The following is a 123,519-nucleotide window of genomic DNA, read 5'->3' as shown; positions in this document are numbered from 1 at the left end:
GGCGCGGGGGTGCTCCGCACGGAAACCCGCGGCGGCTTTTCCCTTGCTGCTGACCTGCTCGGGGCGACCGCAGGAACTGTATTTCCGCCCTTGCAGCTTAGGGCACGCGGGGAACTGGGCTGCAAACAGCCTCCGTGGGAGGAAGACGAAGGAAGTTTGCAAAGATGAACTTGGGGAGGCTGATTTGGATAAATCCCGCGGAAGGTTTTTCTCGACAGATACGCATTTATTGGCTCAAGAAAGTGCAATACGTGGAGGGCATGGTCTTTATTAAGGCTGCTGTGCTCGGGAGGACCAGTGCCAAAGGCAGGTCTGATGCTAGCGAAGAAGATCCCATTCCCTTTCAGTAAAACGCCAAAGTTTAAATACTTTTCAGACACCGGGTCATTCAGTCTCGATCGTTGCTCTGAAAAAGCCTGATCCCGCGGGGGGTTGGCCGCACTGCGAGTCCTCGCCGGAGGGCGGCGGGTATCCGAAGCCCCGTTTCGTGCTCCAGCGGTGCCTGGATGGCAGCAGCGGGAAGGGCTCGCGCCAGGGCGGCCGGGCACCGGCACTGCAAACCTCCCAAACCTCTGCACGCGCGAGGCTCGCCGAAGGCTGGGAAGGAGAGGGGCCCCCGTCGCCCCAGCGTGTTCCCTCTTGGTTTCCGTTCGTGGTTATCCATCGGCACAGAGCTTTTTCCCTGCAGCAAAATCCCGCCGGAGAGCCCGCCACGCAGCCGGAGGCGCAGCTCCCGGCGGGGCCGCGGTGGCAGCGCGTGCGAAGGCCGATGCTGCAGCCCGCTCCGTGCACGGTCCCATCCTGCACCCGGAGAGCTGGCTTCCCCCCGTAAAGCACCCGTGGCTGGAGGGAGGCGCTCAGCCCGGGCACGGGACTCATTTTCCCCAGCTTTTCCCATTATAAAACCTCGCTTTTGGTCGCTTTTAGAGCACTGCCGAACTTTTAACCATTCAGACAGAAACCCTCCGTTCCCAGGGAAAACGCCGCGGCGCGAAGAGCCGCCCGGGGAGAGCTAACCCGAAAGGAAGGGCAGGGCGGAGGCGCAGGGCTGGCGGCGTGAGCCGTGCCAGATGGCAGGTATCAATTATTTACCGTTTATGTATGATAAAAAAATACGCCGTAATGATGGGAAGAGCACCAAACAAGCTCCAGAGCGATTTAAAAGCATATGGAAATAAAACGCAGCAGTTTAAGGGGCTGCAATAAACGTGCATTGTTCGTTATAATGCCCCTGCAAGGATTACAAATGTTAAGCCGTCGTGAATTACGCTTAAAAATAAATGTAACATAAAAAAGAAATTAGGTACACAAATAACTTTGCATTCAGGCATTTAGGGAAGAAATTCTGTTTGCAGCGGCTAATTGGGAGGAATGGCTCGGGTGAGCGGCGCTTTTCTCCGCCTCCGAGCGCAGGCTGCGGTGCCGAGCACGCCTGTCGGTGCGGCGGGTTTCCATGAAAATAGCGCTAAACCGGTAACTTCCCACAGCACATTTGCTTAAACTGGACAGCAGATTCGGGCCCCCGCGGCCGAGCCTCCCCTGCCGCGGCGTCTCCGCACGCGCTCCGCTCCTGGCCGGCCTTTTTTATTGCTTTACCGCGCGGTTTTTCCTCGAATTTTATGGCGTTTCATTAAAGCCGCCAGAAGGTGATACTGCCCCCTTTCCAGAAGTGAAATAAATTCACGTTTTATCGCTTCTGGAAACGCTGGAGCAGCTGTCAGGACGGCTGATGGATTTTCTCAATTACAGGACTTGTGGAGCATTTTATACTTACATCCGCACCCAAGTCTAATATACTGTAGGAGATGTTTGTGCCCCCCCTTATCTCTGTGCATCTCCCTGCCTAATAATGATCAACTTGTTATTTTCCCCCTAATTTCCTTTCTACTGTAACCGTTTTTCCCTCCTCGATAATGGTCTAGCACTTTACTTCTTTCTTCCCCTATATAACGCTGCGACTTCACTTTTTTGTAGGAGGAGCACACCCGCTTGCAGAGCTCGGGCAGCGCGGGCGGCAGCCCGCAGCCCCTCCCGCCTCCTCCTGAGGAGCCCCCCGGCAGGGGAACCGTCCCTTCCCGGGGCTCCCCAGGGAGCCGTTCGCCTTGGAGCCGCTCCGGGGGCCGTTTTGGCAGCAGTCTGCATGAGCTCGTCCCGCCGGCTCCCCTTCGCCCTGCCGCGTACCCCGATCACGGAGGCGTTTCTCCGTGTCCCAGCTTTCCACAACGCCGGGCCTGATGCTCGCGCCAGCTCCCGGGACAACGCGGTCCCCGGGACCCCGTGGCCCTCTCTGCCTCCCCCTGGCACGGCTGCCGGAGGCAGGTTTCAACGCAGAGCGCCTCAAATCTTTAGCAAATTTCCCAAAGCCCAGATACGATCCCAGATTTATTCAAATTAGAGCAATTAGGGCAATTAAAGTCAACGAAACGATTCCGAAGGGGGAAGGGGGGGTTGGGGACCACCACCAAACAGAATCACTATTACGGTCTATCAGATGGACCCAAAAAGATTAAAAACCTGATTCACATCCAAAAAAAAGCCGAGTGTTCTCTAAAATAGATAACGCGTCCTGCTGAGAAAATCGCTCCCCGCGTAGAAGAGGAGCCACGGTGATTACCTGTAACAAAACTAATCTTCTGCGTGGCTTTAATCACCTCAGACCGTTTCACCTGCTTGATCCGAGGACCAAGTCAGGCCGGGGAGCTCCCCGCTCCCGGGCTGCGCTCCAACGGGCTTGTTTTCCCCGGCGTCCCTCCCCGCGCCTGTAAGAGCCGCCGCCGCTCTGCGAGATAGACGCTCGCTTAAGACCGCTCCGTAGCTAACACACGGTCACGGCTGGAGCCCGGGACGCGGCAGAGGACGGGGGCCCGCAAGCCACCAGCGGCCCCAAATCGCTGCCTCTGCCCATCTCCGGCCCCGGTGGGGACTGTCCGGCGGCCGGTCGGCGGCTTCTACCAGCACCGCGGGGCAGAGCGGGACCGGAGAGGAAGAAACGCTTCGTGTTGCTCCCCGGTTGTTTCTTTGCCCAAGCAGCTCGAGTGATTTTATGGGCGGTTTATTTTTGCGTGTCGCAACTTCGATGCAAAGCCCACCGCAACCCGTGGAGACCCACGAGCGTGGGAGCTGGAGGGGGGAGATAAGGTGTTGGCGCAAAGCGGAGGTTTTCAAGCAAAGCGGCAGCCGGACGGCCCCGCAGCAACGCTCAGCTCCGCGTTACGGTGGTCAACTCGTGCCGGGCTCCGTAACTCACCCAAACGCCCAGCTCGTTTTTCTGACAAATGCAGTTTCGCCATGATCTCCAAATTCAAGACTGACATGAGTGACACTTGCCATCTTGGGCTGTCAGCAAGGACGGGGGAAGAAATCCCTCTTCCAGCTATTGGCATACAAATCGGTTTGGGCGAGGCATACGCTGCCTCCCCTTCCCAAGACTCATCGCCTCCAAACTCGGACTATTCAGCAGAGGGGCAGCAGTCGAGTCAGGGGCACGTGGAGGGAGCTGGAGGACGGCGTGTGTCCTCCTCCCGGCCATAAATCACAGGAATCGAATTAGATCATCTCAAATTGAGGGACAAAAAGCCGGTTATAGATCCATCTTGCAACGCGGGCTGACATGGGCTCCATCTGCAACTCGCTGAGTGACATTACTTATTCTGAGTGCTCCTCTGACAATATCAGCACTTAATGTGAAGACGTGTAAAATTACAGCAAAATGAATGAAACCCAGGAAATTATGTAAAGTTTATGTGTTGGTGCTTTTTTTTTTTTTTTTTTTTTTTTTTTTTTGAGGCTTTCTCTCAATTTCTGCCTTTTAAATTAAGACCTGGGCAATGTATCAACTGACAGCGGCTTCCCGGAGTAAAGGTCTCCTCTGCTCTTGATGCATATGAGCAACTTTAAACCCATACCAGCACGCGCTGAGCGGTGAAGAGGCCTTTCTGTTGATGAGGCAAATCCTGAGGCACTTAAAAGCAAGCGCTGCTGAAGTGTCCCATGTATCTCCGTCTTCGAAGTGCAACACGCTCATGGAATCTGCAGATGCTATTTGTCTGGAAGAAGGCATTACAGATGACAGATGAACCCCATTTCTCAAACACACGAGGGCTGCAAGAGGTTTAAGGAAACATCCATAAATTAAGGTGCAGAATGCAGCTCCTGCTGTCTTCCCTGGCCTCCGACTCGCCGGCACGGGCGGCGAGCGCTCGCAACGGCAGCCTTGGCCGAGCACCAGGCAAATTTCTGCGTTTCTTTGGCGTGGAACAGTTAAATGCGAGGGGAGGAAAGTTTGCCTTTCTGTACGACGACCCCAGGAATGGTTTAATTAAGCCCATCTCGCAGCCCCACGTGCATCCCGCGACAGCGTCTGGGCTTTCCAAGGACACAAAACGCACGAAGTGAAGCAAAGCGGGAGCAACGCCCGGCTTCCTGCTGCCACCTTCAGCCCTCCCGCGATAGTGCATGTGCCCGGGTGGCCACGGGTGGCCGGGGGTGACTTCGGGTGGCCGAGGCCGCCTTGACTTGGCCCCCATCACCCCAAAACACGTCCTCCCACACTGCAGGGCTGGAGCACGCGGGTGCTCCCGTCCACCTCGCCCTGGAGGACAGCACCCAGGAGGCCGCCCAACACCAAGGTGCTTTTCTGACTCCTGTTCAGACATGACATTCATATACTGCTTTTTTTTTAGGAGGAGTTACATAGCTCAAAACCAGGAGGGTCTGGATTGGCCAACACAATCTGCGTCGGTCTGAACTATATTTTTTCCCTTCACTTGATCAGCAAATGCATGACATACAGACTGCGTAAGAGAAAACACACAGCAAGAAATGCTCTTTTCTTTATGGGCAAGAAGCTAGACAGGTAAGGTGAATGACAGGGAGATGACCATGGCTTGGCCAGCTGGGTGTCCTTGCTGCTACCTGTGTTTGGCTGAAGTCGACCGCCAGCCCACGCTCTCGCCTCCAGCCCGTATCGCCTGCACAAAGAGGAAGGAACGAGGATGAATTAGAAGAGTTTGGCTCTGTCCTAAGGACCTCACCTCTTTTAACGCCTGCGCTAGCAGAACAGCAAGAGCCGAGCTGAGAGCAACCCGTAAAAAATAATGTGGCACATTCAGGTTGCATTAGCAGCACCAGTCACCTAATAGAAGGCAGTTGCAAGCGATTTTCCTTTTTGTCAGCACAGTCTATTTCAGAGGAACAAGGAAAATCTCCAAACCTGGTACATAAAAAAGGCATCAAGGAAAGGCACAAAAGTATTTCCATTTGTTTCATTGCAGATAGCGGGTGACAGCTACCATTTCAAGATCACGGCTTGCTCTGCTGAAGACCTCCAGCTGACACATCACCAGTCATTTACGGTCTGCTATTAAACTTACGCAGACATTATATGTCTTTTCTCTGCTTGCTGCAGCCTCAGGACTTTTCGCTGAGGCTGCACATAAGTTCTTGTCTGGAAGGTTTAAAAGGCAACAAAAAAAAAATCCTGGTCACCAAGAAAGCGCCAGGTTGCAGTCAACACTTGAAGAGTTTACGTTTTAATGGGGAAGTCCCAAACCAGAGCATCGACTGGGAACTCCTGGAAGCCGTCCGGCGGGTCTGTGCTGCCCTCAGTAGGGTTCAGGTCACATTGCACCGGCTGTGCTCAGCACCGACGCACCTTGCGCTGAAAACAGGAGGGCTGTTGCCAAGATTTTGCAGTCAGGGACGAGGGCTTCGTGCATGCGTAAAGAGCATCCTCCGGCCCCCGCAAAGGCAGCAGGCCCTGGGGAGGAGGCAGTTACGGGCAAGGGGAAACAAGGTCTTGCCTCGGCTCGGGCTCGCTCTGCTGAACCGCTCGTGCCCTCCATCTGAGCGAGGCCTGATCTGCAGGGGAGGGTGATACCCTTTATCAGAGCAGCTGGCAGAGACGGGAAAAAACGGAGAAGCTTAGGGGCCCCCAGGCCTCCTGCGGGCCCCTGGCACCCACGACGTGCTGCTGCCCCGTGCAGAGAAGCGGCTTGGCCGACAGTTTGCCAGCTTTTCCCAGCCACGTCCTTTGTTTGGATCAGAAATACTAGCTCTCCCTACAGACCTTTCATCACCGGCAGTACCTGCCTGCAGAGATGACATTAGAGGAACGATGGGGAGAAAGAAACGATCAAAGAACCTTGTTATCCGGGTTTTTGGCAGCTGAGTTGTCACGTCAAATGTGAGCGAGGCAGGCACCGCTCCGAGGCGCTGCCAGCTCGGGGCCAGTTAGCAGCCGGCGCGAGGTGAGGGCTCCGCAGCAAGCAGGTGCCCAGAGCAGAGGAAGCGGTGCCGGGGAAAGGGAAGCCAGCCCGTGGGCTGTGCATCCTCTCCTGCGCCTGCTTTTCTGTGGCAGTCACTCTCCTGCCTTGCTGCGATGTTTGTGCCAGCCAACCCCTGGAAATTTGGCGCGGAAGTGCTACTGCGCGGCGGCGTTTTCTGGCTACACAGCTCGCGACCCCCCCGCTCCTAGCGAACGGCACCGAGCGCAAGAGCCGCCAGGCCCTGCCGAGTCTGCAGCCCTGGGGTTTTTATCCCACCGCCTCGCTTGACGTCTTGCCATTGCTGCTGCAGCTGCGACGGACGCGGCGCTGAAGGCGTCCGCAGAGGGGGCCGAGACGCGGCGCTCGGGCACGCGAGCCCCGGGCGTGCCGGGCAGGGGCTGGAGGTCACCCAGGCCCTGGGGCGAAACGCGAGCGAGGGGACATCCTGCGCCGACGGACGTGAGGGCTCGGGGCGCTGCTCCCGGAGAGCTCCCGGGCTGCAGCGCCCCTGGATCTCTCCCTGCAGGCAGAGGTGGGCAAGAGAGATCCTTCCCCTGAATACCTTATTCTCCGTCCAGGGCAGCGTCTTTCCGACGTGAAGCTATTCAGACTAAACCACAAGTCTTCTCTTCTGGAGATAACGCTCTGCTGTCTTCCCCAACCTGTTTTCATTTTCTTTTGCCATTTTGACATCACTAGCCTCCAGAAAGTGCTAGCGGAGATAATGTTACTGTTAATTTTATCACGCTTGGAAAAGCACAGAAGAGCCTAAACTTGGCCAAATGCTTGACTTTGGCTTTTTCCTATAGTATCATATCCTTCTGTATGTAGCGCTGCATGGCAACTCATTTGTATCATATTTTAGCAGTTAAGGGAGGGCGGAAGGGGCAGCAATCAATACGTGCCTTGACAAGAGATCTGAAGTCAATAGATGGCCATTTTCCACCAACTGAGCATCGGCCGCTCTGCATTTACTCCTGGTCTGCAGCAGACCTGGCCCCTATTAACCAGCAAAGTGCCGCCGGTTTGTGGGCTCGGCCGGAGCTCGGCCGCTCGGAGACGCTCGGAAAGCAGCATCTCGGAAAGCAGATTCTCCCCTTAGCCGGGAGCCAGAGACAGCCGTGGGCAAGGCAAGCAGCTGTCCCTGCACCAACCATCCGAGATTTTAAAATTAGATCCCTTCTGTAGGCACAGCTTTTATTTCGAGCATGGAGGAGAGAGAAAAAAAAAATCGATTCGTTTTTCTCAGTCCAATTCCCCTCTGTCTAATAGGTCTCTTGTAAACGCCAATTTTACTGTCATTTACACCCTGCCCATTTGAGCTATTTTATCAATAGTTAAATAAGAATACTTTAAAGTAATGTGATTTTTTATTTGAATTCCAATTTATGTTCAGATGGTTTGACACAAATCGAGTAAAGAAGGCTCACTACTTTCACATAGCAAATTAAATTATATGTTATATAGCTGCACAAGTAAATACATTATATAATTGCATAAATAAATACATGTAATTAGATACAGTATCTCATTCTCACCAACGCATAACGGCAAGGGTAGTGGAAGTATGGGGCGTATCACTGTGTTTTCATAGTGAGCAGTCCACAGGAATCGCCCTGGAAGACAGCAGGCAAGAACAAATACAAAACGAGGTGCGGGACGAAGGCAAAGTCTGCTGGGCCCCATTGCTACCTGGGCAACGGATAAAAATGGTGAAAACTGCTTGCTCCCAAGGAATTTGCAGGAGCATCAGTCCTGGTTCATGCTTCCCTCCTGACTGCAAGAGAAAACTTCGGGTCCTTTTAAGCTGATAAGCAGAGCCCAGCTGGGACCCAGTTTGCTGTTTGGATATTAAAGGCTGTGAGACAGCCCAGTGTCCTGGCATGTTTTGAAGGAACTGTGGTTCCCTCATGCAGCTAAATTAGTAATAGGTAGCACATACTTGTGCTCGAAACCTGAGGACATTAATGGTAACGATTTCTCTCTGTCCTGCACCCACCGTCTTTTTTTGCCTATGTTGGTCTGCACTCCTTTTTAAGTGTTTTTACTGTTTTTTTCACTTCTGAGCAACCTCCCCCTCTTCCCCACAGCTCCAGCCACCTGACTTTGTAGTAAATGGACATGATAAAATTGGAGCTCTTCAACATTTATAGCCATTCATTAAACCCAGGCTGTGAGACAGCGATCCTGAAACCAAACACCGCACAAGCAGGCTCCCGTCCTCCCACCACCTCTGAAATTATTCACCAAATTAGTGTTTGCTGGCTTCTCTCAGGAAAGAAAGACAGCCAGGGAGGTGTAAGATTTATTTTTCAAAGTGTGAAAGTCAGTCTAAGTAATATTTCCCGTGCGATGGGAGCGGACTCAAAGGCAGCAGGTCACGCCAATGGAAATGCAGGATTTACCAGCAAAGCTGCCAAGCTTGTAGTCAGAGAAACAAACTGACCCCGGGGAACGAAGCCTGCTGCAGCCCTCCGCGGCCTCACTCCCCTCTTGCTTTTCAGCTTCCTTTCCCCATTTATTTACCTGAGACTCTGGCAAAGCAGAGCCTCTTAAATTACTCCTATTCTTGCTATGGCTTTATGGAGGAGGTTGTTCCTAAAGAGACGTTCCCCCTTCCAAAGAGGAATTGCCTTTAGGGCCAAAGAAGGACGGGAAAAATGAGAGTCCCCCTTCCTTCCCCCCGACCACCGGCAGATATTTTTCTCCTCCCTTTTCTTCAGTGCTGCCATACGCTTTTTTGTTTACCACCTCGTTCGTTTGGAGCAAGGGAGGAAGGCAAATGCAGAGCTTCGCTGCTGGCTGTAGGCCAGGGCTTTTGCCATGTATCTGTTGAAATGCTGCATTGCTCCTCTTCCGTGCAGGCACATCCTTATTGCACCCAAGGGTGGGACTGCGGACACGTCTTCAACCAAGGCAGCCGAAGGCTCACTCTGGACTGATGGAGCCACTATTTACTCAGCTTCTTCAAGCCTGTTTTGCTGTCTGCGATGAGCCCCGTGCAGCCACAGCTGTCCCACTAGCTACGTTACAGGCAGTCTGAAACCCACCCATGTAACCAGAGTGCCCACGAATTAGGGCAGTATTGCATTCATATTAGATTTGCCACGTCTGATACTTTAATAAATGTTTAAATAAGTCATTCATAAGTTTTTCTAGTCCTTAAAGCAACATAAAGTTTTTGAGAACGCTGTGGTCCACAAGCCATGGAGTGTATTATAGGAGAGCTTGATGAACAAGAGAAAAGTCACGGTGGCTTGGAGTGTAGCCCATCTGTACAGCATTGCTGAGCCCCTCGCTGGTCAGCAGTTCATTTTAGTTCTGCCTTTTGTGTGACAATCTGTCATGTGAAAACACAAGATGCTCTTCAAAGCTTATATGACCTTTAAAGGTTCAGCCCAAAGCTGTTTTGCTGACGTCTGACATGAGATGAAATAATAATAACCAAGCTTCTACGCTGCCTTTTATCTGTTGATGCCAAGGCAAGAAAAGCATCCTGGCAAAGGAGGCAGGGGCAGAGAGAGGGGTGGGAAAGCTGCACCTGAGTCCACACTGCTGCGCAAAGGCAAGATCAAATCTGCTCCGTCGCAGCCGGTCCTTTTCTGGGGAAAAAGACGCAGCTAGCAGAAAGGGAGGTTAATACCTGAACGCAACCCACGATCTTTGCATAGAGAGTTGGTCAGCAATTCCCACCAGCAAAAACTGGTGACTGCAGGAAGCCTGAGCACTTGCTTGTGGACGTGTGCGCGATCCCCTCTTGTGGGAGGGCTGCGGCTCGCAGGTGCCTGCCGAAACCCCGGCCCGCTGCGTGCGCGCTGCAACTTGTCGTCTTGCTGGCCTCCTCTCTCTCAAAAGCAGCCTCTCTCAAAAGGTCCTTGGGCAGAATGGAGATGAACGGCCAAAAGATCAAGACCAACAGAAGGTTATTTTTTAAAAAAAAGAGCAAAACAGGCTTTCCTGAACACCATGTGACAAAGGTGGAAATGTATAGCAGATTTCCCAAAGTAACTGCAGAACTACTAGTACTTTGGCCCTCCACGCTGGCAATGTCCCAAGGGCTAAACCGGCCAGCCGGAATTTTAAATTTCCTCCTCTCATTTTTCAGGTACAAAGAGAATAACTTTTCTGCTGAACAAATTTTAATTCACTGCATTGTTGCTCCCTGTATCTGCGGTTAACTCTACAAACACTAACGAAAACTACTATTTCCATACTTTGAAAACCGAAACACAGCCTTGCTCATACGTTTCTTCAAGCAAAACTGTGTTTATATCTGTCTCAAAGCTGTCTGGACAACGGATCTGTGGGAGTTCAGATCTTTCAGAGACTCGGAATATCGAGTAAGTATGGCCTTTTCTTGCGCAGTTTTGTGATAAATCTCATGGGGGGAGGGAGTATCAATGTGTAGGTTGTTACAGGAATAGAAAGCCAGGAGGAGAAAAAAGTAGGGACATGGTTATTCAGGGCTTTAAAAGTGAGAAGAAATTCAGCCTAATGAGGAAGACAAAAGAAAAGTGAAGAGAGAGAAACTATAGTGGCAAGAAACCACTGTCTTTCAAGAGGCGTTTCTGATGAACAAAAGGAAAAACCCTGGATTTTCCCCTCGTCTGCACGGAAACTGTTCGGCGCGCGGGCTAAGGCGGCCTGCGTGCAGGGTGCCCAGGAGCCTGCTCCAGGAGCTCCACGTAACCGCCTGCGCTCAGAAGACACCGCACGCTGCCAGAGCTTCACAACGCCCTTGGAAAATCCCCTCTGCTTCTGTATGGGTGATATCTGAAAATGCAGAAAAGGGCCGTGATTTAGCAGAGAATGTAATCAAAAGCAGTTGGGGCTCAGCAAGGGATTGCTACACAGCTGCTGGGAATCGAAATGCGTTGTGTCAATGAGAGAGCATCCGTGTGATACACACAGGCACGCGTAACTCCTCCGGCTCCAGCAGACCGGTGCAGCCGCGCGACTCCGTATTTCACACAGCTGGGGTTAAGCAAAGTGACCAATTTCCTTGGACTAATTGAGCATGCAATCTGCCTGCTTGTAAAGCCTGTATTTGGCCGGGAAGATTTATTACTTTTAGCATTGATGAATGTCCAAGAGCAGCAAGGGCAGGCCTGAGCTGCAGTTCATTAACTTTCAGTGGGGAGATGTTGAAGAACCGTTTCTATTTTTGGTTACTTTGTTCTCACTTAACTGTGAATTTAGACCTCTGTCTGTAACGAAGTGCTCAGGGAGGCCATGGATCCTATTCTCCATGGCAGGTACTAAACCTGTAGGGTTTTGTCCTTATTCTGATAAGTAAGCAGTTTTACCTGGTCCTGAGGGGATGTAAAATGATAGAAGACTATTTTGCATGGGAGTCTGAAGCTAAGCCTCCACCCATCTCAGAAGCAGAGACCAAAATGGAGGACTGAAATGTCTTCACCACTGGGTTTCAGAATGGCATGTCTTTATTACCTTCATTTTCTGCTCAGAAAGTCATCACCTGGGACTTCAGTGCTTTGTCTGTGCTACTGAATGGCCATGTCCATCACCAGGATACGGCGGCATGCCTCACCTTCCCCTACGTCTGCTTTAAAATCAGTTGTTCTGTTTGTGTAGGGTGGAAAGTGCAAAGCAATACTTGTTGTATCAAAATGCACACTCTAGCACACTCTACTAACCATCTAACTTGCATGTATCTCTGTGTTTCCACAATAAATATTATCTTCTGTGCTACCACTGTCGGCACAGAGAGCCAAACAACTGCTCCAGAGTGCAACTTCTGCATTGCAGTGCTGCAACACCTTACAGCCTTACACACCTTTCCTGAGCTATCATCACCCATTAGCCCCTGCAAACCTTAGGCCATGGGCAATCAACCTGCAATGCTGTATGCAAGGAGCCCACTGCCCAGGAAAACCAGCCTGAAAGCTGCAAAGCTAATGAATTTGCCCCTAAGGCTTAATTGCAAGAAGAGTAATTAATCTTGCTGGGCTTCACTCATCATCAAGCAAACTTTTGCTGATGAAGAGGAAAACTGCTGAGCATCCCAGTTCCCTCCCCAAGTCAGTCTCTCTCTATAGGACACTGTTGGTAACTGGCACATCATTACCATCCCATTTTATACAAATTCTCCAAGAGAAAACCATGAAAGGGATGGATAGATGATAGTGAGGGAAGGGTTTTTTGCAGCTCAAACTTTCACTCCCAGTCCCGATGAAGTTCCAGTTTTGCTTAGTGTCCCAGTTTTGCTCAGATCTGATGAGAGGCAAGAAAACCAGAAAACATGCAAGGGGAAGGGAAACGTGCAAAACAGCTGCCAGAAGATTTCACAGCAGTTGTGTATGAGATGTTCACCCAGTTGTGCCGCTGAACCCGTATGCGTCAGGGCTGAATCCAGCCCCACTCCATGCATCATCTGTGCCTCTGCCATGGGGCACGAGGTGAAGACAGCATAGAAAAAATAGTTGGGAATAATCTCAGCTCACCTTGGGCATCTCACCTATCTGAGACATCCGTATCAGTTTGAGATAAATTGCACTCTTGAGTGGTCTGCCATAAGGGGAGCCCAGGCTGGGTGGTGGGGAAGTAGACATCCCTGCAAGATGCCCTTTGCAAACTTGTCAGCGAGCAGAAAGGCTTTGAGAGAACGACTGAAAAGGAGTCAGCCCAGGAGCAAAGAGTGAGAGCAGGGCTGGGAAGGACCAGCAGGACGCCAGAATATTAGCAATGCCTTAAATGGAGAGCAGGATCAAAACTGTGCCGAGAACTGCTTGACGACCTAACAGCAGCCCCCACCAGTTTCCAGGACCCTGGCGTAGCGTAACCCCACCAGCTGCGCTCTCATCGCTGAGGTTGCTGATGAGAGCCGTTCACTGAGATCAGGTTAGTGCATTTTAGTTGCCTTTCAAGGACTGGAGTTGGTTCTCTCCAAGGGCTTATCGCTGTGATTCTTCAGGCTTCCCGCAAGAAGGCGAGTCATACGCTGCCGGGAAATGTGCGTGCGTGGAGAACGTATACAGTTTGGGTCATTCGAGGAGCCAAAGAAACTGATGCAACACAGAAACATTAACACAGAATTGGAAAGAAAGAGAGGGAATGGGGGGGGGGAAAGGATAAATTAATGCATGAATCAACCGAGAGACACTCACACAGCTAAATTTGTTCTGTTCATTATAAATATTTTCCTACATAAAGTACTTTATTCCCCTTAAGAGGAGCACAAAGGCCAGTCCTCGATGCTCTGATCTCAGAACCACTCCTTGACGTACAATAGTTTTGGAAGTGATTTTAGCTGTACGCTGCTGACAGGATCAGCTATTAATCAAAGGAACAGCACAAGTCCAAAATAACGATGGAGAGAAATAGCCACGCTGAGCGTAGTAGCCTCAGCTATGCAAGGCTGCAAAGTTGGAGCTTCTGTCCGCAGACAGCTCAGATAGAAAAAGTGCAATAAAAGTGCAAAATGAAATGTGACCCAATCATACTGTGTTGTCAATAAAACAATGTTTTATGAGTTTAACTTGAGCTGCTTGTTTTAAAAATGTCAAACATGGTTTATTTCAGTTTATTTTCGAATAACTGTAACCAACAAAGCCAAAAGCAAAGCAAGCCTCTAATTGCTGTCTGCATCATCTCTTGCAGTTTTTGACGGAGTTAGATGAAACTCACTCTAAATAAAACCAGTTCAACCTTCTTGAGGAAAACAAGACTCGGCAGGAACAGAACTAGATTCAAGCGGGTGCCGCTGTCTTTCGACGTGGGGTGACTAGCGGGCTCTGCAGTGCCCACCGGGGCTGTGTATTGCCACGCAGGGGCGTTTTGCAGTAGGGGCAGGCAGCCCTGGAGGGACACGCCAACCGGGTGGTTTCAATGAACCCGATCTGGAGCTTCAAATCTGGTTATGCAGTGCCATCTTGAGGTCTCACAGATCAAAATGCGCTTTCTTCAAAACTATGTGTAGCTTTCAATCGGTCGTAGCTGCTCCAGATCTGCCGGTCTGCCCTCGGAGATGTCCCCAGCGCACGGGCACGTGGAGCCGCTCTCCCGCGCCACGTCGCTCACGCATACATCTCCACCTTGGTGATATTGTCTCTCCAGGAGAGGTGACACAGTGCAGATCTGGTGTTGGCAGGCGGGGACCCCCGCGAGGCTGGGAAGGGGGTGCTGTGAAAGTCACCGTGTACGGCTCTGTCACCTGGCCGCGCAGACGGGGCTCATAACTTCCCGTGCTCGGCTGTGTGGAGCCCGGGGGCTTCGCTGGAGCGTTTGCCCCACGGCTGCGTCAGCGCTGCCCCACGCCTGCCAGCTGCAGCGGCACTGCCTGGCTGCGGGGCCGCCCTGGCTGGCCACAGCGCCCGAGCAAGCCACGGGACAGGCGTGAAAATGAGTCGGAAGAGCCAAGGAGCTGCCTGAAAGAAGTGTGCAAGCATTTTGCCACGTTGAGCGGGGATGGGAAGGCCGGGCCAGGCAGAGGCCAGGCTGCCATGAAGTGCTGAGGAGAGGCGAGAGGAGCCCATGCTCCGCCAGGGCAGCAAGGAGGCCTCGGGGTCTGGGATGGCAGCACATCCGCCATGTTGTGCTTGTGGACGCCACGTCCGCCATGTTGCGTGGACACCACATTCACCGTGTCGTGCTTGTGGACGCCACGTCCACTGTGTTGTGTGGACACCATGTCCGCCATGTCGTGCTTGTGGAAACCACGTCCACTGTGTTGTATGGACACCACGTCCACCACGTCGTGCTTGTGGACGCCATGTCCGCCATGTCATGCTTGTGGAGACCACGTCTCCCATGTCGTGCTTGTGGAGACGTCCGCCATGTTGTGCCTGCAGGCACTACGTCCGCCATGTCATGCTTGTGGAGACCACGTCCGCCATGTTGTGCTTGTGGAGACGATGGAGGGGCAGTTGGAAGACTTTGGAGGTAAGCCTCGGGGGCCCGCTGGGGCTGAGGAGGGAGGTTTGGGACAGCACCACAGCGGGAGGCTCCCGGTGAGGTGAGGAGGTGAGGAGCGCCCCTCCTAACCCGCGGGGACGTGTGGGCAGACTGGCCCCACCGGAGCGGCGGGGCCGGGGCGTGCTTGGGGAAGTGAGGGCCGCGGCGCGGCTCCGCGCGGGAGCCCCTTGGCCGGGCGGGCGGCGCGGCCTGGCTCCCCGCGCTTCGGCGCCTCCGCCGCGCCCGCGACGGCTCGGCGCTTTCCGTCAGCGCTCGGCGCGCTCGCGGCGCTTCCGGTGCCTTCGGCCGCGCTCGCGCGGGGAGGGGGGAGGAGGGGGGAGAAGGGGGGGAGGAGGGGGGAGGAGGGGGGGAGGGGCGCCCCCCCCGCGGCGGCCCCGCTCGGTGCTTTCCGCGCGGGTTGCCCCGGGCGGAAGCGCCGTTCGCGCCTTCCGCGGCCGCTCGGCTCTTTCCGCCTCCCCTCCGGGGCGCTTCGTTCGTTTCCGCGGCCGCTCGGCTCTTTCCGCGCGGGCCGGCGGCGCGCTCGGCCGTTCCCGCCGCCCGCCGCGCGCTCGGCGGTTTCCGTGAGCGCTCGGCGGTTTCCGTGCGGGGCCGCGGCGCTCTCGGCGCTTGCTCCCTGGCTGGCGCTCCTCAGTCGGCCGCTGCCTGCCTGTCGCCGGGCTGGGAGCGCCTGTGTGTGTGTGAGTGACGCGGCGGAGGTGTAGTTTGACGCGGTGTGTTACGTGGGGGAGAGAATAAAACTGCGGCGAGATCCTAGGCGCGAACGAAAGCAGTGACGGAGCAGCCTGGTAACCGGTAAGAGGAGGAAGGCGCCCAGCAAACAGGGGCGGGGGGGAGGGAAGGAAATGGAGCCCGGCGGGGACCAGGGGGAGCAGCCGGGCGGCAGGACGCGGGGGCCCGGCCTTGCACCGCCAGCGGGAGGGGCGCCCGCTTTAAAGATGGAGCCGAGCCCTGCAACATCCCCGCCGCCGCCGCGCCGCGAACAAAGGATAATGGCGGATGGGAGCCGGCCCCGGCGGCGGCCGCCACGGCCGGGCGGCGGCGACTCTGGCGGCAGCCAGCGGCGGCGCTCAGCGCGGCGGGGAAGGGGGGATCGCGCCCCCCGGCCCCGCGGAGGCGGAGGAGGAGGAGGCGGAGGAGGAGGAAGACGACGAGGGGGGAGAGGCGGCGGCGGCGGCTGCACACCCTCCCTCTCCCCCCTCCGCGCGGGGTGGCGGCCGCGGCCCCCTCCGCGCACCTCCTCGCGGGTGTCCCTGCCTTGTTCTTCAATTATTGTTGTGTTTTCCCCACCGCCGCCCCCGCCTGCCGCCCTCTCGCCGCCGCTGCCCAGGGCAGGGCGAGCGCGGCCTCCCGGCCGGCGGGGCCTCCTCGGCGGCTCGGGGACGGGCGCCGCCGCGGGCCGCCAGCCCTCGCCGCGGCCGCGGGGGCGCCTCGGCCGCCGGCCCGCGCCCGCTGCCGCCGCTTTGCCCGAGAGTTTCACTTCCCGGCGACCCGAGCGTGCTGTAAGAATAAATAAACTCTCGCAATTAAAACAACAACAACAACAACAACATAACACACGGGGTGTCCTAGGCTCTGTAACATGCTCTTAGGCTCTGTAACAAGAAGTTTTTAATAAAAACCGTGCACTGAAGTTTGGGCCGGCATTTGATTTTTGGTGGTTTACTCGCACTGGAAGCATGGGGCAATGTCGTACGCAGACGGCTGTAAAACCGGCGAGCTCGCCCGGTCACCCAACACCGCGTGCCGTTAAAATATTGGAGGGAAGATCCTTGAGGCTAACGCACAGGTCACATAACAAAGATACGGCTCCTTTTTGCAGCGTGTTTATTTCCTGTTAGTATTTTTAACTGAGGGTGAACTTGAGCCTGGCCATGGCTGGTAAGCCTCAGTTTGGGGCTTGTTCTTGCCAGTTTTCTGCAGACTCCTCAGTGCTGCACAAATGAGCAGGATTTGACCTCTGTCAATGCTTTAATAGCAAATGTCAGCTAGAGTGTCTTTATCACGTTCCACCAGTCTTGCCTTTCGCTGCTGATGCTGTGGGGCTTTTTTTCCCCACTTTGCTGTCTAGAATAGAGGACATTATTTTGACTTTATTTACTCCTGTGTACAGTAATAAGTAAAAATGCTCTAGCAACCTTTTTTAAAAGCATATTTTTAACCAAAGATTTTTTATACCTGTCAAAAGTGTATACAGGGATTAAAAAAAAAAAGGTGATGTGACTTTTTCTTCCAAAATCTTTTTTTTTTTTTTTTTAACCCTCCCCCTTAAATATTGAAATGCATCCATGTAATCTCCTGCTTCTGGAATAACACTTATCATGAAAATTGTTTCTTTTTGGGGTTGGAAACAAGTTTCCTAGTTCTTAAATAAAAGACCAGAAACTTATTTGAAAATATCAGATATCTCTTTTCACTTCCATTATGCCCACCAAGCATTGTCTTTTGAAATACTGGAACTCTGAGATTCTGCTTGCTCCTTTTCCCTGTGTCATCAAACATAGGTTTTTACTCTAAAACATGAAGTCCCTGAAATACGTTCTTTTTTTCAAGATAGGTATGTGTGATTTGTATAAGTGTCTAGATAGGCTTGTCCTTTCTCGCATGTGAATTTGTTCTCTGTCATTTCCACCACTTCTGTTGAAATGAAAGCCAAGGTGTTCTACAGCACTTCACTCTGAAAAATGTCAACGTGAGAAGAGGGTTGCTAAAGTTGCAGTTGATTAATAGACATCTTTGGACTTCAGTGAGCAATGTAGCCATTGATAGTGATTAAACAGAACATAGTGCTTGGTGTATTTCATTCATTTTTGGTTTGATAGACTATTCACTTCATTTTAAATACAAAAATGTGACAGTAAACTTTTGCATGTCGTTATTTTGTAGCTTTAGAAACATGACATTTTATTTATTCCCAAATTGTTCTGTTTCATGATAGAGTGCAGGACACTCAAATCAACGTTTTCTAACCCTGTTCCCTGCATTTCCCTATAAGCTTTGTATCCTCACTGATCAGAAAGAAAAGGGAGCAGGAAGGTAATAACCTATTTGTCAAGCATCAATTATGGGTGACCTAAAATAAAATATTATTTGGATGTAGGAAAGTAGAGTATAATAATTCTTCATATTTTTTTAAATTTCACTGATGGAACTTCCAGGAATATTTGACGTTTAGATTAGGTTTAGATTAGATTACTCAGCCTTGTATCTGAGTCTGCAATAAATGGTCTGCATCTGGTCTAAACGCCCATCGTTTTCCCATATTTTGGGGAAAGGGAAGTATAAGGGTGCCTGCCTACTACTCTAGGAGGAGGAAAGGTCTGAAATGGGAGAGGGGTCTGTTGGATCCCCAAAATTTAGAAACAGCTAATTTAGACTGTCAAGTCGTCAGTCTGTCTGCTTCCTGGAAACTTGCACCAGCGTAGCTATTGCTGGTACTGGTATCAAATATAAATTATTCTGTAGTAGCTCATCTTAATCTGGAAAGTAGCTGTTCTGCTGCAGTAAGAAGTAAACAGCCTCTTCTTGCATAGCTGCAGCTACAGCTCTCTAGGTGCAAATTTTGATAGTAGGTAAGGCCCCGACTAGGAATTTCTGTTGACACCGATGTGAAGCAAAGGGGATATTCACACTTCACCTCTATTTTAGGATCTCTATGAGCAAGTGGAGATCAGTTACTCATGCCACACTTCTCAAGACTTTTTTGCAGTGGGAAGGCCTAGCTAGCTTTCTGCCTGTAATTTAAAGTTATTTTCATGAAAAATGACAGTAATCCTCATCAACAAAAACAACCCTCCGGGGTTTGGTTTGGGCTCTCTGGTGCCCTGCCTGCATACAGTTGAAGTTCCATGACGATTCAGTGATTTTTCTTCTCTAAATCAAAAATTATGTTGCCTCATCTGCAGTCTGTGTCGTCATGTTTCATGGTGATTATGAAAATCTGAGCTCTCTCTGTGGGTAATGATTTTCTTTCTACTTCTCCCAGCTGTTAAATTGTTCATAGCTACTTTATTCTTAAGCTTTTAGACCACTTGATTGTACCACAGTTAAAAAAGTGAGAACAAGCACTGCACCTTAAATTGTTGCACGTTACAAAACAGTCTTATGGGCTGCGGAGAGGATGAAGACGTGCTTGGGTCTAGTAGCTCTTTCAGGAATGCTAGGTAAAGCAGCAGTTGGAAGCAGACAAGGATTTTCACATTTCATGCTGCTGCTGTTTTTTCTGGCAGTGCTGGATTTAGAGTATCCTGTGAGGAGTGGAGGGAAAAGAAAACAGCAGATGGTGGAAGAGCCTCTTAAGGGGAGAGAGTGAAGAATTTGGAGGAAACTTGTATGTGTCTGCACATGTGTCTGCACGCGCACACACACACACTTATGTATATAATTACATGTGTTTAAAACAGCATTAGATGCTGGTTAGGTACTCTCAGTGATTTTGAGCAAACTGCACAGGTACAGTGTTTCTTTCACACCTTAAAATAATAAACACATCTACTTTTCTCACAAGAGTATCGTGAGATTTGATGTTTGTCATAAATCTGAGACCATCAGGTGGAAGATGTACAAATAGTTCCAAAGATGTGAGTTCTGCCAGTTGCTGTTCTGGACCTCATTACTTGTCAGTTTGGTCTCTGAGATTGGCCAGCACTAGCTACTGCAGACAAAGCTGCAGGAAGCCCTGTAATGAACTAATTTAAAGCTATCTCCATGCAGGAAATTGAAACATAAATGCCTATCTCTGACGTTTTCACACTTCTTCCCTTCCTTCCCTCCCTCCCCCCAAACAAGTGGTTTGTGAAAATCTCTCTCTGATCTGCTCTATGTTGTTCCAGTGGTAGCTTGGTTGGTTGATGAGGTTATCAACAATTTTTAATTACTTTTTCCTATTTAGAACAACTGTAAAGATGGGTCCTGTTTTCCTCTTGTGAAGACAAATTTTCAGATAGCTTTCTAAACTTAGAAAAGAGCAGGTTCTTTCCTTGAGAAAAGGCTGACTTTAAGAATAAAAGCTGCATGGTATGGTAGCCTGAGAAAACCGGGAATTCCTGAAGCTTACGTACTGGCTGACAGATTGAAACTGGTTCCACATACCTTTTTCTGACAGTATTATTGGCCTACACAATCTCCACATCTGGCCATTTGTTCACGTCTTCTCCATGGCACTGGCACAAGCGCTGGGGCTCCTGCCTGTAAACCTGACTGGAGCAATGCAGCGGCGTGAGGGGTGGGCAGCTTGATTATTTTTCACCTGGCTCATTCCCTTCCCAGGCTGCTGCGTGGCTGCACCAGTATTATCAGGGAAAGGGATGGGACTGCAATGAACGGGAAGATAAGAGCAGTTTAAACAGCAGTGCTGCTTAGTGGGAAAATGCAGCCTACCTACATTTTTTAAATTATTCCCGCATTTATAACTATGAGTGGATGGCATGGATCCTGTTGTCGTTCTTTCTGTTGTGGTCCTGGATCATTTATCTAAGTTTAAGTTTTTACATGTGTTAAATGTAAGTAAATGAACATGAGCAACAGCTGTTCCCAAATGTCAATGCCATATACACATACAATTTGCTGCACTACTTGTATACTTGGCTTAAGCACTTTTTATCTTGTATTTTTTTTTATCAGTTGTGTTCACATCTTCAGTCCTGTTGTCGTGTGTTTTGTTGTTCATCAGTGCTAACTTCTAACCTCTCATACGTGTTCTCCGAGCTCCCCTTAGATGCGATCCTCTTAATCATCTCTCCAGCTCCTGTACAACCTCCTGTGACATTTTGGTTCCAATGTTACAGGCATCTTTCTGGTAGATGCTACCGTAAATCTTCTCTCATTCTCTACTGCTATTGAAACATCAATCCAATTTTCTGGCACACTATCCCTTGCATCTCTTCTAGGACTGAATGTTGAATCTTTTCCCATCTAGTTTATCTTTTAAACCCTGTGGAACAAAAGAAGGAAAACATTTCCTTGCCCTTTTCTGCTGACTCTTCCTCTGGCTCTGTTTAGCTGCTCGTGCCTCTAACTCTCCTGGTACATGTCCACTCCTCCAAGTGATAGGGAATACAGGCAGTTTGTAAATTTGTGCCTTCATACACTGTTTAGAGCTTTCTCTTGAAAAAAGCTTAAGGTGTTACTATAAAAGTAGGACTCCTGCCCCTCTTTGTGAAACTCATTGGAATTTTTCTCTTTTGTGCTGCTAGGAAAATTCTGGGAGATAACCAAGAGAGGGAAGAAGTGAAAAGGGCAGTATGCACTGTGCACTCCTTCCACAGAGTAATGCCAACAGAAGTCTATTGCTGTGGTTTCAGCTGAGCTGATACAACTGATTGTGGCTCTGGAAAGACAGATACCTTCCTTCTCTCCTGCTCCTGGCTGTGGGGTGTTGGCCCATCCTTTACACTGGCTGTAGTCTTTGTTGTATAATTTAATGAGTCAGTTCAAATCACTAATCCAGGAGAAAACTTTCTTTGTCAGGTTAGTTTTCTTCCGGATGAGTGGGTTGGATCAGTTTGTGATTCAGATCCTTTTAGCACCAACACGGGTGCAGAATCACAGTGAGATGTTAGGAAAAGGAAGGAGGAACGCATCTTTGCCCCTTCTGCAGCAGAGTGCTGTTAGGTCGGTTCACCCATCTCATGGAGCTGCAGCACAGATTTGTTTCTGAGCGAAAGAGTTAGGCTCTGTCCGTGGTGATCAGAGCTGTGTCAGTTTGTCTTTGCTGCAAGCTGTAACACGCTAAGTGTTTCAGTTAAAGCATGAGAGGGGAATTTCCCCTTCTTAAAAGCCTGGTGACATCTGTGCGGTTGATCTAGCTACACCTCATCAAAGGTAGGTTTTAGTCTTATCAAGAAATTGGATCAGAGTAACCACTGAATCCCTCTCTTTATGAGGAGCCCAGTCACATGGGAAGAATTATGTATAACGTCTTTAACCAAGCCTAAATTGAAAGACAGAGTTCCAGAAGGGGTCCGGGTCCAGCATCTTGGTATGAATCCGGTCAGTCCTTCCCAACAGTTGGCACAAGGTGTCCTGAGCTGGTTTTGGTTTTACTGTTATGACAAAGTGATAAATGGTTTGGCCTCTCTTCCTGATTTTAAAATAATAATTGTGGCTCAGACTGTATCAACATGAACGCTGGACCGTAAGGTTATCGTGGGCTGTATAGCTAGCCCACATCCTTCTGGGCTCGGCAGAGGAAGAACTATTGTGACAAAGCAGCTGTTTTGTCAGAGCTGGGGCTGTTCGAAAAACGCAGCTCTCTGCCTGATCCTCAGAAAGCTAATGTTGACTGCGTAAGAAAAATCATCCCATTTTCAGCCTCCCCCTCTTAGGCAGAGTCATCAGTAACATAGTAGTAATCACGTTACAGAATATAGATGTTTGCTTTTTTCAGTCTCTTTTTCCATTCACTATGTCTGATTTGACATGCTTTACTTTCACTGGCAGGCCTGGCTTAAGTAGACTGCCTCAGTTTCTCTGTTCCTGTCCCTGTGCCGTTAGCACTGGTACAGCTGTTTGGGAGGCTGTGAGGTGAAATGGATCAGGGAATTGGTCTACGTTAAAAATAACTTGCATTTTCTGGTCTGTTAATAATCCAAATTGCTTCCTCAGTCCCATTTATTACACAGCCCCACAGACAGTTGCAAGGGTACAAATAAGAAAGAGAATGGGGAGGAAAGCAGAGCCTGAGCTAGCACTGCTGCCACCAGAAATACTTGTAAGGCTGTAGCTGCAGAAAGCAAAATGAAGATTCTCTTTTGTTTATGTGACAAACTAATGCAAGAGACGTTCGGTTCCTTTCTTCGGTGTTTCACCGATGGCTCCCGTTGCCTGTTCAGGGTCATAGTTCTGACCTTCAGAGTTATCTGCCAGTCACATCTCTGTTCCTATCTGTGTTGCCCACAGGTAATTCAGTTCTTGAAATGCAGCTGAAGTATGTAAAAACAAGGTAAACTTTTCTTGGTTATGGAGAATGATACTCATGCAGAGTAGATCTGCCTGGCAAGCATAGGAAAGATTTTTCTCATTTAAGAGGCTTTGCTGCGCTGTTGAGACAAAAATACATGAAAAATAAACCAAAATCCACTCAGGTGATAATAGCCAAAATTATTTTAGTAGAAAATTTGGTCACTGTTTAGTTTTGATTGTTTTGCAGAGAAGGAGCGGGTCACAGATTTAATCTTGGTGCATTAAGTTAGATAAATGTGTCTGCTGTTGCTTCAAGCCTTGTGCTGATTGACCAAGCACTACTGATTTTGTTTTCAGTATAACCGATAAAGCCAGAGCAATTTTAGGATGTAGCGTGTTTAAAATATTTTCAAGTCTGAGCTGTGGCTTAGGCCCCAACCCTTTTGGTTTTAATATTGCAATAAATTTTGTGAATAGGAAGTATTCAGAGGCTGGACAAGGATGAGGTTTGTAAGAAGGTGCTGTTTCTGTTGTGCACACCTGGGATATATGCTACTGTAGCACTCTAACTATAGAAATAATTGAAAAAAAGTTTTCACATGAGAGCACTGAAGCAAAAAAGTAGTTTTTCTTTACTGTATCTTAAAAAAGAAACAAAGCTCTTAAATGATAACAAAAAGTATGTTGCCTCTGCAGATTTTGGCTGCTTTGAATTCATTTCAGACATTTGGTTTTGTATCTGGTAATTATCAGCCTTGTATAAATAGTTCAGTCTATCTTATTTTCAGATGAGCAGTTCTCATGGTAATCCATTAATAAAAGAGTGAAAACATTAATCTCAAACGTCCATTTTGTTGTGTTTTCTTTCTGAACTCTTTAAAAGTTTTTTAAACAAGATTTTCCAATATTTATCAAGTTATATAACTACATGTTCTTACCCTGTGGGTTGAACTGTAGAAATACTATATATGCTCCAAGCATCAAACAGAATGAACAGTGTTTTTTTATATAGTTTATGCCTATAAACCTGCAGCATAAATATATGAAGAAGCTTTTTTGCATGGTTCCTTTAGCCATTAACATTGAGAAGTGGGTTAGAAACATTAAAATGGAGCTGTACCTTCTTGTCAATAGACAAAATCACAGCACAGACAAAAATTGTTACATACAATTCTCTCGTCAAGTTTAATTATACTGTCGATATTGCCTAAAACTTGATGTACTTGCCCTGAATTTCTTAAACGACTTGATAGTTCTCTAAAACTGCAGAGTGGTGTGAGAACAAGTGTAATCTTTATCACTTTGGAATTTCAATATCAGACCCTTTTTAATCTGCAGGATTTTGCTGAGGTGGCCTACAGCACCAAACGCCAGGCTTTTGGTTTTGTTCTGTTTTTACAGGAACAAGACCAGTGGGTGATGAAATTCATGTATCTAATGTAATGTATTAAGGTACTGAATGAACAGTGTTAAATACGGAGGGTTGTCTTCTCTCATAAAAGGAAGGGAAAAGAAACATTTCATTTATTCCAGAATTTCTGGGACCTTCTAGAGGATGACATTTCAAAATATAAATTTGCACTCATATTACATTAGAATATCCTCTTTAATCAGTGTAATCTCTCAGAGCTTTCAGTCTGGTCTTACAGTATGGTATTGTATACATGTGAAGGGTATGATATATTTTCACACTGTAAAATTAATCCAGACTCTAGAAATGCATTACTTTGGATATGAAAGATTTCAGGTAATAATAGACGTGTTTCTATGGATATCTGTTTTTGTAGCATTCCTACATAGGCTTCCATTAAATCACACCTGATACCTAATTTAAAATTACGGTTAAGGAAACACCCATATTGAGGTGATTTTCTCTGTTAGAGCTGCAAGGTTACCATATGTTTTGTTCACAGCCCTTGGGCTTGGGGCATTCAGGTTAACCAGACTGGTGTGAGTCTGTGTAATGCACTGTGTTTTTTTAAGAGGTTATTCTTGGTCTGCTCTGAGCAGCAAAGAAAGCTAGGTGATCTTCTGTAGAATTTTAAAAGTAGCCTTACTTTTTTTTACCTAACCAATTTGCCATGGACCCAGTGATCCAGATTATGTGAATGTCTGTGCTGCATATATATATAGCAAAGTCTGTGCAGGAGACACTGTTGTTAAACATACGTGGTTTGACCCAACTACATCACAGTCCCTCTAATTTACTCCTAGGACGGTAGCTCTGTTGAGCAATCAGTCGTTGCTCCTATAATTGTTTGCTGAGTGCAAGTTTCAGTAGTTTTCCCACCTCAGAGATGACCACTCACTCAGTGCAAATGTGTACTGAGTCTCTCCCTATAGAATTTTACATTACCATGGATTTGGGATTGCAGCAGTTCCTCCAGCTCGTGCCTCTGAACTGGGATGTGTAAAGGTTGCATGGCTCATGGACAAAGATCCTTACAACATGTCAAAATGTTTTCAAATATTTCTTGCAGCAGTTAAGTGGGTCGTGCTCTGCCAGAATGACTGATGGGGCAGTAAAAGGTCGTAAGACACAGAAATACATAAGGAGAAAAGCAGATACCTATTTGAATAACTGTGACGCAGGTCAAGAGGAGATCTCAAGTCCTGACAGGTCTGCACAGTGGAAAAAAGGAATATGCATACCGCCTTCGATGGATCGTAACCTTGCTGCCTTGGCATCATTTTCAGCTCCAAATGCTACCTCCGTTGTTGGTGTGGACACAGTCCTCTTCTCTGACATGGTCTCCCATATTCTCCCCCTCCCTGGGGAGGGAGGAGGTATCTGTTCATTTGCAGAATTGGCTCTTTCCATTCAGTGACTCTGAACTGCCTTAGCTCTTCCTGCCAGAAGAGCTTCAAATGCTTGTATATGCTATGAAAGGCGGTGGCCCAAAACATGCCTCCTCTTGGTGAACAGCACAACAGGATAAATTATACGGCATGTCTAGGTGGCTGGGTGCTACCAGAGCACTATCTGTAAAGTGCTCACAGAGCCAGCCAGGTGCAGCCCACCTCCTTATGCAGGAATCACGAAGCTGCCTTAGCGTGGCACTGAGCCCAAGCTAATAGTCCTTGCTAAAAGGCAGGGTTTCCTAGCTCAGGCGCAGTGCCTCATTAACAGAACAGAGATGTTAGTTTGTTATACCCGTTGCTATCCTCGCATTACTTGGGTTCAGGCTACACTGATACACTGCATGGCTTTTAGACTGGAGTTGGTTCATGTCCAGCCAGCTTGGACCATGGACTGAGCAGACGCAGTCCCCACCCCTCTATATGAACATGCCTGCCATTTGCAGAAGTGAGCACTACTACTAAGCATCTAATAGCATCTTAGAGACTGCCTTTTGAAGTAATAAACAGTTTTCTCACTAGTTTTAGTACAGATGCAATCGTATCTTCCTTTTTTATTAAAAACTGCCATCAGACTAGAGTGTGTTGCAGTTTAGCATTAGATGTTGAAGTGCAAATGTGAGACGTGCCTGGCTTCGTGTCACTACAGTCAGTTGTGTTGAGAGGTCACAGCTTCAAATCTCATGAAGTCTTTACTCCTCACTTTTCCACCTACTGTTATTGGGACAAAGATAAAAGGAGAATTGGGACCAGAAATTAAACCTAGTCAGGAGCAGCTATGCTGAATGGGATTGTCAATTTAGAAACATTTCTAAATAAAACATATTTATGGATTGTGCCTTTAATAATAGTAGTTACCAAATAACTTTTGTTTTTGCATTCATTTTAGTCTGACAGTGTTTGGAGGGAATTTCTGAATATGAAGGCGACAAGACAGTGGAGAGGCATTTGTTTGTTTCTCGGTGGAAATGTCTTAGGAAATACTTTCTCTGATCTCCTCCGCACACCTTCTAGGGGGCTCCTTGGCAAACTGGTGAATTCAGAAAAGATCTATACTGACTATTAGGTAAGGTGGTGTAGTTTAAATAGGGAAGGGGGGGGAGGTTGTATTATCAGTTGAACTGAAATATGTAGGTTTTTCTTTCTTTAAGGGGGGGATCATCTCTATGGTTAGTGCCCGATTCAGATTCTTGAAGGGAATGGTTGTAATTTGGTTAGATTCCTTGATGACTCCATAGTGAGTGAGGTAAAGCAATATAGATTAAATTTGAATTAAATTATATACATATACAAGTACTTGCTGGATACGCTTACATTCATCAAATCTGTGATACAGGAAATAAATTGCAGTTAATTACTGTCAGGTTTTCTTTTATTTTTAGAAAGCTTGAAGGCGGAAAAATGCAGTTGTTAGTACAATGCCAACAGTATAAAATCAAATCAAGAAAATCCAGCAGTGAAGAATGTTCAAGCAACATTCATTTACACATCCTACACGTGGGCATACTGATTCACCTCTTCCTAGGAAATATCAGCTTTACTGTGCTACTGGTAATAAAAAAATGAAATGTAGAAGTGATTTCTGACGTGAGTGCTCTACTCTGTAGCTCTGAGATCAGGTTTTACGTTTTCTGCCCTTGTTTTAAAATGTGACACTGCTTTCCCTTTCGTCAAAGGGAGATTGATCATGCAGACAACTGTAAACCAAATAATTTGTTCCATTACTTTAGTCATTTAGATATCTAAATCGGTTAAGTGTGAGAAATTTTCAGTGATATTGGAAATGTAGCCATAACTGCCCTAGAAGTTTGGCTGGGAACATATATTTCTCCCCGCAAGTCTCCATCATGAGCCGGAAAAGTTTGTTAGGCATAATCAAGGTTCTTGATTGCATTTCTTCTGTGAACTGTGTACAAATAGACGTGAAAATCATTTGTTATTGTCCCTTGCTCTGTCTGTTACAGTGTATGTTCAGTCAACCAAGCATTTTCAGACACTTTTCTGAGCGTCATGTTGATGTAGTCAGAAGTGGGACTACGGGTATTCTATTAAGCTGATAGTTTAATTCCACTTTGTATAAGGTCACTTTGAAGTGAGATTTATTTTTTCTTAGAAGTTCAATACCAGATATTTTAATTTCAGTGACAAGGTTTTTTCAATTTTTTTTTTTTGTTCTCCAGTTTGCCTGGCTGGTTGTCACGTTTGAATGCACGTAATCTGAGGAATCATCTCCTTTTTGTGGCATTTTGGTTGTTGAGGCAATTCTTCTACTTATGCTTCAAGCTGATAGCTGTGGCAATGAAGGAAGCTATTTTCCCAGCCCCTGCACTTCCCAGCCCTGAGGCTGGCATAAACATTGAGTGGCTCTGTGGTGAACTGGTTCAGGGAGCTAATGTGGTGGAAAGTAGTTTTAGTAGGAATCGACCAACTAAGCTGCATTGACAGTATGGAACGCAGTCTGTTGCCACCCAAAGAGAGAGCAGGGCAGGAAGAAATGGGGCAATGGCAGTGCCAGCTTAGGGGGACAGTGAAACTCTGGTATAAATTGCAGTTCCTGTGCCAACCCACCGTAGTCATTAGGGACAGAGGGAGATAATTAATTATGGGCCTATCTTGTCCTGTAGAGCGTTTATTACTGGTTATTTGGAGTTCTGTGTGTTAGCTGTAAATAAAATTACTTGTCTCTGAACATTTTCAATCTGGCAGTCATTGAATGGAATTCATAAAGCTGCTGTTCGGTAACTGCTGAAAGGACTGCCCCGCTGCAAGGTAACAGAGGAAATGTTTACAGATTTCATGTGAATGTCCTTAGCAATTACATTGAAAAGGTGAAAACAAGTAATAGCATACAAGAATAGTGTTTGATGACCTTTCCAGTGCTTTTATGATGGATCTGTGGCTTTGTAAAGCCACACATAGTAAACACAGAGTTGAATTCCTGGAACTTTAGACTGTGGAGCTGTGTTTGCTTTCTGAGCAGTTGTACTGATACGCCTGCTGTGAATAAATCAGAATACAGAACTTGGTAAGCACTGCTTGAGAAGCACGTCTCCTCCGCACTTCGCCATAGCTTTCCGAAACTCTGAACAGCCAGTGAAACCAGGAATGGAGTACGCACAGCATTCATCTAGTTACATGGCATTGATGTTAAACTGCCAAAAACGAAAAACTACCATCATATTTATTTTCCTATTTGAACATCCTTGAACTGATCTCATGCCAGAGGTTACCAAATACATTAGCATGAATAGAACGCAGAAGGGGCAAAATGAAGTCCACGCAGATTCAGAGCAAGAAGCTGTAAAAAAACAAATGTAAAAGGAAAGTGCTTTATGAAATAATGTAATCTTTTTAATACATTTAGCTTTCTCTATTTGTAGCTACCACTGTTTAAAGATTTTTTTTCAGGGAAGGAAGGAGTTATTCAAGGGATCTTCCTTTTTATTGGAGAACTTTGGTAGACTGATTTACAGAATAGGCCTTTCCCACTTCTTTCTTGAAAAGGACTTCCTTGCGAGCCTTTAACGAGATTTTATCCAATGTGGAACAGCTGGATTGGACTGCTGGGGACTTTTAAATATTCGGAGATGTTCAGCCCTTCTTCCTCAGAGTTCTGCGCTTTAAAGTCAGATGAAAAAGCAGACTAGTTTTCTGATAATGCAGTCAGAAGAGACATTTCTAATGTAGAAACTAGTCATATATATTTTTTTTAAACACATACACCTCTTAGGCTCTAAGTGCATTATGGAAAAAGAGAAAATACAGTTCTAGCTTAATCCACAGAAATTCAGCAGAAATGAGTATTAAAGCAGTTAGTGCTCTTACTCTGTAAATAGGTAAACATGGTACTTCCACTGGAAGAAGCTATTTGACCTCCTTCAACTCCCTCTCTGCCTTGGCACTTAGTTGCCGTAAGCGTTTGAGTGGCTACATATTGAGCTGGATCAGGAAACGAGTGTGGCAATGAAGATGGCTTCTGTAGGTGATGCCAGGGTGAATGGGTGACTAGCTTACATGGCGCACGGAGGGCTTGAAAGGGGTCTAGGGTTTGTCGGGTCTCTGATCTGTACTGCTTTTGGAGGTTCTTATGTTGCTCTTCAAAGTCTGAGCGTGTACTTCTAATAGAATAAAATCAGAAGTCTTCATCCAGTGTGGAGGAGAAAGAGACCTTGAAGAGTTGCAGAGGGTGTAACGTAGTAAAGCTGTGCTTTTTAGGGAACAGTCTGTGACAATAACAGAGGTGTAAACTGAACCATATTGCCTCAAAGGGTGGTTACATTTGATGGCCAATAATGATCCATATACAAGTTAACAGTCAATTGTTGCCATGACAGGATTAAAGAAGAGCAAGGCTTGCAGGGAGAGGTATTGCATTTTGTTAGGCCAACTGATACAGTTGAAGAATGCAGAAAGCTTTGGGGCATTCCAGACCTCCTCCAGGTATGAAAGTGGATGGGTGGTTACGTCATCTGCCGCAACAGCCACGGCAATGTGTTTTGGTTCTTGGATTCAGCAGTGCTTGGGAAAAGACCTCCACCTTTTTTCTTTAGTCTGATCCCAGGAGACAAAAATCCAACTTTGTCTGCAGAGCAGGAAAGCTCTGTGTTTATGTGAGCTAAAGTCTCTGGGAAGAGGAGGTAGAGAGAAACCAAGGAGTGGAGTGTAATGTTCAGGAGGGATGCTGGCGTTTATAGAGATATTTGAGATGAGAAATACTAAAAGAAGCAACGCCCAGGGAGACCAAAGAAGTATGGATAGGTGGGTACTAAGGAGTGAAGATGGTGATAGGAAGGGTGTGGGAAGACAAAGAGTTGCATCTTCCTGGTTCAGTGAGCAGTTGGGAGGAGAAGTAACTCTACTCGTGCTCTGAATACGCTTGCTTTAATGTAAATTACAGGGGTTACCATATCTGTAGTGACCATGCAGTATGTGAAGTATCAGTTTTTCATCGTTTTTTAAAATAGAAGTTTATACACTTTTATACTTTTAACAATTTTAAATTTGCCCCTTTTGAACTTCACTATTCTTATGTTGAGAAAGCGAAGGTTTCCAGTTTGCTTTCCTTGTTACTAACTTAAGTATATTTTTAATGTTTGAAGCACTTCTTTCTGAGGTAAATGACACCATTCTCTCCTGTCTCTATACAAAAGGTTTTCATTACCTCAGGTGCTCTCTTTCTCTGAACACCCGAATTTCACAGAATCCATTTTTTAAATGGGGTCCCTACCTCTACACTGTATCCAGCTGATGATGTAGGGTCCTCTATACAAATATCATAATTTTTAAACATTGTTCTCTATCTTACTACTCTTGCATTCTAACATTTTAGCTTTTCCTGTCACAGGTGCATGTTAAGTTGAATTCAGTGAACTATCTTGCAGTAGTGCCCAGCCCCCTTTCCCAAATTCATGCAATTAATGATACGGTTCTGTTTAGCTTTTCTTAGAGTGTGTGTGGTTAAGAATTTTCCATGCATTGTGCAGCTGTTCTTGTTTATTAGCATCAGTCTTCTGCTGTCATGTTGTAAATTCATCTAGTGCAAGTAGTTAGCTTCCTCTCAATTTCTTTTCCAGTCCTGATTTGGCTAAAACAAAGTATTTGGTGTCAGCTGAATATTTTGTTGTTTGGCTGCTTACCTCTGCAGTTTCGAGTAACTTACATTAGTAAGCATATTAAGTAATGCTAATTCTTTTGAACTGTTAAGGAAAACTGTGGATTAGATAAAAGTGATGAGTTAAACTGCCTCTAACTAACTAATCTTGTCAGCCTTTATACCTGTATTTGGTGTTCATACCTGGGATATTTTAGGCAAGCAGATTCTTGTGTGTGTCAACTCTTGTTGTTAATAGCTAACTAGTTTCTCAGTTATTTTTATGAAGAATGCTTGGTTCAAAATAACCTATAGCAACTGTTAACTTTTTCTCGAAGTGGGAACGTGTATCCTCTTTTAACAACTTGGTAAATAGCGTAGAAGCAGGCAGACGTGAGCAGGTGTCCAGCAAGGAGGAAAGCGTGCTCCCTCCGCCCCCATAGCCCTCACGGCCCCCAAACTCACATTCCCACCAGGAAGCCCTGACGTCCCCGGCCCCAGGCAAGAACTCCGAAGTGGTGACTGCTGGGGAAACCAGTGCAGGGAGCCAGGACGGGGCAGGAGGAGGGAGTGGATGCAAGTCTGAGCGCTGACACAAACACAAGACTGCCTTGGGTGTCCCGCCAGCAAAGCTTGTCTGGCCTCGGGGCGACACGAGGGCTTTGAAGGGGTCTAAGGATTGGCACTTGTGCAAATAACACAAGACTAAGCACCTGTCCCAGAAGACCTGTAAGTCACACTGGAAACTCACTTAAACTGCGTGTCAAGAGTTAAGTCTTGCAGGCAGCTTCCTGCATTATTTGGTGCTTTGCTGTATGTTGTGGGGAGGTTCCATTTGGGTGTTTGCAAGTCACGTTAGCAGTTGTTTTCCCAAATGCTGGCATTCCAGAGGAGGGAGCACTTCCAACAGATAATGCATATGGTGACAATGTAGGTGCAAAAAACGATGCAAGCATAGAAACCAAGCTTCTAAAATCAGAGGTGTTGATACAACATAATGTTCCAGTTTTAGGTGCTTTGCTGAACAATGCATGAGAAGATGGGAAATTCTTCCCAGGAAAACATTTCCATTTATCGTCAGGAATTTGGCACAGTTTACCTGTGTGAACATTGCTAAATACGTGATTCAAGACACTCCTCAACTGCGCAGTTCATGTGTTTCTGATCCCATTTGTTTAGCAATTGACTCCACACTTGAGTCACAGATTTCTATCAGAAAACAAAAGCATTGTCTGTTTCGCAACATATTTGAATTCATAGCTGGGAATTTGTTTTTTTAAAGCTCCATTTTGATACTGACTGGGAGATGGTGCTGCTGTGAAGATCTGCCAGTTCCCCCAGAATGGTTCTGAGGAAGTAGTCTTCTGCCTGGAGTCACCACAGTACATACGCAGGAATTGGGAGAAGGTTGTCCATTTGCTTTTCTTTGAGGGACTGGCTGATACACCCAAAAAAGTAATAGACCTGCTCCTCCTTAAAAATGATAAAAAACAAAGGGAAAGCTACAGTAATCCAGTTTGTAGTTTGCACCTTTGAGATTGCATGTTACACAGAAAAAGTTGGGTATATAGCGTGAATGACTAAGAGTGTTAAAATATAATTCATGCGTCAAAGTTGGCATAGAAAACCACTTAGGTGTCATTAATGAAGTCTTTAAGCATAGTTTGGCCATGCATGTTATAAATAGTGATAGTGCAGGAGATTACTTTTGTGAAGATATGGCTTTCTGGGAGAGGAAATGTAGTGGGGAAAAGATTCTTGGTGCTTTAGGAAAGAATAGGGTTGTAATATTGGTGCGGCAACAGGCTAGTCCTGAAATTCTTAGAAAAATTTTAATTTACAAACTACTTAAAATGCAGTGAGTCTACAATGAATTTCTTACATGGCTAGATTACCAGTGTATACATACAGATACTGTATATCTGTGAGCATTTGTCAAGAGTAGTACCTGTTTTATGTGAAATGCAAAATCATGCAACAGTGAGAGACAGACCAAAACTCCAGCTGCTTAGAAGAATTGCTTTTTTCCAAAAAATGTACAGTTTGTCTGTTTGTTTTAAGGATAAGCTAGGTTTAATTATTTTTGTTCCTTTCATAAGAATTTCCAAACTGTTGTTGGAAGTAAATCCTTGGGACTTCAACATTTCAGTGTTACCACACACACACACACGTGCACACACATACATGCTGATTTAAACAGACACTTTTAATAGTAGACTATGTAGATTTTGGTTTATATATGTTGACTTGCTCTCTTTTTATGTAATTTTTATGAAATTTTTATGAAATTTCAGATTATTCTCGGGGATAAAGTGTGACTATTGTATAATACCTATCTTCAAAGAGTATTCTCTTTCCAATAATCTTATAGGACAGTTTGCACTGAAATGGAAGCTTCTTCACCTTGTGTTTATAAGGAAATGTTTTATCGTTCTTAAGAACTGCTTGGTTTTCTTCACGCAGAGCACTAGGGCTGCCTGCAGTGACTGTGTGGTGGTCCTGGTACTACCACGTATATTGACGCTTTTTAAGTTTTTTCCTCGGTGGGCCAGTAAGGTTCAGCAAAGAGCAGGGATTTCTTCTCCTTTCCACCTTCCTACAGATGTGAGTGTGCTCTGCCTCCAGGCTCTTTCCTAAAGCAGAGATGCTCTCCTGGTTGTTTTTGCCCCGGCTCTGAGGAGAGGTGTGGTGGCTCAGGGTAGGCAGAAAAGTGAGTAGACTGGGCAGCACAGAGCAGCATGCGAGATTGGTTTTGGGGATATGGAGGTAATAACCATTCTTAATGTTTTTGGTATTCGATGTTCTGTATATTTAGTATTGTGTATTACAGTGGTATTGCTGTATCACCGTTTGGGAGATTTCCCTGTATTTTGAAGTTCTTTGTTGCATATTAAATACTTTCATATCAGTATCTAAAGAAGACTGGAAAGTAATTTTCACACATCAGTGCAGAATTTCACATTCATTACACTCTGCCTACGTGCTTGTTTTTGGAAGTTATGCAACCTCTTTTTATAGAATTGTATGTTCTGGTGATCTAGACTTACTCAGTTATCACTTAAAAATGTATCAGGAGCTATGTAGGATACAAAACTTAGGCCATGAAAAACTACTATGTACCTCTTTATATAAAGATAATTATTTGCAGTAAAGTTCATCTAGAAATGGCTTCTAGCATTGTTTATGCTGATTTTATAAACATAGAATAGAAGAGACTTAGTTGCTGTGATGTAGGCCCATACACAGTCCAGTTACGGAAAGAATTTGAATGGAGATGCTGCATATTTAGTTCAAACTGAAGACACTGAAAACTAAGCACTCAACACAAAAAAAGTTGCTATTGGATTTCTGCAAACCAGAGTCGGTGGAGGGGAGCTATGGCAGGGGAGGCTTCTAAGACCTAATTATGGCACATTTTCACCTTGGCACTGACACAGCGCCCTTCCTGACAAAATGCAAGTCACTATTTCAAATTATGAAAGTACTAGATTGTCATAATAAAATTCCTCAAACAATTTTTTTTATGATAAGCAAAATACATTTTTTTCTGATCTCAATATTGGATGAGGCTGGACCTATTTTTATGGAAACATTACACACAGAAAAATCAACCCGAGGCAGACACATGGCATGAAAAGTTTTGCCTAAATGCTTAGTAGTTTGGCAGCATTTTAATAAGCAAGTGAAAATAATATGTAGTAATGGGAATTCAGCTGCAGTGATTGCTACCAGATCCACCAAGAATAATAGAATTGCATACCAATAAAGACTTACGACAAATATTGTGATTGTAGGTAACTAAATGACCATGGAATCTGGAGCAGAGAACCAGCAGAGCGGAGATGCAGCCGTTACAGAGGCAGAAACCCAACAGATGACAGTACAGGCACAACCACAGATTGCAACATTAGCCCAGGTATAAAATGATTTGATATAAAAGTTCTACGTATTGGATAATTTTTTTAAGAAGGATAATGCCTGCTTGTGAGCCTGAGAGGAGGTTCCACTGATGTGATTCTAAAACAGGTGCTGTGAGTAGTTCCTTTAATTTTTGTTTTCACATTTGTATAGCAGTAGAGATTTTTGACTTCCCATCACACGAGGCTGTTTTAGTTCTGAAGAACTGTATGTGTGTAAACTATCAAATTTTAACAGAATAATGAATTATTTAAAATATTTCTAGTATTCTTTCCCGCAACCATACCATGGAAAGGTATTTTTTCAAAACATATAATTTACTGTATTTTTTATATTGACTGGATTGTTTGGCTGTTGTCTTTTCTATCAGAAACTTGTCTATAACAAAGTTTCTAATTCTGAAGAAAACAAAGTGAAAATGTAGGTAAATAATGTAGTAAATACAAGAGCTGTCAGAGTGCATGAATATTATAAGCATTATAAGGAAGTGGAACAACATGGCATCTGACTGCTTGTGTTATGCTGTTATCTCCTAAATTTCACAGAATTGTTTGCTATTTAGTGAGACAGTAGTAGATCATTTATTAACCCCAAATTATTTTGGAGGGATAAGAAATTGTACAATCCTAGCTACATCTCTAATTTTGGAACCCAGTTTCATTCTTGGATGCACTGATGGTTGGCAGAAGCCACTCCATTGTGTAAACGAGTACAGAATCTGTTCATGCTCTCTGCTGTAATCATTTCATTCTAAAACTATTTGCAGCCAGCACAGCACAAACTATTTTTTAGATCACATACTGTGGGGAATTTAATGTCTTTTAAATTGCTTAATTATTTAATAGCTTATCATTTCATTAATTATGCCTTTAAAAAGTCATGACACCTTTCAGTAAACCAGAGCTAGCTCCCTTCTATTCAAGTGATAGTACGAGGAGTGAAAGTGTTGAAATGTACAGAGCAATTTGCATTCAGTGAGCTTCAGTATGATTTTACAGGCCACCAGCTGCCCTGCACCAGCTTGCCTCTTTGGGCAGTTTTTTCACTGTCTAACTTTGGCACAGGATGTAGGTGGTGTCAATAACACTTTAGTGTGAACTAAGTGGAAGTAGTTTATTTGTCTTGCAAAACCGATAAGCTGCTTTTTACTTGGTGTGTGTTAAGATTTAGTGCAAAGAAGCCAGCATGTTTTAAATTTGTATCCTAACATACTAACCTCCAGGTAGCAAAACTTACAGGTATGTAGTAAATTGAATGCACTTTACTCAGGCAAAGTTACCCTGGTACTTGAATGACAATTTTATCTGGGTAAGAAAAAGAGGTGGGATTCTGCATAGCAATGGTTAAAGTCCATGTGAACTACAAATAAAGCAGTAATATTTTCCCCAGCTTCCCCTACTGTCATTCACTGTGTTATTTGCACCTTAGCAGTTTCCCAGGCTTTGTGTTCGTTGTGGAGATGATACAACAGTCTGAATGTAATTCCTTGTCCTGTTTACATCACTGTTATGTTATTACAGTATTTTTAATACGTGGAGAGGCTGTGTTTGGCATTAGAGAGTGCCTTCAGAAGCTTAGGAAAATCTAAATAAATAATTATATCAATTAATTTTTTCACTATCTCTTGTACAGAGGGAGGTGACTCTTTTTGTAACCTTAGTTTAACTGTTGCATTTGTAGTGAGTTCAGGGTAGTTTTCAGAGTCAAAAGGAAACTTGTTCCAGTTCCACAAGGTATGAGTCAGAGACATCTGCGGAAGTTACACTCTGCTGTTGGCTTAGTTCAACCACAGAATAGCCTTCAGTTAGTTGATCAGCTTTGCTGTCATTGCCAAGGACTGTTTAGTCAGATGTATTATAAAAAGGTCACTTTGTAAAGGAATATAATTTGCCAGAAGAGACCATGTTCATGCTAATCTCAGTCCCAGTTTCTCTCAGGTGTAGATGTGAGTTAAGTACTGCTGCCTGATGCTGCAGCCAGCTTCATGGAAAAGGAAGGTAAAAGCAAAGACAGATCGGTGGATTAGGGAGGGACAGCTGTGGAGGAGAGGGGTCTACATGTAATTCCCCTTAATTTTCTTGTTAAGCAAGATTTCTTTGTAAATGGCTGATGTTTATGGAAATTCAGAGATCATCCATTGCAGTCTTTTGAGAACCACATGTTAGTTAGGACAGAAGAGGGTTTACTTCTGTATTCTGTATATAGCATTTCTTTGACATTAGGGAGTACAGCGGTACAGCCCCCTCTTGCGTCGTAGCCAGATGGATCAACCTTCTTGAAAATCCTGTTAAATGTTGGAAGATTGTTACATTTTTCAAACTTGGGTGTCTAGGAGAAGGCTGGCAAGTCAGTGACCCGTCACCTGGCTGTGGTCTGCTACAGCAGCTCATACACGCCTGCAGTCCTTTGCTGAGGGCTGTGACTGTGCGAGTCAGGAGCAAACCACGGGCCACGTGAGCTCGTATGGCACCCTCACATCACTGTGCATTTCAGGAGCCCTTCAGGTGTGCACACATGCATTTTATCACGGGACAGTTGCTGATTCCTGGATGTGTGACAGGGCAGCTGCCCATCCACCTTGGCGTGTGGCCCTTGGGTGGCCCCATAATAGTTCTTGTGATCTGCCGCAGAAGAGAAGTGAGACTTCCCTGCTCAGAGCAAACAGCTCTGTCTGGACATGTATGTCCTCCGAGTCTGAGCTCTTATGCAGGATGCCTGTGGTGGTGCCCACAGTGGTAATGTACCATGCTGAAGTAGTTTGTGTATCGCTGTTGGCATAGCCTCTATGCCTAGAGGTCTGTGCTGTAGAAATAAAGCTTCATTTAGGAACTGAAATTTTAAAACTTGAGCCATTTTTCCTCATAGAAATAAAATAACTCTTAAGACTAGAGTTTGTGTTGCCCTGTTATACTGAATTAAAATAACTGCTTGGAGACGATTTGTTTCCATTGAAAACCCACGTTTTTCCTGTCCGAACATATGGTGAGTTTTCTTTTTCAAATGGGCTTTGCCAGCTACTTGACTTTATTCTCTAATAAGTCTGAAAGATACGACTCCCTAAAAATGTTAACTTCTTACATCTGGCAAACATTTTGCATTTTCTTGAGTGAGAACAAAAATGGCTCCGCTCCCATATGTTTCTGACTTTGTTTCAGAAGTGTCTGTAGGAGTACACCCGACTCCTAGCAATATTTAACTGAGGTAAGAGAAGTTTAATAATATTTTTTATGAGGTTACCTCAAAATAAAGGCAGTTGTGATTCTCTCATTCTTGGCAGTGGTTTTACAAGCAATGTTTTGAGCCTGCAGAAATTCTGCATTAGATTAATCTGTAAAGTAGGTCAAATGTTGGGCTCAGGCAGTTCAGGGGTTTTTGTATTGCACTGAAACATTTGGGTCAGCTAACTGGTGTCTAGAAGAAGAGACATAATTCTTTCACCAAAAAGTGTTCCTGATAGTGAACTGAGAAGAATGAAGTAACCTAATTTATGCTCCCTGTCTGTGTTTTGCAGGTATCTATGCCAGCAGCTCATGCAACGTCTTCTGCACCCACAGTGACCTTAGTTCAGCTGCCCAATGGGCAAACAGTTCAAGTCCACGGAGTAATTCAGGCTGCCCAGCCATCAGTTATTCAGTCTCCCCAGGTCCAGACAGTTCAGGTACTTACGGAAGGACTCCGCCTGATGTGTAAACCGGGCCTTCTGAAGGGCCCCGCCCGTTCACTGGTTTCTCATGTGCTTCTGTGTGGATTGTGTTCTTTTTATATGTATATAAACGTAAAGAGCATGTTGAAGGCAAAATCTGCACAGTACTTGCTACTCTGTGCCTTTTTTTGTTCTGGTTTAACCATTTTTCATTTCCATACATGCTGAGTTTCATTTCCCTTTAGAACTTAGTTGATGAGCTTAACAGCTGATGGTTTTTCTTATGTATTTCCATACTTCTCTCTTTGCTGTGTTTTTATACATCTTTATTGACTTGTAAGAATTCATATTATTAACTCTGAAGTGCGCAAAAGGGATTTTAGAAAATGTGATTGTTTAACTATTCATGAAGCAAATGTACTGGGATGAGAGTCTTTGCTGCTTAGAAAACATTTGCATTGGTTTACAAACACGTCTGTATGTTAATGGACCTTAAAACATACCTGTCAGTCCTCTCATAAAAGTGATTTTAAAATTGCTTGTTGAATGTTTTTTGCTTTGTAAAACCTTAGTAATTAATTGCTTTTTCTGTACACCAAGACAGATAATGAAAGAATGAATGAAGAGACTGTTTAAAGATTTAGGAGAAAACTAGTCTGTAATCCTTAAAGTCTGTAACCTTTTTATGTTTTTTTGCTTTGGAACCACTAAGCCCAGTGCTACTGAACATAGAATCAGAAAACGTTTAAGATGCAGCTGCCACATGGGACAAAGACTGTACATCATGCCTTTGCTATTAGTACATTGAGCTCAAAAAAAAGTTAATTTTAAAAGTTAGCCATTGTGATTATTTGATACAGATATTTAGCTGGGTGTTAGTCTTAAGAGTAAGTGATGCATAATTTAAAACTAGGTCATTCTGATAATAATCTTTGTTTACTCCTTGTCAGCTTTAGTTCTGAGTTTCTGGCAGGCCCTACCCTCCTCAGCCATTGGAGTCAAAAGTTTAGAGTTTAAAGCTATTGGAGGTGAGCAGTTTTCAGAGAAGTGCACAAGTTGCTAGCCAGGGGTGGAAGATAAGAGACTGATAATGAAATCATGTTTGCAATTCACCTGACACAATGCAACGCGAGAGCGCGTTTGGAATGCTGTGGTATTCAGAGCCCGGCAGTTCGCAGACAGCCTTGGATCTATCCAGGCCCTCCATGTGATAGTTGTGAGACTCAGGCACCAGCAAGGTTTTTGAGCCTTTAGGAATCTTCCCTGTAGTGCACAAAATGTCAGACTACAAGCTGTGTTTCTCACATAGACCTTTAGCTACTTACTGTTTCATTAGCTTTTGTATATTTGTAGTATGAACTGTTTGGGAAAAAAAATTCCCTGTGTTTATATATTGGAGATATTTTTACGTTTTTAGCATTTCAAATTACTGAAGTATGATTGATACAAACATTTGAGCTTTCCTACATAAATCTTTGTAAGTGTTTGTAGCACAGATGTTCAGAATTGCAGCATTGCAGAATTTTGCTAGCATCTTCAGGTATGATACTTTCCTGCCAGTTTCCTAAAAGAGAAGACAGTCTCTCTGTAACATGGCATCAAAGGACAAAATACAAAAATCTGCTGCAGTTCCCATATTTACCCAATGATTTATAAATGGATCTTTCTCAGCTTCAATATTATGCTCTTTTGTCTCTAAATCCTTCTGCTTTCTATCTTAAGTTGCATGTAGTTATTATCTCCCTAAACTTGATTGACAGCCTTTCTTTGGTTCTTTGAAACGGATGGAAACAAGGAAGGAATCATAGAAAGCAAAAAGTGTATGGAATTACTATTTATATTTGCTCATAGGACTATTTTGTTTGTAAAAGGAATTCTAACTGTCTGTGGTCATTCATTACTGTATCCATTACTAAACAGCCTGTCCTTACTGTTAGTTGCCCAGGTATATAATACTTGCACTGTAGTGTTTTTCACATAATGTGAACAGTTCCTTGAAGTAGCAGTCACTGATAGTGTCCTATTGATTTTAATTGCTGTTCTTATTTACAGATCTCCACTATAGCAGAAAGTGAAGATTCACAGGAATCAGTAGACAGTGTCACAGACTCACAGAAACGCAGAGAAATTCTTTCCAGACGACCGTCCTACAGGTATGGAGCTTAAAGGCAGAAGCATTTTGCTTAATGGATACATCCTTCGAATGGGGAGACAAATAGTGTGATTCGATAGTTATTTTTGGATTTAACTATAAATCCATTTAACTAAAATATCTCTTCTGCAATATCTTTCTGTAGAATAGGATGTGAAGAGATAAGCAAATAGTATGAGGAGGAGGAAACCTCAGCTGTTATACTGAGCCAAGACAGAGATGAGCTGAGAATAAGCTGATTGCCCAGTTTGTAAAACATTGAGTTATCCTTGTGATAGGTGCCTTAGAGGTAGCTTTAATAGATACTTAATACGTGGAGCACACTGAAGCTTTGCTAGGAAGTTGCTACTGTATAATCTGTAGTCGGCCTAAAATCAACGTTATTGTTTTTCATTAATGTTGAAATGTTACCAGCAATCAAACTTAATTCCTTCCTCCTGTGAGACTTTCAATGAACATGTGATGTGTTGTGGCTCAAGGAGAATTTCTTCTTGAGCAAATTTGGTTATGTTTAAAGTTTAAGAGGTCAGGATGCGAGTTTAACATAGTGATAGGCATCTGGTATCTTTAGTTGGTGTGGCAAATATTTATGTGGCAAGACCAACTGAGGTGCTCCTTCAAATGGTGTTAGTCATACTTGCTTTAGTATTTTACCCCTTGCACACCTTTTTCTGGCCATACTAAATCTCACTTCATTCTTAAAACAGGAACAGCTATGGATTTCAGCAGTTTTTAAGTAACTTGTGGATTCCTGCTACTTCAGAAAATTCAGCTGTTCCTTTTTTCTTAATGAACATAGCCTTAGAAATCTAAACCAGACTTTAGGCCTGAACATTTCTCACCCATTTTGTTACCAGTCACAGATTATTTTCTGCCTTCTTCAGGAGCCTTCGAGGCTGACCTAATGAAGATAGTGAAAATCACCACTAAAGATCTCTATCCATGTAGATCCTGGATATATTTCTATTTTTGAGGAGCAGTGTTGCTAACATTAAGGTTGTTACAGACTTCCTTGCAGTCTGCTTCTGCAGTCAGACACTTACTATATATGGAAGAATAGCTAAATATCATGAGACAACAGAGATAACTGAGTAAACAAGCAGCAAAACTGAGAGGAGAGGACTTGTGCATTCTATATTCTCATTCAGATGAGCTTGCTTGCCCACACCATAGCCTCTGTCCCTCAACCCATATCCTGGTGACTCTGGAAAACTAAATAATTGTAAAGCTCATGTATGCAGCTCAGCCACCAGGCCAGTACAGGAGCCATTTCAGAAAGGTTGAGCCAGACTACAGCTGTGTCAAGCAAGTTCCCAGTTGGCATTATCCAAGCTGCTGTAACTTGCCCCAGAGACATGGTCAGTACAGATAGGTTCGTGGAATTGGAGAGCTATACCTCTTCCTCAGCAACTCCACTTTGATCCTGATTGCCGAGTGCTGAAGTACTTCCTGTATTCTCCATGTTGGGTTATATCTTCTATGTTTCTAAAGCTGCTGGCCTACCTTTTATTTTATATCCATCTCTGTGGTGGCACTGATAGGTTTTAGCCACCAAATCATATCTGACAGGAGTTAAAAAAGCGGTGAGCTCTAATTTCTCCTTTTCTATTTTGAGCTTTGTGGGTTTTGTTCCTCATTCTCCCTGCTCTCTCCAGAGTCTTTCATCTGTTTTGTCCACTAGTTTTTCTGGTCTTGCACCTCGATTGCAGACTCTTGACGGGAATCTGTTGCTCGTCCATGTGGTGCTTGGCACAGTGGAGTGCTTGTGCAACATTGGGGTTCCAGTGTGCACACAGAGTAAAAATAGCAACAGCAAAGGCTCTGTTTGCCAAGTTGCTTGGCAAAGTGACCAGTCTCCCCAAATAGCTCCATACAGATGTTCTGGCTCCCAAAGCCGTAGAAGCCTTATTTAAGAAATGAATGTTGTCCTGGAGCTTGGTTCTACAGCTGTGTTTGCTTCATCACACTTTGAGTTCTACAGACACAGTCCACAGAAAAACATACAAGGAATATCACAAAAAGTGTTCCCCTTTATTTGCTACTGGAAGTAGCATTTTGCAGTGGCAGATGATAGAATGTGCCACTACTAAAAACAGCTTCACAGTAGTCTGTCTGGGGTACAGCGCTTAGTCTAACTGCTGCAAATCGCAGTAACTGTTACGGTCAGCCTTACATTCATGTTCAGCGGGACCAGTAGCTGTGATGTTTTAGCAGTTTTGGCTTTGGATAATTAAGCCATGTAAGTAAGTAAACAACCAGTTCTTGTTTTCTTTACTCATCCAAATCTCTCTCAGGCAGGATGGTTGCCTCCTCTGTGAACATAACTGCATGAGTTTCATTTAAATACTGAGTGTTGTCTCCCCGGCAGGTGTTAGATTGTAAGCTGGTTGCTCTTTACAAGCATAGCTGCTGACTTCCTTTATACTTGGGTATCTGGCCTTTATAGTCTTTGAAACTTAGCAGTTCCCCTGATGTAAATGAGGAGATAGGTTTTACATACTTTTGCTTTTTTCATATCTTTCTGTGGCTGAAAGCAGGAAACAGGTAAAAATATATGAGGGTGTTTTTAAGAAAAAGGGAAGGCTGCAATAGTGTATCTTGAGTTGAGAAGCCCCTGGGCTCCATCTGTGTATGGCACTTTGAACAATCTTCTCCAGTAAGAGTTTGGTTTGTCTTGTTTTTTCATTCTGCCCCCTTATTTTCTTTGCTGGGTCACTGCACTTTGCAGTTTTCTCCAGCATCATATATCAAATAGACTTTCTTTTACTTTTTGCTTTTTATTAAAATCTCTACAATACACTGTCTTTGCCAGAAAAATTTTGAATGACTTGTCCTCAGACGCCCCAGGAGTGCCAAGGATCGAAGAAGAAAAGTCTGAAGAGGAAACAGCAGCCCCTGCCATCGCCACTGTTACGGTGCCAACTCCCATTTACCAAACCAGCAGTGGGCAGTACAGTATGTAGTCTGTATTTCTCAGTGGTGCTAGTAAGTGGGGATGAGAAGATGAAGAACTATTATTTGTATGACTGTTTGGACTAGGACAATGCAGGAAGACAATATAAGATCACTTTAATTTGACTGTTTGATACCCATGACTTTTAAACACATTCCCGTTGTAAGTATTTAAAATGTTCAATTTACATTCTGGGACTGTTTGCTAGTGTTAGTGCAGCAAATGTTCTGCATCCTGAGACAAAATACGAGTTAACCATGCAGCTGTTATAAACATTGAACTGAAGGAACCAGATGAGGCAATTCAGAAATCTTTTTCTTTTTTTTCCTGGCGGATTATTAATCCTAGCTCACTAAATTGTTACCTGTTAGAAATGGTTAGAAAGAACATTACAGTCTTCAATTAAATTTTCAGAAAGTCCTGAAAAAAATAAGGATTTCAGTAACCTTATTTAAAACACGTAATAAATATACGTTTCTGTGTTTGCAATTTCTTTATTCATTAGATTTTACAGATACATTGCTTTGACATAAGGGATTAAGGATACAGCAGTAAAACTAGAATTCACAGTCTCACACAAACAAATGAACTCAGTATTTAATGTACAAGAGGGAGAAAGAGATACCTGCTCACATCTTTCTCTTTAATGCCTTTAAAATTTTATATCTCTCTTTACTCCTTAGCCACTTTCCCTAATATCCTACTTAATTTTATTGAGATTGATGTAGTTCACTCTGCTTTTCTGCCATCACTGTAAAAAAACTGCTCATGCAAATGTCTGAGATTTTAGTGTACCTGTGTATGGGAACACAGTGAAATTTTGTAAATGCACAGAATGAGAAGTGATGTCTCAGTACACCTGAATGAAAGATCTGAGGGGAAGAAAGGGAAAAAAACAACAAAATAAGACTGCATGAAGGAAAAAATTTGTGTGAAATTGGGCCTGTATGAGTGAAAATGTTGCTAGGAAGGTGCTGTGGAAGTTGTAAAGAAACAGGAAGAAGGTGGAAAACAAGATGGATAGCAATAGCAGCAGAGGAAACTAAAGGGAGTAAAGCATGGAAGAGGAGAGGAATTTCAGATGAGAAGGAAAAAAGGAAGGACTGAGGAAAAGACCTAAGCGAACCAAGAAGAAAATCCTAACTAATAAATAAAAAATATTCCTCAGGGGAGGATTGTAGCTCCTCTGCGTGACACTGTTTTGTCAGAGAAACTAATGGTGTTTTAGGCTGTGTTTTTTGGCCCCCCAAAATATTTGTCTCATGAAAAATTAAAAGCTTACTGCTGAAGCATGATTTCTTCAAATGTACATGAAAGCAACGTGTCTGATTTAAGAGTGTGTAAGGGTTCAAGGGATTTAAATCAGACAGTATTCTTCTGTATCTAGGTTTAATACGGTAAGTTAATGACTATACTAATCTCTTAAACGCTGAATCAAATTTCTTTGTCCTCAGTTGCTATTACCCAAGGAGGAGCAATACAGTTGTCTAACAATGGCACAGATGGAGTACAAGGTCTCCAGACATTGACTATGACCAATGCAGCTGCAACCCAACCTGGCACCACCATTTTACAATATGCACAGACCACAGATGGACAACAGATACTTGTACCCAGCAACCAAGTTGTTGTACAAGGTGAGAAACTTCCCAGTCAGTCATTCTGTATAACATTTTCTCCATACAGCTATAATTTGCCAACCTAACTCCCTCAAACGTGTCAGGAAACAGAGTTAATGGCTTTGACACAGATCAGTCTCTAAAAGGAAATTACAGACAAAGCAGTTTGTCACATTTTCTTGGCGCCTATCCTCTCAGACCAATAAATTTGTGTATACTTTGGTTTCACTTCGGAAAAAAAATACTCATTTTTGTTTTTCCATGCTGTATTTTCTGCATTCTGTCCACATGATTTTTGCTATGTGTTCTTCAGAAACTGATAACCATAGACCACTTTAGAATTCTAAGTTCTGCCAGACAGTCAGCTGCAACAACAATAAATTTAAAGCAAAGCATTTAAGTTAGGAAAGAGAGTTGTTTGATAGGTTCTTTCCATAAGCAGAGTTTTATTTATTAGTAATTTTTTCCCTTTTCCGTTAAAGGTCGTAATTGCTTTCTCTTGTGATTTCTGTCACTATTCAATAAATATTTAGTCATTGAATTTTAGAATCATGGAATAATTTAGGTTGGAAATGGCCTCAAGAGATCATCTGGTCAAACCTTCCACTCAGAGCAGGGCTACTTCAGGGTTAGATGAAGTTGCTTTTTCTTGTTTCATTAAAACATATGTTTTGGTTTATTAAAAATTGGGGGGGGTGGAGGTTTATTAAAAATTTATTAAAAAATAAGGGTGAAATTGGGCTTCTGCTTTTATGATTGTAAGCAGGTAGTTTGAGAGTCATTCAGTGAAGAGGTCACCAGGTATCAGTGAACATGCATACCTGAGAAAAATTAACTAGTGTTGCATTGACCCTTTGGTTTTTGTGTTCTTAAGCAAATACGATTTCTTTAGGTAGTATCATATTTTTATTGAATTCAGGCAAATATAGCACTCCTAGATTTAAAAGAAAACTTATTCGTTCTATCGAAATAGTAAAATTGAATGCCTGACTTGCACTGTCTCTCTTGTCAGTGTAAATGCTGCATTTCTACACCCTTTTTTTCTGCCCCAGATACTTACTCATGTAGTTTCCCCTTTTGCACATAGTCATTTTGGAGCACAGCTAGAAATATTGTTTGCCTATTGTTTGCTGCTAAAACTGCCCAAGAACAGAAGTAAAAAGAAATGTACCAAGAGAAAAAGAAGTACAGCAATGCAGCAAGACAAATGAAGTTATCAAGCGCAAGTGAAGACTTCTTCATCAGGAATTACTAAAACCTTGCATATGTTAATAAACCCAGCACTGAGATAGCAATGATGACCCAGATAATGGTCATCTCTCCTATACTGTAGCCCAGAGTGCATGGTTAGATAGATGACAAGGTGCTTTTCACACCATATTTAAACATTGCTGTCACCAAACTGACATGATGTTCCCTTGTGGCTTTTGTCTTTCAGCTGCCTCAGGAGATGTGCAGACTTACCAGATTCGCACCGCCCCTACCAGCACCATTGCACCAGGCGTAGTCATGGCATCCTCCCCAGCACTTCCAACCCAGCCAGCAGAAGAGGCCGCACGGAAGAGAGAAGTGCGTCTAATGAAGAACAGGCATGTACATTTAGTTTGTTTTTCTTTTCTGATCAGCTGTGCTTAGAACTAGGGTGTTAAGCAATAGGACTCATAGTCTTGCCTTACTCATTTTTTGATATGCTTCCTGAAGAAGCTGCCTTTATTTAAAGATTTAAAGATGCAAAGTAAAGAAGCACATCAGCTAATGCTGTGTATTGCAATTACTAAACCGTAAGTAAAGGTGTCGGACTCATTCTGAGAGGTGTGTGAGTTACCACTTTCGTTTGTTTGTGGCAATGAGGAGAAAGGTCAGTGATGAGAGACTATTATACAGTCTTGTTTGACTCTAGTCTTATGAACACTCAGGTAAGTTGTTTTTCTGAGTTAATACATTCCTGGAGTCTCCTTTCCTGGATTCTTTAGCTTCGCCTTCAGCATGCATTCTGCTTGCTACTGGCCCACTCTTACTCTTCGTGAGTATTTTATTTCCTGTCTCACTTTTCTTCTTTAGCTTCTTGCCCTTTGGGTTCTGTTCTCTGGAGGCAGAACAGCTCAAGGGAAGGCTGAAGGAGCAGCTGCTACTCTGATGTTTTGTGGACTCAGTAGTGGCAGCAGAGGGGCTGAAAAAGAGGGAGAGGAGACTTGACTGTAGGAATTGGCATGAGGAGAAACAATCGAGCCTGTTAGTTGTGTAACCAAAAGATTGTGTAACCATATTGATGTATGGCTTCGTGGAGGCAGCAAAGATTGGGAGTAGAAAGAAGTTGGGCATGATCCTTCTCAAGCTGAGTGCTGTGAAAGAGGGAACATATGGGCCCAAGCTGACTCATCCCACCAGGCTTGAGCTCTGTTGAGAGGCCACAGGTTTGAATTTGTACGTTAAACCATGTCATCGGGAAGACAGCAATGCTACCCTCCCCTGTGGTGCAGGGGAAGTCTCATGAAAGTGCTGTTTAGCTAGTTTGCCGATCTGAAAAACCCGCTACCTTATACAGGTGCGTGCATCTTCTGTAGATTGTTAAGCTGTGAACACAAGGGATAGTCACCTGAGCAGACCCAGGGCTTATTTGAATGATTTGAATGATGAAATAAATAATGCTAAACTGTAGAATTCTCTTTTTTAAAAGGTGCTTCTCCAGAATCTCACACATCTCCATTTTTATATGGTTTTCTGATATTGGTGAATAGTAGGTGTCATTGTCCACCCTTTCAAGCTTCCTGTGTTTGAGAAGAAAATAATTGGCATTTTGAATCCCCTCATTAAGTCAGAAATCTTACCCAGTAAAAGAAAGCCTTAGTGTTTGGAAGAGCCGACAAAAACCATGGGGAATCACCCTACACTTGATTTAAATTGACACCTTTTGCCACAGTGTCATGTTTCATGGGCTGTTTTTAGCCTGCCTACTTAATAGATATTTCCAAAGCTGGGCTCTGCAGAGAAGTGGGGTAAAAGGCTGTAGAAAGGCAGAGAGGGCGGTGATACTTATTGAAACATGAGAGCATAAATAATCGTAGATACTATTGTGCAGATTTTCTGTTTGTAAGTTTTAAATTTTAAAAGCTCTCTTGTAATCCAGTATAACTCTAGTTGTTCATGATGAATGCACACAGGCTTGAGGTAGCTAAGTGCTCAACCTAGCACAAAATCACAAAAGGAAAGAAAAAGTTGTCATCCAGAAATACATATTAGTAGTTTACCACTTGGAGACACACCTCTTTCCTGATCCAGTAGTGGTTAGTCTTTTGGTTACACAACTAACAGTCCAAAATGACTTTAAACTCTTAAGTATTGCACATGACCCACCGAAGTGCTACAAGCATATGAAATTGTATTTGAGGGAGTGACAAATGGACACCTGAGTCCTTTCAAGGCTTACAAATTAGGTTTTCTTCATCTTGTCTCATTTGTGGAGATGGATTTTTTAAAATGTTTTTAGAGTCTTTTCACCAGGTTAGTCCTGGAAGAGACATTCTTTTTTATCTAGTACTACAATTACTATTTACCTAGTGAGTGGAAGAACTAGGTTCAGTTTTCTCCTCTCATTTCCCAGAACATTGACCTTATCAGCAATCTATACAGAATTTGCAGTGGACAGACACTCAGTGTCTCCTTGTGATGCCATTCTGCTTTGCACTTAAAGATTCAGGGCAAAGCCACATTTATGTATGCATGTATCTACACGGTGCTGCTTTGACAAGCTGCGTTTCAGGAGGGCAGTCCTCTGCATGCTCCAATTCTGTCCAGCTGTGGCATTTAGCCTTGTGCTTCCTCTGCAAGTTGGTACTGTTACTGTTGCTGTGCAGGACAGCTTTTCCCTTGGTGTTACTGCCTTCAGGATGCTCACCAGCACATGAGCACTTTGGAGGTATTTTTCAAGATAGTCTAAGTATATTACCATCCGAATTACTCACTAGCTGCTCAGTCTTTACAAGAGAGCCTTAAGAGACTGACTGTAATGAGGCTTGCTTCAGCTCATCTACACTCTCATCTTCCTGACATGGCAGATGAGGGCTAAAGAATGAGTATGGTTGCTTGTGACTACTTATATTATGGCGATTTCTTGTTTGAGTGGTGTATATTATCACTGCAGTGGTATGGGCATTGTTAAGAAAATGAAAGCATTATTTGAGAGCAAATATATGAATGCTCTAAATACAGCTTTTTTGCACTGGTTGAACAAAGCTTTTTTTTTTACATCCTGGTTATCGTTATTTGGTTGGACTACAACAAAGGGAAAAGTTAAGACTATAAAGAGATTAGAAGATGAACATTGTTCTTAATGCGTTTTTGTTATTCGCCTTTTGGTAATAATAAAACTAAGGAAATTAGAGCAGCAGCATTGTACTCAGCCTAAAGGCTCTAATTTAAATCTTGCAAACAGGATTTTGTCATTGAGTAGGATCCTTTTCTCACACCAGCAGGATTTTACTGGTGCTGACTTACTGGGATCTGTATGGTGAAATGATCCTTGGATCTTGAGTGTTTGTGACTTGTAAGGTGAAATTATTATGAACTCAGCCTTTCTTCCCAACTTATGAGTTATTTCTTAAAATACTTCCATGTTCTAAAAATGGCCGTATTAAATAAATGTTTGACCTGAACAGTTAAGCAACCTATGTCTTTAAATAATTGCTCTGGATTTGAATGTCCTTATTTACTTTACAGAGAGGCAGCACGTGAATGTCGCAGGAAGAAAAAGGAGTATGTGAAATGTCTAGAAAATCGAGTGGCTGTGCTTGAAAACCAAAACAAGACACTGATTGAGGAGTTGAAAGCACTTAAGGACCTTTACTGCCACAAATCAGATTAATTTTGGATTCCCATTTTCACTTGTCCAGGTGGGATTGAGACTGGTTCTGGCTATAACCAGAAAGACAAAGTAAACTTTTTATTTTCTAAACATTTCTTTTTTTCTATGCGCAAAACTGCCTGAAAGCAACTACAGAATTTAATTCGTCTGTGCTTTGCATCAAACTGTGAATGTTCAAACACTTGCCTCCACTTCTCCCCCTACAAGATTATTTTTGTCATCAAATAATCTGAGTGTGAAGAAGAAGAACAGGCTTCTTTCTCATCTCCCCATCCTCGTCAAGGAGTAACAGTGGTCACTTGGGAAGTTACTGTGGGGGAGGGTCCTTTTGTAATGATTTCAAGAATTTGTGTTGAGCTCCTTTGATTGCCTTAGAGACAGAACCACCCCAGCCTCCTGGCCCAGAGAACTGTGTGGGCCACATACATTGAGCATGTATGGTGCAATGAAGAAGCAATGGTTGCCAAATTGGTTTCACATATTCATTACAAACTATAAAAGTACATGGCTAAGTGCCATGCCAAATGAAAGGGGCTTCACGGTCACATTGTTGGTGTGGAGATGACATACATTTATTAAACTAGTCCAGGAGGGTTTTTGATATGTAATCTGTGTTAAACCCTTCTGGATTAATAAACACTTCTCCATACCTCAGAAACAAATGCATTGAAACTGCCTTCACTGGTCAGTTGTTGCTTCTTGAAGCGTATTATGTACAACTGTGTTCAACGTCCTGAATGCACAAAAAGAAATCACGAACTTCATAGGATAATGGTTGGGAAATGATATTTGAGGGGAAGATGAACTCAAAATTAAAAAGGAACAGCAGTGACGTTTAGAAAACAGCCACATAGTAAGCATGGGTAACATATGAAAGCACTGCCTATTTGTATCAGGACAACTAAGCAGTTGAAGCATGGCCAATTCCACATACATATTCCGTGATGACAGTATAGTCTCAGTGTCCCAAGTCCTTTTAAGCAGTTAAGTTATTTCTATTTCCCTACCACTATCTTATGTAATGGAAATTACTGTACTTACTGGAAACATTATCCTGGTTTGCTCAATTCTTTGTCAGACTTTGAGGCCACCTTCCATGCATAAATTTAATTGCAGTATGGTAACTACCAGGTAAGCTTCAAACATTGAATTGAAGAGGACCTCAGACATGAATATTCCAACTGGCTTCTGCATTGCAAGAGACAGTACTGATTACTTGAACCTGCCCAGGCTAACTAAATTCATAATTTATTCAGAGGATTTATTAATGTAAAGGATCAGATTTACCAGCTCATTTATTCATGTGAGTAAAATTACTCATGCGCCTAAGATGTTTGCAAGACCAGACTTCTTGTGTGCACTGAGGAAATGTGATCTTTCGCAGATTCACATTGTAAAAAAAGTAGATCACGTTAAAGAATAATGAACGCAGTACTCAACATTTGGATTTCCATTGTGTGTCAAAAAGAATCATGCTCAGTTTGTTTACTGGCCCTCTGAAGCTGGTCTCTTGATATGTTAACTTGGGTCATTTGATGGAGTAAGTTTACTTTGGGCCCCTGGTCCAACTTTTATGTATAGAGACATAAAAATAAGATTCTGGTCTGTACTAATGCCTTGCCTAGCTAAGTATTAGCTAATATGTTCTCCCATTCATTCTGTCTGTTTTTAAGATAAATTTCAAGTACAAGCTTTTAAATGGTTACAGAGTCAATGTGACATTATAAAAAGAAAATTTGCAAGACTAGGCAGTTGAGTCTCAAACAACTATAGCAGTATTAAAAGTTCTAGTTTTCTCATTTGAGAGGGCATTCAGTTTCCAAGAGACTTTAAAGGAGCAGGGTTAAACTTGTAGCATTATTGTTAAATCTAGAGTTATCGATAATTTCAAATTATGTTTATATTTCAAATAAGAGAACATAAGTATCAGAATTAGAAAGAATTCATTTCCAAATTAAGTTTTGTGGGGTTTTATAAATGGTCTATTTTTATCTGCCATAGAGAATTAATTTTCATGTTTTATTTAATGGAAGATGAATTTATTAGTTTAGCAGTACAAATATAAGAAGACCCTAAATTCTCAGTCACGCTTTTATAAAAACTGTCTGATTCTTAAAGACAGAGAATACATGCATTTGTTACGGTTACTAGAAGTAGCAGTGTCGATAATGCAGGAGTAATTCTTGTTAAACATTAGGCTCATGATGACCTCATTTAAACAGTTATATAGAGTGGTTCCTGCGGCTTTGAGGTCCATCGGAAAGGCTGTACGCGCCTACGCTAGGGCGCTCTCTTTCGTAGAACCCTTGATTTGCAAAGCGCGAGGTTTTACAGCGAACCCGAACGAGGCTGGCTGTGATCCGAGCGCCGTTCCTCGTGCGCAGTTAGCGGTCTGGCACCTGCTGATAGTCACTCAGCACAAAGCCTGGGAGCTGGAGGGACTGGGGAGCCCAAACCGCTACCAGGACCTGGTTCTTCTTATAGAGGGTTGAAGCAAATCCGTGCGGCAGTGAGGAGGACTGCGATACTGCTTTTTGTTTGTGCGTGTTCTGTGAGTAGTCTGTAGTGTTACCAGTCTAGACCTCATCAGCAACAAACGTTTCGCTAAGAAAAAGAACCTTATTTTAAAGTACTTTCTTTTTTATTTATGGTGCACTGAGGATTTGGGGACTTTAATTTCTTTAATGGAAATTTTAAATGACAATGATAAAAAAAATGCATTACACCAAGTACAGGGCTGGCTAAGGTTACCCATACATGCTTTACTATTCATAGTGAGCCAAAAAGGGAAGGAATATGATACAGGCATCCATTCATATATCATTTACCTCAGTAGTGAGGTTGGGGTAGTCAGCTTCTATGAGCTAAGGCCATTTGGAAGTAGGATGGAAATTATGCTGGCAGGGGGGAGGGAGGGTTAGTTTTATATCTCACAGTTGTGAGTTTTCAAGAACTGATAGCCTGTTTTACCTGAAGAGAGGGTTAGAAAGGGCTAGATCCATTACGTTCATAATAAACAAGAATTGATTTGAAATATAATTTTTGTAATGTCATTATTTTGCAAAACAACAGCACCGATCAGGCAGTTAAGATATTGTCAGAGGTGCTCTTTTAATTTAGATATTCTTGGAAAAATACATATGTATAATATATGTACATATATATATATACACACAGTATATAATCTACAGCTCTGAGAGCTTTTAAGTCAGGAATGCTGAGTATTATAGTATATGGAGGTCAGAAAAAATTTTTACTTTTCTGTGTGTGTCTGGGTGTGCGTGGATGTGTGCGCGCGTGTGAAAGCTCCCCTGCCCCACTAGTTCTGTGCTGCATTATTCTAGCGCTTATTTCTGCTTTGTTTGTGCTGTTTTTCAGTTACCCGTTTGCAACCATTTTATCTCATCTTTCATGGCTTTTGTGTTTTTTTCTTTGGAGATTTTTGAAAAGATGTAAACAGTTGTTTTAAAACACCCCCTCCCTCAAAATGATTCACCTTTGTGCTTTTTCTCTTGGGCAGCTATACATCAAAGGCAAAAACAATTGGAAGGATTGTTAGGTATTTGGGGGTTTTTTTGTTTGTTTTTTTAAGGAACCACTGGTAAGACTTCTGTTTTCCTCTTGGGGTAGTGGCTATGCATTTTTATTCAAGCCGTGATTTCACCAGAGTGGGATAGTTGCCAGCACCATTGCTTGTCTCTGAAAGCACAGTTTCAGCCTGTCATGCTTTTCAGGACTGTACAGACCCTCTGGGGTTCTGGCTCTTCGGTAGTTCGTGTTTGTGTCTCAGACCACTGTCTTCTCTGGTATTTTACGTTGATCAGAAAATTGGTGGGGTGTTTGGAATCATTAAGAGGCTCAGGAAAAAAAAAAAGTTAGATTTAATAAGGAAAAACAGCCCTGACAGTTTCTGATCTAAGTTTGTACTACATTTTTTTTTTAAATCTGGGCTTCCGATAGACAAGCAGCTGCAAGTAGTCATCTGTTAGCAAAAACTGGCCTCGGCTTCGCTTTTATTTTATTTTAGACAGATAGCCAATGCTTTTTGTGGGTTAAAGTAAAGACAAGTCTCCTCATCAAAGCAAGTTCATTATCAGTGGTTGCAGATCTATGACAGTTTATAAGATGATTTCATTGGTTTTCTGAGACCCTGTTTTTATTGTCATTTTTTCACCCTGAAGCTGGTTAGTGATGTAACATTTGCCAATGATCTAACCAAAAGGTCATGTATTTATTTTTGTTACATTATATTCTTTGTAAATGTTTGATTAAAATGTGCACTTTTAAAAAAAGAAAAAAAAAACAGAACAAAAAAAATAAAGAGAAATTGGATATTGGTTTTGCTTGAGAAGCTCCCTGGCACAATTGCTGTAGTCCTGCTGCGTGCACACATCTCACTCCTCTCCCCACACCAGTTGACTCTTTCACAAATCCAACTTCTATAAAATGAAGCTGATTAGGTCCGAGCTTCCGGCAGGCATTACTTTTAAATGGCAGAAGAGTTGAACTGGCGGTACTGAAGACTGGGAAGAACTCAGTGTCTGGTATCTCAAAGCGATATGTACAGGATGGATGTGGAATTATTTTTAGACAGAATAGAACTAGTTCAGTGATCCCAAGTGGGAAAGGGGAGTTAATGTGGAAGGAAAGCAAAACTCTTTTTCAGTCACTTTACTCCCCTTTTCTTAATTTAAGATTTGGCTGCAAATTTTAAAAGCTGCATTCCAAGAAAGTAAATAAAGGGGCTTTACAGTTCTTTGACACCAGGAGGTAAAGGTGCATTGACAATTTGTCATCCTGCTTTAAAAGAAAAAAAGCACAACTAACTTTCTTGTGCAGGAGCAATGATGATTTAGCTGTAGTCCTGGATTCTGTCACTGCGAGCAGGTTTTAAAGGCATACAGTACATTCATGGTTCTTGTGTCCTGTGACTGGGAAATAGTTTCCTTGAGCTTTTGAATTTGCCAGTGACGAGAGACACTGATTTTGCAGAAACCTGAACGTATCATGAAGCTCGGTCAGTCTGGGAGGAGCCAGGCTGATGAGAGAAACAGGGTGCCGAAATCCTAACTCCTGTGTGCTTGTGACGGGTTCAGGTCTGTGGGTGGAGATGGCTTAAATTTGTGCATCGCTTGGGAAAAGGCACCAGATCCAGTTTGTAAAGAGGGTTTGTATTTCAGGTGTTTTGCCTTGGAATGTATTTTTTAAATGTGTTTAAGCCCTGGCCTGCAAAGAGAGTTGCACAGGTTAATTTGTGTAGCACAAATGGAAGACGCTGACCTGTCTGCATTCTGGTACTGCAAGTGCAGAGTTTTTGACCTGCTGTGTGAGACCGTGAGTTTAGGTCTCGCTTTCAGCAGCAGGAAAGGGCAGCTGTCCTCAGGAGCTCTGTGCTGGGCAGGGAAGGGGCCAGGGAGACGCTGTAGTGATCTGCAGTTAGCACACTTCCATAAGCTGACCACTTACTCTACCCATGACTTGGGAGCAGTCACTTCATTGAGTCGCAGCCTCAGCTATGTGGCATTTCTCTAAATAAGGGGATAGCTGAGTAAAAACGAGGGGAGGAAAGGCCTGGAGCCAGTTAGTTATCTGGAAATGGCCAAAACCAAGAACTGAGGAAGTTAGGGTGCTCTCTACAAGTTGTGTTTTACCCAGGTGCCACTCCATTGTTTGTGTGTAATGACATTTATTTATATTACGACATAAATTTCAAGAAAATCTAGAACTGCGAGTTTCTGTGAGATTTGACTGTGCTGCTTATATGGACTTCTAGGGATGGGATGGGGAAGAGGGCAAGGAGAGGTGCTAGTTGGCAGCCAGCCCCTCCACAGACTTGTCCACACGTTGGTTGTTCACTTCAAAAATGAGGTATTTCTAGTTTGGGTTTATAATTTGTAATTGTTTTGGAACAATGTTTTTCAGGGAAGCTCCTAGAGCAAGGGTTATTATTCTCCTTTTGTAAAGTATGCTGGAAAGAGTAATTTCACCTCACCTGCATTTCTGATTCTTTACCCAAAGCGTATCAGCACAGAACAGGGTATTTGAGCTAGACTCCCACGTACCTGTGGAAGTTAAAAGACTAAATGAAAATCCATTGTTGGGGGGAGGGGAAATCTTATTTACATTTCCCCCAAATTTAGAAACATCCCTGTTGTGTTTTTTTTTTTTACTTATTTTTTTGTGCTTTATCTGTGTTTTAAAATAATTGTACTGGGTTATAATGCATTTTATTAACACTATGTACATATTAGCTGCTTTGTGTTTCAGAATGGTAGTAATTGCTTTGTATATTAAAGTGATTCTTGTGAATTTGTGAATTACTGTCATAAAGAAGTGTTTTTTCTTACTGTAACCTTTGTGGTATAAACTGTCATAACTCCCTTTTTACACAAACATTTATGTGCGGTCACATAAACATGCTTTAAAAAATGCTACAAAGTCTCTTTTTTGAGCAGGATGTTACATTTACATTAATTTAGGGGCAAATGGTAGCTGGATAGAACCACGGGAAAAGGCACATTTTAAGCGGACTGTGGTGTCCCCTCTCCTATGATCTGTAGCCTGCCGCAAGTGTTTATGAGATAATTTTCTCAAAGGGAAGGCTTTTTAATTTTAATTAAATTGAATGAGATTAGTGAGAGGTTAAAACCTGAAGGACAGTTTCTCTTCCATTTCTGAATCTTATTTGTAAATCTGCTTTGTAGTACCCATCCTTGCGGTAAACAGTTCTGTTTGATTAATGTGTGACAGCTTTTTCCCCTTTACAGTTTAAATATGCTGTCTTTCCCACTTTTAAACATTCCTGTAAAGCATGTACTACTGATTTTAATAACAGAACAGAAGGCAGCAAACACTGCAAAGATCCTAACTTGATTATGTAATCTGCAAAGCTGGATCAAAACACTGGGCTAAAAGCCAGAAGAACAAATTCAACCCTGATGGAAACGCACCTCTAGTGACATGGAGGGAGAGCAGTAGGTCAGCTCATTACGGCTGGCATTTCCTGGCTTTCACTACTGAGCAGTTTCATAGTGACATTCATGTATTTATTCAGAAAACGACATCTCAGTAATGAGGGAGAATCCCAAACAGGGGTTAGTCCACAAGATGAAAATATAGTTTGGCTTGAATTTCATACAAAAACAAGTCAGGTGACACAGATCCCTGTGCAGCCAGTAGGTCAGCTGGTAAACCCGGTTCTCCTGACACTGCTGCGCCTTAAGCTCTTTGCCCATCAGATAAAGAGCTGAATTTCATGCTCAATGTCTTAATATTAACCAAACATCATTTCAGTTGTAATGACATTTCAGAAAAGTTTGTTCCCTCACAGAAAGCCACATTTCAGGAACGGTTTCGTGTCCATCCGGTCACGTCTCTCCGACTCGGCCCCTCTCGCCTCGGGTGAGTAGTCGCTTCGCAGCAGATCGGTCGTGCATCGTCCCGGCACGGGGGGTCCCGTGCACAAGCACGTTGTCCCACCAGGTGGGTTCACATCATTTTACAAAATGGGACCGAGGAAGGGGAACTGCCCAGAAAGCAACATGCTAATTTCTTTGGTGCTGGGGGAAACACAGGGGTGCAAATGGCCCGGGCGGCACGCTAGCGTATTTGCCGTACAGCTGCCGCAGCATTAACGTGTAATTTCACGGTAGGGCAAGAGCTCACCTGGACGGACCGGTCGGGACTCCCGAGCTTGCTGCCGCCTCCAGCCCCGCCGGTTCAGCACCGAGGGCTGCTCTCCATGTGCATGCTCGCCAGGCCGTGGCAGCCGTGCTCCGTCTGTCCGGCACATCCGGCGCCGCTCGCTCCTGCCAGTCCCACGAGCCCAAGTGCGGCGGCGATACCGAAGAGCTACGAAGGCCAGCCTGGGACGCGGGAAGGCGCTGCTCGCTGGCTGGTGCAGGTGGGTGTCCGCTCACATGCACATGGGCTGTGGGCAGAAAGGAGTCAAACCCCGCTCCATCTGCCCGGATTTGGGGCTGGTCTCCCACCTCAGGGAGCACCCGCACTGCGGCGGTGGTCCGGGGACAGGTCTCTCTGCTGCAGTCAGAGCACCGGGGCTGCGGAGGGGCCGACCCAGGGCTCAGCTCTGCGGAGCGGGGGCAAGGCACTCACCGAGCTGTCAGCATCTCTCTCAAGCTCTGCTCCACAAGCGTTTGCTCACGCACAGGCGCGTTTCTTCCACAGGTACAGTCGAGCAGGCTCCCTGGGCTTCGCGTGCTGAGGCCGCGCAACAGCACCCCACGGAAGAGGCCTGAGCTGTCTCCTGCCACGCACCCGCTCTCTCAGGTAGGCCACCGGCTACAACAGCAGCGATAGGAAAGCAGACACTGAAAGCTGTTAAACAATTAAAAGGAGACACAGTTAAACGGATTTGCTTTAAAAATATGAAACTTTTCCTATCTTCAAAGCAAAGCCTGGAGCAAAGCCCCCTTAACCCTACAGCGTGCAGGTTGCTACAGCAGGCTTTTCTCTGTGCTATTTCGGCAGGCACGTTGTTCCCACTGCGGCAGGAGCGCAGGCCGTGACCGCTCACCGCATTGCAAGCTGCAGCCTCTCGCAGGGCTGAGCGCAGCCGGGTAGCGGGCGCTGCTCACGGGCCAAGTCCTGCGTGCGGCCGAGCACGAGAGCCAGCGCTCTGCTCCCCGCCAGCTCCCGGGGGGACAGATAAACACACAGTGACCACGGCTGAACCGGGAGAGAGGGAAACACCAGTGGGGGGTAGGAGAGGAGGGGTGAGAAGCTGGAGAGTGGGGAGAGCTTGTAATTTCTTTCCAACAGTGTTTACCCAGTCGATAAGATAGAAAAAGCCATGTCTGGCACATTAGAGCTCTTATCATGTTCTGTTTTTAATTAAAGGTGCTGTTTTCTTTCCCTCCAAGAACTTCAAGTGAAGTTGCAGGCGGCAGTGCCAGCAAGCTGAGTACGCACTGTTTTAGTGACACCATGTGGCTCACAAGGATATCGTTGTGCTGTGTAGCACAGCCACCCTCAGACCAGGTTCAGTTAACTTCAGCGGAAAACACGCGAGAGTCTTCAGGGATGACAAACAAGACCTTTTGCCTCATTCATGGGACCTTCAGGCCTCACTCATGGCAGCTGTAATGACAAATGCGTCGTTTCCAGACTGTGGTCTACATGTCACCTCTGGGCCACAGGCCCTCGCATCCTTTTCCATTGGGAAGTTTGATGGGAGCACAAGGGATCAAGAGCTCATCGTGTACCATGGCCCAGAACAGCGGGTGGCTCGTGCTGGTGCTAGCGCTGAAGACATGAACATACTCAAAGCTTGAACCTGACCTGGGGTTTTGTAAGTTAAGTATAAAGCAGAAGAAGAAGTTCCACTTACATGAAAAATGCATTTAGAAGCGTAGCTGCCTTCCACGAGGCCACTGGGTGCTTTTACTTTTTGCCAAAGTCATTCTCACCCCATCGGAAAAAGAAGGAGGTCTGCTCGGGAAGCAAGCCAGATTCCAGCCTGCAGCATTTTTCACTTAGGATTTTATGGGATAAACATGCACAAGCGTTTCCACAAGCCCAAGGTACGAAATCAGTTGCTTAGGACGGGGTCTGCCCATCAGTGCGCACAGAAAGCATGGCAAGGTCAAGCAAGCTCCCAAGCAGCACGAAGAACACGCGTGCCCCAGCACTAAACTCTACGGCAGCACCCTCCTCTCCTACGCAGCCACTCTCAGACACCAAGCCAGCCACAGGCAAATTAAAGCAGGAGGCAGCACATTATCTGGTAGTACTTTGAGAGTCAAGAGCTGATTCGATTTTTAAAGAACAGTTTGAGCCTTCTTGTTGCAGTTGCTCTATGGGCATACCTGTGCATTCGTATCTGCCCCTGAAGGGAAGGTATCTGGTTACTTTTCCAGAGTTGAAGAAAGGGATAAGGGGGAAAAAAATACCCTTATCTATTTTTAAGTGTCCCATAGAAATCATTAAGTGAGTTTGATTTTAAACAACGGATCTTTTAATAATGTTTTTCATGCACAGAGATTTCTACAACTTAAATCAGCTTCAAGAAATGACATTTGGTAACAGGTCAGTGGAAGACTTTATACATCTCATACTGAGGAATTAAGCAGAGGATCAATATGCAGAACACTAGCGTGCCCAATCCTTGCCACATCGGACAACGAGCCAGTGCAAAAATACAGTCTTTGCAATTTTATGCTTAGGAACAAACGTAGTTGGTAGAAACAAGGGGAGGATTGAACAGCATCGATGGTTTACTAACAAAGCAGAGAGTCAGATTTCGTCCTTGCGGCCACCCCTCTGTGCTTGGTATATGTGTACGTCCTTACTGGGATCATAGTGGACCTCCTGTACGGAGAAGCGGCCCCTCAGCATCTCCAGGAAGCCGAGGTCCCGCTCATAGCGAATACGGCAGGAGAGCAGGATGACGGTGTGCTCCGCGCACAGGTGCTCCAGCGTCTGCAGCAGATCCGCAAAAGTTTCTTCCAGATAGACGATGTCCGAGCCCAGGATGAAGTCGAAGGCCCCCGGAGGGAAGCGACCCAGGTCCTGTCCCCAGGTGAGCTCCTGCACGGCAGCCCGCGGCTGCAGCTCGGCGGGTAGGTTAGCCCGGACGTTCGACTCCAGGAGCGCCAGCGCTGCCGCCCGGTCCGTGATGGTAACGCGAGCACCTAAGCGGCACGGGAGGGCACGTCTCACCCAAATAACCCACGTCCACGGACACCGTGTGAGGCGGTTCCTGTGCCGGGCACGGAGACGCCCCGGCGCCCGTTTCGCTGCGGATGAAAACAAGCAAGCACACAGCCCTTACCCAGTAAGGTGGCCACTATCCCCAGCAGGCCGGTCCCGGCTCCCAGCTCGATGACAGCCCGATCTCGGAGATCGACGCCTCCCGTCTCCAGGTAAGTGCACAGCACCACGGCCTGAGCCGAGGCGGGGGGAGAAAAGGGGCCGCTTCAGCCATTTTGAGCCGCGGCGCTCCCGACCGCCGGCCCGGCCGGGCTCAGCCCTGCCCGCGGGCAAGGGGACGGCCCCGGCCACCTACCGCGTCCCAGACGACGGCCGCGACGCCCAGCTGCGCCCAGCTCTGCTCGATGCGGATGGGGCGGCCGGCGAAGCGGAAGGCGGCGGTGGGGCTGTGCAGGCCGCGCAGCGCCCCGCTGCCGCCGCCGCCGCCGTAGGGCACCAGCGCCATGGCCGCCCCTCGCCTCGCCCTGCGGGGAGAAGGGCCCGTGAGGCCTCCCACCGGTGGCCGCGGGCCGAAGGAAAGCCGAACGTGGCTTGCCCCGAACCGGCCGGCGCCCATTTTGGGGCCACGCGAGCGGCTCCTCTCCAACACGCCCGGGCAGGCGTCATGGCGCGGCCCCACCGCGCCGGCCCCCGCGGGCTGGCGGCCGCTGCTGCCCCGAAATGTTCTCGGTTATCCACACAGGTGGTTGACACGACACGGTTCAGCTTTCAAAGGCTGTAAAAGGCTATGGGGACACTTACCCGGCAGGCAGACTGGAGGAAAACAGCTCGTTTTCGGGTAAGCAGGAACGAGTTAAAATAAAAGAAACGTTGATTCAGGTCCGTTCTTGTCTCGCTCGATGACCTGGTAGAGCAAAGACATGGTGCGTCCCACTGTAAGTAAACCCAGCTACGTCCAAAGCAGGCAAGCTTCTGGGGTAATTTTTAAAGTTTGTTTAAGAGCCATGGTCCTTGTAATACTCAGAAGATGGAAGAATCGAGCAGACGAGATAGGAATGAGTACGATGGATTTTAAAGCCATACCCGTTTACCGCCCTTACTGAAATCTTCTCTTTGCTGCTCAATATTTAAAACCCTCCCTCGGAAAGGAGCCCTCTGCACATGGTGTACGTACCGCACGGCCGCGCGTGGAGCCTGGCGCCATCCACAACGTGGGGTTAATGCTGCATCCACCACGCCGCCGCCGCCCACCACGGCAAAGGCAGGTACACATAGACACAGCTGGATTTGTGTGTGTGTGTGTGTTTGTTAAACGTGCATCTAAAAGCCTGTGCTGTTGATAACCCTCTGACAGCAGCACCTTACCCCGAATGGCTCTGCAAAACCATCAGCTACTTCTGGTTGTTATTCCGCTGAAATATGAACAGCCTTTGCAGCAAAGTTTTCAGAAATAGCTACTTTGCAAAGAACTTTCACCAAACAACTAAACACTAGCTAATGAAAAGCTTGGAGGAAAACCAGGAAAAGAAAGCGGTCTTTTTCCCCAAGTATCACCATATATGGTCACTCAAATGCCTAGCAGCGAAATGATTAACACTTTTTACGTTTACATCTCCACCAGTAGCTCCCAGACCCTCCACACCAGTGAGACAGATGGAGCGGCGAATCCCTTTCTATTGAATACAAAGGGAATAAAGCAAGAGATGAATTTGGCTCCTTACAGCTTGCAGTTGCAGAATCAAGACAGCCTGAGTTTGAACTGATCTGGATCATCTTGGAAACCAAGGGGGTGAACTGAAAATGAAAGCTTAAGCTTCTGCAGAAACTGATAGGTTATCAGTGGACCTTATATCTTGCTGGTTCAGCAAGATGCCTGAAAGTATGTTTAATATTGAGATGAATGTGTGGTCTGATCTACCATGTCATTTCCTTCACACACAGAGTTACATTAAACAGTGCATGTAATGAGAAAAAATATAAAGATGCAAAATTTCGTAAGAGAGCTGCACACAAAGTGAAACTCAAGAAATTTCTGGAGCCTCTGAAGAAGGAATAGTTCCCATCAGTAACATTATGTTCACGCCTTAAACCTCACGCCTTGATAAACTGTCATACATAATCACCACCTTTATTAACATGTCTTGTTGCAGAAAGAGCACTTAGCTTTTAGTGGCATTATGTGACTGATCTCTCAAAGGCCTTGCAGTTCTAAAAGCTGACATTACGCTGAAGTTTTAATTAAGCAACAAAAAGCAAAATGAGCAAGCTCTTCCTATTTGTAAGCAAGAACTGCAGTACCAGCTGCACTTCATTTACTGGAAACCGCCTGTATTTACCACCATGCTTTCAAACGTTCACAAACCTACAGGCAGGTCTCCATCCTCCAGGCTTCCAGACCGCGAGATGCCACGCGTCCGGTCCGGTGACAGGAGCGCGCCTGACACACCATGGCACCCGAGTGACACGTGCGAGCGCATCAGTTCACATCTGGGGTGGGATGCGGCCCTGCTGGGCCCTCCGGCGGGGAAGGGCTGCCCTGTCGTGCGCCGCTTCTCTGGGCACAGGGCTGTGGTAGGTAAGTCGCAGTGCAGCGCTCTGATTTCCCTCCCTGCCGCGGCTGGCTGGTGGTCTAGATCAGACTAACACGTGTGTCTGGCATGTGGGATACTGGGGGAGGGAAAAAAAGCTGTGAAGCACTGTGTTTGAAATGCCAGTGCTGCTGCAGGGAAGTGAGAATCTTGCACCAAAAAAAAAGGCTCAGTTTTCACAAATTTGCTCTGAGGCTCCTAAAGGTCGAGCTGATGTGGCAGCCCACCGAGCGCCAACCCCTTCCGTTTCCTTTTAGTGAAGCCTGCAAGGGTCCTGCACTCCTAAAAGTCATGTCACCAATCGTTTTCCTTTTATGGAGCCTGAATACGGATCAAGAGTCTTAATTTTAGGTGCCCAGATTTCTGATTTTATTTATAGGTGCAGCATTATATAATCGGAGGAGAAATTATAGTGCAAGCAAGCAGTTTTCTTTAAAAACAGTTATGTAGATAGGCAGACAACAGTTAAAGCATTTGCATAGATGCAAAAGCATCTGCCTCAGTGCAAGGATTACCCTTTTAAAACCAAGCAGAACCCGAGTCTAAGAAAGTGGTTTTATATTTTAATGCGTAATGGCATTAGCAGTGTTTTCTCCTCCACTCTTTAGGCACTAAATCCTTCAGACAACAGAGATGAAGCAACAGTCATGTCTCAGCAGTTTCAGGTACCTGAAACCTAATGGGAGAGGCTCTTCAGAGCCACTCTCCAGTATCTGGTGGCCCAGGGATGGAATTAAACCGTCAGAAGTTACCCTAAACAAACTTACGACAGGAGCTAGACATGCAATTTTACTCTTCTGCATGAAGTCATGCATCCATGTAAGTGTCTGTGCTAAAATACTGGAAAGCATTTACTCTTGCCTCATAGGAGAGGAAACTTGTATAGCTGACCTGCAGTAACAGCTATTTGCAAGGCTGGTATGTGAGCACAGCGGTTCTGGCAGCTCGCTGCCCACAGCACACAGAGTACAGCTTCGCAGGCTTCGTTCTTTTTGGCCTTTAATACATCTCAAATTCTCTTCTCGGCTACCCTCTATTAACTCTGCCAGCTGCAGTTAGCTTTCCTTAGCCTTTGATAACTGCCAAGTTTTGTGTTTATTAAGAGAAAAGGAAGGTAGGATCAGAAAAGAGAAGCTAAGTTAAAAAAATGTTGACTCCCATACGTTTGCGTTTTTAGTGTGCCATTGGTATCGCTGCAGTGATCCGCGTGTTCACCTGCTGGCAAGGACTCCTCCGCGTTGCCCGTACTGCCCACACTACCTTAGCCTGCCGCAGAGCCAAAGCGCCAATTTAATCTGTGACACGAGTGCTGCAGTCTGTCTTTATGCCGTGAAACGCAGAATCCTGGCTGCGGGTAGGATATGTTCACTGCTAGCCAAGAGCAGTACAGAAGATGATAAAAAAGTGTGAAAATTTAGGGCTACTAAAAATCCACGCTGCATGCTCTGAGCAACCTCACTGGCTACTTTTTTTCCTAGTGCTCATGAAACTGCTGGAAATTCCTAATTCCCTAGCTCCTGTTTGCTTCAGGCTTTTTCCCTTAAATGGCCACAGTCTTACGTTACTTGTCAGCTTCAAAAGACAATCATTCTTGCAATATTTTTGTCCTGTCAGCTGGTAGCAGATTTCAAAACAGGATGCCTATTTTTCCCCCCATTATTCGCAACAGTGAGACACAACTCTGAGCTTTTGTTTTCAGTTGGTTATACAGGTTCAACCTAGTGATTCATTTTTCCTGCAGCTACGTTTCCAGGAAAAGACAATGTCTTGGCTCTTCTCCAAGTTGTCCATAGACTGTCTTGAGAGTAAGATCAGAAAGCAGCCTTTCTCCCACAGCTGAGATACTTTCTAAGAAGGGGGAAGATGAACAAAACGCATCCCAAAGCCGGCCTTATCTTCCTACAGACAAGCAAGGAAGCCCGCGGCCTTGGGAAAGCATATTCAGTACTAAACCAAGGTGAAGATAACGGCAGAATTTACAGGATTTTAAATTCTTGGCCCTGTGAAACACAACTAAACATTTGCAAAGAGCCTTTTTTCTATTTCTGGGGCTGCTGGTGACCGTGAAACTGGCTGGCTTTGGGAATATCCTACACTCCTATTTCCAATGGTCTCGCAGACTCCCCGCCTCTAGTTGCAGTTAGTGTGGGCAAAAAACATACCCATGGATTCGGGAGTTTTTCAGGAGTCATTACTCAGACAGGAGCTCATAATTACGGTTTCTGACATCTCCTCTCAGGGATAGCGCTGCTCACAGCTCACGGGAAGCGTGGTTTGCACTGCGAAGCAAGGGACTAAAGAGTTACGTGGCTGCGAGCACAAGCCCTAAGCTTCCAGGCAGGGAGTTAAACAAAAACATGCAAGAATCCACCTACAAGTAACCACGGTAGGGAAAGCTCGAGGTAGGAAGTGTAAAGACTTGTCTGAGAACCAGGATCCCTTTGAACCCAAGCAGACAGCGCACTCACGTGTGTGGAGCCAGCGGGCCAAGCACAGAGACAGAGTTAGGTTCTCTGGCGAGCCCACGAGCCAAAACACAGCTGGTGGCACTAATATTAGTCCCGTCAAGCCTGGCAGTCTCCATTTATTATGCATCCTGCAAATAATTATACATGTGGTTGTATATATGTAGTTAAGCTTACTTAATATATATGTAGTTAAGCTTACAGCTCAAAAGCTGCATGCAGCGCTTGGCAGGCTGAATTCCTTGCTAGCATAGAGCCTTTGACCTCATTAGACGTACAGCAGGAATGAATCTGTTCCTTTGTATTTTCAGAATAAATCATGGGCCTTTTTCATCTCAGTATCTCAAGAATATAGGTTGCTTCTCCTCCTCCTGTCATTATGATCTGACTCATGTTTCATTTCAGAATCCTGCCCGGCCTTAAAAGCTGTGTGAAGTTTTCCTCGTGGTTACAGCAACTTCCCCAAAGGGCTTAAATTGGGATTCATTTCCCAAATTTTGGAAAGCTGCTTTCCCTTTTGGGAAAATTAAAACAAGCATTCTCTCTCTCTACCACGTATTATTAAAATAAGTTCAGCATGAGACATCGCTGAGGGCAGAATTGAAGACCGGTATAACAAACTTGCTCTCTTTAGGGAATAGTGACGTTAAGTGTCAAATTTATAAACTCCCATCAGCACTGGCATTAACACCAGCTGAAATCCATTCGGCAGTCTGCGCCCCTGAGCTATTACTTTGTAGGCTACGTTTAGGTCACACTTTCTTTGTGAACTCCAAAGCAAGAGAATTACTTTCATCTCCATGAAGGCAAGACTCAAGTTTAAAAGGAGTTTTTGCGTACCCGTAGTGCTGCCTAGGCGTGGTTTGCTGGCGGGGCCGGGGACTAAGGAAGCATACATGAAATGGGATAAGTGTGGCGGGGAAACCAGAACACCTTCCTTTAAGGGTTGCTTCTGTCTAAAACGCGGGATCTTGGTTTGTGCCACTTCTTGCTTGAGTTATCCTAGCCTACTGCAGCACTGAGGCAGTGTCCAAACGAAACTACGTAATCCCTAAGAGGTTAATTGAGCACGAATGCTCGGCGCTAATCCAAACTACAAATCCTGCATGTGTTTAAAGCTGTGTGATAAACTGTTTTCTCATCCCATTAAAGAAAAAGCTTTCACAATTTCGGGAAGTGTTTGCCCAGTACAGACCAGGACACAAGATCTCTCCAGTCTGTTTGAATTTTGTCTGCAAACGTGCAGTTTCAAGCTCCGCTCAGAATAGGTCAGAGGGTAGCGATTAGGTGTCTTCCCAAGAGCTACACGCCTAATGTCTGGCTTGAAGCAAACCAACAAATATACTGGTGAAACCTATTTCCATCAGCTTGCAAGCTCCGCCAGCGTGCGTCTCTGAAACTTTCACCAAGTACCCCGCAACCTGGAGCGTCCTTCCCAAACAAGGTGTAGAAATGGTGCGCTGCCGCTGCGGGGACGGGCACTTGCCAGCAGCAAAGCGATGGCTGATCCTCAAACTCTCCCCTAGCAGAGACGTAACGCCCGACGCGGCAGTAACTCCTCCACAATAGCTAGGACGTAGTAATTGCTGCTCTGCAATGCAACTTGCTAATCCTTACGGTCCTGTAATCAGCATAGCTCAATAAAACCGGCCCGCCCTTCTTGCACTATCATCTGAAAATTAGGATTGCCCTATCCCATCTGCAACCACGGTAAAACAGGATAGCACTACAATGAGGTGGGGTGGGGAGAACCTTGTAGCTAATGGGAAACGCTTCAAGCAGACGGGAAAAAGCATTCATTCCACTGGATTATGTAAAAGTATGGCATTCACTTTTTTTGAGTTACTGTCCATTGACTTTTTTATTCTAGAGAGAAATGGTGGCAGCTGAGGACCACGTGGCGGAGACCTCCCTTCTTGAAGCAGGAGGACACGAGGCTGAATCTCAAAGGTACGTAGTAAACTACTTTCGGCTTACGCGTTCATTATTGCTGAGATCCACTATCCAAAATGCCTGCTTATCATGCAGAATGCGGAACTAGGTATATGCTGCCCATTGTACATCAATATAATTGATTTTTTTATAATGGGAACTGTCTGATGATTCACTGGGGTAAATCAAGCACAACAAAGTAGAAAGATGAGACAGAAAATAGGAAGAGAACCAGGACTGGTAATAAATCATGATAGCTGGTATTCAGCATACTGCTAGAGCAGTAAATCAATAGAGTGCCAAGCTGCATAAATAAAAGATAACGTGTTTCCTCTCTGCAGGGCGTAGCTCAGGCTATACCTATTAACCAGATTGCCTGGTTCTGCAGGAAATACACAGAGCAACAAGTTTTGTTATATTATTCCGATAAATCAGATGTGTATGACAATTGTAAAAGCTAGTCTGATAAAATTGAGGGGAAGTTTAAGCAGAAGCAGACTTTTGCTCAGCTCTCCAGTCCCTAGTTAGCCACTTGCTCACTGCTTGTTTGCCCTCAAACACAGATATTACGCTGCCCAAAACCACAGCTTTGGCAAAGGGCTCCCTAAGGCCGTGCTGGAGCATAGATTTCGCACTGACTCAAGCTTTTCCGACCCGGGAAATCGTGCAGGATGTGTTTTAGAGTGCTCCAGCTACACCTCTGCCGGACCCACGCTGCCCCTTCGCACACGCTGACGTGGCTGCGAGGAGCAGGACTAGCACAATTTGAGGAACGGGAGCCCTCCCAGCTGGAAGTTACTGCTGTCTTTAATGTTAAAATATTCCATTTTTAATATTAAATAGAGCAGATGCAAGCCAGCTCTTGTTCTCGCTTGGGGATTAATTATTTCACTAAACCAAACCAGCCCTTCAGCTTCCCTCTCTTCCCCCCCAACATCATCCCCCCAAAATCACAGCTCCGAGGGGGACGTGCCCCGGCTCTCTGTCCCCGTGCCCCGAGCTCCCTGCATCCCGCTCCCTCCACGGCTGTAAGCAGTTTCCAAAGCAGGTTATAGAGGCCCTGAAGTGGCTCGTAAAGCACGGAAAGCAAATCTGCTCTGAACCGCGCTTGTAATCCGCAGAAAGGTCAGATTTCTCTGCAGTAACACGGCTTGTAAAACGGTTAGGAGCATGTCAGCACGGCTTAGCGGGCAAAGCTCAGCGAACTTGCCGGCAAGTGAGCAAGTGTGCTATGTCAGTACGAGGGAGCGATCCTCATACGGGACTATAAATCACTTGGTTCCTCCCCTTATTGTACCTGAGGTCGTCATATAGACTCCGGAAACATGGCATTTATGACTTCTCTTCGGAGAAACTACCTGTGCTTTTTTTATTTCTGAAAACTGCGTGTCCGTTGTCACACGGAAGGGCCGGCGCTAGGATTTTGCTACAAAATGGAGTTAAACTCCGAAATTGTCTCTCTGGAGTAACTGCCCGTACAATAGCGTTGTTTTACAACACTCCTGCAAACTACTTGTTTTCCTGCGCTTCCTGCAGCGCCATTCTTATCAGCGGCCGGCGCTGGGTTTCTGCGGTGGTAGCGAGGGGACGCACAGCAGGGCCCCCCACTGCCGCGGGCCTTGTGCCCTCTGGCCCGTCTTCCCCGGAGCGGGTTTGAGCAGCCCAGCCCTCTGAGCAGCTCAGCAAGCACAGCCGCACCTGGGCAAGGCTGTATATATATATATATATATATATATGTTATACACACACACACACACACACATATGTGCGTGTGTGTGTGCCCAGCGGCGCCCAGGCAGCCTGGAGCCTCCCGGAGCTGCTGCATAAAAGCACCGCAGCGGCAGCAGCAGGTATGCTTCAGCTTACTGCTGATATTGTAATATTTCTATCATTATTATTATTATTATTATTATTACTGCCGCTGCTGGCGCACGTGGGCGGCCCGAGCCCAGAGCCCCCGGGGGCGGGGCGGGGGGCGGGGCCGGGGGCGGGCGGGGCGCCGCCGATTGGCCGCGCGGGCGCTGCGTGCGCGTCTGCGTGTGCTTGTGCGCCGGCGGCGGGCGCGGCAGGGCGCGGCGGCGGCCGCGTGACGACCCCCGCGCCCATTGGCGGCGCGGCGTCACGCGGGGGCGGCGGCGGCGGGCGGCCATTGGGCAGAGGCGGGGCGCCCCTCCCCCGCCCCCCCGCCGGGGGGAAGGCGGCCGCTCGCGCTCGGGCAGTTGCTGTGGGCGCGCGGGCGGCGCGGGGGGGTCGCGCGCCGCGGCGCTCGGTGGCGCGCGCGGGCGGCCGTTGGGGCGGGCCGCGCCCGGCCGGGGCGCGCGTGGCGGTGGGGCGGGGCGGCGGCGATGCGGCGCTGACGCCCGCCCCCTCGCTGCCTGCCTCCCTCCCTCGGTCCCTCCCTGAGCGCGGCGGCCCGGCTCCCCCCGCCCCAGCCCGGGAGCCGCCGCGCAGCCGGGGCCCGGCGGGGGAGCTCCGAGCTCCATGGGCAACACCGTCACCTGCTGCGTATCCCCGGACGCCAGCCCCAAGCTCGGCCGGGCCCGCGGCGGCGGCGGGGCAGCGCCGGGGCCCGAGCGCTGGGCGGACGCGTACCAGGCGGCGGCAGCGGGAGGCGGCGGCTCGGGATCGGCGGAGGCCGAGTCGGGGGACTCGGATCCCGGCGGCGGCGGCGGCCCCCACCTGCAGCACATCAGCGACCGGGAGTTCCCGGATGGTGAGCGGCGGCGGCGGCGGCGGCGAGGCGCGGGGCCCGCGGGGGCGGCGCGGGCGGAGGCAGCGCCGGGCGCCGCATCCCCGCCCTGCCCGGGGCCGTCCTCGCCCGGCCCCCGCCCCCGACGGGGGTCGGCGCCCCGTCCCCGGGGGCGGCGGCGGCGGCGGGGGGGGGGGGGGGGGTGGCGCGGCCCGGCGCGGCCCGGCGGCCCCTCCGCGGCAGGGAGCGCCCCGGGCTTTCTCCGCCAGACGAGCGCCGCGGGGGCGGGCGGAGCGGCAGGGCAGCGGCCTGGGGAGGCTGGGGAGTCGGGGCGCCCTCGCCGCCGTGGCCCCGTGCCCTGCGGCAGCCGCCGCTGGCAGCCGGGCGGCCGCGGAACGGTCTCCTGCCCAGTCAGGTGGCGCAGCCCGTCGGTGCTCCGGTTTCGGGCGGCGGTCCGGGTTTTGATTTCTCCGCAACTGCGGAGTCGTGACTCAGTTATAATGCTCCGGCAATTAGCAGAAGCTGCTGCGTTTCCAATCTCTGCTGAGCAGGAGGAAGGAAGAGGGTGTGTGGGGAATAAGAGAGTTGAGAACGGCGAAGATCGTGTACAGCACATGACATCATTGTGGCTGGACGTGGGTAATTTGTAATCTAGCTGTGCGGGATGCTCAGAGCTGTGGAGTCATTGCACTGGGGTTTCCTTTCATGCAGTTCTTGGTGATCTCAGTTCGGTCTCCTTGGGCTAACAGGGAGGTACATGCTTGCTGTTCAGATTCCTTCCAGCTATCCCCGAAGTACTGGTGTCGCAAAGACTTGTTCCGTAGGGTTATATCCTCTCTCCAGACGTACCTAGGAGGAGCCTGCAGGTTTGTGCTGTGGTGGGAGTTAGCGAGGCAGCAGGTAACAGGTTGGGGTGTTCCTGTGCGTATATCAAATCTTGCAGTACTGTAGGCATAATAGTGTAAGCATGTCTTGCATACTGTAGGCATGTGTAGTGTAATAGCTTGTGATATTCAGGACAATTTAATTAAGCATTTTGCTATTCCATTTCATAATTATAACCATGCCTATATAAAATACATCCAGTCAAAAAAAGCCTGTCTGACATATGTTATGTAGGATGCATACAATGACAATTAACGCTGGCCTTCCATGCTTGTTCTTGAACTTAAGAACGAATTTTTTGGCAGTTAGAGAGAAACTGGCTGCAGAGGCTATGTTATTAAACTTACGTGGTTCTGCACAGTACCATATGGTGCAGCTGTTACAGAAATAAGATGGAACAGCTAGCTTCTTGGATCTCCTTTGAGACAGCTGTGCAATACAGCAGTAGTGGGAGAAATTATGTTTGCAATTTAGGAGAAATAAAACTTTGTCCTTGCAAGAAGATATTACAGAAATCTCTTAACTCTCCAGTACTCATTAAGGGAGAGCACTAAAGTCTCTAAAAATTCTAATAAGCCAAGCAAAAATGCCTAAGCTAAATAAATCTGCTCAGAAATAAGAGTTGCATTTGTTCAAATCTTTAATATGTAATCATGTCAGCAGTGCTAAACTAGACTTAATTGCGAGTTCATCCAGATGTCAGAATTGGGCTTGAAGTAGGGAAGTATTTGATTATCTGAGTGCAGACAGGAATAAAACTGTATGGTCCAAGGGTGAGATAATACCTCTTTATCACAAATTTTATTTTCGTAGCTATGGAAACTTTGATCTTGAGGCTCAAGATAATCCTGAAATTAGAGCTGCGCGAATCGTGTATGTTTTAGATGATTATAAAGATCACTTACGCAGTGATGTGTGGTTCACTGTTACATGACCTCAGAAGCGGATCTTGCTGCAAGTGACTGATGCTACTTGTCTACTGTTTTCTGAGTATATATTTGATATAGCTGTTTAGGGCTGCAAAAAGTATCAAAGTTTGATATCTTTATGCAAACATAATACTGCATGACCAATATTACAAATAAAGCCTTTTGTGTTCATTTTTGAGCTTTATAGAGTGCTGACTGAATAGGATTGAAGTGGTTAACTTCATAATACAAAGCAATGTTTGCCAAGAGTCTGAAATCAAGTGTCATGAAACAGACGTTATCATGAAGTTTTACATGCTACTGCTGTTAAATTTAAGACATTTTATAACAGTATTAAACCTGTAAGTGCAGCACTTGCACATACTATATACCTATGCTTATTCCTCTTAACCGTAGGATGTCAAAGCTGTCAGCATACCCAAACTGTGCAAGCAGCCTGTGTATTTCTGTGCTATTGACTACTACAGAACATTAGTTTGCTGGTATCGTGGTAGGTAGTTGAGCAATTTAATTTGAGGGATAAATATTATTTCTATAATTTTTTAAATATATAATATGGTAGTTCAGCTAAGATTCCAGTTTTATCAATAACAGAAGATGTGGATCTTACTAGCTGGTGTTCTTTCCTTGAATGCTTTAAAAAATAAAAAGAGAAATCTGTAGAAGAAAGTCAAGATCGTTCTGACTGTTTTTGTTCTGCGATGCTCAGTTCTGGGAGTTTCTAAGAACACTGCTAAATATATCAGAAAGCTAGCATCCAAATTTAATAGAGAAGCGTCATTCCTTAGATTTCTATCTTTAAGTTGTTTGTTGTTCTTAAGTCTGTCTTAATCTTTTTGCACTCGTCTTGCTAAAATCTAATGTTTTAGTTATACCAGGAACACAGAAGATATCAGCTGTGCTTTGGACTTTGTTTTGTATTGTTTTGTCTTGCTTTTTCTGTAGTGAGTGGAATGTGGTCCTCACACGTCAGTGTTCTTAAATGGGCGTTATTCTATGACTTCACCAGCATACAACTTAACAGTCACTGGATTTCATATGCATTCATTTATAATTGGGGGGGGGGGGGGTAGAAGAGGAGGAATAGATTGTGCAAAATAAAGTATATAGATCTAAGCTACTTAAGATATGTTTTATTTTAAAAATTAAAATCACAATTAGCGACGAAATACTTAAATACGAAGTGAATTTGTGTAGTGAATTAGCCTATAAAACAGTGCAATTAATTGCCCTATGCCAGGGTCAGGGATTAGATCACAGTAAATTGTTTTACATTATAATTTTTTCCAGATGTCAATATTAACATCTTTGGCATGTATCTCAAATTCTAAGGTAAGCTTTCCATTTAACCAAAATTCAGCACAAAAGTAATTCTTACTGAAAATTGGAAAATGATCCTTATCCGAAAAGATCCTCAGGAGGTAAAGCAGGGTTTCTGGTAGAACGTCGGCTCCAGAAGATTTCCAGTCATCACAACTTGGATTGTCTGTGTCAGATCAGAATTGAACAACAGTCTCTCACTTCCCTAAAAAGGGAAGAGTAGGAAGCGGCAATTAAGTAAGACAAAAAAAGGAATGGTGAGTGGGGTGGAGATAAAACATACTGTGAAACTCAAAGTGTAATGTTTTCAGAAGAGTTGATTCAGTTGGGAAGGGATTGTCAGATCCACTGCTAAGAGAGAATTTCAAATATGGCTCTGTATTTTATTGTTATCAAGACACTGAGCTGTAACCTGTTTCCTGCATGCTTTTTGTGATTGAGAAATAAGCCTGTCTTTGCTGGAGTTTGGTGCTAAGCCAAGTCATAACAAGTAAATAGGAATAAACTTTTAGAGCAGGCATGAAACTGTTTAGAAGAAACTATTGATTTTCAATGTGAAATGTTCAAGGCTAAAATTAACTTAAAACTATTAGTCGACTGTTCAGCAAAACATTGTGTTCATTCTTTCTGCGTACAAGCCACAGTTCAGATCAGTTTGAACTGACAGAGAAGGCTTTCCTCCCGAAGTTTAGAAATAGCAGCTCTTTGATATTAACCTGCCACTTAGACTGTTGCACTGATCACTATTTTTTTTTCCAAATCAGTGTCTACTCATCTTTATTTTGTACTTTTATTTCCTGTGATTTTTCTAGTTGTTTAGAGAACTACTTAAGGTTGTCGACTTTCTTGCTGCACCCCTCTGTTTAAACATAGATCTCCGTTTTCATGAATTCTGTGATCCTCTGACAAAACTAGAACAAGGCCTCACTGAGCAGACTTTTCTCATTTGTATTTGAAAACGTTATCTTCCTCCGCCACCACTGTTTACTGAGTTCAGCACTTCTGATGGGAGGTTTGGCTGATTCGCGTGGGCCAGGTGGAAGTTTGTTGACTCGCTGAACTGACGAGCCTGACTCTCCTGGGACAAAACGATCTTGTACCTTCATCTGAAGAATTAGGGGAACAGGGGGAGGTAATGAAGGGAAAAGATGATCATGGATGTTAGGGAATAGTGAATGGGATTAGGAAAAGTGCTGATTGGGATACACTAATTACATGAAGGTAGGATGGGGAAACAAATGGAAGGGGACTTTGAAGAGGAGAGTTAACAGAAATAAGTGAGGCTTACCTAAACAGGATCTAAACTGGGCTAGTGGCTAGAACACTCTTCAAGTACCTGTGAGCCTACTTCTCTTTTTTTCAGTGAGCTAAAAGGGGCAAGCTTCAAGTTGCCTCCGTGCTGTGCTTATTAAATAGTGTTGGAGACGCACAGATATTTGATTACATTGATTATCTATGATTGATTTGGCCAATAACTTGTCTGTAAATCTGCTTGCAGAAGGTCTAAATACTGTTGATCTATTACATAATGTCGGTTTGCTTAAAGCATGTGGGTGTTTAATTTTTTAGTACTAGTTAAAAGTGCTTGTAAATAAATTAAAAAAAAAAAAAACTGATGTAAGGAATCAGCTTTTTCCCATGCTGAAAACTGCTGGCATCAAAGGCTTAACCAGCTCATGTTGTCTTTTGTGGCTCTATTTGAAGATCTGTAGCTGTGTAGCTGGCAAATTCAGCTGTCTACTTAGATAAATGTGAAGGTGGGGATGGAAAACCAGTTTTAAGCTCTGTTACTTTGATCCCTGTTCTGCTGTTCCCTCTCTCTTTCCCTTGTGTTTGCTGAGCCTTTCGCCTAACCTGTGTTCACTCTTCTTTCTTCAGAATTCTCAGTATCTGTTTTCTTAGACTGACTAGGAATTACAGAGGTATTTATAGGAATTACTAGTAGAATGAGGGCTTGGCGAATGTGAAAGAATCAACTTTCTACAAGCTTGAGACTGCTTCCACATTGTTGGCTCAGTATGTCTAATGTGATGGCTTTTATGAAATGACCTGAGAAGTCCACGTGTTGAAAGTGAGGGAATCGATAAGTCCTCCAGAAATAGTCATGAAATTGATTTACAGATTTGAGAATTTGAAATTGAAGAAAAGCACTTGTATTTCTTTCCTTATGCTCGGGTACTGCAGGCAGTTAAGAAGTCCTCTACCCATTTCTCTACCTGCTAAAACTTACAGACTTCTGCAGCTAGCAGGTTTTTTATAAGCCTTAGGTTTTTAAGAATAGTTGTTATTGAACATATATACATGAAGCTCATATGGAGGGAAGCTAATTTGTTTTGTTGAGTGTGGTACTTCAGGCTTGGAATATAATGGCTGTTAAAACCAAGAAGAGGGATTTTCATGAAATGGGAGGTATTGAAAGGAAGCATGGTTAGCCTGAATGTTCTGATGAAACATATGGAATTAGGGAAACTGAATTCAATTTCACCTTCAGATGTTTTACTGTTGTGTTTCCTTGCAACTTCTTCAGGGCACTCTCCTGTTCTGGCTTTCTTGAGGGGACTTGCTCTTTTTCTCCCGCCTGTGAGGGTAGGGGTTTGGAGAACAACATAAATCTTGTGGCTAGAAATCTCTGTTGTCTTGAGTGTGATAGCTCAGTGTGGTGGGTCATACTAAAAGGCAGAGTAACAGGGGAAATACCCCTTGCACCAGCCAGCAAAAAGCAAAAATACTGCTCCTCCCAAATCCACATTATGCAGCTAAATTAAGCATAGTTCTAACAATGTTTCTTCCACGGATAGGAAGGAGGAGGAAGTTACTCTGAGAGGCAGCAGGAAAACACAACTGAACATGAGGAGCCAAGACCTTGGATTTGCAGAGCTTTGCCAACAAGTTCATCTTGATGTTTCTAAATCAATTCATTTTTTCTTTATAGTTAGAGTGCAAATATGCACTCTTATTTCATAATAATAATAATCATGTGTTCAGAAGAAAAAATATTTTCTTCTGAATTCTGAACTTCTCCACTCAAAGGAACAAGAGAAGAAGCAACCGTGCTTAAAGAACTCAGTGCTATTTATTTAGGTGTATAGTAAAGTAAGATGAATAAAACTGAAGATCACATTTGCAGGTGATGCAAATATCAAGCTTGCTTCAACAGCTTATACAAAAATCCCACAGTCGACCTGATAGCGTTCTGCAGTGTTTGAACTGGGTGTGTATGGAACAGCTTGGCAAGTGTTTGGGATTTTGGAGGGGTTTTGAGCTGTTACAGTAATCGAACATAGTTTGGGGGGGGGGGGGTTTCTTGTTTTTCTTTTTCTCTTTTTTCCCTCCAGTGTCAAAAGCAATACTGGCTTGTCATCAGTCATGACAGTCAGACACTCAGAATAAACAGTTGAACTCAAGGTTTCTTTTAAACCTCAAACTGCTTTTCTGTAAAATGGGTGTGTTTTGTACACAGATGATTGTTTTCCTTTATAGATCATAATGCACTTAAGCTGAGACTGCCCATAACCACTGTAAAGAGAGAGTTTGCGCCTAAAATGGTGCGAAAGAAAACTTGAGGGAATGCTGTTAACTTTCATAAAAGCCTAAACTTCATACAAAGTTTGCATTGGTGCAATTATGTGAACAGTTGGAGGAAGAGAAAAACCTCACCATACACCAGTCCATCAGGTGGCATATGGCACCTAGTACACAATGCAATGCATCTTTGGTTACTTTTAGACACTAGCTGATATTGGGTACTACAGACTGGAGTTTCTTGTAGTTACTTGTTTTCCTCTCTGAACCATGTCTTGTGAGAGGTAAGGCAGAGGGCATGTAAAGAGTTGTTACCGGGATGGCTTTCAGTTGACTGCCAGTTGATAAATTGCTGTGATCAGTGTAGATCTAGGAATGCGAAATTCGATTGATCCTACTTTAACATGTAGAATTAGAATTTTTTATTTTGACAGTGAAAAAATTTGAGCTTTGGAGTTCTGCTTTAGCTTCTCATGGTAGTGAATTGTGATACTGAGCACATGTGAGGACTATATAGGGAATAAAAAGTGGGCAGCATGGAACTAACTATTTTTACTTGTTCTTTTAAATGGTCTTAGATTAGATGCAGTCAAGAAATCATGTCTCACTTAGCTTGTGAACTACTGTTTTCCTTCTAGTTCTGACATAAAAACCCTAAGGATAACTAGTTTTATTCCCTTTTAACTGGTTCTGCTTTCGCTCGGGAATTTTGGATACTCTGGACATCCTGGTTTTCTGCCAGCTAAAATGTATAGAAGTGATTAAAACATTTGAAGGTACAGAATGAAACACATGGAAGGCTACTCAATTTCCGTGAGACCCAGAAAGGCTGGATACTGGGTGCAGTGGAATAGGTTTCTCTTACATGTCCCCCAGCACAGGCTGTGAACCAAGTGCAGTGGAGTCCTGTTGGGATTTGCTGTGGAGGCTGACCATAGCAGCATGGATCCTAGGCAATTTAAGAAAGGCAAGCTGTATTTAATAGACTGTCTACAGTTTCACTTCTTAAAGTCTTTTGGTCTCTGTAACAAATCTGAAATACTTACTGTGTCAGGTTCTTGTTGAACCAGACCAACTCAAGAGTGTGTGTTGTAAAAGAGCAAAGAAGGTGTTATAAAAGAGCAAAGAGTTGATTCTTAAGAGAGCTTCTTGTATATTGAAGTAATCTCTACAGCCTTCTAAAACCTCACAGTGTGCTCGGGTACGTGTTGGGTGTTGACAGTGATGTTGTTCTCACAGTAGTGCCTTAAGGAACAGCTGACAGGTATAGTTTTTAAATAGTTTTATGACCTCCCCCTGTGTTCCTTGCGTAAAAGTGTGGTCTTTAGAAATAATCATTTAACAGTGAACAGCTGTGTAGGTTGTTTTTTGTTATTTTTGTTTTTAAATGAATAGTTGATTTCCTCTGGGCAGCGGAGAGTCAGGAGAGTGGTTTTTAAAGGGCCTGTGCCTGTGCAAGTGTTGGTTAAGATTATGTCCTGCCAGAGATTTTCCTTCAGAATAGAGTTCCTGTCTGAAGACTGTGTTTAAAAGCACTTTTGTGCACAACAGATCCAGTCCTTTATGTGTTTAAATTTGATTCTATTAGTTACTAAAATACAGCAAGCTTTGTATCTTTTGAGTCAATCCTGCTATGGGGGAGAGATTTATTCTGTTGAGGATGAATGTGATTGAGAGAGCAAAATGGTTTCATTTGTGAAGAGTTGGAAGAATAGACTAACCTGCTGTGTGACTGAGAACGTAAAAGGTGAAGGCACATGGAAAACAGCCTATGTGTGTGCCTGGTTCTGTGATACGTTTCGTGTCGCTGGTGATGAGTAAACAAAGCATGTTGGATTTAGAAATTGGACTCGTAATTTTTAGGTAAATTTTCAGAACAGAACTAGAATAACAGTTTAAATGAAATGGACAAATGACTTTATATGAAGTTATTGTTAGGAATAACAGACTTTGAGATGCATGGGCAAATCTGTTAGTCTGATTTGTTTTATGTTTAATCTTTATTGGGAGTGTTAAGTAACTCATGCCTTTCAGCTCTGTTAGCTAATGAAATAAGGGAAGCTCAACCATTAATCAAAACTGGCAACCTACTGTGCAAGAGAAGAAACTCCACAGCAAAGAGATGATTTTATGGTTTAATGCTTTAAATATGTGCCATATCAAAATGTTAGTGCTACATAGGATATTGCTATCTATTGAAGCAGAGGATGGGGATAAAACTATCACAGGAAATGGAATATATTAGTGTCCTAAAGTAGTGAAATTGTCAGAGGGCTGCTACTTAGTAACAGTGACACATCCTTGACTGTCAGCTTTATTTATGAAATAACTAACACGATGCAGTGTGTAAAATGTGCTCTTAATAGTTAGAAATCACATGTGGAGGTGTGTAAAACAGTAGATAAGTAGCAAGCAGTATAAATTCCTGAAACCCACACATAGTCTTATATGACATAGATGAGTAAAAGTAAAGTCTTCGGGCTGGCTTGGTATTGAGGAAGGGACATAAGATCTTGAGCTAGGGGCAGAGGTTTACTTTTAAAAGCAATACGATCCGCCCCATGGGAGGCTGTATGCTCTTATCAGTGCATGGCAGCACGCAGCAGCAGAAGTAGCTGAGATTGTTTGAAGGGAAAGCAAACTGCAATGAATGCTTTTAAAATGGCAAAAGAGGGAAGCAAGTTCAGGCTTCTCTTTGCTATAATTTGGGATGAATGGTTTGATTTGATAAGCTTGAGAGTACCATGTGAGTAAGTGGCACTGAGAGATTTAGAGAAATAGGAAGGAAGGCTATCTTAAATACACAGCTCTCAAAAAGAGGTGTGGAGCCATTGTAGCATGACAGATTTATTGTGCCACTCCCACAGACTTAATTTCTGGTGAGAATCTTCCCTTCTCACCTCTTTATCACCATGTGTGAGATTCCGATAGAAAATGTGCTTCAACTTCTACTGAGTTGAGACCTTCTAAAACAAAATGTCCTGAGATTGTTTTCCTTGATTTCGTTTTTTAAATATCATCCTGTTGCTTCTATCGCTTCTCTCATTCCTGTTCGTACATGTTGTGATTTCATTATTTCTGTTCATCCTGTGTGATAGCATCCTTCTTCTCTCTTCTTTTTCTGCTAGCTGCCTGTGAAGTTTGAACTTTCTGTTGTACATCTACTGATGTAGCTCCTAAACAAGGCTTATCCTTATTTTCAAGGCTGGGTATTTTAGTTTTGGACTCATAAGTGCTGCCAGGATGAAGTATTACAAGTTATGCTTGGTTATGAATTAAATTGGTCACAGACAGGTTAATCTCTTCCTTTGGCTTTTCTTTGGCTGTGTTTCCTGGTATTCCTATTCACCTCATGGCCTTATCTGTGTCTTGCTTTATGCCTCCTTCATCAACTGTATTGCTGTTCCTTCTCAGTACTTCATAAGCAACGCTGGCAGTTCAGGAAGAGTGAAACATATGACTAATTTTTCCATTGCTTGTCTTGGAGAAAAGCATTGTCCAGGGAGAACAGCACAGAAAGGAGGGGGAAAATTCTCTCACTGCTCAGAAAGGAGAAGCTACAGGAAGGTGATGTACTAAATGCATTTTTCTTTCTTTCTTTGCAGTTTCTTGCAAGAAAAAAGCAGCTGTGATGTTTCTGCTAATGCAACATTATTCTGGTGTAAGAAGTCTATTTACAGCTGGTCTTGATTACACGTTGTAGGGTTTTGTACTGGGGACTGCACAGTGTGTCTCAGAGTTCATTAATACAGTAACTCTATCTGGTTGGATAATCCATGTTGTGGATTTAGTGTGCTACGGGTGCTGATACACCTGACTTTGTCCAGCAGAAAGCAGCTTGTGTCTGGCAGAACCGCTGCAGAGCTGGAGCCAATAAAATCTATTTTCTTTTCACTGCTGTTCCCCTCTTCAAATGTGAGGGCCTGCTTGGGTACAGGAGGACAAATTTTACTTGCTTGGCCATATCTACACTCTGTTTCGTGGTGCATCTTACAATGCTGCTTATCTTAGACTCCTCTTGTCCAGGATGGAAGTTGGTTATATTTGCATGTGTTTATTCCTGGTATCACTTTTGGCCTTAGACCCGATTTCTAACATCTAAGAAGGATGGATGTAGGGACTGGCAGAGCACGAGAAGAGGCAAAAACAAAGAAGCAAGTGTTAACAAGAAGCATCATTTCAAAACAAGTCAAGATATTGGAAAGTTGATGTGGCAAAAGTGTATTTTTCTGTGGGGAGGATGGGTATTACACCTTACTGTCTCTTTCACCCCCCAGAAAGGGCGTATTCTGTTTAACACATTTATCAACGATCTGGAAGAAGCAACGGAGTGCACTCAAGTTGCAGATGATACCAAACTGGGGACCAGTCAACAGGCTGGAGGACAGAGCTGTGAAGTCAGAGGGACCTTGATAGGATGGAGGACTGGGCCAATGGGAAGCTTAAGGAAATTCAGCAAGGAGAAATGAGAAGTCCTGTGTTAGGAGTTACTGAATTTGGTAGCCTGATAGAAGGGACCCTGCTTCAGGTCCCTAGGTCCACCCAGTAGCAAAGCTGAGCATGTCTTACTCATAGGCACATGTACACACAATACATACATACATGGCTGGTCATACAGATCAACACACAGAAAACACAGCACTTGCGCAAACAGCACCAAGAGCCTCATCCTGTTCCACTCTCTGGCTGGTCAGGATAAAAGTCTGCTAGTGGGGTGAGTAGGTGGGTGTGTACCCACACAGTATAGATCCCTCCAGTAGCTGGTCTTACATGCACAGTCTGTCCAGTAGCTGGCTCCTGGATTCCCAGCTCTCCAGTTGCTGACACCTGGACATATGAGCCCCCAGGGCCCCCAGCCCCATTCCAGTTGCTGTTGCCCAGACCTGCATTTGCATGCACACACAGACGGGCACAGCGCACTCGCTATAGGTCCTTCCAGCAACTCACTTTAGGCACTTGGTCTGTCCAGTAGCTGGCCCCTGCATCTCGTGGTCCCCCAGATGCCTCAGCGCATAGATGCGTGTGTGTGTGCACGTGCACGTGTGTGGTGTTCTCTCTGCTAGCTGCCCCAGACTTATGGCCCTGCCAGCAGCTGACTCCCAGGCACCCCTGTCTCTACAGTAGCTGACTGGGACCTCCCCAGTTCTTCTAGTAGCCAATGCTGAGACCTTCTGGTGTCTCCAGTATCTGACCCAGACTTACAACTGCTCCTGTATGTGGCTCCCAAGCCTCTTGTCCCGTTTGCTGGCTAATGCCACTGGATGTTCACTAGCAAGTACATGCTGACATGCACCTGCACAATGTGAATGGTCTTCAATATCTCCGGATGCCGGCACCCTAGGGACATGGACCCCTTTCACCCGTGGCCCTTTGACCCTTTTTCAGTGGCTTAAACCCCTTTTGTGCTCTGGTCTCTCCAGTTGCTGGCAACCCAGGCACAGGGGCCCCTGTGGTCCCTTCTACAGTTGTTGGCCCTTAGACCTCCATGCGCACAGAGTAGAGAGCCCCTCACCTAGGAAAATGGTTAGGAGTGGAATTTAAGAAGGAGACAGGGCAGACTGCAGCGATCAAGCACAGAGGATGGCCAGACAAATATACTGATCAGCAACCTGTTTGTGTGTTGCAAGCCCCTTTTATCCCCTTTTCCCTCTGTTTTGCTACACTTGTGCCTCCCCGATCCACCCCAGTACCTCCCTTTTCCTGCCTTTGGTCCTTCCCCTGAACTTCGCATGAATCTCGTGCAATCTGCAAATGCTGTTCCCAAGTATTCTGTAATGAGTCCTGTAGCCCTGTAGGTGTTAATCCCCCTCAGGCTGTAAGGTGGTCTGGGGACTGTTTGCTCTTCCAGGGGGTGTCAAACCCAGACAACGAGCTGACCTTGGATCTATCTTCCTTGGATAGTCCTGAAAGCAGCCAGGTCAGGGTGCTCTGTTCGCTCTGATTAGGTTATTGGGGTTCCTCTGCCAGGTGGTGGTCCCCAGTGATCCTTTCTGTTTGCAGAGGTGAGGCCTTTAATCGCATGAGCAAAGATCCTGCCCACAGGAAGGAAGAACTGGCAGCAGCACAGGCTGGGGACTACGTGCCTGGGGGGCAGCTCTGCTGAAAGACCCTGGGGGTCCTGCTGGACAGCAAGCTGAACGGGAGCTGGCAGTGTGCTCTGGCAGCAGGGGAGGCCAGCAGCATCCTGAGCTGTATTAACAGGGGCAAAAGAAGGAGCTTGAAGGAAGTGATTATTGCCCTTTACTCAACAGTCATTAGACCGTATCTAGACCGTATCTAGAACTGCATCCACTTTTGTCCCCCCCACCCTCAGTATAAGAAAGACATGGCTAAAGTGAAGGGAATTAAGCAGAGGGGGCACCGAGATGCCCAGGGGGCTGGAGCACTTGACCTGTGAGAAGAGACTGAGGGATCTGAGCTTTAGTGCGAAGAGAAGGCCAGACTGGGGCAGGGGGTGCTTGCCAGGAGTCTGTCAGTACCAGAAGGAAGCTGCTGGGGAGATGGAGCCAGGCTCTTTAAAGCGGTGCATAGCACAAGGATGAGACACCAAAGGAGGTAAATTGAAATGAGAGGTTCCAGCTGGATAGATGGAAACATTTTCTCCCCATGAGGACAGTCAGGTATTAAACAGGTTGCCCGGAGAGGCTGTGCTGTCCCCAAACCCTTGAAGGTTTTTGAGACCTAAGTAGATAAAGCCCTGAGCAACCCAGTTCCACCTCATACCTGACCCTGCTTTGAGCAGGAGGTGGACTAGAGACCTCTTGAGGTCCTTTCCAACCTAAATGATCCTATTCTAAAAGTTGCTGTTAAATAATAAATAAATAAATGTTGAGTTGTTCTTTCTGTGTTTGCATAAGATCTGTAACTTGCTAATAATCATCTGTATTTTATTTCTGCATATTGCAGTCCTATTCTGTCTGTTGATACTTCAGTCATTTGGTAGACTAGCAAAATACTTCCACTTCTGATTCACTCCTTTCTCAAATCCAAGAAGTTGTTTAAGATTTGCCATTATTAGTGTATTCTTTGATGGTCTCTGTTAAAGTCATTTTTAATAAGAGTAGCTGCATTAGAAACTGAAATTTGTCTCCATACTGTCTCTTAAAAGTGATTTTGTCAGATCAGTGTTGCAAACTGTTGTCAAAAGTGTGGACAAGTTTTAAACAACTACTGTGTTATCTTTTGATAGTGAAAATGCACCAATATGGCATATCATTGTATGTTGGATTTTTTTCCAAACATCAAATTTGTATTGCTTCAAGTGCTTCAAGTATGAGCTGTAGGGCAAATTCTGTATCAGGGCTTCTAAACTTGCATTTTAACTACATGATTAAATTCATATATCTGTTCATGGCGTGCTGTGAATGAGCACAGTAAGGTGGAAATAGAAAAACTGTTTTCTTAAGTTAGCTTTTAAAAACTGCTCAAGAGAGTCTGTTTTCATAGCTGACTGTGATATTTTTTGAGGGAGGAAATTACTGGATGAATAATCTTCATGTTCCTAAGTAGATCTTTGTTACTTATACAGCAGAAATTCAAAATCACAGTGGTCTGTAACTTTTATTGCATCCTGGACTAGGCTCAGAACAATACTGTTGGACTAAGATCAGTGATGTTGTAAGACAAATATTTGGAAAACATCCAGGTCGAGATACCAGTGTAGTGTACCAGTGGGAATCTGGAAGGAGAGGTCTCGGGGATGCACGCACTTCTGCAGTTACACTTACTGACTGACGCCTGAGGGCCGTGGCTGTGCTGTGTGTTACGTGCAGTAGCACCAAACATTCATGCAGTCAAGACTATTAGCACCAAGACAATTTGTGCATACTTTGGTTAACTGTTTCACCAGAATACTGTTAATGGGGTGCATAAAAATCTTTTAAGATTTTTTCCTGAAAAGTTGATGGCATCTCTTAAATGACTTTGTACTTTAAGGGGGTTTAAGGGTGTGACAACTGCTTTGGCATACTGCCTTGAAACACTAACACATGTGAGTTTTCTAGTTTGTGAGCTTACGTGCTGTTGTGGTTAGCATGGTATAAATAGCACATGTGAGGATCAGAATGGCAAATGGAAGTGGATGAGAATTTGCTCCTTCCAGGATGTACAGGATCATAGTATTAGAAAGACGATTCTGTTCATATGCTCACATAAGTTGGTGCCTCTAGCATGACTTCCTCAGAACAGCTGTTTCTTCTCTCAGAGCTAATGCTAGCGAAAAATTCCATCGTGTTTACAGTTGCATCAGTCCAAGCAAACTTTTTAGTGATCGCTCCCGTCTTAATCTAAGTGCGTAATGTATCCTCATCTGATGCCGTCACTGGTTCATTGTGGCAAAGGATTAAAGCAATCAAGTTATACTTAAATAATTATATATTAAGTGCACAGGGTTTTACTTGAAATTCTGAAAAAATGGAATAGGGTAAGATCTGTATTTTGATGTTTATCAGCACTACTAAAGTGTCTTATTAGGATCTATTACATGACCACAAAGATTGTTTCCTGTCGTATTGGATGCTTCAAGCATGGAGTGAAAGTAAGGTCAGCAGTGTCCGTTTCCTGTAGCTTATGCTCTCGATAAAGTTCTAGTTTGCTGCCCCCTTCCGCACACAGGCTCCGCATCCAGCTACCCTAACACCCGAGGGCGCCTATTGACTTCTGAAGATGTGTATGGGTTCCTGAGGTCTCCCTCTCCAGATTTGGTCTTGATGGGAACTGTAAACTACTTCAGAGCTGTACGGCAGTAGAAATATATCCACAGGATTTTTTCAGAGAGGAAAATTTCAAATTTTTATTTATCTTGGTAAAAGAAAGATTTTGCTTTAGACAAACCACCCATTCTCTGTGTTTCTGGTCTTGTCTTCATTACTATGCTTGAGCATTTTAAGGCTGAGTAGGAATCCTCGCAGTATCATCATCGTTGTCCATTGATGGTCTCTCCTTTTTTGTCTTTTCTTTTTCAGATTTAGCCTTGGAATCTAATCCATCTGATCATCCCAGAGCAAGCACAATTTTCCTGAGCAAGTCTCAAACAGATGGTAAAGTAACTTTTTCCAATTAAAAGACAAGTGGGGAGGAAAACGGGAAAAATAACTGTCTATTTTAATTATACATCTCAAAAACACTTAAATTGCTTTAATTCTTTCAAAGCATAGGGATTCATAATTTGCATGTTTAAACAGAAGTGTGTTCATAGGCTGTTTTACTTAACACTTAAAATCACTTGTTACTCTAAGGACGTTCAATATCAGGAGATTTCAGATTTCGGATCGTAATAGTCTGAAGTCAGGCTTTAAGCATTGGTGTTTTTTATGACCAGGAACTTTTTAAAATTGCTTTCAAGTGGATATTTTTCCGTAAGGAATATTAAGCCTAAGCTATCAATCTGTATCAGTTGCTTTTGAATATGTTGTTTTAATCCTTTTGAATAGTTTCAGTAGCATAATCATTCTTGAATTCTGTTTTATAATTATGTGGGTAATTACATGGATTTAGCATGATATTCAGTTTCTTTGAAAGCAGATCGCTTGTTTACTTCATATAGTCAATTTTGAACAATTACTATAGCTTATGCATACCAACATGCTTTTAAAAAGTGGAGATATTTTTATATTGCATAAGCTAAAAAAAATGACAGTAGTAAATTTTGAAATTGCAACTAAAAAGCAGTGTAAGATACTCTTTAAAAAAACGCTTTTGTTCCTTTTATAGTTGCTCCTTGTTTGGCGTGGGTTTTTTTTAAGGCAGTGGTGTGCTTGTGTTGATGGAAAGCTCCAGTGTGTCTGCTGCCTTGGCAGAGCTTTTGCCACAGAAAAGTAGAATCTTTTTGACAAGTCTGTCAGTTCCAGTCCTGCTATTCAGAGTCCTGTGGCAAGTAGTAAAATTGTTAGTTATATCAATTTCACAATGCTTGGATAATCTCTGAGCAGCAGAAACAAGCGCTAGCATTATTAACAAGAAGAGGTGATACCAAGGAAATGTAGGCCTCTTTCCTCAAAAGCTCTAACTAAGGTCAGTTTTCAAGCAGAGTTTGACCTGCAGATTTCAGCCAGCGCTTAGACAAGTGCTGCTTAAGGTATAATTAGCAAGTTGACTTAATTCCTGAACATTATAGGACAGCTTCACTGTGCAGCCTTTAAACTCTGCCACAAATAAGTTTAGAATACATAAACATCCTGCCGAAGGTAGTATCTCTTTTAAACATGATTCCGTATTCCTCTAATGTAATGTACTAAGGTCGTCTACACTTGCAGACATGTGGAAAAACAGTCTACTAGGTGAGTTAATAACTATAAAACTATTCTCTGAAGTTTTTATTAGTTGGATGAATAGATTTTTACATGACATTTTTATGGACAAGTCAGGCAGAATAATTTATTTTGTATTTCACTGGATCTTCTTTAGCAAACCTTTCATAGAACTAGTAGAATTAATATCATTAAATTCTCTTTCACCAAGATGCTATCAGGATCATGAATTTTGGTTTAAGTAAAAAGATCAAAAAATTTGGACACTGTCTCCAAATCCTTAATTTCTCTAAATATGTAAGCAAACGTGTCCTTATGAGCACTTGTAAGTACAGGTGCTAATGATCTAAAGTCAAAAGTTTGGAAAAGGGGGTGCAGTCTGGTATCCAGGCTGGTCACATTCATGTAGCTTGTTGCATTTTTAGAAGTACCCATGTGGAACTCTCGGCTCTCCTTTAATGGCATTGTTTCATTTTACTGCTACCATTATAGCTGAACGTTAACCCTTACTATCTTTTTTAAAAGTCCGACACAGTTTAAAATGATGGAACAAGATGGTTTCAGTTGTACGATAAATACCATCATCTGTGCTGTGAAATACCTTTTCCCTTTCTGCTGTCTAGAGAGCCTTAAAAGGAGGAGAGAGAACATATATATAATGCTGGGTACCTCCCTTCATTCCTGCACAAATTCAGCAGCTTCAACGTGTGATGTTTTTACTTGTGTTTGCTAAGTGGTTGCTGGTTGATGTGAGACATTGTCTGTTTGAATTATTTGAAATGATCCAGTTTTTCATGGTCTAACATCTTTTCAAAGCTGAGACTTTTTCCCCTTACTGTCACGGATAGAAGTAAAAGTACATGTGGATAGCTGGAAGTCGTATGTAGTTTACTAGCTTGATAAAACTCAGTATTTTTTTCTCAAACTTTGCTCTTCCAGACACCTAGTAGTCAAATTTGAAATGTGTAATACTCATGTACTTCAGAAGATAAGGTTAATAGAATGACTTTTTACTGAGTGTAAATTGAGACTGTATTTTAGAAACTTCTAAGTTCACATTCTTTCTCCCTTATTCTAGTGCGAGAGAAGAGGAAGAGTAACCACATCAACCATGTAAGTAAAACAAATTCTTAGAGGTAGGGTACTGGTTAAAAGAATATTAGCATATTGGGACAAAGACAAATTCAAGAAACAACTGTAGTAGTTGTAGGTATACAGTCCTACATGCACTACAAATCCTTCTTAGCAAGATAAAACTGAATTGTCTTTGCCTATCTTAAAAAAAAAAAAGTGAATAAACAGGCAAAGTATCCCAGAGCATACAATAGCTGATGTCAAAAGCATACTAAAGGATTTTCAATTTTGACTATTTCGAAACAGTAATGGAGAAAATATAAGTCAAACTACCTATGTTGGTATTTAAAATAAATAAAACTGGATTCATTTCTTAGCTGAGATGACAAGTCTTGAATGACTTGTTTTTTGAGCATCATTACAGGGTTTATTGTAAGAAATGTATCCAGCACAAAAAGTGATGAGCAAACAGTGTCATCAGCATGATGAACAAACGATAACCTGTTAGTTTTAAAATCTGCTCTAAGTTTTTTCTGCTAATATTAGTTGTTTTTCTTTGACACTTTGGAGAAATGTTTGTGAGATACAGTATCATCAATAAGTGAATAAAAAAAACCTATTGACTAGGAAAGCTGAGAATGGAAGTTATTAACACAAAGCTTAAAAAATAATGTCTAGCAGAAGCGTTTACTGATAAGTTCCTTGTAAGGTAATGATATTTCAAGCCCGTTACATTTTAGTATGATTGTGGGGCTTTCTTGTTCTGCTTGCTGTTTTTTTAATTACAGTTTCAGCTTTAGTCTGCCAGCACCAAGGTGCTGACTGGTTGGATTGTTTTTGCTGGCAGACTTCAACTGGAATGGGAGATGTTCCCAGGCATCCATTAGTGGTGAAGGATGTCAAAGTTTCCATATGGAAGTCTTTCAAGTTTTTAGACTTGGCATTTAAATAGATGATGGCAGAAACTAATGAATCTCGAACTGCTTGATTAAAACTCTTCCCTCAGTTATGATGTCCTAGCTGTAGTTCAGGGCATTCTCTAAAGATGCTTAGGGAAGCCTGACTTAGTGGTGTAATAAGGTAAGAAAATTTCTTAAAGAATAAAAGCTACAGTGTGAGGACAGATGATGGAGTGTATTGCTAGTTCTAAATAGTAGAAGTACTGGTAATGGTAGTCCTTCATTTCCTGATTCCAGGTGCTAAATAAGACATGAGTGGAGAGATTCATGTCAGGAAGAGTTTTTTCTGGAAAAAAACCCAACCAACCAACCAAACAAAAACAAAAAAACACCCCAAAACAAAACTGTCTTTACAGAGAAAGGTATTGAATAAGCAGAAAATATAAACATGTAGGAGATGGTATAAAAGAAGGAAGATGATTATGGAGACATAGGTAATCTAAGAAAGTACATAGTAGAGAGAAAAGACTGAGACCAGATCTGGCAAGAACGGAACGGAGGAGAACTGAAAAAACCCCAAAGGATCGCTGCTTTAGTTGTAGCTATTTCTGCTGAAAATTACTTACCTAAAACATCATGTTGTATATTACAAGGAGTGGTGTATAGGTATATCTTACACAAGAAGCATCCTCAGCAACTTGATTGCTATAGGGTAGTTTACATGCCAAGAGCAATCATCTACAAAGACCTGCTCTGCAGTAGCTATCTACATTCCAGGTGTAAACCCAGTAGTCAGTTTAGTAAACTAAACCGTACAGAATCAGTCCTCATTAATTTATTTCCTGTTCTTTTTTTTTCCCCCTAAGGTTTCCCCTGGGCAGCTTACAAAAAAATATAGCTCATGCTCAACAATATTTATAGATGACAGCACGGTCAGCCAGCCTAATCTTAGAAGCACAATAAAGTGGTAAGTACCATTTGTCATCCACACGGGACCGAGTAACACTGCAAGGTTTGTTTGGGATTCTGTGGGGTTCTTGTCTGCACAGCGTTGCCAATTCAGATTGGTCATGGAAGGGCTCTAGAAATCCAGTTAATTGTCTTGCTGTTGGTGAGAGCTGCTTTCAGTGACAGAGCTAATGTGCTGCTGTATTTCAGTACAGTTGTCATTATGCACTTGAGAACTGGAGGCGGTGCTGAAGTGTGTCAGCATTTTGGGTTTAAAATTAAGGGGGTTCAAAGTCTTCAAATTGAAAGCCAAATCCAGAAACTGTAGATCAGGGAAAACTTGAAATGGATTTTGCATGGGATTGTAGGAAAAGTTTGTAAGACTGCATTTGCTACTTGCCAGTGGTATTAGCCTGCCCTCTAGTTGTGGATAACTGTATGTTGCTGGGTTTGGCTTTAGTTCCAGCTTTTCTACTTTTTCTTCATGTATTTGTTATTTTAGGTATGTGAGTTTGATAATTATTTAGTCTTTTTGGCTCTCCAGTGGAAATGACTATTTGAGCTATTGTTTTGGATACCACGGAGATGATTCTCTGCGCACAGAGAATACCAGCTGAGAAATGAAAAGATAGTTTACTGTGCTCGAGGGGAAAGGAAGGCACGCTAGCTTCAGGCCCAGAATGCTTTAGTGCTGTAACACTTCAGTAAAGTTTGCAGATGTCTAAGTTGATCTGTCGCTTTCAAATCTGGTTTCAAACAGGCATCTAGCATGTCACTCCTCCTTCTCCAGAGAAGAAAGATCCTAAAAGATAGAAGATAGTACTTTTGCCATTTTGAAGTGGTGTACAGCTTGCAGCAGATCAGAGCTTTCCTGTGATGGAGTCCTGTGATACAATATTCCTGCTGTCACTGCCAATAAAGCATCTGAAATTTTGGCCACAGATGAGTGTCAACATGAAATCTGTTGCCTTATTTGACTCAGCAGAGACTGAGATCTGCTCTTGTTCCCCTCTTGAATTATGCTGACATTCTTCATTTTTCTCCTTTCATTAGACAGACCCCATAATTTGACAGGCAGAGATATGAAATTAAAACATCAGCAGTACAACAGTATATGTAACATTGAGTAGAACAGTTAATGTGCTTTAGGCGTGGATAGTTCATACTTTCAATAAATGTTACCTAATCGGGTAATGAGTAGTTGTGTTTAAAATCTGGCATAACGTTTCTTTTATGGCATAAATATATGAACACAGAACATAGAAGTAGTTTGGCCAGCATATCTGGTTTCTGCATCTGTTTTGGCCAGTTGCCATTGAGGCAGGTAAACATCAAACTGAGACACAAAGTACTTAAGGGTGTGAGGGGAAGCCAGTGCATAATGGATTCTGAACATTTTGTCCTAAACAGCAGCCTATGCATCAAAATGGTACGCACAGAATATGCTTGGTTAAATCTTTTTTTTCTTTCTCCTTTTCAGTGTTACATTAGCAATATTCTATCACATAAAGAACAGGTGAGTGATCTTTAAATTTCTTTTTCAAAATAAATTAACTTTCTTTTTGAGCCAGGGAAAATGGCCTTGGTCACTTAAGTAACTGCTAGTACAACTTCAGACACAGCTATGATAACTTAAAGGAGTTGAAAAATTTGGCAACTTTATGGTGTAGCTGCTTTCTCTTTGTACCCCTTCTTGAGCTGATATGGAAAGGTCAGTAATATTACCCATCCTCTGTCACATGCCTCCTCAAGAGTGATCAGAACAGAGGAAGTGAGGAAAATATATGTAACTCACTACAAATCAGCCTTGGGCTTTGTTTAGCTTTTACTGAATACAGTGGTAGAGATTAGTTTTGGTAGGTGAATGAACACTCTATCCCGTGTACAAATAACCCTTGCCATTATAGCTAATTACAGTGTATACTTTAAAATTACAGCTGCCTTTTTAAAATAATGAATGTTATCAATTAAATGGTTTCAAGTTTTAAGGGAGAACTGTACCAAACATAATATGAACTATGGCTTCTGTATGTGGAAGTTTAATTTAACTTGCTAGTGAGAGCATGGGAGTTCATTGTTCATTGTTAGCTTGTTAAATATTCAGTTAAAGGTCTCATCATGAAATACCTTGCAAAAATACAGTAAAACTTCATACCATGCTCTACGAAAAGACGAATGATAAAATATGTCCCTTTATCCTCTTCAATGAGTAATACTTACTAGTGGAACATACCATTGCCAGTTAAGTCTTGCTGTTAAAACAGAGATTTTTGCTTTGTAGAGATTCAGACAGATCACTGGATATTTTTGATGAAAAATCTCATCCTCTCACAGTAAGTGTAACTTTTTTGATCCTGTGTGTATATGAACATACATTTTTAATCTTGTTTTGTATTGTATAAGTCCTAAAAATGTCTTTACACCAAGTCACAAGCAGGTTGATCTTAAGTTATATCTTATGTATAGGGCAGACTGTCCTCTGAACTTCTGATATCAGCCGGATCATGAATACAGCCCAGTCCTTCAAAATATTGCAATTTATGCTTGTTTTCTATGCAATGTCTGAATATAAATAGAAAGCAAGCTAGTGAAGTGCTGCTACTTCCATATTGCATATCAGGACTTTGTGTTGTCTTATTCCTTTTTTCCCCTCTTTAGCACTATGACAATCAATTAAAAAGGCTTTCCTGTTTACTTGTGAAGACATGGTCAGTACATACGTGCCTAACCTTTCAAGTGACTGCAAACAGGACTACATAGTGCACGAAACATCACACAAAGCAGGAGACAGCAAGTCTGGTCTTTAAAAAACCTGAAAGGCAAAATTTTAAAGCAAATATGCTTAATCCTGCTTACTCTAACAGGTAGGGTCGTTCAGGATGTGATTCTAATGTGACTGGTTCTGGGACACCTACAAAACCTCATAGTACAGAGTAGCCCAAGGTTGTGTGCTTCCCATGTCCAGTCTGAGAAGTACTAGATTTATGCCTTTCCTATGGTGTGGCCTATTTTATTCTGTCTTTCATTTCAAATGAATTTAGCAATGCTTTAGTTGCTGTAAAAATTCAGTTTGCTCTGGGAATTACGTGACCAAGCGCAGCTTAATTTATCTCACAGCTTTAGCTTGTTAATAAATAATGTTAAATGTGAAAGTTTGTTAAGAGTATCACCCCTGAACAGGACCCAGTGTGCTAGGAATTGTACACTTTAACACATGTAACTCTTTACTCAGTAAAAATAATGAACTTCAGGAGGAGAGCTATATAGAAGGTTTCTTGCATGGACAGTGGCCCTTCAGGGGAAATATCTGGTCCAAAACTGTTTTTAACTACCTAAATCAGTTGTTTCATATTGAAGATTCTGTATGTAAGATGAACTCCAGTTTATCCTGACAATTTCTTTGTTTATCAATCTGACATCTTTTGATCCTTTCTTAGAGCCTACTTCCTATTTAATGAGTATGCATAGAGGAAAATCACTGTATCCTTCAGGGAAAACTTAAATGTTTGTTCTTAGTACTGTGTACAGATAGAAACATAGTAATGGCTGTCTGTCATACCTTTGAGGGAAAAAATACAAATTACTTGCTAGTTTCTATAGCAATAAGGTTTGGGGCCTAGCACCCACAGCTCATTTGAAAAGGTTAATTAGTTGGAACAAATCTCCGGACGCCTTATCCTTTAAGGATTCAGTCACAAGGAAGTCCAGATCCAGACAACTGTCCAGGCTCAGTTGTCCCTAATTGCAGAAGTAACAGGCTTCAAGTTACCAGTCTTAGTTATCAGTCTTAGTGTTTTCCTCTCAATTTCAGTCGTCACTAAAGTATTTCCAGGTGTGTTTTTGTACTGCTTGTACTGACCAGTTCTGGATGGCTCCCTTTGCCTTTCTCCATGGCACTTTTTGCCTTTTGTTCAGTTTTACTTGCCTCTTTTTTGCCAGGTTTGCAGGTACAGGATCACCAATTGAGCTTTTGTGCCTCAACCTCAGAAATCTTGATTTTTGTGGTCTTAGCGTTGTTTGAGTGCCTTGAACCAGAAACCGCTCTTGTCTTTATTCTTTGGAGCTATGTGCTTCTGGTATTCCCTTGTCCACGTAGCATGCTGGATCCTTTGAGTCATTTGGAAGGACCTTAGCATCCACAGCAGAAATGTAATGAGGAAGAGTACACTTGCTGCCTTTTCTGCCTGCGTTTGGCTCCGTGTTACAATGTTCCATGGGGACATGAGACCATCCATGGGGATGGGATGGTCTCAAGTATCTCCCTCCGGGTACTCTAGAGAACTGCGTGAGTCTAACTCGGAGACATGAAGGAGGAGATGCTTGAAGTGTAAGCGTCACCCACGCTTGGACTGCAGGTGTTTGAACTCCCCGCTGCCTGTCAGTAGCAATCCCGTGTGGTGGTGTTCCACCATTAGTTCTTGCACCGTTGGGGATTGTCGTTGCTTCTGACAAGTTACTGAATTGTATAGTTGGCAAAAGGTACTTCAGTGTCAGTAAGTTAAAGGATATACTTGCAAATACATTCCCATTGCAGAAGACTAGAGTTCTAGTGAAATCCTCCAGGTTTTGTCATTAGTACAGATTCTCTAAACAAACTTAGTATTAAGTTTATCCAGATGTGGGAAAAGGAATCTTCTTTCTTTTTAAGCACTGGTTTATGATGTCTTGTCCAGTTGTTGCCTCTTTCGAACCAGCTGTTGAAGAGAGGCCCCAGACAATTTATTGCACCACTTTGGATGGTCTGAAAGGCAAAGGAGGAAATGTATGCACTGAACACCTATGGTTCTCTTCTGTTCTGTCCTTGAGCACTTGGCTGTGGCTGAGCAGAAGGCCAATAGGTGCGGTTTTGTGAACAGTAAGTCCTGTGGCAGTACCACAATCTATTGCTGCTGCAGGTTTCTCTTTCAGAATAATGCTTGATTTACACGGCTAGTATGTGACTGTAGCTGTTTGATCCCTGATGAAAGGCCTCTGTCCTGGCTTTTGCTTCCATATATAAATGACAGAAGCACAAAGCTGTAGCATGTGTGAGCTTAACTCAGCCTCAGCCGTGTAGGAATTTAGGCAAGTGGGGTCCTGCCCACATTATTCCTAGTGTTGCATGCCCACCTTGAGGAGGTCACCATTGGTGGAGTTGTGGTGTGTTAGAAGGCTGTGTGGAGAGAATAAAGTTAACTCACCTCTTCATTTTACTTCACACTGTTATCTGGCTATTTTAAACTACAAAACCACATGAAGATACTTGCTTCTCTGCCTACCTTACGGATACTTGCTTAATGCCAAGCAGCTACACTATTCTGATTTCATATCCTCGCTGTACTATAGGTCTAACTCAGACTGTAGAAAGAAACTATTCAGTGTCAGTCTTGCAGAATTAGTGTATGAAGTTGGAGCTCCTGAACTTTCATGCCTCTAAGAAGAGTGCTGAATATCAGATGTCTTGGGGACAGAGTCAAAATTTTTGAACACTCGCTTCAGGATTGCTCTTACGGGCTATTTAATACTAAGCTTTTTTTTCTTCCCTATCTTTAGAAACAGTTTAGGATAATGTCAAAGTTAAATCTAGCTGTTCATTGGCTTTTCTGTCTTTCTGGATTTTCTAAAGAATGAGTCCTGTGCAGACAGTATGTTACCTTCCAGTTCTGCATGTACTGGAATTAGTAAAATGTGTTCTTTAGCTCTTTTTCAACTTGAAGGGGAATCTTGTGAAGTCTCTTAATTTTGCCTTTTGAAAAGCCAGTGCTTCCTTTGTGTGTATATGACTAATTTTCTTGCAGGGAGACACCTTTTTTTTTTTTTTTTTTTTTTTTTTTTTTTTTTTTGTCTGTAAAAAGTTCCATGGACAACAGCTAACTCCAGTAATAATGCTGGTAGTTCATGCTCTTTCCCACTAGCCTTGCAGATTGAAAAAGTTTTCAGAACAAAGGTATTATCAGCTAAAGCTCTTGTTTTTGACTTGGAACATTTGTAATATTACAAGGCAGTAATTCAAAGTTCTTTCAGTATAGTATTTCATTCTCTGTGATATTGAAGGCTGTATATACTTCCACTTGGTGAGAAGAAATAACAGTGTGTGGCTGTTCTTTAAAGTCATTAATAAGTAAAAGAGATATTCAGTAATCCAGAGGACTTTATTTCAGCGGGAAGAAGTTCCAGATGACTACTACAAGCATGACCCTGATCACAAGCACATCTACCGGTTTGTACGGACACTTTTCAGTGCTGCACAGCTGACAGCTGAATGTGCAATAGTGACACTGGTAAGAGATGCCTGGTTACTGAAACTTAAGCTTGTGGAAGGTGTTCTTTTTCCCCTCAATGTGTGAACTGCTGAACTGACATTTAAATAATTAGATTATCTGATCAAACTTTATTAATAATGAAGAGACTGTACAAGTGAGTTCATTTGAAAAGATCTCTAAATAGTCACAGAACTGGTTAACTTTAAAGGAACTTACCGTTTCTGCATTTGATTATGTAATGCCTAATCACTTGTCCAATCACACATTTGTTTCATAATATTTAACTCACTGAAGAAGACTGAGAAGGGCAGAGGAGGGGGCCACCATAAGCAGTGGGGTGTACTAGGATCAGTGACACAAACATCTTTTCTTTTTGTTGCGCAGAGGGAAGTGGGAGAAGCTCTGAGTTCATATAAACCAGAACAGTGCAAGCAACAGACCCCCTCAGGCATCCAGGATCAATACTGTAGGAAATCCAGCAGATGAACTTTCTCATTATCGTGTCCTTCAGCCACCACCTCCTTTCTTTCAAACCTAGTTTTCACCAGTCTAAATCTTGGATGTTTTTCCTCCAGTTCCCATGAGGGTACTTGGAACTTAAAAACAATAGTAAGAGAAAATATTCTCATTAAAGTTTACTGTTTGATTTCAAAAAGTGAGATGGATTTAAAACAATGAATATGATACTGATTATTTTATTTACACACACACATATACATGTATATAAAGAACAAATAAAAAAGCAACCTATATAATCACTGCAGTAGAAGGTCTATTAAACTCTGCATTTTGCTGCACACTAGACTTCAGTCTTCATTGTGGCTTCTGTCTGAAAAGCAGTCTGAAAGGAGAAAAGGAGAAAAGAGCTGTCAGCAAAAGATGCAGAAGACAATGTGGCAACTAAGCAGACTCAGCTTCAAGGACTTTTTAATAATGAAATAAGTAATTTAAAAGGCCAGATTGTTATTAGTTATTAAAAAAGAGCTATTGAAACTCTGAAAGCATTTTGAGGTTTTTGCTTTTCCAAAAACATGCAAGCAGTTTTGACAGAACAAGATAATACCTAACCTCAGGCAAGCTAGCCAGCTTAAGTATTCACAAACTCAAACGGAAATAGAGTTGGTTTTCGGAGTGGATTGTACCACTAGATGGCTCTGGCATTACAGGAACGCCTTGAGTCCAGTTGAAGGCTTCAAGCAAAGGAAGGGAAGAAAGTGTAGGGAGACCCTACTAACAGGCATTGACCCTGCCCTTAGACCCGTGCAACAGCTTCTTGCACCCTCTGCGTTATCTGACGTTTCGTTAGGACCTTGGCGATAAGTAGTCTAGGGAATGGAACATTAAAACTAATCTATATTCAAATTTGAAAGTGCCAGTTATTTAGTACATGGAGCATTACGGGGGTGTGAAATAGTAGAAAACTTTAGGGAAAAAAAGTAGGAAAGGACTGTTTCAACATCACAGGCTGATTTGAGATTACATGGGAAGAATGTGGAAAAGACCTTCACATATGTCTGAACTTGGTACCTTTCTCTGTCTAGCACTCACTGATGTAGATGAGAGCGAAGGATGACGTTGTCATAGGTGAAGAATTCGAGTCTATTCCTGACAGGGTGAAACAGAATAGCACTGTGCTGCCTTTCATCGTGGAATGATATAAATTAATGCATCTTCATCGCATGAGTATAGATCACTGTGCAGGTTTTAGTATGTCCTGTTTAGCTGGAAGTGCTGAAATTTAACCATGATTAAAAAGCTAGTGTGGTACTGAGTGATTAACAATCCCAGGTATGCCCTAATGAGAGCTTATCAATGACTGAGTGACTCAGTGACTGAATGAACTCTAGCAGGGTGTTTCACTGAAACAGCAGAGTTCGTTGCTCAAAACTGATTCTTCAGTACCTTTATTGTATACCTTAAAGTGGTCCAGTTCATATGTTGTACTAAAAAAATAGAACACGTAACTCTTGAAAGTCTGGATTCTAAAGGGTAAGTAGTAATCACTGAGGCTTATTTTGACAAACTTAATGGTAAAGAGATAAAATAGTCATATTGGAGTAGCATGCTTGCTGCTCAGAACTTGGCTCCAGGTCTTAAACACACATCTAAAACTTTTTTTTTCTTTTTGTAGGTTTATTTGGAAAGGCTTTTAACCTATGCAGAGATTGACATCTGCCCTAGTAACTGGAAGAGGATAGTCCTGGGAGCTATTCTGCTGGCTTCTAAAGTCTGGGATGATCAGGCTGTGTGGAATGTGGATTATTGCCAAATATTGAAGGACATTACTGTTGAGGACATGTAAGTTGCAAGGTTTGGTTAATCTGCAATATTTTTTAGAATGGCAGTTTTCTTCACCATGCCTTACCAAAAAGTTGTCTGTCCTCTGTTGCTACAATATACATGCATGATGCATATCTGGTGTCAGGCCTCATTCCCTTATTTTAACCTAGGAAACTTTAGATAATCCTGCTTCGAGACGAATCTGAATTAATATTTCTAATGACTTGGGTGAGTAACTTCTTTAAAGTTAGTTTTCTTTATCTTTTCTTCCCCAGTGATGAGACATGGAACTTGCTCCTTGCTTTTGACATATCTTTCACGTTAGTGTAACTCTGAAGTACCAAATTTATAGTCTTAACAAAAATCTTTCTGAAAAAAAAAAGTCCACTAAATTTTTTCCCTGCCTTTTCTGTTTTAGAAGTTGCAAAATTGCAAGGTAAGCTGTAACTTGTGACTCCTGTAACTTGTGACTCCCACATCTAGTTAAGGCCTAAATATTTCAAGGTCTGAATTCTTGGATGCTGCTTTTGGCAGACAAGTGTTATTTGCGTTGGTATCTGTGGTTGCATGTGGGTGCATCCAGCTAATGCTGCAACTCATCCTCTTTGGGTGAGTTCTCTAGACTTGCCTACATTGCTGAGAACAACATTCGCAATCTCACTGCTGCTTGTTGTATGAAAGGTTGTTTCTCTTACAAATTCTTGCCTCAGACGTAGATTTCAGTCTTTTTTAAAATCTCGAATCTGCTCCTTTTTCTTGGTGCACTCAGCTGCAAGCCCTGCAGTTTCAGAGGATGTTTGTCCTTGTGGCTGCAGGCTCATGCTGTGGGCTGAAGGAGTGTTTATGGGGAGTGGATTTGGCCCATTAGATTTTCTGTTAAATTCCAGCTCACAAAGTTCTAGCTCTGCGAGCCTTGAGATTTTAGCATTGTTGTTTTAATTCTATTAGCCAGCTTGCTTCTGTATTTCCCTCATTATCACAGTGCTATAGATACTAGAGGGCTAGCTTAGTATCCTGCTTTCTGGCCTTGATAAACTTTATGACATGTTTTGTGTGGTTTTGAGTTTTATCACAGCATAGAGCCATAATTGGTTTGTGTCCAGGCCTTGTAGTAAAAGACAATATTAGTACAGGAACAGGCTGAGGTGGAGGAGGTTTGTACTCAGTTCTGATGGACTACTTATGTGAGATACTCTGTTCCTGCCCTAAGCTCTCTTCCCTAGATTCAGCCTAAGGCTAATGCTTAAAATCCACTAAGTAAATATTTATCTAGGACTCTTTTAGTAGGAGGAATATCCAGTTGTCCTTCTTTTAGGTTTTTCTAAATAGGGGAGGGGGTATCTAAAAATGGGAGAGTTATCTCCACCAAAACCACTTTTTATTATTCAAGGTATTTTACACTGCGAACCGCAACAGCAAACAGCATCTTGTTTTATACATACTCCTTTCCTGGGAGTTCTTTGTCTCCAAAAGCAGGGCTCTGCCAGCCATGCTTTCAAGAAGGCATAATTAGTGATTTTATACAATGTATATCTTCACTGAACCTGGCTCAGAGTGCTTGTCTATCTGAGGAACATACTTGAAGCGTTGCTGCAAATAACTCTGAGATGGCTGAAGTGGGGTCAGCAATGCTAGGAGTGCTGGAGTATACATCTTGCTCTTTTTGATGTCTCTTCTTGTAGCCCTATTTGGGAAAAATCATGTTGATAGCACTGAAAATATCTGTAACAAGAGGGATGTTTATTCTCTATTGCCAATGCTGGGTGTCCTGAAATTGTCAGTACTTACATTTCCAAAGCATTGGTAGTGGTAGGGGAAAGAGACTGAATGTAGGCTTATTTTTTTCCCCGAATTTGAAGATGGGATTTTTCAATGCTGATCTCATTTGAAATAATTTAGACCTTTGAATTTAGGAGTGGGCGGAGACTGTACAACCCTGTCTAACTGTGGCCCAGGAGTGTCCAGCCGAGGCCCTGCACTGCTGCAACTTGGCGGAGTTCACTTGCTCCTGGGCTGGGTTACGCCACCATAATTGGGACCTGCAAAAACTGCTTAAAAAAGATACTCAGCGAAACTTGAACTAGTCACTTGATGGTGAGCATTAGCTATTTTGAATACAAGTAATACTGAGAGGAAACAATTGGCAAAGGACTTTGGATATAGTGGGATTATAATGTTGGATATAGCTGGTGATGCTGCTGAAAGAAAAAACCCCAAACCCCAACAGCTCCCCACCTACAGCGTTCTTGGCAGAGCTGTACCAGAGATCAGTCCCGGAGAGGGCCTGTCTGCGAGGACTGGTGCCAGGGCTTGTTTGTGGCTTTGCCCTTTGCCTCTACATATCTAGAATGGTTTCTCTAACTTGATGCATGCTCTCGTTCAGCCACTGCAAGCCAAGCATGGAAATCATATGCCTGGCAAAAGGGTTTATATCAGTTTCCGTTCACCCAGTTTGTGTGTGTGCGTGTGTGTTTTTACACAAACGGTGGATCATAGCCAGGCATCCCTTCCAAAGGCTGCGTACGTGCACCTTCGCCCCCCCAACCACGTGCACTCCCTACCACAGCTGCCTGTTAGCCGTGTGAGCTGCCTGGCACTTACGGAAACTACTCGTGTTAAAGTTTGTTAAAGGATATGTGGTGCAGGTCTTGTGATTGGCAGATTAGTTAAGTTGCCTTAGCCTCTTCCTACTTAAGATAGGTAAAGTGTTCATCTTTTTTGTTTCCACCTCAACGCCTTTGTCCTTCAAGCAAAGTAAAGTTTTGTACTGATTTTTTTTTTTAAACTTATTTCTAGTGGGGAAAAAATCAAAGGAAATTAAATGGATATTTGGAAGTCCTCCTTTATCAAAACTTGCTTGCTTTGATGAGAGTGAATCCATAATCACTCACTGAAAAATTAACTCTGCAGCTGCTAATCTTACTATGACTGCTTGTAAGGGGACACATGCTGTTCATTCTTTCAGCTACATATATTTGTAAATAAGGCATAGGAAACACATGGGCATTATGCTTTCCCAGGTTTTAAACCACTATTAATAGACTTGTTAATCCAATGAAGAATTGTGTTTTTACACAATTAAAATGTATTAGTGTAGTCAGTACAAAAGGGCCAGTGAAGAGCATTTATTCATAGAGTAAATCAAGCTCTGATCAGCTGATCATCAAAACATTATCTGATTTACATTTCTATAGGCTTATGACCATATGAACAGGAAATTAATTTTGGCACTAGGTTCAATGGTACTCAAGTCCATCATGCTAGCAACAAGCACAAAGCAGCTATTCATATTAAGACCCGCCAGCCAATACAGGACACAACCTGGATGATTCCTTGATTTGTTTCCCCCCCTCTGATAGGTAAAACATCCATTTTAAAAGCTCCCAAAAAGCAAGAACAACCTTGGCACTGAACCTTTGCAACTTATCTTCTGGTGTATTCACAGTTGACTTAAATAGCTACTAAATTCTGCAAATACAGGTCTGTAACCAATAGAAACATGAGTTGTTGAGAGTTAATGTTGAACTGAATTGCTTGTTTTGGGTACCACCAGTTTCTTTTAGGTTAATTTGTAGGGAAAAAAAAGTTTTGTCTTCTGTAGAACATCTCCGATGTACTTGACCACAGTACAGTAGCTGAAGCAGCCTTTTTCACGTCAGGAGTCTCTTCCCACTTTCCTCCAAATACTTTGCTCTCTGGAAATAGACTAGCGAGTTAAAAACTGGACAGCGCCCTTTGACATTGTACTTTGTTATCCTGCCTAATGCTATTGAGGAGAAAATTCCTTCTCCCACCTAATGCTGCTTATTTATTTATTTATTGGAGATGAATCCATGTTGCTTCAAGAGGCTTTTTTCTGTGAGATAATAGCAGCAGCTCTTCATAGATCCATTTGTTGCCGTGGTGATCTGCCTACTCCTTTTGTTAGTCCGCCTCTACTTCAATAAACCCCCTTCCTGTTATCAGCCTGGTGAAAATGTCTGCAAGTTCTTCAGAGCTAATAAACAGCATACATCACTCCTTTCATCTGATCACTATAGCGTGGGGCCGGGCGGGCCGGCGCGTGAATTGTACAGCTGCACTAATGGAACTCGGCCGAAGGAGCCTCCCAGCCGCGGTGCGAGCGCGCCACAGCCCAGCACCTCGCTCCCAGCCGAGGTGCCAGGGCCAAAAGCTGCGCCTTGTTGCGTGCGCTACTGAATGAACGGTCCCTCTAGAGCAGTAATGCAGACTTCCCAGTGACTCTTTCAAAGTTACTAGTTTGAAAATAAATTGGAAGTCTCTGCAGTATTTGCAACCAGCTAAAGCAGTATTTTTCTTTTCCTTTGTCTTCTGTCCCTTTACTCCTCCTAGGAATGAGATGGAAAGACACTTCCTGGAGCTGCTGCAGTTTAATATCAATGTTCCTGCCAGTGTTTACGCCAAATACTACTTCGATCTTCGCTCTCTAGCAGATGACAATAACCTGAGCTTTCTGCTGGAGCCTCTTAGTAAAGAAAGAGCACAGAAACTGGAGGTAATGGGCTGAGGTTGGGTGAGCAGGGGACTCTGTGTGTATGTATAGTAAGAGCATCTGTTGCTAATCATATTAAGTGGTGGTTAGAAAAACTAAAAAGCTTTTAGATTAGTGTATTACAGGCTAATTTAACCTTTTTATAACTGGCGTTAGCACTTTTAAAACCACATCTTATAGACTAAGTTAATACTCTGAGGAAAGGGCGGAAAAGAGATTATGGAAGTCTGTCTAGCAGATCACTAAATAAAATGGATGCTATTTTGGGAACCATAGTTCAGCTAGGCTACTTAAGACTGAAAGGATTAGTGTCATATGTAATGGATTGTCTGTCCTTCCCTGGTCACAGTCTGTATTCCAGGCACCTAGAGACAGTCACACTCAGACCTTTCTAAATACTACCAGCTGAAGGTTTCCCACTGCATCCCACTGCACAGCTGCTTTTAGATTTAGGGAGAGAGCTCTTACTGCTCTCATGGTTTATTAAACTCATGGTTTAATAAACCATTTGTTTGGGGACAGCTGCAGAAATAACAGTATGTTTCATTTAACAACTTTTAGAACATTACCTTTCTAAAGAAATGTTGCTTTAAGGTAAGCTTTTGGAATAGTGGCTTCTTAGCAATACTTCAGAATGCCCAGAGGAGTATAAATACAGATTACTGGCCTTTTTTTGCTAGATGATGGAAAAAGCTACCCATCCGTGAGTCCCCACAGTGTTCTTTGGCACAAAGGCTCATTTAAAACAACCTTAACTTTTGCAGCATCAGTCTCTCCTCCTAGTTGCTGGATATGTGTAAGACATTTTGAAAATATCTAAATTACCTGGGTTCCCAAGCAAAACTTCTTGTTGGATCAGTGCAACCTTTCATCTGTCCAGGTTTAATTGATGACCGTGCATGTTGTTTTGTTGACCTTTCAACAAAGGCATTAATGCAGGCCTTATGTACACTGATACCACAGCCCCTTTCAAAGAGGGGTGTGCTGCGGTACTCTTGGCTTATATTGTTCTATTGTCCACCCCCAATATTTCTGCCAAGTGTCCTTTTTTTTTTAAATTTGTCCCAGAAGTGGTTGAACTTTGGAAATAAGGGTGTTCGCGCTTGGTCCTTTGGAATGCCAGGTATGATATGCCTATGAATTCCTCTATTTAAAGTTAAGCAATGCAACTCTTCTGCTTTGTCTCACCCTTGTTACTTGCACTTTAAGCTAACACTGTCATTAATTGTAAATGTGGTTGTAGGGCAGTTCATATTCCACAGGAAATTGTTTACTGAACTGTTCAGTGCCCAGGCATAAGTGGATGATTTACAGATTGTGAACCTGTTTTGTTTCTTCTTTGCTCGTATTTGGGGGTCTGGTATTTAAAAACCAAAGTAATTTTCAGTGCAGTATGTGATTTGCCATAGTGTACTTACTAATGCATGTATGTAGGGCATTTTGGTTTTAATTCTAAAACATGTGATAAATATTCAAGCCATTTGCTTAACTTTTTTTAATCCTGCCTTTGGGTTTAGAAGCACAGGAGCAGTTGATAGGAGCCTGTGTGAAAGAGTGAATTAGTATTCCAGGGATTGAAAACTGATTTACACCATCTGGGGGACTGGGGCTAAATGTGTCAACACAGGTTGCTCTATGATTGATGTGCTAGCATTAAAACAGGATGGAGAGTCTGTCTGGTCTTGCACCGGGAGCTCATGCAGCCAGTGTCTCAAAGAATGCCACTCTTGAGCCAAATGCATGCCTCCAGAAGGTCGGCAGAAATAAATGTAAATAATTATTTTAAAATACACTTAGGAGTTTATTCATGCTCAGAGTGCTTTTCACCTTTTGAACTTCCAGCACACTGGGCTGTGCTGAATGGGTGCTGCCTTAAAGGGAAGGTGGAGGCTTGTAGCTGATTGCAGGACTCTGAAAGTTCATCTGGTGATAGATGGTAAATTATTAATGGAAGTAAATGTTCAGAACTGAAATTTAGTTCAGCCTTCTCTTACTGGTATCCTTATTTATTTGCACTGACAGTGCTTGGAGGCTGCAATGAGACGTAGGCCTTGCAGGTGAGAACACAGTATTTTTCTGGACAGTCATGTGTCCTTAGGATTTAAATAATAAGGCTTGATGCTAGAATAGCTGCACCAGAATAAATGCTGCTTGACTAGCTAAATAAGCAGAGCTGGAGCAAGCAAAGTGGCTGAAAAAGCAGTTAAATACTAGAAGTTGTGCACATGTGCAGCTATTCAATAGCTGTGTTAAAGCATCATGGCTAGTGCTGTGCCACTGAGCAGCGGGCTTCCCTCCCTTCCCCGGCCTCGTCGGGGCCCTGCTGGTATGGGCAGGCTGGGGAGCGGGGAGCAGGGAAAGCGAAGGTAAAGCCGGGGCCTAGCAGACCTTCCTTCGCTAGAGCCGCTTCCACTGAATGGCCAAGTGCAGGGGCCAGGAGCAGAAACCTTTTCAGCTTTAGCCTTTTCTCTCATATAAACAGTGTGTGCGTTTTTGTGCTGTTAAAAAAACCAAATATCGGGCTTAGCTAGTAGATGCAGTTTTGAACATAACTTGTATAAACTGATAAGTAGATCTAAGTTTTCCATTAGATAGTGAGAATGATGTAAGACCCTTAGGTACAGAAATCACTATGCTTTTTAATGTCTTCACTTCTGCCATATAGGATTCTTGCTAACATGTGGAGAGAACTCTCAATATTTTCCCCTCCAAAGTCATGCCTATTTACTGTCATTCGAGGGAGAAAGCTAGTAGCATCAGAGAAAAGTACAGGGCCTGAAGCGCCTGCCCTGTTGGTTACTACACTTGTAAAAGCTTCCTTGAAATGTTCAGACCCTTCTAATGTGTGTATTTTTCTTTTTTGTATCTGAACCCAGGCTATCTCCCGGCTGTGTGAAGATAAATACAAAGACTTGTCAAAAGCTGCTATGAGACGATCTTTCAGTGCTGATAATTTAGTTGGTATCCGCCGTTCTAATGCCATCCTCTCCTGAGGAGAGAGAAGGGTGCAGCACCGTGAACCAGCAACCCTATGAAGCGGAGGAATACCATCACTCCATGCACACAAGCCAGCGGTGATGGTGTCTTCCAGCAAGAGGAGGAGAGGAGGGGTAAAACTAGCCAAGGGAGCCCAGAGCTTAAGGAGTATTCTCAGTGCAAAAGATGAGACCTTTGTCAAACCAAACTCTCCTCCTTTAAATGTATCCAGAGGTGCAAAAACAAACTTTTCTCGATCTCTCCCCCACAGATGTTTGCTTACTATGTAGGCCTATAGCTGTGAACTCTTGAGGTTTTTAATAATGAGTAGTTTTAAATTTTAGAATTTAAACACTAACAACGTGACTATAGTTACAATGTTCTTCCCTCCTCTCCCCTGTCATCCAGAATCTCACTGCATTTGTCTTTCAGGTCAATGCAGTGTTAACAAAAACAAAACAAAACATGGGACTCTTAACAAATTATAAAGCCACTCTGGAGCTGAAAAACTGTAGCATAGACAAGTGTTGACGGCTTTTCCCTGGTTTGGCTACTAAAAGCTGCTATTATTGGTGATCTGTTCATAACCAAGAAGCTGCCTAGCAGGAAGGAATCCTAACTCTGCACCAACAACTTACTCCAGTAGGGATTGTCAAAAGACTTTGAATGTTTTGACTGGGAGCAGAGAAATGGTTTTACGTATTGTTAAAATATATAGGGTCCATGCTGCATTTCTTGTGAATTATGGTGCTTCTCTCATTTTCTGATACTTACTATTGCTCTGGAAGAGATGCAATCTGTGTATTTTTCTGAGGCATTGAATGAGAAAGTTGGTCTGGAAACATCATCACCATCTCAAACAGTGTAGCAATCCAGTGATGAATGGCATGTGTGCAGCACTGCTTCTCGAGCTCTCCTGCAGATCTCTTGTGCTATATACAGTGGAGTTCCTAAAGCTGATATTGTGCATCCATCCGGCTCTTCTTGAATTTTTTATTTCCTGGGAGGGATTTACATTCATAATGAGACAGTAATGAGTTTAAGAATCCTGAACTACCTAACAGGGTAGATTAAGAAATCTTGCATTCAATTGAGAGTTATCAAAAAAATTTCCATGAAACACAAATCTTTCTTTTCTTTTTTTTTTTTTTTTTAAAAAGTTGATTTGACCTTGTGCAACTACTCTTCTTGAGGCTTGGGTTTTGCTCTCTCTGAGACTTTGGAATGGAGCTGACTTTAAGGCTCTGAAACTAAACTCTAAACAGGATAAGTATTATTAGACTCTTCCTGTTACAAGTCTTTGTAATATCTTCCCCTCTTGGATCCAAATAGATTCTAGGCAGTTTGTCCTAGGAGCAGATCTCACTCAAAATGGCACAGTTTTTGTGCACCACTTCTTCCAGCCAAGGTCCAGAAACTTGCACAGAATATCGAGTCCATATGCAGAGTAAGGGTGCCTGAGCGTATTAATCAGTGTGGCTGCACTCAGCTGTTCAAATGATGCATATAGGCTTTTATGGTATGCAAACATGCCAGCCCCTGGCTCTCAAATCCACGGAACATGGCGCTTCAGGTATTGATCACAATTCAATTTTGAAAATAATGCTACATCTTCAGGTGGTTTTTTCCTTTCTCATGTTTGTATTAAAAGAAAAGCTAATAAACTCTATTTTAAATAAAGTTAAAGGTGACGTGTGTGCTCTTTACCATTGTGAATGTCTCGGGAGCCAGTAGCAGAGCTCATTTGGCAAACATGAGCTGCTTGGTGCGCAGTGTTGGGCAGGGTGAAGGCAGGCTGTGCCTTAGGTAGTTGCTTTGCTAGTCCCACATGCTATCTGGACTTAGAATTTGACCCAAGCTGGTCAAATAACGAATTGCTGACAGTTTCTTTGCACTTAAATGGCCTGCAAGTAGGGCCAGTCTTTCTGGAGGAGAGGTGCCTTCGTTTGAGCCCTCCTTGGAGCCCATTAGAGTGGAAGGTACAAGTGACCAGCTCCTGGATTGACGCGTGACCTGATTGCAGACGAGCCTTACCACTGCCGCGTGCCCTCAGCTCGGTGCGCCAGGCTGGATGTGCTCCGCGGCTGCCTGACACGCAGCGTCCGCAGGTGCAGCACCGAGGTGCTCAGCAGCAACTCGTGTCACTCACCTTTTTTTTTTTTCCCCCAAATGTGATGGAGGTCCTGCCCGCTAATCTGGCTGGCGGGTGTACGACAACGCAAGCTGACGGCTGCTTCTGCCAGCAATGCAGCCTCCTAGAGACTGCTGCTAACAATTGTGCCTGCAACCTTAATTGGCTTCAGGTTTACTGGAGCATAACCCAGAGCATTTGCCAGACTGGATTTTTTGATCTGTAGGGCTCCACTACAACATTAACCTCTTAAGAGAGGAAAACTGGCAATACCCTTGTTCGGGAGAAGCCCTGCTCTCACATTTAACTTTCTGGTCCCCCCCCCCCCCCCAAAAAAAAAGAATCAGAACCAGGAAAACAAAACTAGTAGATGTCTTAGGTTAAACAATAACAAGTAAAACACACAGGTCCCTTTTGAAGGGAAGAAGAGTGATGTTGTTTCCAAGGGTATTGGAGTTAGGTGGTTCTGCTAGAAGACTGAACTTCAGGTTTTTTTTTTTGTTTTTTTTTTTTCCACTACTCTATATGTTGACAGCACGCCCCCCCCCCCCCCCTTAAAAAGTCAAGAGGAAGATTAGAATCATAGTTAATATACTAGAAGTAAAGCAACTATTATCTTCCTTTCTGCTCCTGGGCTAGAGCAACAGCCACAGGATTACTGTGCCTTGTGAATGGCACACTCCTTTCACTCTCCCCAACAGCTGAATAGTATTTAATCTCTGTTGAGGTGACCTCTGGCTGTATTTAGTCATAGGGCAGTACTCCCAAACTGGCGGGACACTTGTTGCCTATATAATAGCTACACTGTGGACCAGCAAGAACAATGTCAGCACCAGCAAGCCTCAGCTGAGCAGCATGTGCTAGCGATCAGCGCAGGCCAGCAAGTCACTGATGTGTTTCTGGGCTGCTGCGATGCCCTTTGGATTGGGCAGGCCTTTCCCTTTGTGTACAGGGCTGTGTATTTTGTTTCTAAGGGAATTTTATATGAGAACTACTTCAGAGTGGGTTTGGCAGTTGAGAGGACAGGCACTTCAGCAGTGGCATAAATGTCAAGAACATCTCTTCTGGCTAAGAATATGGGCGTCCAGAATAAGCTGAGCAAGCGGAAGAGGCCGTAAGAGCAATTGAGGCAAGAGCTCACACAGACGGCTGCCAGGTGTGTGCGGTGCGGGCCAGTGCGGGCTGCCTTGTTTGGAGATCGGCCCAGCAGGGCTGCTGCCCCCACCCAGGGCTGGCATTTCCCACGGCTCGATACTGCAGTGGCATTGCTGAGGACTGACTGTCCGTAATCGGGGAAAACTGCACTTGCACCAAGGCGCATGACAGCATGCGCGGCACTACAGGCGGCTGTAGACAGGAACGTACATTCCCGTACTAATTCGCGTGCGCTGTCGAGCTCTGGGGCACAGTCCGGGACAGCGACCCACAGCACCTGCCCTGCCCTGGCTCACGGTGCTGTGTCTGGCAGCCGCGCTGCCCAACTCCTATTTACCGCGAGCGCCTGCCACTCGCCAGCAAGAGCCTGGTGCTGAGCCAGCGCCCCCGAGGGCCGCCCCGCACACGCACGCAGAGGGCCGCCGCGCACACGCACGCACCGGGCTCGGGCTGGGTCGCTACCGGCTTCACCTGCGCTGGTGCGTAGCAGGGGCTGCGCCGGGCGCGGAAGAAGCGTGAGTCAGGCCGGGCCGCCCGCTCCCCACCGCCTTATCGCCGGGCGCTGGAATGCTGCTTCCAGGTAAGCGATCCTATCTGCTGGGACCTGGTGTGTGCCTACACACCTAGCCAGATAGCACAGTCCTGCACCGTGAGTCACCGCTGAGCCAGCCTTAACCCCTTGCGCGCCTTCCCCGGTGCCTTCCCCGGCACGAGAGCGCGAGCGCACAGCGGATGGCAACACAGGCGCTTGAATCGGAGGGCAACATCCTACCTGACTCGGAGCTGTCATCTGCTCGGCCTGATAAGGATCAAAGGGCAACTCCTCCGTGCCTGAGCTCAGCGCAGGGCGAGGACCTGATACTGCAAAACGCCAATAAAAGTTGATAGTTAATCCTCTCCTGCCAGAGAGGCGCAACCTTGAACTGTCAAGGAACCGGCCCGGCAGAGAGGGCTCGGGCCCCAGCCCGCAGCGCCGGCTGCCTCTACGGCAACCTCAGCACCTCAGCACGGACACACGTGCCTGCACCCCTGGGCCACCGAGCCCGGTGCCACCGCGGGCTCTGGTGCGTCCCGGTGGCACAGCCCCAGCTGCACGAGCCCCCACGCAGGGGCAGAGCTGCGCTGGGTTAACGCACACGTAGCAAGAGATCCCGGCACCACGCAAGCCCCACACGATCCCCACTGACAAGGCCCCACACGTCCCTCCACACACGCCTCCCCTCTCCCCCAGCCTAAGTTTTTATTGCAATTCATCATCTCATATAAGCAGGAGCAAAGAAAACAACACACACTTTTTTTTTTCTCTCTCCTCATAAATAACTAATCTCTATACTTCTCTTTGAATAAAATTTCTTCAGCTTTTCACAAAATATAATACAGTTATTTAAACGAAGTTGAACAGCATCAGGAACCGAAGAGGCAAAAGAATGACATGTAATTTGTGCACAGTACACAGGACACCAAACAACAGCTCCTTCCCCACCGGCTGTAACTCGGTGCTCAGGAGCCAGGCTCGAGTACAAGCTGATTGTATCAACCTACCATTAGATCAAAGCTGAACATGGTCTCGCATTTTTCAATAGGCAACAGTTAATCTTAGATTAAAAAAAATAAAATAAAAAATAAAAGCTTTACACAGTCAGTTACACTTAAAAAATAAAATCTTTTGACGCGGTTTTGTTCATTGTATTGCAGGATGTGTGTTTAGCTGTATCTACAAAAGGCACTAGAGAAAGACGAGTCCGGCGAGGCGTGGATTGGAGCAGTTCGGAGTCATTTAATGCCCTGGATTACAACACGAGACTACCCGCAGCGTCTCCGCGCCTGCACCGCCTCGCCGATGAGCACACACCTGCCCCAAACCCGTATCGAAGGTCACTACAGCCCCGTATGTACAAAACAGGCCATAACACAGCTATGTACAGTCTGTAACAGACGGCGGTGCAGTTCTGCCCGGGATGAAGCACTGCAGCGAGCCGTGGCGCGAGAGCGCGGACATGTGCGTCTGAAGTTATTGCAGGGACCCACGTCCCTGCGCTGCCGGCGGCTCGGCCCGTCACGCCGCAGAGACGCTCGCGCGACGGCTGGGCAGCCCCCGCTGGGCAGCCCCTCGCTTCCCGGGCTTTGCCTTTACAATGGAGGTGGCCGAGGGCGCCGGGAGCGAGCGCGGCTCCCCGCAGCCCTGCCGGCAGCGGAGCTGGCTGCTGCTTGCTGCCGCTCGAGCGTCCGGGTCACGGTGCCGCTCTTGAAATGGGCCAAAAGGGACGTAAGCGTGCTCTGGGAGGTTACGCACGTGAGCACCGTTTTGGGGGGGAGAGGGAGGGAAAAGGACCTCGGGTGCTTTCAGGAGAGGGCTGAGGGCAGCCGCCGCGCATGAGCCGCCAGCGTCCCCGCGGCCGAGCCCCCTCCCCAGCTGCTGCTCGGCGACCTTGGCCCCGGCCCCCTGCGTCCTGCTTTGCAACCCGGCGGTCACCGGTCACCGTGCCGGTCACCGGTCAGCGTGCCTCAGCGTTACGCGCCGGCTCTGCCCGCGCTCGGCTGCTGCCAAACCCGGGGAAGCGAAAGGGGCTGCCGGAGCTGGGGCACAGGGAGGACGAGGGCTCTGCTGGGTTTCCCTAAAGCCACCGCCGGCTCTCAAACCCAGCGCGCTCCCGCAGAGGCACCTCTTGGAAACACAGCAAGGGCTGCTGAAGCCGGACCGCTGACAGACCCGGCTGATGCCCAGCAAAAGCCACCGCCTGCTTCCGAAGTGCCCCCAAACGCACACGCGCTGCCCGGGTCAGAAGCAGCCCCCCCACCCCGGTGACGCCGGCTGTGCCCCGCTCAGCCCCGCGCCGCGCGGCAGCGAGCCAAAGCCGTGCCCCGGACCCCAGCGCCGCGCCGCCCGGGCAGGCGACCGCAGAGCGCGCAGCGCGGGGGCGACGCCGGCGAGGAACCGGGCCCGCGGCAGGAGCACCGCCGCCCCCGGCCCCCTCTCCCGCAGCCCCGGGCCGCTCCGGCGGGGCCGTTCCCCCCGCGGCGCCCGGGCTCGTTTAGCTCCCCCCAGCCCGGCTAAGGGGCTCCGGCGCTCCCCGCTCCGCTCCCGCCGCCGCCTCCTCCTCCCCGGCGCGGGCCCCTCCGAGCCTCCCTCCCGGCGGTGGGGCTGACAGCGGCTCCCTCCCGTCACACGTGGGACAACGGGACCTGCTTGTGGTAGGGGGCCAGGCTGGGCAGCGCCGTCCTGCCGGCCAGCGCGGGGCTGGCCTCGCCGCACACGGAGGCGCCCGCCGGCTTCCTGCCCCGGCAGCAGCGGGCCGAGAAGCGCCTCCAGGACTCCAGGGTCTTGCCGGACCAGATCCAGACGCCGGAGGTGATGCCCACCACGAGGCACATGAAGTACTTGAGCATGAAGATGGCGTAGTCGGGCTTGGGGCGGTGGGGGTCGCCCGGGCAGGAGCAGTTCTGCGCCCGCTCCCAGGCCTCCCGGTTGTGCTGCTCGTAGATGTAGCAGGCGATGACGATGGTGGCCGGCACGGTGTAGAGCACGGTGAAGATGCCGATGCGGATCATCAGCTTCTCCAGCTTGTCTGTCTTGGTGCCGCCCTGCTTGATCACGCTGCGGATGCGAAACAGCGAGACGAAGCCGGCCAGCAGGAAGAGGCTGCCGGTGAAGAGATAAACCACCAACGGCGCCAGCACAAAGCCCCGCAGGTTCTCCAGGCTCTGGTTGCCCACGTAGCAAACCCCGGCCACCGGGTCGCCGTCCACAGAGCTGAGGGCCAGCACGGCGATGGACTTGGCGCTGGGGATGAGCCAGGCGGCCAGGTGGAAGTACTGCGCGTAGCCGGCGATGGCCTCGTTGCCCCACTTCATGCCGGCAGCCAGGAACCAGGTGAGGGAGAGGATGACCCACCAGATGGAGCTGGCCATGCCGAAGAAGTAGAGGAGGAGGAAGACCACGGTGCAGAGCGCGGGGCCTGTGGTCTCGTAGTGGACGTGGTGGTGCTCGGGGTTGCAGGCCACGCTGGCATGCCCTGCCACCAGCCGCACGATGTAGCCCACGGAGACGAAGAGGTAGCACGCGGAGAGGAAGATGATGGGGCGCTCGGGGTACTTGAAGCGCTCCATGTCGATGAGGAAGGTGGCCACGGTGGTAGAGGTGGAGAGGAAACAGAGGATGGACCAGAGGCCGATCCAGAAGGTGGCGAAGGTCTTCTCGTCCTGGGTGAAGTAGGGCTGGTAGCAGGGGATGGCGCAGTTGGGCACCTGCCCCGTGCGGATGCGGTTGTAGAGCGGGTGCGACTCCTTGGAGATGGGCACCAGGGGCGCCTTGCACTTGCACGCCCGGCCGCAGTCCGGCCCCGACGGGCGCTGCCCGCTCAGCGGCGTCAGGTTTTTACCCGCGTCCTTGGCGGGGCGCGTGGGCTTCCCGGCGACGGGCGGTGAGGTGGTGGCCTCGGTGCGGTTGTAGCCCATGCACAGCACCTCCGAGTCGCCCAGCACGGGCAGGCGGTCGCAGCTCATGCGCTCGGGCCAGGCGAAGCCGTACTGCTGCATGATGGGCGAGCAGCCGGCCTTGGCCCGCTCGCAGACGGAGCGGCAGGGCGGCAGCGGCTTGGCGTAGTCGGGCAGGCAGATGGGGGTGTACATGCTGCAGAGGAAGAAGCGCAGGTCCGGCGAGCACTGGATCTCCACCAGCGGCCAGAACTGGTGCACCTCCAGCCCGGCCTCGTCCTGCGTGTCGTGGTTGAACTGGTTGGGCATGTAGGTCAGGTTGTAGCCGATGCCCTTGCACATGGGCACCGTGATCTCCTGGCAGGCCGGCGCCTTGGAGCCGGCGCGCCCGGCCGCCGGCAGCCCCAGCAGCAGCGGCAGCCCCAGCCCCAGCAGCAGCAGCAGCGCCGGCACCGGCAGCCCCGCGCCGCCGCCGGGGCCGCCCATGGCAGCCCCCGCCCGCCCTACGGCCGCATGCCGCCCGCCCCGCGCCCGCACACCTGCCGCCGCCCGCCGGCACCGGCGCCGCCGCCGCCGCCGCCAGCACCGGGACCGCGACCGCGACCGGGACCGCGACGGGCGCCGCGACCGGCCCCGCCAGCGCCGCCGCCACCTGCGCTCTGGGGCGGGCGGGCGCCCCCGCCCCGCCCCGCGTCTCCGCCCCGCCCCCGCCGCCGGGACACGCCCCCGGACACGCCCCCGCCCCGCCCCGGGACACGCCCCCGGACACGCCCCCCGGCCGCGCGGCCCCGCCGCCGCCCGCCCCGGCTCCTGCTCCGGCCGGTCCGCAGCGGGGCTCCGCCGCCACCGAGCCGCGAAGGGGAGGAAGGAGGAGGAAAAAAAGAAAAAAAGGCAAAGGAAAGGGAAGAGGCAAAGAAAAGCGGGGAAAAAAGGAAAAGGGGGGGGAAAAGGAAAAGGGGGGGAAAAAGGAAAAGGGGGGGAAAAAGGAAAAGGGGGGGAAAGAAGGGAGCAGAAGGGAACAGAAGGGAAAAAAAGAAAAAAGGGAAAAAGAAAAAAGGGAAAAAGAAAAAAGGGAAAAAGAAAAAGGGAAAAAGAAAAAGGGAAAAAGAAAAAGGGAAAAAGAAAAAGGGAAAAAGAAAAAGGGAAAAAGAAAAAGGGAAAAAAAGGGAAAAAAAAGGGAAAAAGAAAAAGGGAAAAAGTGGGGGAAAGAGGAAAAAGGACCAAAGGAAAAAAAAGGAAAAAAATATCCCTCTCTCCCAGCCCGCGGGGGCCGAGGTGCAGCAGGAGGGCGAGTCAGCGCTGACCCGCGTTTGCTCCCCGGCGGCAGCGCGGGTGCAGAGGCCGCGGCCGTGTCCCCAGGCGCCCCGGTGCAGAGGCCCTGGTGCAGCCCCGCGAGGGCTCCCCGCCAGGCCCAGCCTCCCCGCGGTGGGCGAGACCGGCCGCGTCGCGGCGGGCGCCCGGCGGCACTGCGCTCCTCGCGGAGCTGCCCGAGGTGGGGCGCAAACAGCCTCCCTCCCATGCACGCGCGGCAGGCACCGGAGGCCAGCGCCAAGGAGCCAAGCCAGTTTTCGGGAGAGCCTCCCCTGCCCCGGGGGAGAGGCCCCGTCCCGCCTCCAGCCTGGGGCACGGAAAGGCACCCGGAGCCCACGACAAGCCACGACTGCTCCCCAGCGGGGACCTCCCAGCTCCTCCGCGTCTCCGGGCCCTCGCGGCTTTGGCCTGCGCACCACGGGGCACCGTCAACCTCGGTGCCGGACGGCCGACGGGAAAGCGCGAGTCCCCGCACCGCTCTGCTCTACGCGCTAAGCTTTGCCGATAACAGAGCTGTACCAGAGAGAGCTACGAGCCGCGCGTCCCTTTGAAACACAGCAGCGTATCCCTGTAGCCAAAGTCATAACTCCTAATTCTCCCCGACAATGAATTTCTGTGAACTAGGAGCCCAGCAGAAAGCAATCACAGACAGTTTCATTATGGCTTTCAGTTGATTATCCAAATTACAGCTGAGAGCAGAGGGCAGCCTTTTTATTATCGTCATTGCTGTACAATTAGAAAATGCTGATGAAGCTCCGCAAGAGCAGAATTTCTCATTTTTGCTGGTATTTCTCCTTTTTATAAGCATCCCCTTGGGCGATCTTGCCTTGATTTAACACACAACGGGGAACAGGTACGTAAGCGGGAAGGGAGATGAGAAGAAGGGGAAAAAGGGGCAGCTCTCCATTTCAGCTAATCTATCAACCGCTGTAGTCTGGTCCAGGTTTCACCACTCCTCCAGACATATCTAATTCTTAGAGCCTGGCTGTAAATAATGCTGCATTTGCTACACTGGGGACACATAAAATCCAATTAAGAGCCAGGTAGACATCTGTTGGCTTGCTCTGCGCTTCTGTTTCCTTTTTGCTTTTATGAATATGTAGCAGAGCAACCAGAACAGGATTAAATATGGTATAAGTGCAAGTACAGCTGATATGCTTGTTATTTATCTCCGTGGTGGTGTAGGAGAGTACGGTGCTTTATGTGCACACAGCACTTGCCGTAACGGTGCCTCTGAATGAAACCCTACCACGGCAAGCCCTGGCGAGACGAAAGACAAAGCGTTTCCCTTCCCTACGAACTTGCCGTCACTGTTAATAAATTCCACAAATTAATAGGAAATTGCTTTACCTTTAATCCCCGTGCAGCAGGTGTTAGCACAGCTCCACCGTACTAGGCAGATCAGCCGGGGAGCCCCGCTCGTCCCTCTCGCGGCTGCAGCCAGGGGTCCGGGCACGGGCTGTCCGTACGCGTTCCCGTGGATGTACCCTGATACCCTCCAGCCACTGGCGTGTTTTTCAGCTGGGATGGAGTGGTTCCTGGTAGGAAGAGAAAGCAACAAGGTGGTAAATATTTCTGCGTTTAGTTCTTTCTCAACAGCCTGCAGCGTTCACCTGGATCAACGGCCCTCGTGAGGGATACCGTGGCTTTTAAAACACTTCAGAAGGGTGCTCAGACCCTTCCGAAACGCAGCAGGCGCTGGGGCGAACGTCGTCCCCTGTGCTCAAGGGATTCAAAAGCCACTGGCTGGTGGCAGTGATTTAAGTCACTTCTCACCATGGATGCCTAGTTCAAATCCCCTTGAAAATCCTGAACTGCATCAATGTATGGTTTGCTTTTCATATATACCTGTATAATTATACACCTGAAAATATTGTGGGAAAACCAAACCATACCAAAGTGTAGCCATATTCAAAGCTAAAAGCCACGTGAAATGACACATTGTCTGAGTAAATTAATGCAAAACATAATTTCTAACTGCAACACAGACTTTAGCAACAACTGACAGGAGTGTTGTTGTTCGTAAAATGCTCGCGAAAGTACAGGTAAGTAATATCAAAGTAAAATCAGGAAGAAACACTGCATTTGAAGCTCATTGTGCTGGACTCGTCAGCTATTACTTAGCATCATTTGTATACGTAACTGTGTATCAGTGTGGGTAGATAGCATCAAACAGCCTCGCAGGAGGCCTGGGACCCCTTCCCGTCCGCAGGGAAGGAGCGTCGGTGTCCCGCAGCGCACGCGGGGAGGGCTGGCCCGGCCCGAAAGGGGCGCGCGGAGGCAGCGGGGCCGAGGGACGCCCCTTGCCCGGCCCCCCCGCACGGCCCCGGTGGCGGCGGCAGCTACCCACTGCTCCTGAAACCTCCTTGCTCTGATCTGCGCGCTGCCGAGAGGAGGAGAAAGGAGGCAGCGAACTCTGCGTGTGATCTTCTCGGTGGGTATGTTGCAGCCTGAAACTTATCAGATACATCGTTTTTGAAATATCACGTTGTGCCTTTTTTTTTTTTTTTTTTTTTTTTTTTTTTACCATCAGCCCTTGAAAAGGAAACAGTCCCCATAGTGTAGCTGACATGATAAATTAGTGTGGCCCTGGCAAAGCTCTCACTCTTCATTGGGCAAATACTTATTTATGGACTTTCAAATTGTAGCTTATGTAACAACATGGTGAGTGACTTTCAAAAAACCTCCACCATTTATTGACCTGATAGAGCCTAATGGGTCCTTCAGAGCAATTAGGATTTATTGTGTTAGCGTCTATTGTGTATAGAGACCATTTAAAAAACGTGTTATTTACCTAGAAGGCAGTAATGACTGTTTAAATACATACAGATAGATGGTTTCTGAAATGGTTGCTGCTCTATATATTGCAAAGAAGTTACTCCAAGTATTTTTCAGTTAAATACTTTGCTCCACTGAGATTTCCAGGCGGGGTGATTGGCCTGAACGTACATTTGTATGCTTATGGCTATAAGTGAATTTGAGCTGTCAGGAAACCTGCCAAATGAGCAACCCTGAAGCATGAAATCTGAGAGATGTTTCTTGACCACAGGCCCGGTGCCGACCCCCCTGGTGGTCTGAACAGCACGGGCTATTTCCCAGCTGAGAGCGCAGCGCACTTCCCACGGGCGTTTTGGCCTGTCTGAGCCAAATGTCCAGCCAAGGGGACCTTCACAGCGATGAAGCAGTGATTTTCGCCACGGCACATCCAGCCCACTGCTTGGGTGCGAGGTGGCCCTCCAGCCCTTTCCCTGCGACCTCCTGGGAGCCGGCACGCAAACACACAGAGGCCGGCTCCCTCATGCTGGTGGGCATGTGCACAGCTAACCTACGCCCGGCTCGCCGGCAGGCGCGGACGAGCACAGCCACGCTGCCTGGCCAAGACCCGCGCTGACTTACACACTGCCAGCCTCACCACGGGAGCAGAGCAAAACCAAACCCCAACTCATACGCAGGAGCAATCAAATTCCTCTATTAAATAACAATAATATAGGCTAATTACTACCAATGCTCTTTCGATCAATGCCATCTTTAAGTAAATATTTCCTTTTCTTACCTTCTCCATTGCCAGGAGATACCATGAAGGCAAGACTGCTCAAAGCAGTTCAGCTTTGGCACAATGCTTTCGTTACCATGCCTCACACCAAAATGTTTGGAAACTTGTTTCTATTTGTTTGCTTTACACCCAAATTTAAATAAAATCTGTAAGTATGCAGTATGTAAGTATTTCCAGGGGAAAAAGTACTAAGCAGTTTTCTAACCTAGCAGAGAGAGCCAGACTATAGGGACCTCTGGCTGAAAACACAGCGCCAAATACTTCACAGTCAGCATGCAACTTTCTAACAGTGCCAAACATGGCAAATTGCCTGGATTTCTAAGAAAACCTGTAGCATCAGGAAAAGCTAGGAGGTTTCCTGCCACGTAATGGAAAAGGCCTGTAAGCCCCTCTGCCCCAGGAGGACCAGAAGGGATCCTAGAGCTGGGGACGGGGAAAGCCTAGGGTTCCCGGAGCTGGTCGGGAAACGGGACAGCTTGCAGCCAGCAAGCAGCCTGACGAGCGCTTGTCCGTGAGATCCTGCCATGCTCTCAGAGAAAGTCAAACAGGAACGTGTCCAAGAAACAGCCTGTCTATGCTGAACTGGCACTTCACAAAGAAACCGCTATGGACATCTGTGGTCACGCGTGGTCCCTTCTGGCCTTAAAAATCTATGAATCTATGAAACCAGTATGATAACAATTGTCACTGCTAAGAGTGACTTCAGTCTGTGTTCAGACTAATCCATGTTCAGTCTGTTCTTTCCTGAAAATATAAATATTCATACAACCAAAACAGATTTCAAACACACAAACCACTTTGACTGAATTTCTCCACTGATCTTTCAACAGGCTGTGATCAAAATTTTCCAAATGCAGTCATTGGTTCTGGACCCACTTGAGGCAACCTTAAGGGATCCTTTTTTTCAGAAATGGTTGTGTGTCTGTCCTCTGGAAATCAGGCTCCTATATAGCATCCCATATTGGCCACCCAAGATTACAGGCAACCAAAAATCACAAATTGGTTGAAAATTTTATCCTTTATGCTTACTCATCTGTATTGTTCTTGAAGCAGAAACATTTACCTGCACTCCACACGTGCTGTACTTCTAGGTTTTCATGAATCTGCTGGTAAATACCAAGGCCAGAGACCTCCCCAGACAACGTCCTCTCTCTGACCTCTCAGGCATTCTTGCTAAGACCAGGCACTTCAGATTCCCGGTATGTGCTTTTGACATCCTTGAAGTGCTTGATGCAGGGCTGGAGGACTATTTGGAGCTAAGACGTAGACAGTCCTGTCATTCACATCAAATGAACCAAATTATGTTGAAATACAGATTTAAATCCCTGCATAATCAACATTTATTGGACACGAGTAGAAAGAGACAGAAATTGAGATGAAAAGGCAATTAGCACTAGCTGGAACTATACATGTTTTGATTACTTCCCTCTGCAAGTCATTCACGGGATAACGTAATACATAGGTCAAAGTGATTTTGGAAAGGATGTTGCTAGCAACCTTCAAATTCATGCTTTCATTAAATGTGTAGAATTAACAAACGCAAGTGAGCCACAGAGCTAGATCTTCAATAGCGACAGCTTTAACAAGAATTGGAGTAACAAAATTGGAGCACACGAAGAGATATGTGGGGCAAGGGAAGGCATCCCTGCTCTAAATCCTATACTCCACCGCAATGTGCAATACCGTCAAACATGCAATGATGTCACCCTGCCTGCAACATGACCTGGTGAGGCAAAAAAGAGCTCTGAAATATTTCCATCTTTCCACAAATGCTGCAGCAGGGTTACCAAAAATCTCTGCTGACCAGGGAGTGAATCCTGTAACAGGCTCTTTTTTTACCAAATGGATGCAGTCAAACTGGTTTTATGTAAGCAATAAGCTAACAAAAAAGGTAGGACAACTTCTACAGTGATGGATTTGGGCTCACACAGACCAGCATGTTCCTTATGGCATAAAACCGGCTGAGTAGCTTGGTTTGGCTTTTTGTTCAGAGAAGCCTGTCCAGCTGCAGCTGAATGCGCTCTCCATTTGCATGCATTTCCCTATGTTAATGAATTTAACCGTTCTGCTGCTTGGGGCAGGGAAGCGAGGAGCCCTTTTCCGTACCTCGCGGAGGCAGGCACTGCACTGTGCCTCAGCTGGGTGTACGCTAAGGAGATAGCATGTAAGCTTCCACCAGGCAACTGCGTTATCTGCCCCTCCTTGTGCCAGCTGCTGAACATACCTGCTGTGCAACAGCTGTCGGGCTCAACAACCACAGAACAAAACATGGGAAAAAGAAAAGAAAGTTCTCCCTGTTTCTGCAGACAGAAAAATGACATGAGTTGCTCCCGTGGCCACACACAGCTAGCAAATCAATTCTGACATCCTCAGTCCTTAGCTGAGAAAAGACTATTCTGGCTCCTGCATTGCTCTCTGTCTCTGCTTCACTTTGGCGTATGAGCCTGGTGACCACAGGCTGTAGGGCTGCAGGGCGGCATGTCCCCATGGTCAGGCTAGACTGACTGTCCTGAACCCCAGTTTTGTTCCTGGTAGATGTACAACCAGGACAGTAGCCCTGCTGCCTCCTCACCTTTGCTGCCAGCAATCCCTGCCTGCATCCTGATGGGACTAAACATCCTTTTGGGGGGGGGGGGGGGGAAGGGGAAGGGCAAGGTGAAGAGACAGTTTAATCCTTTCAGCAGAGAGCCTGCCAGTAACGTTGCTAATTAACACAGTATGGAAGTGCTGTGGTTGGTGTGAGACAGACACGCTCTGTGTTGCTAGACGGTGCCTTAAACCAAGTCACTATCTGTGTGAAGCACAGAGATGGCGAGGGCTCCCGATGACGTTGGCAGTGCGGGAGCATTGCCAACAACTCCCACTGAGTTCCCGGTGCCTGCCGTGCTACACTCGGCTTTGTGTGAAACCCATGATGGGATTTGGGGGGGGGAAGTCTCGATTGTAAATCCAGTTTTCACTGTCCTGATACAATCAAATTGATTCTGTATAGACACACAGAATGGTTGTGGTTTCCAGGCCAAAGAAAAAAGACTGGTGGTAGAGCCCTAACTGCATTTCCCAAACTTGTTCAGCTATCTTAGAGAGAGAAAAGTGTAGCTGAGAGAGGAAACTGGGAGTTGCTTCCAGTCTCCTCCTGAAAAGAGACTGCGCTCCAGAATTGTACACACACGTGAGTGTGTATCACTTCTGCGCACTACAGTCTGGAAATGTTTCCAGCAGAGACTACTGAATTTGGTGGCTCGCATCTGGTCTAATTTGCACTGAGTTGTGTCCACAAGAACTCAGCATGAGCTCTGTGGGGTCTCATGTTGTTGTGCTTGAAATCTGAATCTGGTCTAATATTCCTGGATCTAAGGAAAACTGAAAGCCAAATCCACCAACTGAGAATAGCTAATAAACTAACCACTAAGCCCCACCACAGCTTTTTCCCATAGATATTCTTTACCTTCAATCAGAATATAAAATAAAAGGAATCATGCATTATTTTGGGTCTCTATTTACTTTCCATTTGGGTTAAGATGCCTTGAATTTCCCTTCAATACTTAAGCACGTCTTTATGATATTAAACCTGGCTTATGGAACTTTTAACTTGGTGTACTCCTGAAAGCCACAGCCAGGTTGGGCCAAAACATGCTCTAAGAAATTCTGTAAGCCCTTAGTGTGACTGCAAGTTGGCTGGGAAGGGGCACTGAAATGAGGGAAAGGAGACTGCTGATGTTCACACTTTGATGGAGAGGGCAGAGTGAGGTTTCGTTTTCAACCTGAGCATATTCCTTGTAGCTACGAAGCCGACAGAGATGCTGTCAGGCCTTTGCCTAAACAGGTTGTGAAGACCTATAAACCTGATTATTTTATGAATAAAGAGGGAAACAAAGGAAGCAGAAGACCAGACGACAGTGGTAATCTCCACGGTTCTGCTGAGAGAAAGAAGAGCAGGCCATGGACAAACACAGCTCATCCACAAGGCGCATCATGCCAGGCTGCAAAAAGGGACAGGTCTGCTTTAAAGGTCCTTGAAACAGGCACAACGGTGATTCCAAAATCATACCCATATGTCT

At 45.1% G+C, this 123,519-nt stretch overlaps 4 protein-coding genes across 9 annotated transcripts; 2 read left to right on the top strand and 2 right to left on the bottom strand.

Moving 5' to 3' along the window:
• Window positions 1-15,561: 15,561 nt before the first annotated feature.
• CREB1 (cAMP responsive element binding protein 1) lies at window positions 15,562-57,011 on the top strand. Of its 4 annotated transcripts, none has more exons than XM_064515222.1 (8): window positions 15,564-15,992; window positions 35,343-35,464; window positions 38,978-39,124; window positions 41,162-41,262; window positions 44,074-44,216; window positions 45,669-45,851; window positions 47,272-47,422; window positions 50,550-57,011. In XM_064515222.1, exons 2-8 carry the CDS (start codon window positions 35,351-35,353, stop codon window positions 50,692-50,694), a joined length of 984 nt encoding a protein of 327 aa, XP_064371292.1. In that variant the 5' UTR covers window positions 15,564-15,992; window positions 35,343-35,350; the 3' UTR covers window positions 50,695-57,011. The 4 variants fall into 4 exon arrangements, with proteins under 4 accessions (XP_064371295.1, XP_064371293.1, XP_064371292.1 ...); XM_064515224.1 differs by lacking the exon at window positions 15,564-15,992 and adding an exon at window positions 38,622-38,667 and having other exon boundaries at window positions 35,374-35,464; XM_064515225.1 differs by lacking the exon at window positions 38,978-39,124 and having other exon boundaries at window positions 15,562-15,992.
• Window positions 57,012-60,647: 3,636 nt separating this feature from the next.
• On the bottom strand, window positions 60,648-70,963 carry METTL21A (methyltransferase 21A, HSPA lysine). 2 transcript variants are annotated; one of them, XM_064515226.1, is made up of 5 exons: window positions 70,943-70,963; window positions 62,167-62,269; window positions 61,721-61,889; window positions 61,487-61,598; window positions 60,648-61,346 (listed from the first exon to the last, which is right to left on the bottom strand). In XM_064515226.1, exons 3-5 carry the CDS (start codon window positions 61,868-61,870, stop codon window positions 60,949-60,951), a joined length of 660 nt encoding a protein of 219 aa, XP_064371296.1. In that variant the 5' UTR covers window positions 61,871-61,889; window positions 62,167-62,269; window positions 70,943-70,963; the 3' UTR covers window positions 60,648-60,948. The 2 variants fall into 2 exon arrangements, with proteins under 2 accessions (XP_064371296.1, XP_064371297.1); XM_064515227.1 differs by lacking the exon at window positions 70,943-70,963 and adding an exon at window positions 62,540-62,560.
• On the top strand, window positions 61,522-108,554 carry CCNYL1 (cyclin Y like 1). 2 transcript variants are annotated; one of them, XM_026111128.2, is made up of 11 exons: window positions 61,522-61,577; window positions 68,289-68,368; window positions 86,659-86,733; window positions 89,021-89,055; window positions 90,782-90,882; window positions 92,344-92,379; window positions 93,145-93,196; window positions 97,004-97,123; window positions 99,237-99,403; window positions 103,739-103,901; window positions 106,775-108,554. In XM_026111128.2, the coding sequence occupies exons 1-11, from the start codon at window positions 61,537-61,539 to the stop codon at window positions 106,889-106,891; spliced, it is 987 nt and encodes a 328-aa protein (XP_025966913.1). In that variant the 5' UTR covers window positions 61,522-61,536; the 3' UTR covers window positions 106,892-108,554. The 2 variants fall into 2 exon arrangements, with proteins under 2 accessions (XP_025966913.1, XP_064371291.1); XM_064515221.1 differs by lacking the exons at window positions 61,522-61,577; window positions 68,289-68,368 and adding an exon at window positions 70,539-71,063.
• Window positions 108,555-111,493: 2,939 nt separating this feature from the next.
• FZD5 (frizzled class receptor 5) lies at window positions 111,494-115,166 on the bottom strand. The gene has a single exon (XM_026092348.2). The coding sequence runs from the start codon at window positions 115,078-115,080 to the stop codon at window positions 113,323-113,325; it is 1,758 nt and encodes a 585-aa protein (XP_025948133.2). The 5' UTR covers window positions 115,081-115,166; the 3' UTR covers window positions 111,494-113,322.
• Between the last annotated feature and the right edge of the window lie 8,353 nt (window positions 115,167-123,519).

The sequence above is a fragment of the Dromaius novaehollandiae genome, chromosome 7 (genome assembly GCF_036370855.1).
Source record: "Dromaius novaehollandiae isolate bDroNov1 chromosome 7, bDroNov1.hap1, whole genome shotgun sequence".
Lineage (NCBI taxonomy): Eukaryota > Metazoa > Chordata > Aves > Casuariiformes > Dromaiidae > Dromaius > Dromaius novaehollandiae.
This window is presented reverse-complemented; position numbering and strand designations above follow the sequence as displayed.

Coding starts and splice junctions, on each gene's coding strand:
- CCNYL1 (XM_064515221.1), top strand. CDS start 70,832: ATGGGCAACACCGTCACCTGCTGCGTATCCCCGGACGCCAGCCCCAAG. Junction 86,734..89,020: donor GAGCAAGTCTCAAACAGATG/GTAAAGTAACTT, acceptor CCCTTATTCTAG/TGCGAGAGAAGAGGAAGAGT. Junction 93,197..97,003: donor AAAAATCTCATCCTCTCACA/GTAAGTGTAACT, acceptor ACTTTATTTCAG/CGGGAAGAAGTTCCAGATGA.
- FZD5 (XM_026092348.2), bottom strand. CDS start 115,080: ATGGGCGGCCCCGGCGGCGGCGCGGGGCTGCCGGTGCCGGCGCTGCTG.
- METTL21A (XM_064515226.1), bottom strand. CDS start 61,870: ATGGCGCTGGTGCCCTACGGCGGCGGCGGCGGCAGCGGGGCGCTGCGC. Junction 61,599..61,720: donor CGGCCGTCGTCTGGGACGCG/GTAGGTGGCCGG, acceptor GCCTCGGCTCAG/GCCGTGGTGCTGTGCACTTA. Junction 61,347..61,486: donor GATAGTGGCCACCTTACTGG/GTAAGGGCTGTG, acceptor CGTGCCGCTTAG/GTGCTCGCGTTACCATCACG.
- CREB1 (XM_064515222.1), top strand. CDS start 35,351: ATGACCATGGAATCTGGAGCAGAGAACCAGCAGAGCGGAGATGCAGCC. Junction 45,852..47,271: donor CAACCAAGTTGTTGTACAAG/GTGAGAAACTTC, acceptor TTTGTCTTTCAG/CTGCCTCAGGAGATGTGCAG. Junction 47,423..50,549: donor GTGCGTCTAATGAAGAACAG/GCATGTACATTT, acceptor TTTACTTTACAG/AGAGGCAGCACGTGAATGTC.